Source organism: Arvicola amphibius, chromosome 14, assembly GCF_903992535.2.
Source record: "Arvicola amphibius chromosome 14, mArvAmp1.2, whole genome shotgun sequence".
Classification (NCBI taxonomy): Eukaryota; Metazoa; Chordata; class Mammalia; order Rodentia; family Cricetidae; genus Arvicola; species Arvicola amphibius.
Window position 1 is genome coordinate 19338989 of NC_052060.1, and position 142058 is coordinate 19481046.

General features: G+C 47.0%; 6 protein-coding genes across 12 annotated transcripts; 2 read left to right on the forward strand and 4 right to left on the reverse strand.

The window, feature by feature from the left end:
- Positions 1–16047: 16047 nt before the first annotated feature.
- Ampd2 (adenosine monophosphate deaminase 2) lies at positions 16048–28561 on the reverse strand. Of its 4 annotated transcripts, XM_038311234.1 has the most exons (19): positions 27113–28075; positions 22904–23034; positions 22551–22681; positions 22182–22250; positions 21968–22079; positions 21310–21496; positions 20908–21049; positions 20713–20802; positions 20367–20496; positions 19505–19699; positions 19294–19425; positions 18985–19148; positions 18581–18707; positions 18329–18492; positions 17942–18062; positions 17511–17684; positions 17226–17336; positions 16878–17092; positions 16048–16758 (listed from the first exon to the last, which is right to left on the reverse strand). In XM_038311234.1, exons 1-18 carry the CDS (start codon positions 27198–27200, stop codon positions 16883–16885), a joined length of 2478 nt encoding a protein of 825 aa, XP_038167162.1. In that variant the 5' UTR covers positions 27201–28075; the 3' UTR covers positions 16048–16758; positions 16878–16882. The 4 variants fall into 4 exon arrangements, 3 of the variants coding, with proteins under 3 accessions (XP_038167162.1, XP_038167163.1, XP_041910090.1); XM_038311235.1 differs by lacking the exon at positions 27113–28075 and adding an exon at positions 28088–28561 and having other exon boundaries at positions 16048–17092; XM_042054156.1 differs by having other exon boundaries at positions 16048–17092; positions 27113–28074.
- A 7181-nt stretch (positions 28562–35742) lies between these two features.
- Gnat2 (G protein subunit alpha transducin 2) lies at positions 35743–43555 on the forward strand. The gene is made up of 8 exons (XM_038310772.1): positions 35743–35860; positions 37596–37638; positions 37892–38033; positions 38847–39004; positions 40436–40564; positions 40777–40906; positions 42171–42324; positions 43318–43555. The coding sequence occupies exons 1-8, from the start codon at positions 35743–35745 to the stop codon at positions 43506–43508; spliced, it is 1065 nt and encodes a 354-aa protein (XP_038166700.1). The 3' UTR covers positions 43509–43555.
- A 6666-nt stretch (positions 43556–50221) lies between these two features.
- Gnai3 (G protein subunit alpha i3) lies at positions 50222–87682 on the reverse strand. The gene is made up of 9 exons (XM_038310771.1): positions 87438–87682; positions 66492–66534; positions 66250–66391; positions 61276–61433; positions 58759–58887; positions 55262–55391; positions 54774–54927; positions 52324–52534; positions 50222–52234 (listed from the first exon to the last, which is right to left on the reverse strand). Exons 1-8 carry the CDS (start codon positions 87553–87555, stop codon positions 52344–52346), a joined length of 1065 nt encoding a protein of 354 aa, XP_038166699.1. The 5' UTR covers positions 87556–87682; the 3' UTR covers positions 50222–52234; positions 52324–52343.
- A 3853-nt stretch (positions 87683–91535) lies between these two features.
- Positions 91536–92975, reverse strand: Gpr61 (G protein-coupled receptor 61). The gene has a single exon (XM_038312115.1). It carries the CDS (start codon positions 92883–92885, stop codon positions 91536–91538), a length of 1350 nt encoding a protein of 449 aa, XP_038168043.1. The 5' UTR covers positions 92886–92975.
- A 33814-nt stretch (positions 92976–126789) lies between these two features.
- On the forward strand, positions 126790–132188 carry Amigo1 (adhesion molecule with Ig like domain 1). Of its 4 annotated transcripts, none has more exons than XM_038311567.2 (2): positions 126790–127083; positions 127509–132188. In XM_038311567.2, the coding sequence occupies exon 2, from the start codon at positions 127608–127610 to the stop codon at positions 129087–129089; it is 1482 nt and encodes a 493-aa protein (XP_038167495.1). In that variant the 5' UTR covers positions 126790–127083; positions 127509–127607; the 3' UTR covers positions 129090–132188. The 4 variants fall into 4 exon arrangements, with proteins under 4 accessions (XP_038167495.1, XP_038167498.1, XP_038167499.1 ...); XM_038311570.2 differs by having other exon boundaries at positions 127544–132188; XM_038311571.2 differs by lacking the exon at positions 126790–127083 and having other exon boundaries at positions 127090–128473; positions 132085–132188.
- A 4033-nt stretch (positions 132189–136221) lies between these two features.
- LOC119800854 (cytochrome b561 domain-containing protein 1) lies at positions 136222–141385 on the reverse strand. The gene is made up of 3 exons (XM_038311172.1): positions 141158–141385; positions 140666–140703; positions 136222–140301 (listed from the first exon to the last, which is right to left on the reverse strand). The coding sequence occupies exons 1-3, from the start codon at positions 141303–141305 to the stop codon at positions 139798–139800; spliced, it is 690 nt and encodes a 229-aa protein (XP_038167100.1). The 5' UTR covers positions 141306–141385; the 3' UTR covers positions 136222–139797.
- Between the last annotated feature and the right edge of the window lie 673 nt (positions 141386–142058).

Consider the following 142058-nt stretch of genomic DNA (forward strand, 5'->3'; position numbering starts at 1 on the left):
AATTTCATGTCAATGCCTTTCCCAAAACTTCAACTCTGACTTTTTAAAATTATTCTTTAATATGTGTATGCATGTGTATCTGTGCATGTATGTGCACATACATGCTGGTGCCTGCAGAGGTCAGAGGGATGCTGTCAGATCCCCTGGAGCTGGAGTTACAAGCAGTTATGAGCCATAATGTGGGAGAGGAGAACTGAACTCAGGTCCTCTGGAAGAACAGCAAGCATTCTTAACTGCTGAGCCATCACTCCAGCTCCCTCACTCTGAGTTTTAAAACCGCCCAAGTCTGATGTTCTGAATTTGATCCCCAGAATCCACATAGAAATAGAAAGAGAAGGGCTGGCTAGATGGCTCAGAGGTTAAGAGCACTGGCTGCTCTTCCAGAGGTCCTCAGTTCAATTCCCAGCAACCACATGGTGGCTCACAGCCATCTGTATTGAGATCTGGCGTCCTCCTCTGGCGTGCGGACATACATCAAGGCAGAATGTGGTATACATAATAAATAAATAAATCTTTAAAAAAAAAGAAATAGAAAAACAATAGTGACTCCATAAAGTTGTCTTCTGACTCCCACATGTGTGTTGTGGCATGTGCATGTCCACATACATACAATAAACTGATTAAAAAAAAAAAGACTTCATGGGCTGGAGAGATGACTCAGCGGTTAAGAGCACTGACTGCTCTTCCAGAGAACCCAGGTTCAATGCCCAACACCCACATGGCAGCTCACAACTGCAACTCCCAGATCTGACATCCTCACACAGACAGGCATTCAGGCAAAATACCACGCACATAAAAATTTTAAAAAGACTTTATTAAAGTATTTTAGATGAATACAGTTATAAAGCTGGATGCACACAATTCCAACCATCGTGATACGTATTTGTACATTTTTGCTTCTCAGTTTTACTTTATGAAAATAGTTGATCTGCCTACAACAGCTATAACCACAAGACTGACATTAGTAAATTTCACTGTTTACAGTCCTAAAGATATTTATGTTACTACTGTTGATTTTGCTGTGATGTAGCTCTTAAAGCTCTATTTTGATTTTATTATATTCCTCGGGCAGTTCCTAAGGCAGGGGAATAGTGAGTTTGAGGCCAGCCTGCAATACATAGTGAGGTCCAGGTAAATTGGACTATTTATGGAACCATATTCTAAAAAAGAAAGAAAGGAGGGAGGAAGGGAGGGAGGGAGGGAGGGAGGAAGGGAAGAATCGCAGAGGTTAAGAGCACTGCTTACTGCTTATGGGGAGCAAATGATGTCCTGAGTCAATGTCTGTTACTGACAATGCCCCCCCCGCCCCCCATGCTTTCAGACCCATGGGAGTTGGCAAGCCTTCCTGTCCAGGCGCAAATGTTGATAGTTTATATAGAGAGCACAGACCACAACTTCCTCCTTGTAAATGGTTACAGCCTGAGAATCCCCTATGGATACCTGCCCCTGAGACTAACTAACCCCAGACCTGCTAAACAGGAAAACCTTGACATCCCACAGTTCCTAAACCTCCTGATTATCAGTAGCCCTGTCTGCAAACTGAAGTAACTAGTTTGTTGTACAGACTTAAAGGCCCACGAGGTTTCTGGCATCAACAACTCCTACAGTGCCCCCTGGTGTCCAAATGTGCAACTACAAATCAGTGGCCCTAAGGTTCTTTTAGCTCATTATGTTGAAGAGATAAGGTACAGCCACACAGCCACAGCTACCTAAAGGAAAAGATACTTTTCTTTAACCAAGGACGCCATCAGTTCCGTGAGCTACCAGGCCTATATCTTTCCAGAGAACCCACCATTTCCTGATTCCCACAAAGGTGGCATGGGGTGAAGAACAGCCATGGGTTTGCACCAACACAAAGGCCCAGCAAGGGCCTGAATGGGGACAGAATGTGCCAGAGAAGAAACACCAGGCTTCCCTGCAGTGGGCGTCCCTGGAGAGTCTCGGTGTGCCTATGCAAAACACAGTCATATCCCTAGCACCTCCAGCTCCCCAAGGTGGTGTGGGAGCAGGGATGGCTGGAGCATCAGCTGATTTAGGCTCATGTAGAAGGCTGTCGGCAGCTTCCACACGCAATCAGGTGGCAGCCTCAGGTACAGGAGTCAGTGGCAGGATGGGGGATGAGGGTGGATATGGTCAAGATATATTGTATAATATATATTGCAGTTTCATACATACACATATTTTTAAAAATTTAAGAATCAGAGGTATCAATGACAACTCAGCTACACCTGGCAGAGCCTCAGTGATCCCGGGTCCAGACCACCTCGAGAGTACAACAGGTTAAATCGGGTGATGGTGGCGCACGCCTTTAATCCCAGCACTAGGGAGGCAGAGGCAGGTGAATCTCTTTGAGTTTGAGGCCAGCCTGGTGTATGGAGCTAGTTCCAGGACAGCTAGAGCTATTACACAGAGAACCCCTGTCTCGAAAAAACAAAACAAAACAAAACAAAAAAAGAATAAAACAGGTTATCATCTCGCAAAAAGCCCCTTGGCCATTAGCATAGAAAGGCCATGCTGCCCAGCAAAAGGCCGTGCCAGCCCATGGAGGGAGGCCCTTCCGGAGGCACAAGGCACTGGACTGTAAAGTAGCGTGTCTCTGACCGGGGCCACATTGATACAGGGGTGATGCAGACGATTCGTGCTTCTCAGGACCATGCTTCAACTCCCTGCTCCACACATCATTCTTGGCCGACATTCTTACCCACACGTGTTTGGTATTTTGAGTCTTTATTGTAGGTGGCTCAGTGGTTCGCTTAGCAACTCCAGGATTGGTCATCTCTAGACACCCATATGAGGATCTGTCCTGTGAGGCTGCGTCCCCCAGGTGCCTCCTGAACACCAGAAATTGATCTCCTCACCCACTGCGGCCTCTGCTAATCTAGCCACACAGCCTGGGCCCTCCACACAGACCGTCAATGCTCTCCTCTCCATGTCTGTCCCCTCGGGAGCTTTTGACTCCAAGGCCTGAGAGCAGAACAGCTACAGAGCAGTTAACTACAGAAAAGCCATCTCCTAGGCCTCCTCAGGAAACAGGGTTGTCTGGTGACAAGATGGGCAGCCGAAAGGCAAAGGGGCCGGAAAGCAACTCAAAGACCCACACCGAGAGATCAGAGACATCAACGGTAAAACATCAAAGAAGAGACCAGAGAAGCAACCAGGGAGAAGTGACAGCTGAGCGACAGAAGCCCAGCAGTTGGAGGACCACGGAGACAGCTGGGTGATGTAGAGGAGTAGAGGAAGTAGGAAATGTGTGTGCGTGCGTGCGTGTGTGTGTGTATGTGTGTGTGTGCGTGCGTGCGTGCGTGTGTGTGTGTGTGTGTGTGTGTGTGTGCGCACGCGCGCGTGTCAGACAGAGGACCCCTTCTGGTGGTGTTACTTGACACCAACCCTCTACCCTTTACTTTAAAGACAGATTCTCTCCCTGGCCTGGAACTTACCAAATATCCTAGGACATTAAGTCTAGACCAGTAAGCCTCAAGGCTTTCCTGTCTCACCTCCCCAGTGCTGGGATTAGAAGGGCGTATCAGGAGCCTGGTGGTGGTGGACATGCACACCCTGAATCCCAGCACACAGAAGGCAGAGGCAGGTGGATTTCTGTGAGTTTAAGGCCAGCCTGGTCTACAGAGAAAGTTCAGAACAGTGGCAGATATATATATATATATATATATATATATATATATATATAGAGAGAGAGAGAGAGAGAGAGAGAGAGAGAGAGAGGAAGAAGAAGAAAAGAAAAAGACAGTGCACTTCACCATGTACAGCCTTTTTCTTTCTTTTCTTTTCTTTTTTTTTTTTTATGTGACTTCCAGGGATTGAACACTGGTCCTTGGACTTAAAAGACACTTTACCTCCTGAGTCATCCCCCCAGCCACTGGTGACCTGCTTATTAATAAATGATTCTAGTGGCATCAACTAAAGATACCAACTAAAGGGAGTGTAAAATTAATGAATATAAGCAGAATAAAGAGTTAGCCTGGGTGGCCCCTGGCAGAGTTGGTAACGCAGAAGAAAATGCAAGGCAGGACAGGCTAGTCAGAATCTGGTGACAGACCAGGGGGCTGTGTGCTCTTCTGTTTTGTCACAACCTGTAAACATCTCCCGGAAGCACCTGTGTGTCACTGTGTCTTGATGTGAAATTCAGTTACTCCGAGATAGCTTCATCTGCAAGGTTCTAGGGGTTTCTAGAACACAGAAGTGGTATACCACAGTGACTCGTCTTGGAGTCTAAAGTCAAATAGACATGAATTTGGAGCAACACAGAACAGCCAGAAAATCTGTAGATTAGAGCATCCAGCTGTGAGACGTAGATAATAATGGAGCTACTGTCCAGTGGGCTGTGCAAATCTGAAAAGGAAAGTAATTCAGGGATGGAAACATGATGAACAGAATGTTGGTCAGCTGGTGGGGGCTGGGAGTTCAGGAGCTTGCCAGAAAGGCCACATCCCTGGGTCTAGGTCTCCATTGTTACTCCCAAAGCATTCTAAGATCCATGCTCATGGCGACTCCTCCAGGGGGCGCTCTGGGCCAAGACCAGCCTGTGCAGCAGGAACAGGGGAGGAGGTCCTGGGAGTTAAAAGAGACACTGGCATGCTTGCCTTCAAACGTATGCCCAGACACATCCTCATTCCCCTCCACCCTCACCCTGGACCCCAACATCTCCGTTTCTCATTTAGGCCTTTTTACAGGGCCTTACAAAAATCTGCAGGATGTCCCAAAGGGAGTTCAAAGCACACTGGGCCAGGAGTCTGATGCTGACCCTCACCCGGCTCACTTCCTAGCCCTGAGACTGGCAAGGTATGTGGCCACTCAGCTGTCTACACCATTATCCAGAACAATTCTGACCCCGCCTTCTGAAAGGCTTAAGGCTGTTGGTAGGAATAATCCCACTCCTGTTCAACCAGCCACAGTCTAGTGAAAGCTAAAATGTGGAACACCAAGTGCCACTAAACAGATATGGTTATGATTATTTTCTCTCAAAAGTAATTTACCTCAACTTCTCTAGGTCTCCCAACAGAATTTCTGACACAAGCCCTGAATTGTGTAAGTCCTGTGTTCATGCTCAGCTTTAAATACATACACTTTGATCCTACAACAGACCCTCGCAAGACTGTGCTGGCGTTCAGATGTGAACATCACGCAGGGGCCCATGTGCTAAAGGCTTGCTCCCTAGTCTTTGGCACCAGTGGGTAGAAAACGGCAAAATTTTTAAGAGGGAGGGCCTCCCTGGAAGAAGTTAGGTAATTGGTAATGTGCCCTTGAAGAGAATATTGGGACCCTCCCCTCCTCCTGCGTGATGCTTCCTGGCCTCCGTGAGCTAAAGGGACCTCCTCAATCTTGTGTTCCCTCTACAGAGTATTGTGCTGTCACGGGTCCACAGCAAAAGGAGCAGGCAGCCAGGGATGCAGGCCTCTGAATGCGAGCCAAAACCAACTTCTGCTTTTAAGTTATCCCAGGTGTTCTGCCGAGGTGACAGGGTTAACACACCCTGATGTGACATTTTGTAGACAAGAGGACGAAAGCTCAGAGTCCATATAATTTCCTCAGGAGCTCACGTTAGTGAGTGACAGTGTACCTTGAAACTGAGTTTTACCTGAAAACACGTACCTCCGTGGGGCCCAGTGTTCAGCAGCAGGGAAGTTTGTCACTATCTCTCAGCATGTCTTTTGTCAGACTGTGACAGCCAGTCATGACACTGGGTATTTATGCCACCCTGTCTTAACTATTGGTCTTTTTAAACACACACACATAAGCGTGCATGTGTTAAGGGCCAGAAGACAACCTCAGGTATAATCCTTAAGAACACTGTCCACATCATTTGAGACAATTAGGCTACACTAGCTGGACTAGGAGTTCCAAGGAGCCTCCTGCCCAGCGCTAGAATTCCAAGCATGTGCCCTCAAGCCCAACATTTTTTATTGTTGTTGTTTGGTTGGTTTTGTTTGTTTGAGACAGGGTTTCTATGTGTAGCCCTGACTATCCTTTAACTCACTGTGTTCAGGCTGGCCTCAGACTTGGAGATCAACCTGCCTCTGCCTCCCAAGTGCTGGGATTAAAGGTGTGTGCCACAACTATCCAGCAAGCCCAGCATTTTCTTCTGTAGATTCTGGGACTTGAACTCGGGTCCTTGTACTTGAAAGGCAAATGTTTTACATACTAAGTTATCCTCCTAGCCCCTTAACCACCAATCTTTTTTTTTTTTTTTTTTGGTTTTTCGAGACAGGGTTTCCTGTAGTTTCTAGAGCCTGTCCTGGAACTAGCTCTTGTAGACCAGGCTGGCCTCGAACTCAGAGATCCGCCTGCCTCTGCCTCCCGAGTGCTGGGATTAAAGGTGTGCGCCACCACCACCGCCCGGCCAATCTTTTTTTTAATTGTAATTATTATGATGATGATGATGATGATGATTTTTACGTGTATGGGTGTTCTGCTTACATGGATGTCTGTGTGCCACATGCCCACAGAGGTCAGAAGAAGTTGGATCTGCTAGAACTGGAGTTACAGATGATTATGAGCTGCCATGTTGGTGCTAGAGACTGAATATAAGAGTCTTAAACACTTAGTCATCTCTCCAGCCATTAACTACTCCTCTGATGCTCTTCTTCACGCCCACAGCCACCAGTCACATCCAGATTACTCATGCCAGGATGGGACACACCATTGTCCCTTCTCCCCAACCAGACACATACCTTGAGGCCACAGTGGAGTGGCCGAGCATCAGCTCTGCACTTGCCAGTTGAGTCATCTTAGACAATCATTCACCCTCACTGAACCTCAAGTTCCTCTCATTATGAAGGAGAATGCCAGACATGGTGGTCAACCCCTGAAATCCCAGTATTTATGAGGCTGAGTGAGGCAAGATGACTGCCGCCAGTTCAAAGCCAGCCAGGGCTACATGGTGAACGCTAGCCTGCAATAGAGAGAGAAGGAAAGAGTAGGGCGATGATGATGCTGATGTAGGAGACCAGCTCTGACAAAAATACCACTTACCAGTGTAGGGGCGTGGGGACTAGAAAAATAGTAAAGAGAATGAAGATGCAAATAAAATAATAAAACAGAAAGCATAAGATAGTATGGGGAGGGAGTTCAGCGAATACTGAAATCCGCCAGCATTTAATCTTCCATATACTTTTATTCCTCAATACAACAGGGGAAGACAAAAGATTGTCTTAATATGACACAAAGGACGACTAGAACAGTTACTTGTTTCAATGCTTGAGACATCAAGTTATTAGCATTCTATTGTGTATGTAGCCACTCCCAAGGTCAATCTTCCTATTACAAAAAAAGGTGCAGAAGTATGCTTGAATTTCCTGACCATTGGTCTGGGTGGAGTGGATCTACCTATATGGGCCATCTTAATGTCAAAGAAACCAAGTAACCACACCCTAGGTCAGGGTGTGTAGCCACACTTGTCAACAACTTTGAACAAGCTAAAATTCTCTGATCTTCAGACAAGGTGAAAATAGGCTCACATTTTTGGGCCTCCACAATTCCTCCCTGTTATGGTTTTGGTCCCTGGTCCCTTTAAGAGACAAGCCACGCCCACTCCCTTTCCCATCCGCTGAGGCAGGCTGATCTTCAGCTTCCAGCCTGAGCTCGCTCTCTTTTCCATCTTCCTCTAGGAGAGGCAGTTTTGCTTCTGCCTCTCTCCCCACTTCTCTGCTTCCCCCTCCCCCGTCTCTCTCTCCCCTCTCCTCTTCTCCTGTCTGTCTCTGTCTCTGTCTCTGTCTCTCTCTCTCTCTCTCTTTCCCACCCTGAATAAATATTCACCCTCACTCTGCATGTCATGTCTATCCATGTCTCTGTCTCCTCCGCCCGCCATATGTCTCCCTGCCTGGGACCAGCCACTGCTCCAGGGAATGGCAGCCGTCTCTGCCTGGGACTGGCTGCTCCCAGGCCCCGCCCCCCCACTGCTGACTGCCGCTACATGGCCCTCTATCACCATTTGGGACCTACAGCATTTCTGCTGCCTACTACCGCCGGGGATCTTGCAGCATTTTTTTAAAGATTATAAAACTCCCTTTTTATTAATTTTAATAAAGCCCGAGCTTCTGCTACAGGACAGCAGTGCCTGCCTTAGGTGAACACTTTCCCATTTTTCAGATTTACTCATCTTCAGTACATGCATTCCACTCATGCATGCCCATGTCTTAGGGGGAAAAGGCTCAAACCCATCTCTGACTGCTGACCCCTGTAAGCAGAGGGTTAAGGGAGAAGGCCTCTCTTGGTGCTCTGTGCCTTTGAGCCAACATTTTGTCAAGAGAGTTTACCAAAAACGAGATAACCATGTGCAAGCAGATGATGCTTTGTAATATACATGTTCCTACGGCTACAGCATCTCCTAATCAAAGGCGTGGAGGATCACCAGGGGTGGGAGTGCCTTTTTGAATTTGTCTAAAGTGTTTCTTAGCAGTATTCAGCTGTATCAAAATCTAAATCTGTCTTATCAAATATGTCCAATTTAAGAATTCATTGGAGCCGGACAGTGGTGGTGCACGCCTTTAATCCCAGCACTCGGGAGGCAGAGGCAGGCGGATCTCTGTGAGTTCGAGACCAGCCTGGTCTACAAGAGCTAGTTCCAGGACAGGCTCCAAAGCCACAGAGAAACCCTGTCTCGAAAAACCAAAAAAAAAAAAAAAAAAAAAAAAAAAAAGAATTCATTGGAAATGTCAAACTTCTCTTAGGTAAGTATCCTATTCTAATCATTAACATCTTATAATGAACTAAAGTAGTTACAAACACTAATGGGCCAATACTAGAATTCTAGTGTGGAAATTAACAATAAACACAATTTGCCAAATCACAATTTTCTTAAAACTGTTCTAATCAAAAGACAAGAAAAGGTTTTTCTGATGGCTGAGAGTCCAATTGCAATGCTGTTTTTAAGTAACTGTCCCAGTCTCTGAGCAGCAGCAAAAACCCTTAGGCTCCCCTCCTCATCTCTGAAGAGGGGCTTTGGTCGCTCCTTTTTCTCCATAACAAGCCCCTTTTCCCCAGAGGGGAAAACTGAGGTCTCAGTTCTCAGGTTCTTTCAACATTTCAATAGCGGACAATCCAAATTCTGTGTCCCAAAGTATAAAACAGCCAAATGTTCAGTCTGCATTTCTGGTCTGGCTCCAAAGTAAACAGGACTCACTAGGTCTGGAAGTTTGTGCAGCAAGTCCATCAAGGGGCTGGGAATCACCAGTCGTCACCACGATCTTCTTTCCCTGATGTAAGTCAGGAACACTGGTTCAGGTACCTTTTCCTCAGCCTGCAGCACAGGGTGATGAGGAAGTCAGGAACACAGACTCTCACCGCAACTCTCTGTGGGGGCGTTAGCAGCTATGATGTCATTGGGGCTGGCATTCGCTGGCACTCTTCTTCTGGACACATCGAACCAGACGTTCTGGAAGCCATCTTGCTTGGTCCTCATCCTGTGAAAAAATACAGATATGCCCTCGATCCCATATTAACACAGGGTCGGGTCCTCTCCATAATCCAGTGTGAGGGTCTCTCCACCTTGCTTTAGCAAAAGTCATGTTGGTGCCGTCATGCTGAAATCTGTCCGTGGCAGAGCACTCATAGACATCTATATTCAAGAAATTATATTCAAGAATACATGTCTTAAGGCATTATGTGGCAGTTGAGGATATAATTCTCCTGTTTTTATCTTTTGAAGTTGTGTTTTCAAGGAGCCATGGGCACGTTCCACAATTCCTTGTCCTTGGGGATTATAAGGAATACCTGTCATGTTTGATATCCTATTGAGAGCAAAATTGCTTAAATGCTTTACTAACATATCAGGACTCATTATCCATCTTTATGATTTTTTAGGGTTCCCATGTATGAGAAGCATTTAAAGCAATGAGTTATTACATGCTGAGTGGCTTCCCCAGTTTTACAATGGCCATCAAGAATCCTGAATATGTATTGTCACATGCCTATATCTTGATTTGCCAAACTCTGCAATATGAGTAACATCCATTTGCCATAAGTGATTAGGAAGTAGTCCTCAGGGATTTACTCCCAGATGAGGTACAGGTAAATACTGTGGGCATATATCATATTGCTTAACAATTTGACGAGCAGCTACTCTTGTTAACCTAAATTGTTTTCTTAAACTTTTACTATTTTGACGATGCAGAGCCTGTGATCACTGAGCAAGCTCAACCTGAGATAGAGTGATTAGTTTTATAAGCTTGTCAGCTAATGCATTACCTTCAGTCAGTGGACCAAGAAGATTTGAATGCACTCTAATATACCCTACAAAGTATGGCAACTTTCTTTGTTGTATGGCATTCTGAATTTGCTGGAATAGCATTTTAACTTGCTTATTGCTAGTCCCAATATGTGGGATGGTTTCTAGGACTCAAAGAGCAATAAAAATATATTGACTGTCAGTATACAGATTAAATGCCTTATCTGGAAAAAGCTGAAACACTATAGCAACAGCTCATAGCTCAACTCTCAACTAAGGCTGGTTCTGTTTGCATTACATGTCCTTCTCCATTAACAACACATGCAGTTCTTTTATTGGAAGAACGATTTGTAAAAAAAAAAAAAAAAACATAGCATCCTTTAAGGGATCTTTTGCTATAACTTTTGGGAAAATAAAGGAATACAGTTGTGCGAACTGCAGCAATGGATCAGCTGGGAAAAGATTATTAATCTGGCCTTTAAACTGAGCAAACACAATTATCCAAAAATTATTATTTTGAAATAACCAATCAATCTGTTGCTTAGTATAATGAAAGTTGATCATCGTAGGTTTTTTTGTTAAAATATCTCTTAGATTTTATTTTGCTCTTTTGTGTTAAGTAAGCTACTGCTTTAAAATAAGAGTTTAATATCTTAATTGGTGAAATGGAAAAGGTTTAGCCATAAAAATGAACCATTTTGCATAATACTGCTGTAGGAGTAACTTTTGAAGGTAATATACATGCTTGTCAAGGCTAATTGTAATTAATATAATGTATTTGTTGTTTTTTGCATAGCATATTTTACCTGCATGAGTACCTATCCGGCAGCTTCTGTAAGTTGTTTAGTAGAATTTGGATCACTGCTTTATTCTTTAAAGAATTGTATTTAGTGGCTCAAGGTCTCTTGTAGGATTTTTTAAATAAGGTCTTTGCCATTGTATGTCTTATTAAAAGTTTATAAGCTATCTTTTTTTTTTTTCTTTTTTTTTTCTTTTTTTTGGTTTTTCGAGACAGGGTTTCTCTGTGGCTTTGGAGCCTGTCCTGGAACTAGCTCTTGTAGACCAGGCTGGTCTCGAACTCACAGAGATCCGCCTGCCTCTGCCTCCCGAGTGCTGGGATTAAAGGCTTGCGCCACCACCGCCCGGCTGTAAACTATCTTTTTAATTTAAGTTGCAAGTCTGCCTAGCTGACAGGCTTAACTTGCTCATTTACATTTTAAAAGACATTTGAGCCGGGCGGTGGTGGCGCACGCCTTTAATCCCAGCACTCGGGAGGCAGAGGCAGACGGATCTCTGTGAGTTCGAGGCCAGCCTGGTCTACAAGAGCTAGTTCCAGGACAGGCTCCAAAGCCACAGAGAAACTCTGTCTCAAAAAAACATACATAAATAAATAAATAAATAAATAAATAAATAAATAAATAAATAAATAGACATTTGACGGGGCCTGGAGTTGTAGTTTTTTGAGGTTACCTTTTTGTAGCTTGGCTGTCAAGTAGGGAACCTTGATTTGGGCTCGTAGTTGAAGCTGGGCTGAGCAGCTGAGTGCAAGTCATGCTCTCTACTGCTTGGCCATGTCTTTTTAGAGACTTGGGACCATAAGGCCTGTCCCTCGTTGTCTGTTGTGCCTGGGCAGGGCACAGGCTACGTTCAGTGGTCCTGACACAAACTGTGACTGGCTGGCAAATTTAGCTCAGGTTTTCAGGTACCTGCCATTGTAGAGGCTCTGAGACTGCCGTGTCCACAAGCTTCGGCCGGTATAGTCATGCTGATTTCTTTTATTACCTCTGCTTATTTATTTTAAATCTTGTAATCACAAAATTAGGAAAATTCCTGAATCCTCTCCTCTGTTAAAAACCATAGATTTATCCACAGGCTTCTTGGCTCATGGGCTAATTGGCCTCTAGGCATTTTCATTGCCGGCTCCAGGTGCTGACTGAGGGAGGTATAGCCCTTCAAACTTTTCTAGCTGACTGTGGGAGGTATAGCCCTTCCAACTTTTCTGTCTCTTTCCTTTCTTGGCTCCCCCACACAGTGTGGGTCAGACTCGGCTGGTTACAGCATGTTTTCACGGACTGCCACAATCTCAGTGGTAACTCAGGCCATTGCTGGGCCATACACCATACAGCTATCATTTTCCCCACGGGCTCAACAGCAGCAAAGGCTGCAGCTTAGTGACCACAGCATTATAACTTGTCAGGGGGCAAAGGCCAGGGTGCACTTTGGCCTCTCCAAGTCCTGGATCAGCCCAAAGGTGCCGGTGGGTGCACTGCCAGTGAGGGGAAGGGAATATAATATTTTCAAGCTCTAAAAATGTCTTCCTTTGCTTTTGTCCCATTTTAGTTCCCCTACCTATCAAAATACATCCAAGCAACTGCACCGATAGTTGAATACTTCCTTATCCTATATTTACAAATATTATTTACAAGTTTCACTCCCAATTTTTCCCCGCCTCTTTTTCCTTTTTTATTATCTATTATTATTTATTTTTGAGCACTCATTACTCACCTCTATATCTGTGGTGTAATTTTCCTCACGCAGGGTCCCTCATGTACTCCCTTGTACATTGGCCACACTTTTGTGCATTTTGGAGTTTACCTGTCGCCCCATGTTGGGTGCCATTTGTTGGAAACCAACTCGAACAAAAATACCACTTACCAGGGTAGGGGCATGGGGACCAGAAAAATAGTAAAGAGAATGAAGACCTCCACAGATTGACATGCAGAGCAGGCCCTCGGTACATTACACATACAGGAAGGATGCAGACCTCTGTGTGCAGGGGTGTCTTTATCCTGCTAGAAACACACGGGTCCTTTCATTTCCTTCCTTAGGGCCCCAGGCTGGGGTCTGCTGGTCTCCACTCCTCTACCTACTGTATGTCTCAGGGCTCACTCTCCCAGCAAATAGGCTCACAAGCCAACCAGTTCCTCGTGAGCCAAGTGAAGATGGACGCTCTAATCATTCTTGTGGCTCTTCAGCAGGCAGCAGCCAAGGCTGCAGCTGAGACAGATGTACTGCGCAGTCTCTTCAGCCAGGCAGAAGCACTGACCTGGAGATCGGACCTGAGGCTGAGCCAATCTTCTCTGGAAGAGGCCTGGGGACACGGCTCTCCTGAGCCCCAGGCAGACCCTGCATCTGATTCTGAGGACCCTCCCCTCTAAGAGTTACAAACATTAAAATGCACCCGTGGCCCTCATTCAATGAAACTCTTCTTGGGCTTAAACTAGACAGGCCTCTGTTGACTTGCTTTTGAAGTTACCCGACTATGAGCAACTCGTGTAGTTTAGAACTGGCTATGATTGCAATCATGCTGTGGAGTCCAGAGTGTTTGCCAAAAAATCCAGTTTACAAATTGTTTTCAAATATGATGACATTTGTGTGGATACCAAAATTAACAAATATTGAAACTGACATGCTATTTTCTTTAAACATTTGTTAGTTTCAGTTTCTCTCTTTTTTTCTTATTTTACAGCCTCCAAAGTTGTAGCTCCACAGCTTTTCTTGAGCTTTTGAAAGCTCACTCCTCAGGTCTACATCCACAGCCAGGGCTCTTTCCTGGGTCTCCCCAACTCCAGACACTGCAGGAGACTCTGTGGCGTCTACCTGCAGAGATCACCTACCCCAGGTCATCAACCAGGCAATGGTGAGCAACTTTACTCCTATTTAGAAAACAAGGTGAATTGCTGAACATTAAATGTGAGTTAATGTTTAAGTTCTATTGGACTTTCCTTGAATAAATTCACCCATGAGGCAATAGTGTGACAGGTTTGGATGAGCACACGAAATGTTCCCCCTGCTCCTCTCCAGGTCTCCAGGAGGGGGCGCCTAGAGAGCAGCCCAGATTACTGTCAGCTTGACTCGGTGTTATGGCTGCAGTGCCTAGGTGTAGACTTCACTCTGGGCCAGCCCAGAGCAGCAAGGAGGGAGATTCTTCTACTGTTGGCAGGCCCCATTTGGGGCATTCTAAAGCATTGGTTATAAAAGTGAGACACCAACCACTCCCCTACCCTGCAAACAAGAGGCAGTTTCTGCCCTAGCCAGGGCTACACAGTGAGTTCAAGGCTAGCCTTTGGAGGGTGGTAAGATGCTGCCTCCCCCAGAGGAGGGGCCCACACTCATCTCACAGGGAGGGACTGGCAGGGAGACTATATGGGAGGTCTGGCAAGGCAGAGAGCAAACAAGCAAAGGGCTTTGCTTAGCTCTATCAAGTTAAAGAGATGTCTTAAACCTGGTAATTCTGTCTTATGGGCTTGTAGGTTAGGGTGAGAATCTCGAGTCTTGTGCAAACCCAAGCTAAAGCTTACCAAAATCTTACCAACTGCTTTAAACCCAATGGCAGGAAGAATCCAGCGTGAGGAAAGTACTATGGATAAAAATCCGTAGGCACAGAGAAGGAAGGATCTTGCCCGTGATCACACGGACCAGGAGTACAGCTAAAGCCCACGTGTTTTGGCTCCACAGTGCATAGCCAGTCACGCACCCCATGCTGTCTTTTTACCTTTTGGGCAAATGTGCACATATGCACATGCCACAGTGTGCACACATACCATGGTGCATGTGCTGGAAGACAGTTTTCAAGAACCAGCTTTCCCTTCCAAGGATCCACCCAGGGTGTCAGTCTTGGCAGCAAGCACCTTTACCCACTGAGCCATTTCACAAGCTCAGGTCCAGTTATTCTTAACACAGAAACGTTAAGACAGTAAACCATGGAATAGAGCACAGCAACAAGACTTACATTCATAGATTTTTTTTTTTTTGATTTTTTTTGAGACACGGTTTCTCTATGTAACAGTCCTACCTGTCCTGAAACTCACTTTGTAGACCAGGCTGGCCTCGAACTCAGATTCGCCTGCCACTGCCTCCCAAGTGCTGGTATTAAAGGTGTGCGCCTGGCTTATAGATTATTTTAATGAAATGTTAAAGATATGTTAATGGTTTTAAAAGCAGATTTATATACAATATAATCTCGATTCAAAGAAAATACTTGAATTTAGAGTATGGTGACACACACACAGCTGTAACCCCAGCACTAGGAAGACCGTGTAGAAGGATCGTGATCGTGAACTGAAGGCCGCCTGAGCTGCATAGAAGACTGTCTAAAAAAAAAAAAAAAAAAAAAATGCTACTTTCGAAAAAGAAGTGGGAATGGCAAGATGACTCAGTAAATGATTGCTGCCACGCCTGACAACCTCAGCTCCATGTCCAGGACCCCCGTGGAGGACGGAGAACCAAACTGACCACTACATATATTCATGACAAGAACACATCGTGAGTGTGCGTGTGCGCACACACACACACACACACACACACACACACACATACACACTAAACACCAGCAGCTCCAGCTCCTTGCAATATGATCTGACAGTTGTCTCACCACACCTGCCACCTTTTGTCAGATTCCTCAAGGGAGAGACCTGGCAAGAGTGTTTTAAACAGGTTACTGAGAAGGTCCCGCAGTTTTGAAACCAAAGGCCTCAGGCAGACATGTATGGGCATATGTTCCCACCTGCCATGCTGTCCCTAAGGCTGCACAGGAGGTACGATGTGGAAGCCCACCATCCTTCCAAGCTGGTGTGACAAGAATACACCATGGACCTGCAGCCACCTGTCTCCTTCAGAAGGGACAAACTAGGTAAGAGCTCAGTGGGCATCTCCTCTCTCCTACTGATACCCTGGTCTCTGTGCAAACGCACTAATCCACTTCATCCATGCTGTGCGCCTCAGAATGTGCTGCACGTCATAGCTGTGACCATACACACACACACACACACAGTCGGCAGGACTGCCACCAGCCTTTGTTAGACAGCAGCCCAGGCTGTACTCCATCCCTACTCTTTCCCTCCCAACAGAAACCTTCACATGCCTCATTACTTAAATAATCTTTATTTCTCATGCACTAGGAAAATGGGTCATATGAAACACTGTTCTTCATAGCAAAGGCCTTGGTCTAGAACATAACGCAGGAGGCTAAGTAGGATCTGGGCCTGGCCAAAGACCTGGGAACCCCCGAAGGTGGTACCACCCCCAGGGCTAATGGCAGGCCCAGCACCCTCCAACTGTACACACAGATCAGGGCAGCTGCCTGTTCCCACAGGGGCACAAGGGAGCTGGTAATAGAGGGACATGTGGAGTGGGGAGAAACAGAGGAGGCAGTGACTTGGCAGGGGCAGTAGTCCAGGCCTAAGGCCCTAGGGCCAGGCCTCCAGGGCCACGAGCAAGCCAAAGCCTACTCTGCCTAGCACAGACACCGAGCAGCCAGTGCCACAACAGAGGGACCATAAGCCCTTCCTGACTGCCCCATGGCCACATAAACAAGAAGGAACCTCAACATGAACTCTAGTCAAAGCCTGGATTTACCGAGGTAGGGCTCCGAAGGCTAATGGGGCCAGCCCCACACAGCTATCCCAAGCCCCTGTGGACACTGAAGACACCACAGGACAGCCAGACCTCTGACAATCCTGGGACGGGTCATTAGCAGGGACAGCCCTAAATCTCAGTCATCAGGTACCACCTGAGCCAAGACGGCAGTGAAGCGGATTCCTGGACTTGCTTTCATTGAGGTGGCCCAGAGGTGAGACCTGGTCAAAGACATGCAGGACGGAAACAGAGAACAGAGACATGCAGAGACCACACAGGGTGGGAGGGGGCCAATCACAGACGCGATCAGGTTGCTGAGATGGGCGAGCCCTGCACGGACCAGGTTCACTGAGGCCCCGGGCTCATGACAAGGCCCACTTCCTCTGGGATGGTCTCCAGCGTCTCGCTCTGGATGGCTTGTGTGATCAGCGCCAGCTCCTGGCACAGGGTCTCATGGCGGTAGCCTACTCGGATGTCTGGCACGTTGGTGCGGCGAATGTCATTGCCCTCGGGGCCCTCCTTGGTATAGTTGGGTCCCAGCCAGTGGCTTTTTACCTGCAGAGGGGTGTGGTGTGGGTGATGAGCAGCACTGCAGGGAGATCCAATCATCACAGGGACACGACCAGGACCCCAAAGCAAAGGATGACAAAGAGGTGATACCCAGCCCCGGGTGGGCTGCGTATCATACCTTGTGGGAGAAGCCACTCATGAGCACACTGTTCCGAGCCAGTTCACACATGTCGCAGGAGCTGAGCTTCCACACCTGGGTGGCAATGCTGTACTCCTCCATCAGGGGTTCCTGCACAGGCCGGGTTCCTTGAGAGAGGCGTCCAGTTCCTGAAGCCTCTCCCTCCTTTAAGGGCTTAGCTAACAGTTGCAATGCTCCACCAGCAAGGGGCAGCACAGACCCAGAGAAACCCCGGGATCCCTGAGACACCCACCCACCAAGGCCACCTGCTGCCGTGGGTCTGACCTTGGTGAAGTGGAACTGCAGGGGATCATCCGTGGACAGCGAAACCATGAGGCCGCGGGACAAGTACTCGGGTAGAGGGTTCCGGTGGTAGCTGAGGAACAGGCTGTTGTTGCTGAGCGGAGACATGGCGATGCCGACCTGAGCCAGGTAATATAGGTACTGCAGGACGGGGGCCTGGGGAGGTAGGAGGAAGAGAGCTGCCGGGGGGGCCTCAGTGCTGGGAGGACGTACTGGTTCTGGGGAGCAGGGGAAGGGGGCTCCAGGTCAGGTCTCACATAAGAATGGTAAATCCAAGCTGGGCTCCTCCGCTAGGAGATGGGTGGGAAGAGCTAATTATATTGGGAGGAAGGAATCTGATCTCATGGCTGGGTAAGGAGGAGGATCAGGAAGGCAAACAGCTGCATGTGGAGGCTGGGGGTGTAGACCCTGACCTTGCGCAGAAGCAGCCCGTGGGAGATGTTCTCGGCCAGCATGAAGGCTGACACCAGGTGGTGGATGGGCCCAGCCTCCCCGCAGTGCGGTCTCAGCACAAACGTGTGGAAACCCCTCTGCCTGAGGGGCATGAAGACACAGTCAGTTCCAGAGCCCGGGCACACCTAAGCTCACCTGACCCCCGGATCCCACACCACCAGCACACTAGCTAATGACTGTGGGGGGCCTAGGATGGAGGATTGGGCAGATTCTCGACTAGAGGGAATGACAAATGAACCCAGGCAGGAGGAGCCCACCAGGGCAATGTGAGTCAGGGTGCTAGCGGCCTCCGCTCAGGGCGCTCAGAAGCAAGGCAAGCAGAGGGTCAGCACCCCTGGGGTAAGCACCTGCGTAGATGGTTCAACATGGCCATGTTAGCGAAGGTGTAATACAGGTAGTAGGCGTAGGGTGGGTTGTCCTCCTCCACCCAGGCTTCCGGGAGGGGACTCTCCAGGTTGAAGACATGGTTCTCTGGCTTGGACTCATCATCCACACTGTCAAAGCCATCCACCTGGCAGAGAGCTGGTGGTCAGTCCTAGGGCCACAGCTGGGCCCGAGCCCAGCTAGCCTGCCCTCGCCCCGCCCTGGCCACTGCTCACGTGCTCCAGAAACAGGTGCAGCTCTGGGTGGCTGGCAGGGTGCACGGTAGCCTCAAACAGTGGCAGAAAGATATTCTCCAGCATCTCTTGGAAGTTGGCCAGCTGGCCCTTGGTGCGGTACACGTCACTGCAGGGAAGACAGGACACAAGCAGATGAGGGGCCGGCAGCAGGACAGCAAGGGGCAGAGCTGTCATGAGAAGCACCAGTCTGAACCATAGTGGGAAAGCGGGACATGAAGGACCAGGCTAGACAGACGTGGGTTGGGCTGGGAGGCCTTTCCTGGCACTCAGAGTGCCTAGCCTGGCTCCTGAAGGCTTAGCCATCCCAGCAGAACAGGAGGCAGGCCCTGGCCCTTTGTACCTGAACAGCCCTGGGGCTTCCTCCCACTCTAAGGGACACTCACAAGAGGCGGGGCACCTGCACCAGCCAGCGCACATTGGGAGAGTGCACTTTGTGCGCCACTGCCCAGCGTGCCAGCTTGTCCCACTCGTCCCTCGAACGCCCGTAGATGGACAGTCGGAGCTCTGCGTTCTGGTATTTGCTCTCCTCCAGGTCTGACATCACCTCCTAGACACCAGAAGCAATCACAGCAGGTTCCTCCCTGCCGGGGGACCCACTACAGGCGTTCCTCAGGTCTCCTGCCTCCCTCCTCCTGGCACTGGAGCCCTCCTACACGTGGGCTCCAGCTCAGCAGGGCAGAGCTGCTCCATACCTTGATGATGTGAGCAAAGTACTTCCCAGAAATCTTGTTGTCGGTTTTGATGAAGATCTCGCGGAGGACAGACTCCCCGATAGGGTTGTATTTGGCATTGAATTTATCAAATCGGTGAAAGGTATTCCTGTCCTGGAGATGGGAAGGCCGAGGTCACACCCCTGATCCCTGGCCCTAGTGCCAACCCAACACCCCAGCCCCTGGGACATACTGCATGCACGTCCAGTGTGTCCACGCTGAGGTCATAGGCAGTGAGGTTCATGCTCTCGAAGACCTCCCGCAGGGTCTGCTCACGGCCCTGCTCAACATGCACGATCTCCTCCAGATGCCGCTTCATCGCCCGCTTGATGAAGCGCAGCAGATGCTTCTGGTTCATGCAGGATGAGGCATGGATGTGCGTGTCCACCTGCAGCAGAGAGGAACCACAGGGTCCACCAACAGCTGGGGCTTTGCTACTTCAGCACATGAGGACTACAGTAGTGAACCCCTGAACCCACATAAATGCCAGGGGTATGTGGCAGTCTACCTATAATCTTAACTTGAGGATGGCAGAGGCAAGGGAGACACAAAATAAGCTGGTTACCTAGACTAGCCAAAGCAACAAACTCTGGGTTCAAGCGAGAAACTCTGTCAACTTTAACTTTGGCCTCCCCACCACATGGCTAAGTGTGCAGAGGCATGTGCACATGCATGCACGTGCGCGCACGCGCGCACACGCGCACACACACACAAACTGTGACCATGTACTTGCAAACATGCCACACACAAACAAATGCAAAGTTGGGGAGAGACGGCTCAGCAGGTGAAGGCACCTGCCACCAAACCTGACAAGCCATTCCCCAGGGCAGAAGAGGAGAAAGGATTTCTGGGAAGTTTTCCTCAGCCTCCACATGCCCACACCCATATACACACACAAATTACATAATTGAAACATAGTAATTTTTTAGAAGAAAATGTCCACGGTGGGGTAAAAGAAGGCTCTCCATATTGACTGTTGGGGGGTGAGGGGAGAACCCCAGTCATGGGAGGAGAGAGATGCATCAGGACACAGAGACCACAAGCTGAGGGCCAACCTTCCGGATATTGTAGAAGTCCCGGTGGGGCACTTTCTTCTGAGCAGCCAGTTCCTTCATCTCGTTGAGCAGAACATGCATCTGGAATTTGGAGCTCAGGTACTGCAGCCGGCGGTAGCAGAACGACTTTCTGGGCAAGAGGGAAGAAGAGAGACTCAGCTCCTGATGGAGGTTCCTGGGAAGGGTGAAGGCAGGAGGCAGGAGGGTACAGAATAAGGGCAGCAGACTAGGAATACATGACTAGGGAGTGGCAGGAGACAAAGTGACAGTTGTCTGGGGAAGTGCAGGGCAGGGCAGGGCAAGGCTGGAAGATCTGGGCTGAGAGGTGGGACAGGTGGAAACTTACATGGGGCCATTGATAATCAGGGCCATCAGCACATTGACGTCAGCGACAAACTCCTGTAGGTCGGGGTACGGAAGCTCTACCTCTGGACAGCTAGCATATGGGAAGCTCAGGTGAGGAGAGCAAGGCGAGCCGCCTGGCCCCTCTCCCAAGCCAATCCCCTATGGTGTGCCCCAGCGCACAGCACACCCCTCTTACTGCTCATCGGGGTCCCTGCGGGTGTAGACACGCATCACACCACGCACCATGCGCAGGCCCAAGCCCAGGTCCCCAGGCATGGTGCTTGGCTCACAGTGCTCATACGGGTGCTGCTCCAGGGCGGGGGGGTGCACTGGGGCATCTGCAAAGGGGAGAGCGAGGGAAGGGTCAGGGCCAGGAAGCTTCAGAGCCTGCGGCTGCCCAGTCTGTGGGGTCCATAGCCAGCAAGGGATGTCAAAGGCTCCAAAAGAGCAGCTACAGGCCCCAACCTCCACCCTCCCAGATGGCAAGAAGCCAGAAAGAGCCTGGGTGGTGGGGAAATGCAGGCAGGGCAGAAGCGCCCAGGCTCCAAGCCTAGGTACCCAGGGCAGTTGGGGTCTAGGGAGGGACGGGAGCTCCCACCGGCAGACACAGGGGTATCAGGGCTCTGCTCATAAGTTCGCGTCTCCAGGGGCTTCTCAGCCAGCTGCTGCAGGTAGCGGCGGGTGGTGGGGCAGAAGCTTTGCAGGGCCAGGGCCATGTACTTCTCCCGGATGAAGAGTGCCCTCACCACACTTTTGGCTGCATCTAACAGGTCTGTGAATGGCACCTGAAGACATAGACAGGCAGTCACTTTCTTCAGTCTCTGTCCACACTCAGGCTTATAATACTCACCCTTTGGCCATCCCCAGACTGCACACTGCCGACCCCCAGTTCCAAAGGCCTTGAACCCAGGACTACTCAGCCCTCTCAAGTCCCAGCACCTCTGATACTCCAGGCACCCAAAGAAAGATACCCCCATGCCGGGCGGTGGTGGCGCACGCCTTTAATCCCAGCACTCGGGAGGCAGAGGCAGGCGGATCTCTGAGTTCGAGGCCAGCCTGGTCTACAAGAGCTAGCTCCAGGACAGGCTCTAGAAACTACAGGGAAACCCTGTCTCGAAAAACCAAAAAAGAGAAAAAAGAAAAAAAAAAAAAAAAAAAAAAAAAAAAAAAAAAAAAAAAGAAAGATACCCCCTCTAGCTCCCGTCAGTTCCCCAGGCCAGAACTCTCTAGAACCCAAGGCTTCATTCCACACTCACCCCGCACTTCTCCTCCCCAGAGATGATGACCCGCTGAAATTCCCGTTCCAGTACTGCATCGCGCTCCCAAGGACCTCTGTCACCCTGTCCCTCTCCTTGCTCCTTATAGAGCCTATGGGAGGAAAGGAAGACAGAAAGGGTTGAGACAGCCACAGTACAGACCCCAGCTCCACAGGCCCAGCGCACCCCCCTGCATGCCCCCTTCCTTCCTCACTGTAAGTCCGAGTCACTGTCTGTCTTCAGGAAATCTTGCTTGGCCCGAAGCAGGATATCTGGCTCCAGCCTAGAGGTGAGAGGAAAAGGGTCTAGTAAAGCAAGAGCATTGGCTGCAGCATTGGCTGCAGCAGCCGGGTCCCAGCCTGTGCCAGCCGCTGTGCACACTGCCACAGGTGGTCCTCGCGGGCAGGGCTGTGGACCCTTCACAGACGAGAAAGCAGTCCCAGAAGTAAGTTTATCCCGTAGACTCTAAACCTCCCAGAAGATTGAATCAGCATGGCCTGGCTCCAGAGAATGTGCTCTGCGCTGCCTCCCCGGTGGACCTCAAAGGGACAAAGGGACAGGGGAGAGGCAGGAGCAGGCTCACTTGACATCTTGGCTGATCTGCCGCTCCAGCCGCTGCCTCCGCTCCTCCAGCTGCTCAATGGGGCTGGCCTCTGGGAACTCATAAGGGGCGCTGCGGAGCTCACTCTCAGCCAGTGAACGGCTGAACAGCTCCTGGTATCAAGGAGGGAACGAGGAAAGGTCAGGCAGCCATGCTTTCAAGCCCTCTGCACCCCCACCCTGCAAAGTCTGGGCAAGGGGTGTGGGCAGGAGGCACGGTTCCTGGGCAAGGCTTAGGTCAGGGACAGCCAAGAATGAGATGAGAGGTGACTAAGGGAGAGGGTATAACAACACAGGTAGTGGGAGGTGAGAAGGGGTGGGGGTGCCAGGTGATACCTCAGCGATCTCCTTGCATTTGCCATCCATAGACGTGCGAAGGTCGAGTGGGAAGTGCTTGAGGCCGGGGGCAGTGCCCGGCAAGGATCGGGCAGACTGCAGCGGAGAGGCCCCCAGACCACCCCGAGCCTCTGTAGAGACAGAGATGCCAGGGTCAAGGGGAGGAGGGGTAGGACCTATCTAGGAAGCCAAGAGCCCATTCCCACCCTGGGGCCAGAACCTATTAAAAGCCAGGGCCTAGACATTGGGCAATATATCCACTGAGACAGAAGAGCCAGCCATGTGGGGCTCCCAAAGGAACTCATCCACATCTGCACAAGGTCCACCACCACCCCAGGCTCAGGGATGAGGTCCTACGTCGCCTACAGAGCAAATGAATCAACTCTGCGATAAGAACTTGAGGTGGGGGTGGCCCCCTCCCTTAGACCAGGAGGATCTATCTGCATGTGACTATTTCCTAGAAAGGGATGCACATGTACACACATACGCGCACGCACACACACACACACACACACACACACACACACACACACACACACACGCAGCACTCATTTAGGACCAGTGGCCACACTAAGGATCGTCCGCTTCTAGGGCACAAACCCAGGAATCAGCTCCGCCCCTGGCCTAACAGGTCCTTCACTGACAAGAACAGAGCAGCCATCTCCTCTCCTAGACCTGCAAGGCACAGGCAAGTAGAGCAGACACTCAGGCTCTGGCCTGAGAAGCAACTATCCGGGAAGAGGACCTGGTTGCTAAGGCACCCTCTCTCCCCCCTGGGGGCCTGTCCTTTCTCAAGGACCCCAGAGCTGCCAAGGCTGCCCCACCCACTGCTAGCTGTCCTGAAGGGAGCGACCACAGTCTATGCCACTTGGAGGCCCTAGCATCTGGGCTGGAGGCCCCACGGAAGGCCCTGGGAAAGGAAAAGTTGGAAGCCAGGGGTCTTTCTACTCCAACCAGGGCAGAACAACTCTTCATGGGCCCCACCACAAAGCTAACACTGACGGTCTGAAGCAGCTAATCTCCTGGACGGCCTGAGACCCCCAGCCCACCAGGAAGGATCCAGATGGGTCCTTCAACAGTCTTAGCCTCCTCCTGCAGGAAGCTGTTCACAGACCCTCGGTTCTCCCAGTCAGCTGGAGAAGATGCAGCCATCCTTCCAGAACCCTCTTCCCCACCTCCACTCTGACTTAGAAAAGGACTCGGAGGATCTGTCTAGGTATTATGCCTTGGGGTCTCTGCACCCACTTCCTAGTATTCCAGGTCCAGTCCCAAAGCTGGACAAAGAAAGAGAAAGGAGCTTAACCTAGATCAGGACCCAGCTACCGACTTGCCGTGGTCCCTACTGGCACCCTACCTGCGGAGTTCAAGAGTGTTCTGGTCAGCAGCCTGTGCCCCTTGCCTGCCTGTTTGCCTTGTGAAGCTGCAGTCAGTCCCCCAGGACAGCTCAGGGGCTGGCATGGGCTGTACCAAGTGCGGCTATAAGCAGGGGAGACCCTGGGATGGCCCCAAGTAGGGGGCTGGGAGAGTTCAAGGGAGTTCAGAAACCCAGAGGAGAACTCTAACAGGACCTTAACCTCTTCAGTGCCAGCGAGGCCCACCCCGATGCAGGAATCTCAACAGGGAGAAACAAGACAGGCTGATATGGCCAGGCAAGGCAGTCTGAAGAGGGGCCAAGTCTCCTTAAAACCACAGCCCTAGGGGACAGAAAGTAGACACAGGCTGGCTGGCCAAAGGGTAGGAAGAGAGACAAGAACGGAGACCAGCCATCCTCCCCTGGGCCCTGAGCCTCTGGGCACTTACCTCTGTCCACCACTGTCTTTTGGGCCCTGACTACCAGCTCTTCAGGACAGACAAGGTCTTTGCTACATGCAAAAGCTGGCTGGTGGTTGGACCACCGGTCGAATCAGGATAGGAGCTAGTTACAGAGGCTTCTTGGCCTCCATGCCATTCCCAAGCCCACTGCCAGGGCAGGAACAACCTATTCAAGAAGATTACCTTGGAATATGAGAGAAGCACTTGGAAGATACACAGGACTCTACTTTTGTTGATTTGCTTGTCTTAACCTCTGGACACAGGCTATAAGTAGGTCAGAAGTAGCCTTGTCCTACCTGGCCCCAGCCCCAGGACTCACAGGGGAATGTCCTACAAGTAAGTGTTCTGTAAAGCTTAGGGCCCTGAGTCCAGGAGACTGCAATTAGAAATTCCTGGGATGCTCCAAAGACTTCCCACATGGAGCCCCTTCAGCGAGGAGGGTGAGAGGGCCTCTGAGCCCAGCACAGGGACAAAGCTGCTAATTAGGAAGAGCAATGAACAGAAAGGAGCTTTGTAGGGGTGATGAGGTGATACCATTTCTCCCTTGCAAGAGAGCAGAACAGGCAACGATCAACACCTACCCACCCAACCCAGGTTTCAAAGTCTTTGATTATCAAGAACCCAGATCCTAGGCCAGGCAGTGGTGGGACACACCTTTAAATCCAGCACGCAGGAGCCAGAGACAAGGAGGATCTCTGCGTTTGAGGCTAGTCTGGTCTACAGAGTGAGTTCCAGGACAGCCAAGGCCACACACAGAAACACTGTCTCAAAAAACAAATAAAAAGAACCCAGATCCAGATCCTATCCATCCTCTTAAATACATTTGGGGGTTTTGTTTTCTGTTTTTTTCATTACTGGGACCACACTGAGGCCTTGTGTGTGCTAGATCCTCACCCCTTTCTCTTTTTCTTTTAGGCAGGATCTTACTAAGGTGTCCAGGCATACCTGGAACTCATGATCCTCCTGCCTCAGCTTCCCAAGGAGCTAATTACAGCTGTGCATCACTGCACCCAGTCACCAGCCACTTCTATGTCCCTGAAGGCAGACCACAGAGCTGCAGAAACGTAGTCAAAAGCCCTCATTTTAAACCCTTTATTGTCAGGTAACCCTGGGCCTACGCAGCTGAGCTGGATGAGCCGGCAGGGTTCCAGCAGCCAGAGTCATCTTCCCAATCTGCCACATGACTACAAAACACTACTAGATTCACCAGAGGTGACACACTAGCAACAACCTCCACACTCCCTCAGGACAGGTCCTGTCTCCCTGGCCCAGGGCCATAAGTTGACATCACAACATCATGTGTACAGCCCAAAGCCAAGAGGGGACCACACCATCAGCTCCAGGATTCTGGTGCCTAGTCTCTCCTCTTGACTAGCAGGCCTCCCCCCCCCCCCCCCCCTTATCAAGACTGCCTCACTAGGCCTTGACCCCTGGGATAACTCACCCAGGGTCTAACCACCTAAGGGTCTCTGATTCAGCAACAGCCTCAGGGCACACACTTGGAAGACACAGATCTGAGCACACAGCCTGAGATACAGCTCAGCACAGTACAAAGCCCTAGTCAGGCATCTTCCGCAGCCTAAGAACAAGCTAGCGGAGAGTGGCCAGGTGTAAATACAGCTACGAGGGGTTAACAACAATCACCAAAAGGTCTTTCTGTAGCCAGAACACTTGAGCGTGGTGGACACCCTCACCCCTGGAAGCACAAACTCTAGTAGCTGAGTTCTCACACCAGGATAGACAGTCGGCACCACACAATCAGCTGCCAATGGTGCAGAGATACCCACAAAATAGGAGCCAAACCCAAGGGTGCAAGGTACACAGCCCACTAGCCATCCCAAGGACTCCCGCTCTCCTGAAGAGACTCACAAACACAGACCAGGGACAAACACACAGCAAAGATAGTAGCAATTGAGCCCTAGCTCCGTATGTGCCAGCAATGCATGACTCCCAGATGTCAAAGTCCGCCACTCTCACCAACGTGGGAGTTCTAGATCTAGGGTCTTGGAAAGAGTTAACAACGTGAGCCTGCCTTGTCTAGGCACAGGCACCAAACACGGTAGCCAGTCCGCAAAGCAGGCAGTCCCACACCCTCCCCACTCCATTCACATACACTTCACACACCGTCTTAGCTTCTGCACAAGCAGACACGTGTGCACATACGCCTCTCCTGCACCCACATCCACACCCACTCCTTGTTACAGAGGGCAGCATCCCTGACATGGAAACCTCAAGCACCCACTCCCGGCCCCCTCCCTCCGCCATCGAAACCAGCTAGTCAGCTCTGGAACCGAGGTTAGAGAGGCATCATTGCAGAGAGAGTGCTGCAGAAGGGGGCCCCTCTCTGAGGCACCAGGTGGCCTGGAGGAACCCATGCCTGAAGCCAAGAACACTTACCTGGAGCAGCAGCGGAAGCTTGCAGGCTGGCCCGCTTCTTAAAGGGATATTTGGACTTGGACTTGCCTGGGCCAGGATAGGATGCCATGGCTGGGGCCAAGGCGACAGCGGAGGAACCTCACCAGCTGAGGCCAAGCTCTCTTACATCCAACCCCTTCCTCCGCCCCGCCCCCAGCGGGAGTGACTGATGCAGGAAGCAGCGCCCCGCCGGCGGAAGAGGCCCTGGCCACGATTTCTGATGTTGTCTAGGCAACCTCGGAGAGTGGGGCCTCCATCCTGCCCCTTATCCCTCCCTTCCCACTCCAGTCCCTAGAGTGACGTGACTGATGGTAACGGGGACTGGGGTGGGGGTGGGAGTGCAAAGAAAACAGATGGAGCAGCGCCAGCTCTCCACCTCCCCTCACCCCACCTCGCGAGCCCTCATCCCTTGCCAAAGCTTCAAGGCAAAGAAGCCAAAGTCCAGGCTAGGCTGGTCCGGCCAGCTAGAGCGAAAAATAATAAGCAAAAATACAGCCTGAGCTTCTCCAACCTCAAAACCCATTTCCTCCAGGGACAGGGCAAGCGTACTCATGAAAACCCAGCGCCTCTGGGGTAGAGCCCACTCTCTACTCCATCTGACCCCTGCTCTAGGGACAGCTCAGCTCTGGGAGAAGGAGGCTGAACGGAGAATTCGAGCCCGGGAGGGAGGGGCCTGTCTTGGGAAAATTCCACTGACTGGCAGACGCTGCCTCCTAGGAAGACAGGAAGAGCAGGAGGCATGGTCCTGTCTGCGGTCTGTGGGAAAGACCCCAGCCTCGCCTGCTGGTCCCTCTGCCTGCACACTCAAGCTCTGCTTCCAAGACCCTTCCAGGATTTGCTCACATTCCCTAGGTCTTGCAAGCTGTGACAAGACCCTCATGCTCCCTCTTGTCACCCGGAGCAAGGCACCTCTGTCCCGGGATCTCTGTATCACCAACACACGCGCCCCACGCTTACCTGAGGCCATACTGCCCGAGTCTCGAGTAGTACCAGAGAGGCTGACTAGCCAAGTCTGCCCAGCGGGAAAGCCCGACTGGGGTGAAGGGAGAGGGCCCCACCGGGGCGAGGTCGCGTCACTGGCCCCTCCACCCGCACTGAAAGGCGGGAAGGCAGTTTTTCAAAATGGCCAGCTGGCCGAAGGCGGACTCCGCCGACTTCAGCGGCCAGAATGACCTCAGGAGACCCTGGAGTCGCGACCCCCCAGCCCGCACTCAAGAGGAAGCAGGCCACGTGCTCCGCAGAAAGCCGGACCCGGAATTCGCCTAGGGTTCTTTCACTACTTTCTGGGCATCAATTAGCGATCCGAACCCTTGGCCGAGCTGCGGGGGAGTCACGCAACAGGTGCGACCCCGCCTAAACCTTCCCGGACGCGCGCCAACCTCGCCTGCCCCAGGCCCCGCCAAGTCTGCGGCCACGCCCCGCCCGGCCACGCCTCCGCCCGTCTAGCCACGCCCCCACCATTTTCCCTGTTTCCCTAACGCCACGTGGGCAGCCAGCCGGCCAGGCTTGGCCTGCTTTGGCCTTTTGGTCTTGGGCGATTTTTGTGCGTCAGCTTCCTCATCAGTAAAATGAGATGAGGTAATGACAGCATCTCATTCAAAGGAGTTACTGAGGATTGAATGTAAAGCCCCTTTGCACAATGCCTGGCACAAAGTCAGGTAGCTATTATTAGGGTCCCAGAATCCATTTTAAGCAGAAGCCCTGCCCTTGCATTCTCGGCATTCCCACCTGAATCTGTTTCCTTCTATTGAACATTTGTAAACAGGGTGTGCCCTTCAAGGCTAGCTCCCCATCCCACATTAGTTTCTATATTGAGGTTAGACTAGCCAAAATATCTAGGTTCAAATTCAGGCATCTCCACCTACTCCTGATTTGACACTGAACTTCTCTGAGCTATTTCTGTAAATGAGTATCTGCTCTATATGATGCTGGTGAAGATAAATGAGTTAATTATAAGCGCTTAGACCTGTGTCTGGCCTGTTACTACCCAATGCCTGGGATCCTTATTGCCAACTCATTGACTCTCCTTGTGGGTTTAGTGAAATTGGGCTGTTTGAATAGGGCCTCTCAATTCCTCTCAAACCAGCATTCTCGTGCCCAAGGGTCAGTCCTACCTAAAAGAAACCTGGAAAGGAATGTCCTCTCACTAAAAGTCCCTGTTCTTGCCCTTGGGGGACTCCTTCGCGCCCCCCCTCACACCCAACTGTTCTAAAGGTCTCACCACCCCCACAACTCTTCCTTCCTGTCCCAACCCTGACCTCTGGGCCCTGATCCCCATTATCTGTCTACATCCGAGCTAACCTCTAGGGTGTCTCCTGTCCACTCTCTGTAAACTTTGAAAACTATTGCTCTGGGAAGGGGTTGAGAGCTCAGTGGTAGCATCCCTCTACATGTGGGAGGCAATGCACTATAGGAAGACAAAAACACAAACAAGAAACCCCCTACAGTGGCCCCTTAAACTTAGAAGAGCAGTGGGGGAAATCCAGCTCACGGGGAATCAAAGTCTAAAACAGAACAAGAGATACCTTGTTCCTACTTTGTTATGTTTACACATCAAAACAGGAGCCACTAAAAGCTCCCAATATAGATGAGTGTATTGAACTGGGACACACTCATATAATCTAAGAACCATTTAGCAAAATATAATCAAGGGTCTCAAGTTCTACTGTTTTGACCCAGTAATCCACTTCTAAAAATTTTTTTTACAGATCAAAAAATAATTTTATTAGTGTTTAAAGAAAAAGCCCCAGAGTGTGCAACTTGTGACTCTCAGCAGTCGCCTGGAAGAGGAGAAGAGAAGGGAAGACACATTTAAAAGAGAAAAGAAAAACTGCGCCTCTCTCAATCAGGACTCAGGAAGATAGGCAGACCCAACAAATTTCACAGTAGCTTTCTAGGGATTTCTTTAGGGGATGGGGATCACAAAACTGTTCTTTTAAAAAAGGATTATCTGAACCTGGGTAGTTGTGGTACACCTTTAATCCCAGCACTCAGTAGGTACAGGCAGGAGAATCTGAGTTCAAGGCCAGCCTGGTCTACAGAGTGAGTTCTGTGTAACCGGGGTTACACAGAAAAACCCTGTCTCAAACAAAACAAAACAGAACAAAAAATAATAATAAAAATAAAGGGTTATCTGAAAAATATCCACAAAGTTGTTCAATAGTGCAAAGTTTACCACAGAAAATTTGGAAACATAAAGGGCCAAGGGGAATGGTGTTTGTTTGTTTGGTTGGTTGGTTCTGGAAGGCAGGATTTCTCTGTGGCCCTGGCCGTTCTGGAACTCTGTGTGCTGACCTCAAGATCAGAGATCCACCTGCCTCTGCCTCCCCACCACCTCCTGGCTAAACAGGGAATGTCTACATGAACTCAGTGAAATAAACCCCACTGATGCTGTTCTTGGAGAACGTTTTGGTCATGTGAAAATGCTTACAACATCAAGTTGTGGAGGGATGGGTGCAACGAGCTACACAAATAAAGAGGTCCTAATCGTGTGATTTATATGATATACACAGAAAAGAAGCACGCAGAGTTACAGCATAATCAAGAGGATGGAAATCAACAGAAATCCTGAAGAACTCATCACCCAGTCTCACCCAGACTTAGAAAGTGGGCTATTCGGAATATAGCCCCTAGACATTGTGAGAAGGTTGGTTTCCAAAAATGAACAAAATAAATCCCAAACTTATCGGTCTAGTACCATGTGACCATATAGAAGCTTATTTATAGTCTGGTAAAATGCAGATCTTGACATAATTTTAAGGATCACAGCCTTATACTGGGCCAGGCCTATGAAGATCCCCTAATCCAGATCTACCTACCCAGCCAATAGGTGGCAATCCTGTTCTCCACCCAACCCAGGCAAACCAGTTCATGAGCAGGAGCGCCTTCATCTAGAAGTCCTACCAGCAACAGCACACCCTTCACTATAGAGCCTTCCCCCACCTCCTTACTTGAGGTCACATGGTCTGTAGTGGTCGTTAGGAAGTCCCCCCTGCTTCCGTCAGTGGCCCGCCTACTCACACAGGAAGAATTTCAGTGGGATTTTATTGTCCATGCAGAGCAGGGCTTGGGGAATGAAGAAGTTGGTCCCCTGTGGCCTTGGACTTTGTGGTGTTGAAGCCTTAATTCTGCTTCAGTCTCTAAACACCGCTTCCTCCTGCTAACCCATTTCCACCACGGCTTCTCAACCGGACTTTCCTGAACCCTTCCCCAACATCAGCACGCTCCTGTTTTTTCTCAACAGCTTCCCTGCTTTTCTGACCGTCCACTCCCTCTCTAGTGAGGCCAGCCTGGCTAGGAACTGATCTCTCCTAGCAGATACTAGACTTGGAGAACGCAGCTGAAGCTTCCTAAGAATACTTGCCCAGGGCAGTTTCCTGTGTCCCATCCTATTCCCAGACCTTTCTAGAATCAAGCTTGACGCAGCATCAACTCTTATTCCCTTACCTCAGTCACCCAGAACTACAATAGCACCATGCATTTGCCTCTGTGCTTGCCTGCAGGTCGGCCCCACCTGACACTCAAGGCCCTTCCTTCACTAGCTGCTCTCAGTATCCCTTTCCTCATCTCCCAGCTCTCCCACCCTTTCCCGTCCTGTCCCATCGAGCTTCGCAGTCTAAGCTCATGTTTATACCTTTCCCCTCCCCAGACACGTCGTATCTTCCCTTTCTGCTGACCTGGCTCCCTGTGGAAAGAAGTCTTTCCATTTCACAACCACCCCTTGCTTTCAATATTATCCTGATTTAAAATGTGGTCCTTCCGTAGCTCAGGCTAGCCGAGAACTCAGGATTCTTCTACTCTGACTTGCTGCTTGCTTTGTTAAGGGCATGAGCTCTTGGCTTACACACACACACACACACACACACACACACACACAAACACACGTGGGCACGCAAAAAACTCACAATAGATGTGTATAATTGCCTCTCCTACCAGGGGGTGGAAGCAAGGTTTTCTGAATCTCCAACATTAGCATCAGCCCTTTAATTGTTACTCTGCTTTCCCCAGCCTCCTCACACGGACTGCAAGTTCCCAAAGGCAATTCTTCCTGTGTCGGTGTCCCACACTCCATCTGGGGCACAGCTTCTCACTAAATGTGAGGCAGATCCTGAGATCTCCTTCACTTAGGAAGCATGACCAAATTCCCCAGGGAAAACAGTGCCTGCTTTCACTCAAATTGATATGGCCACCTAGGGCTGTGAACCAAACCCCTGGCTTCTGTCCAGCCTCATGCAGAGGGGGACCACTACTCTAAGAGAGGCACTCTGGGAAGGCAGGTGGTCTGAGTGTCTCAGCTCAAGCGTGAGAATGGGGAGCTTCCTCCTACCGCTTGTGACCAAGCAGAGGCAGCACTAACCAGAGTCTGGAGCAACAGCAGCTGGGCTAAGAAAGGGTGCAAGTGTTTCAACATGTGTTAATCAAGCTGGTTTCTCTCAAGCACAGGCCTGCTGTCCACAGTTTCCCCATTTGCTCAACGGTTCGGTTCTTTTTCTCACTCACGGGGATGGGGGGGGGGGGTTAGGGAAAGTTAGACTATTGACTTCTCTGTTTACTAAACTGCGTGAAAGCAGCTGCAGAACCACCTGCAGCAAAGGCACAGAAACCGTCCAGCACCATCTTCTGCTGTCCCCCTTTGAACAATTGGACCTTCAATGCATGCCTGGTCTCAGTCTAAGTTACCAATACTGTGGGCAGGACAGGGCAGGGCAGGGCAGGGCAGAGCTGGAGGTATAATTACTGGAACCTCCTAGCCAGGACTCCAAAACAGCCACAGTTTCAAAGAGACTCTTGTTTGCCCTTAAGTCACTATGCACTTGCCAATTGTTGATTGGGAAAGCGGGATTGCCACTGCAGGCCCTTAGCAGCCATTTCTCTCATCAGTCTCCAAAGTCTGGTCTGCCAGATATGGGGAGGAGGGCAACGGAAGATGATAAGCCACAGTTCCGAGTATCCGGTTCGTGGGGGACCTTGCTTCTCCTCCACTTTTCTCACGCCACTGTCACACAATTTTGGCTCTAAAGGTACAATCAGTCTGTTTATCTTCAGGGTTCTTTCCTGCCTCGGCTCTTCCTGGGAATCTCCTGGGGAAAAATTTAAATCTCATGCCTGGACATCCAAAACAATTTACTGTCTTTTTTTTTTTTTTTTTTTGAAACAGGGTTTCCCTGTAGTTTCTAGAGCCTGTCCTGGAGCTAGCTCTTGTAGACCAGGCTGGCCTCGAACTCAGAGATCCGCCTGCCTCTGCCTCCCGAGTGCTGGGATTAAAGGCGTGCGCCACCACCACCGCCCGGCCAATTTACTGTCTTTAAACACACACACACACAATGGCATGCACATGGGCCTGGGTTTGATCTCCAGCACCAAATAAACCCGGCGTGGGGTGCACATTAACTGTAATCACAGTGCTTTGAAGCTAGGCTACAAGAGACACAGTTTAAAAAAAAAAAATCTTTCTAGTAAATGCCAATGTATAAATCCCAAATTTACTTTTGTAGGGTGGAGTTTTCAAACTTGCCAGATTATAGTAACCACTTATAGTAACTTCATTTTAGCCTCCAAAATGAATAGTAACCGAAATTTATAGATTCTAAAATACATCTTTTACAAGTATTTCTAACTATTTTAACATTTTTTTGAAAAGCCAGGTGATCTCACAACCATATTTCAGGAAACAGACATAAGAAAAGACGTAGGCAAGTTTGGGGAGAAACAGTTCCTTAGGGCAGGTCTTTCCAACCTTAACACCCTGTGGGTCACCCAAGGTACTGTTAAATCTTGATTCTTTATTGGGCTTTCTGAGCTGATGTCTGAGACTGCCTTTCTAACAAACTTCTAGGGCCTCTGATGTGCTTGCTCCTTGTGTGACAGTGGTTCTCAACCCGTGGACAGGACCCCTCTGAGGGGCTGGATGGCATTTCCACAGGAGTCACATATCGGGTATCTTACAGCTCAGATATTTACATGACAATTCATAACAGCAGCAAAATGACAGTTATGAAGTAGCGCCAAAAAAATATGGTTGGGGGGGCATCACAACATGAGGAACTATACTAGAGGGTCGCAGCATTAGGAAGGTTGAGAATCCCTGTCCTAAAGTATCTCAGTCCAGGGGAGGGGGTTGCACTGGGAAGACTCACTTAAATGAAACTACTGGCCCTGAGAACTGTGGCCAATGAGCTGCGTTCAGAGTCTGTGAGGCAACTGTGAGGTTGCGTCCTTACCAACATGACAGCCAAGGTGAGGCGAGGGAGCAGAGCTGGAGAGCCTCTCTGTAGGCAGAGTTCAACTGCCCACGAGAGCTTGTTGTGTAAGGTGGCATACAACCCACACAAAATACCAGCCAAGTTCACTTAGCCAAGTGTAGCTGGCGTGGGGTAAGGGGAAGCAAGGCAGTTTTTCTACCACCTACTCCTTTTCCTTTGTCTTCATTAAACAAATTTTTTTTTTTTTTTTTTTTTTTTTTTTTTTTTTTTTTTTTGGTTTTTCGAGACAGGGTTTCTCTGCAGCTTTTTTAGAGCCTGTCCTGGAACTAGCTCTTGTAGACCAGGCTGGCCTCGAACTCACAGAGATCCGCCTGCCTCTGCCTCCCGAGTGCTGGGATTAAAGGCGTGCGCCACCACCGCCCGGCTTTAAGCAAATATTTGATGAGGACTCACTAGTAAACCACAAACTCAAAGGTAAATCAGATTTAATCTGTGAATGGAAGAAATGTACAGTAGTAAATCAGAAAAACAAAGAGTCAGACGGTGGTGGCACATGATTTTAATCCCAGCACTCAGGAGGCAGAGGCAGGTGGATCTCTGTGAATTCAAGACCAGCCTGGTCTACAGAGCCAGCTCCAGGACAGCCAGGTTATACAAAGAAACCCTGTCTCAAAGAACAACAATAAAAGAAAAGAAACTCTCTGTCTGTCTGTCTGTGTCTCTGTCTGTGTCTGTCTGTCTCTCTCTCTCTCTCTCTCTCACACACACATACACACACACACACACACACACACACACACACACACACACAGAGCATTCTGAGAGATGAGCCAGCACAAAGCAACAAGAACAGCCCTGGGAGCAGGCGTCCTTGCCAGGACTATCCCTTTGATTCCCTAAAACCAAGGCCTTGTAAACTCAGCTAGGGGGATCACTCTTCAGCTCTCCAATGCAAATGAATCCCTGGAACAGAGGCTTGCAGGCTTGTGTGAGCTCTTCAGAAGGGAGAAGGTGGCTGCTTCCTCCCAGGGCTCCAGTACCTGTATTCTACCCAGCTGTGTCAAAACCCAGGTCATTTCCCTCATTAAAGAACATCAGAGTCTTTGCCCTTTGCCTGACTGGCAAAGCTTTTAATTAGCTTACCCTGTCATACTGCTAGACATAAAAGGGACAATCCCTAGATTAAGAAGCAGTTCTCCAGCTGGAGGAGGGAGTCTCAAACCAAGGTAGGCAGGGTGCGAGAACCAGCAAGCAGTCCACACTGTCACTCAACTTTTATGGGAGCAGGAGAATGTTACTCTATCCCAACCTAGGTTTTCTTTATCTCTGTCTCACAGACAGGAGCCGTACTGGAAAATTTTCGGAGCTAGTTCTTCTAGAAAGCGGTTCTTCTCTGAGGAGACAGCAGGGATGGGGAGTGGAATCAGTGCTGAGGACAAAGAACTTGCCAAGAGGTCCAAGGAGCTGGAAAGGAAGCTGCAGGAGGATGCTGAGAAGGAAGCCAAGACGGTCAAGCTGCTGCTGCTTGGTGAGTGACACCAGATGGGCTAGCGGAGGGGACATTAACACTCTCTTTGCCTTTCCGGTGGGTTGATGGTGTCTGGTCCACCCCAAGGGACGGGGAGGGCTAGGCATGTTCTCATCCTGGTCCAGTCCTCAAGCTAAGAAACCAAACAGTTAGAGCCAAGTAAATATGGGGACCCAGAATGTCACGGTCACTGGCACTGTCTTGCTTTTCCTTGAACTATAAATAGTGCAAGGACAAAGCTGGGCTACCCAACTGCAACACCACCTCTTTTTGAGTTCAACAACTACCAAGAACCCTAGCCATGCAGGCACACCCCAATCCTGCAGTCAAAGAATTGTGGCATACGACAGATAAGAAGAAGATAGGACTCTCTTTCTCTCAGCAATGGATTCGTAAAGCACCACACCATCCCAACAGTCTCAAGGAGAAGCCTACTGGCTTTTGCCAAGTAGTTTGGATTCTTCTCCTTGCTCTCAAAATAATTGTTGGAGAACCTGGTAAGGAGGGGAGGGCCACAGGGAAGGGAAGATGGAGTCTTTAACAGAAATGCCCTCCTGGCTTTCTGTTAAGTAATTGCTCTAAAGCCCCTGACATCTGAAGGTTCATTAACTGGAGGCATCTTAAGCAGATCACTGGTTGGTGAAGAGATGAGAAAAGCACCTCTGTGGGCCAGTCATGGGAACCGATCATGGCTTCAAATAGAAAACGAGCGACTGACATCTGGCTCACGAAAAAAACACAAGAAATAAAAACACCAGTGTTACTACTGAAGTGGGACCGTTGATCAGTGTGTAGCAGAAAGTGGCTGCCTAAGACAGTTTCCATGAAGAACCTGAGGACGGGAGCAGTAAAGACCAAATGCACACTAAAGGGGCTATTTGTGAGCTGGACCCAGGCTTCGAGGAACACAGGAGTTACGCAGGAACAGGGGCTGATGGACCCAGGCTCTGCGGAGGAACTCAGGAGTTACGCAGGAACAGGGGCTGATGGATCCAGGCTCTGCGGAGGAACTCAGGAGTTACACAGGAACAGGGCTGATGGACCCAGGCTCTGCGGAGGAACTCAGGAGTTACGCAGGAACAGGGGCTGATGGACAGATCTTTTAAGCCTAAGCAGATCGCCTGGGTTCGGGGTAAGCAGTTTAGAGGAAAGAAGCATAGACAAGGTGGGAGGGGACGGAGGGATCAGGTCAGTAGAGAGGCCTGGAAGGACCGTGAATAACTGATGGACAAGAGGACACTGGAATGTTTCAGCTAATAACAGACACCGTCATGGTAGGAAAACCAGCATCTCAACAAAGAATCCCAGCTCTTTCCAATTCCAACCAAGACTATTTGTGTCTAAACAGGCAGCATGACTATCTTAAAGGAATATCTACAAGTCTCTCAGTGGTTCCCAGTGGGGAACTTTTTTTGAGTACCAGGGGCCACAAGGTATGTCTAGAGATCCTTGGTTGTCACAACTAAGAATGGGGTGCTAGTGGCCTCTAGTGGGTAGAGACCAGGAATGGTGCTAACCAGCTTACAATGTATGGGATAGCCATTTTTTAAAAAAGGAAATCCAGGTCTCTGTGTAAACAGCGTTAATGAGGATGAACTGCTCTAAATCCAGGCGGACGAGCCTAACACTCATGGTGTCTCTCAGTAAGTCTCCCAGAAAGCACTGTTCACACACCATCTTCTGGACCACCGGGGAGAGCCGGTGGAAACTGACAACGTGGACATTTGCCTTCCAGGTGCTGGAGAGTCAGGAAAGAGCACCATCGTCAAACAGATGAAGTGAGTGCAACACAACCCCGGGAGGACTGAATGGGGTGCCATGGAGCCAGTGTTGGTCCAGTAGAAGGATCCTTAGCGCCAAGGAACCCTGGGCTAAAGGACCCGATTTTCAGTGTCCCCCCACCCCCACACTGCACTTGGAGACAGCAGTAGAAACAGGTGGTTTCCTATGACCCGTATATCCCCTAGACTCCCAATCCCTTAGGTCTGGTTCCTCGGGCCCCGCCAAAAGTTTAGTGTCTGTTCCTTGAAGGATCATTCACCAGGATGGATACTCTCCAGAAGAATGCCTAGAGTTCAAATCTGTCATCTATGGGAACGTGTTGCAGTCCATCCTGGCTATCGTCAGAGCCATGGCCACGCTAGGCATTGACTATGCGGAACCAAGTTGTGCGGTACGTGATTAATGTTATCTGGTTCAGGGTGGAAGCAGGAGAAGAAATAGACAAGAGACCAGCAAACCACAAGAAAAGTCGGGTAAGAAAAAGCTCTGTGTAACTCAAATTGAGTCTGCTACGCTTCAAATCACTTTAGTACTAGTAGGGTAAACAACCTCTACCTTTATAATGAATTTTTTTAAAAAAAGACTTATTATGTATACAGTATTCTCAGTATTCTGCCTGCATGTACGCCTGCAGGCCAGAAGAGGGCACTGGATCTCATCACATATGGTTGTGAGCTATTATGTGGTTGCTGGGAATTGAACTCAGGACCTTTGGAAGGGCAGGCAGTGCTCTTAACCACTGAGCCATCTCTTCAGCCGCTATAATGAATGTTTATGAAATCAACTCCCAGCATCTTTTTGCCTCTTAACCTTATCATTTAAATTTTCTCCTTGAGCTTCTAGTCCTAGCCACGGGACTTTTATAAGCTAATACACTAACCTTTTATACACTGAAATGCACTAAGTTGTAGCTTTTACATTTCCAGTCCCTGCAGCGAAGGGCCTATACCTTCTAGCTGTCCACTTTCAGCCTAATCTGAAGTCTAGCACTTGAAGGATCATCTGGTACTATCCTCTAGGCATCCCAGACTAGCTACATCCGGAGAGCATGCTCAAAGTAAATTAGCATATTTCCTTACACTGAGACTATTCCACCTTAGGCTTTGGTAGCAATGCCTACTTTCCGTTCAGTAACTTCCCAGAAACCTGGACAGTCACTGACGTCCTCCTAGCTCATTCTCAGCCACATTTCTGGATTACACAGGATGCTGGCCGACAGCTCAATAACCTGGCAGACTCCACTGAGGAGGGGACCATGCCCCCTGAGCTGGTGGAGGTCATCAGGAAGTTGTGGAAGGACAGTGGCGTTCAAGCCTGCTTTGACAGAGCTGCAGAGTTCCAGCTCAATGACTCGGCATCTTAGTAAGACTCTGGGTGGGAGGTGGGATGGGATGATGTTCAGGAGAAACCTCACCCAGCTTTAAGCGCCAGGCAGTGGAAGCCGCAGACCCACAAACTAAACTTAAGGCTGTGGGGACATCTGCCAGTTCCCTCTGTTTTGCATTTCTTTACACCGCCTCTCTGCAGCCTATGAAACTGAAGACACAAAATTCAAAACAGCGGCTCTGCTTAGCAGCCCTTGGCCCTATCTCAAGAGGCAAACCAAAGAAAGATGGTCAGACACTAAGAGACTATCAACTTTGCAAAGCTGGTTCCAAAAAGATAAGGGATACAGCTATCAGCCCCCAACAGTATAGTATCAGAATTGGGCATGAGCTGTAAGACCAAACAGACCCATGTTCACCCCTTGGTCACCTCATCTTGAAATGTTATTGAGTTTCTGGAATCCTCACTTAGGAAGGTTGTCCCTGCTAGGGCACAACACACACTACATCTCAGAGTCCTTGCTTGTACACTAGCCTTCAAAGCTCACTAGCCCCACTTTCTGGTAGAAAAACTACAGTCCAGTGAAGTCAGTTAGCGTGGCAAAGACTGCGCATAAACAGCAGCGGCCGCCCTTGGCTCCAGGTCCGGGGGACTACAGAGGTGAGCTGCACAGCGGGCCACAGCGCTTTCTTGTTCTGCGTTGAGACCGAAACGCGGTCCTCCTGCCTCTGAATCCCAAAGAATCCCTCTGAAGTTTTCCTTTATCTGTAAAGGAGGACAGGAATCTCAAAGTCTTCTAAGATTTAGTGAGACTTTAGATGTGGAACTACGCGGTGTGCATTAGCCATTCACGTCAGTTTCCCTCCTGCTCCATCTTAGGTCATTTCAGTTCACAGCTGCTCTCTGCCCACCCTTCCTGAACTTCCTCATGTTCTCAGGAAAACGGGGCACACCGTGAAGATGATTCGCAGCCACCGTGGGCTCACTTTCCAGCCCTCCGTTGGTTAAAGTCCTATCACTGTCCCAACAATTTCACTATGGATTTAAAATGCAAAGAAGAAATCATATCATACTAAAACATTTAATAATTCCTTAGTATCTCCAAATATTAAAGTGTATTCACATTCCCGTTTGACTCAGGAGAGAAGGCCCACACATTGCCTTGTCTGTGACTTCCAAGTCTCTCTCAATCTATTTCCGGTCTCTTGATGGAACTTTGCACACATTTAAACAAGTCTTCTTCAAGGGTCTAGAAAGGCTTAGTCTGGAGGACACAACACCTGCCTCAGGTGGATGTGGCCCTCAGCCCCTTTCCTTCCCCTAGGCGCACAAGCATTGGTACAACCCTGGTACAGTGCTGTGGACGCCAGCCCTGCTTCTGTTAGCGTGTGACTTAGGGGGAGACCCTGTGCCTCCTTTAGTCTGGACTGCAGGCTGGAACATCACCAACACCACTCTCTTCCCTAGCTACCTGAACCAGCTGGACCGGATTACAGACCCTGACTACCTCCCTAGTGAGCAAGATGTGCTCCGATCCAGAGTCAAAACCACAGGCATTATCGAGACCAAGTTTTCTGTGAAAGATTTGAATTTCAGGTCAGCGTTCGGTTCCCTGGGGGCATCTCGGGTCTCACAATGTGTTTCTTGGCCTCTGCTGAAGCCCAATCCGGATTACTGTCCTCCTCCTGCCTCTCCTGTTTCTGATTTTGCTACTAACTGGTCCCAAGCAGCCGCCTCTCAGGGTGAATACCAAAGGCAAGTGACTCACACATTGGCCACACCCCTGATTACAGCTGCTTCTTCCCTAGGATGTTTGACGTGGGAGGGCAGAGATCAGAGAGAAAGAAATGGATCCACTGCTTTGAGGGAGTCACCTGCATCATTTTCTGCGCGGCTCTCAGTGCCTATGACATGGTGCTGGTGGAAGACGATGAAGTGGTGAGTGCCCTTGACAGCAGTTTCCGTGACCCGTCTCCAAATCCCCTTTCTGCTGCAGGTTCGAGGTTACTACTTCAAAGCTCCAAATTTTCTGAGCATGAGTTTGATGTGAGATTAGGAATCCAAGAATTGGGTGCAGCCATCACAAAGCTAGAGGAAGTGATGCTAAGCGGAAGTAGACAGATAAAATGGGCAGTGCAAGGACTTAAGATGTCTGTTCTCTAGATTTGAGAAAAAGAAGTCAAAGATGTGGAAACACTAATTTCACATAAACATCTATTCCATGTTGGCCAGGTGCCCAACAGAAATAAATACAGCTTTTATCCTACCGTCACTCCTGCCTTGGTCTATCCTAGCGCCACTCCCGCTTCGGTCTATCCTGCTATCACTCCCGCTTCGGTCTATCCTGCTGTCACTCCCGCTTTGGTCTATCCTGCTGTCACTCCAGCTTTGGTTCTCCTCCCTTCTCCTTAACTGGTGGGGTTCACTGTAGCGTGCTCTGCACCTTCTGGCCAAAATGTCTGACAGTGTTATTCACAGTCAAGATGGCTTCCACATCAGTCTGAGTGTACCAGATATGGAAGTTATGAACAGCAGGAGCACCACAAGGAGGAGACTACTAATCAGTTTTCCCTGATTAGATGACAAGAATGACTTCCAGTCAGCTGATGGCGCACTTCAGGTCCCTAACAGTCTGTTCCCTAACCATTCACCTGACAGGGGGACTGGCTGACTCTGGACTCCGCACACAGATCTCCCCGGTGCCGGCGGTATGGCACTGGGAAATCCTCCAGCCCTTACCCACATGGCACTGGGGTCAGAGAATCCATGTCAGCCATGCCCCAGATGACAGAAGCCTAGCAAAATCATTCTGGAGATGCAAGTAGCAAAGTGCTGATTTGGGCCTGGCTTCAGCCTGACAGCAACACTATGATGCTATCTGGACTCTGGCAGCTGAAGATCTCTAAATATAGGTGTTCCTCGCCAGTTACTACCACAGATACCACAGATCCATGTCCTCTCTAGCATTCCTAACTACAAGGGAACTGAGACTCTGGAATGTTAATAATCTCCCTTGAATCAAGCTATTAAAATGGCATAAGGGAAATTTGAATGTTTGGTTGTCCCCCACCACACTAAAAACAGATGATCTGTTCCCTTGCCTTCCCTTTTTATTTGGAACACTGGCCTGCTCAGTTAGAACAGGAATAAACAGACATCCATCCCACAAGCTGATCCGCTATTTCCCACGTTTCCTCCCCAGAATCGCATGCATGAGTCTTTGCACCTGTTCAACAGCATCTGTAATCACAAGTTCTTTGCAGCCACCTCCATTGTCCTCTTCCTCAACAAGAAGGACCTCTTCGAGGAGAAAATTAAGAAAGTCCACCTCAGTATTTGTTTTCCAGAATATGATGGTAGGTGCTGACTGCTGCAGACAAGAGTGATGGGCTCGCCTCATTCCAGAGGCAAAAGCCTGTAAAAGAAGTTGCCTTAAGGAAGGAATAGTTATGAGGTTCAAGTTCAGATGTTTCTGGAATAAAGCAGATATATACACCAGAGCCACTGACTGTTCCAAGGATACCTACCAAGAAGCAAGAGTGGAAACACAGGGACCTTTCCTGTGTTCTACTGTCTCACTCAAGTGAGAAACACCGGCATGCATAGTCTTCATTCCTGACAGTCACCCGCATGCACAACAGAATCCTCACTCCTGACAGTCGCCTGCACGCATAGTCTTCACTCCTGACAGTCGCCTGCATGCACGACAGAATCCTCACTCCTGAAAGTCACCTGCATGCATAGTCTTCACTCCTGACAGTCACCTGCATGCATAGTCTTCACTCCTGACAGTCGCCCGCATGCACAACAGAATCCTCACTCCTGACAGTCACCCGCATGCACAACAGAATCCTCACTCCTGACAGTCGCCCGCATGCACAACAGAATCCTCACTCCTGACAGTCACCCGCATGCACAACAGAATCCTCACTCCTGACAGTCACCCGCATGCACAACAGAATCCTCACTCCTGACAGTCACCCGCATGCACAACAGAATCCTCACTCCTGACAGTCACCCGCATGCACAACAGAATCCTCACTCCTGACAGTCACCCGCATGCACAACAGAATCCTCACTCCTGACAGTCACCTGCATGCACGACAGAATCCTCACTCCTGACAGTCACCTGCATGCACGACAGAATCCTCACTCCTGACAGTCACCCGCATGCACAACAGAATCCTCACTCCTGACAGTCACCTGCATGCACGACAGAATCCTCACTCCTGACAGTCCCTGACCATATTTGTCTAAAACAATACTCCAAGAAGCAAATTAGTCACCTAAAAATTGAGCACTACAGGTTAATTTATCCTACTTTACTAATTTTTTTTTTTTAAAACCAGGGAACAACTCCTATGAGGATGCTGGGAATTATATCAAGAGCCAGTTCCTTGACCTCAACATGAGAAGAGATGTCAAAGAAATCTATAGTCACATGACCTGTGCGACAGACACACAGAATGTCAAATTTGTGTTCGATGCAGTTACAGATATTATCATCAAAGAAAACCTCAAGGACTGCGGGCTCTTTTAGTGCTCTGCTCCTTGGGTGCACAGTACAAGCAGACTGAGAGAGACGGTGCAGAAAATGAGTCAACACGTGCCGGGACAGGATGGACAAGCCCATTCTGTAGGACACAGAAGAACACTTACAACTGTAAGTTTTCACAGCTAGTGTGGCTAATACAGTTTAAAGAATGCAAGGCCAAGGAGCCCAAGACCCGGGTTCCAGTTCTAGTTCTGCTTAGTAGAGTAGAAGCACTTCCATTTTACCGAAGCAAAAGTCCCTCATCTGTATTACGAAGGTAACTTCCTTACCTACGTCACAGGGCTATCCTGAAGAGCACACACCTAACTGGAGAGAAAGCACATGGAAGCTGTGGTCGGCCACAAAAAGCCCGTGAAGGCTCCAACTACCACACTTGGTTATTAAGAGTAAACTATCTCAAAGTGTAATGGCAAACCTTTCTTACATTGAGTGATAAACTATTAAAAATTAAACCTGCCCCTGGGTTTTTACTAGCAGAGCAATATGCCTCAGCTCAGAGACCTGGCTCACTGGATGAAGGATGTGAGCCTACTCATTTCTAAGGCACTCATTCAGAAACAAGCATCTTCATTAAAAACAAATCCTCTCTCCCCTACCCTGGGAGAGTGTGTGGCTGAACTTGAGGACACCTACACACTTCCACTTAGGACTTGACTGCTGCCACTTCTGGGTCAGAACTGAAACAAGAGAGCGATCCGATTCTCATTCCGACTGCTCCCGGCTTCCCAAGAACAAAAGCCACTGCTGAGCTTGCTTTAGGCACTGGCAATTTTTGCAGCTGGGTCCACATGAGACTGGCTGCAAACATCTTCCCAAACAAACCAGGGATAAATTATTCCTTTGAACTCCTCTGAGGGGAAATGAAGCTTGCATTTATCTTGACAGGAGGTGGTAAAGCCATGTATAGATTTAGCATTTACAACTACTAGTGAGGAGAGAACTTGGCATCCATGGTTTAGTATATAAAAGAAAGTGTCAATTAACATGAAAATCTGCTCCTTGCCAGAAACACCCATTCACACTTAGATGCTTCCAGCAGTATTAATACTAGAGAGCCAGCCAGCATCACATCACGGGCTTGGAACGCACAAGAACCAATGTGAGACCACTGAAATGTGGAGTCACTAATCAGTCTGACTGAGCAGAATACACACATGCACACCGCAACCTGCCAGAATTGCCATAGGAACTACTCCAGGTATGGCAAAGCCCATCTGGGCAAAGCACTTGCACTAAAGGCAATGCAGGAACTACGCTGATGGCACACCCCAGCCATCACTGACCTGTCCACTCTAACCCAAAATACAATGATTCTTAGAATGTTCTAGATCACAAACTCCTATAGCAGGATGAGGAAGGCTAGGGATCTCTCTTCGGACTAAGTTTGTTTGATTTTTCTGTTTTTGAGATGGGGCTCATGGTATTACGGAAACTGCTCTTGAGTTTGAGGGTTCGAGATCACCTGCCTCACTCTGTGAAGAGCAGGGCTACAGGCACACTCCAGCATCCCCATCTCGGAATGCTTTATTAAAAAAGATTTTATCCTTATCTATGTGGATGAGTGTTTTGCCTGCATATGTCTGTAAACTACTTGCATGCCAGGTGTTCACTGATATCCAAGGAGAGCACCAAATTTCTGGAACAAGAGCTACACATGGTTATGAGCCACCCTGTGTGGATGCTGGGAATAGAACCCAGGAACAACCGTATTTTTAAACCACTGAGCTATCACTCTATCCCTCAGAATGCTTTACAATGCACAAAATTCAAAGGAAACAAGCAAACTAAGCAATTTTCTCTGTAGACTCTGGTGCTCTGAAGCCCCAACCTTTAACAGAAACTGAGTTACAGCCAGTAGTGCTGCACAGCTTTAATTTCAGTGCTGCACCCGGGAGGCAGAGGCAGGGGCATCTCTGGGAGTTCCAGGCCAGCCAGGGGTACATAATGCGACTCTGTCTCAAAAAGCAGAACCCAGAGCATGGTTGTCTATTCAAGCCCAAAACAATTTTACTCCACTTGCTTCTTCTAAGAGAGCCACCCCTCTGGACTGCACTGGCTTCTTTGCTTCTACTGATCTCTTTGGCTGCTAATATTCACACACTCACCCTCCAGTATAAGAGCCAATGGAACAGGACTTCTGGCAGAGCAATGAAATTCTCAAGCCAAAACCAGCTGCATTTTAGTCTCCTGTTTTCTGACAGGTTAATGTTTAACCGGCTCAGAGATTCACATAATGTACCTTGCACGCACATCTCACAAAATGACTCTCTTGGCAGACTAGGAGACAATGACTCCTGAGACGCCCATCTCCCCAGCTGCTCTCAACTGACGTTAGGATGTGGCTACATACACTAACACTGTGGGCCCCACTGGGTCCTATTCAACTGCTCATCCATACCTTAGAACAAAGTCAAAAGGACTTCCTGAAACTCAAGACAAGGCTCACCTCCAAGGAAAGGGGGAAATGTAGTTGCTGGTGCCATTAACCCTTGCCCCAGCTCAGCCTGTCCCTCCGTTCCACTCTCCAGAGCTACAGAGAAAGTCATTTTTTATTTTCATATAAATGGCCTGTTTTTTGATTGTTTTTGCTTGCTTGCTCGTTTTTTATTTTTGAAACATTGTGTAGACCATGCAGGCCTCAAACTCACAGAAACTCACATGTCTCTGTCTCCCAGTTGTTGGGATTCAAGGTATGAACAACCAGGTTAAATAGACTATTTTTATCTCAGCCATTTTGATTATGTGCATGAAAAGATTTAAAAAAAAAAAAAACACAAAAATGCCCAAAATCAAATCCATGCCATTTATTCTGCTCTTTCTTTTGCCTCATTAAAAGCTGACGCTAGTCACTACGTAAGATATCATTGTAAGCCAGCAGAGTGTTCTCACTAACCCAGCCCTCGTCTTCTATTGCAACCTTAGTTCTTAGAAAGCTGAATTCAACAGGAACTCAACTAAGATAAACATGTTCCCACACTGAACTGAGCAGCACAAAAGTATAATCAAATTTGTTTACCTGCCTAAGTTCCTGTTACAGCCTTAAACGGCACTGAGAGGCTGTGAGGCACTTCCTACCACTGCGTGGTTAGAGAACACTGTGACAACCTGGTAGAGGCTGCTAGAATCTCACATAAATCTGATGGGTCTTTTAATACTGGGATGACAGGACAGGACAAATACTGTGTAAATCCGCTTATCTGCAGAACGTAAGAGCCTGAGAAACAGAAGAGAATGGTGGGTACCAGGGCCTGGAAGAAGAGGGAACCGGGAGTTACTATTTAGCATGTAGAGCTTCCAATTAGGAGAAGAAATAAATTCTGGAGAAGGATGGGGTGATAGAAATATAATAGTGGGAATGTGCTCTTCAGATATACTTAATTATAAAATCTGGAGTTCTTGTTATATATTCCTTCCTGCAATAAAAACAATGGAAAAACAATTAGCAATGTGCTGGACACTTTCTGCGGGTAAAGGAATGAGACACAAAAGCAGAAGCCATTCAGTGAAAGACACACATACTTTAAGAACACTGACATTGTCTGAATCACTATTCCCTGCTGTTTTCAGGGCCAAGCAGCATTTCAACCCCACTCTCTAAAGTGTGCCTGCAATGCCGGAGGTGCTGTGCTGGTAATGGTGGTGAAGGGGAAGGAGCTCACCTCCCAATGCCCTCTTTACCCAGCACAGCCCCCAGAGCTCGACTCCACTGCTGGCCAGGGACTGCAAGCGCTAGAGTCTGGGGGTGCTGCCTGCGGTCACACAGGCATACTGAGACCTAGAAGGGAACACACCAGTGGGAATAGAAAATAAGATGGCTGAATACAAAACAAAGACGTTACTGTTTCACAAGAAAAACAGAAATTCAGGATCAACTCCATCCATATCTGCCACATGCTGTCTGTGCAGCAGCTGCCGTAAACACAGGTGTTGTGGGACATTAGTATAATCCTGATCATTATAAAGCACATTATAAAACATCTTCAAATGTTATTTCTATCTGGTCAAAATTATAGTGTATCATACCTGGTATTTATTTAGTGCGGCCCACCTTTGGACACAGAGGAACGCAAGACTGAAAGTGACCTGCTCAAGGGTTCATGGCTTAGGTAGAAGCTATGAAAGAGTGGAACCAGTACTCCAAGTAATTCTCAGTCTCCTAAGATTTCTAAGAGGTCTCAGGACTTTTGTCCTACATGAGCAAAGATTTAAAAAAAAAAAAGTAATTTCTGGAATTCTATCTATCTCACAAACTTCTCGGTTACAATGTCTGAGTAGCCCAACGAATATTAAGGTGGGCCTGGAGATAGGTAGATGACATAAGCCAGATCACACAAAACCAATTTAGCCAATGTATTAAAGTTAGCCAATTTAATACACTGCAATAATGTATCACTATTTATTACTTCTGCCACCTTGTGATCCCCATAAATGCATATTTATCTGTTATTACACACAGTCATTTGTCACAGGCTTTTTGAGACAGGGTCGTTCTGTGTAGTCCTGGTTGCCCTGGAACTTGCATTGTTCAAGGCTGGCCTTGAACTCACTGAGATCCGCCTACTTCTGTCTCCCTGAGTGCTGGGATTAAGGGTGTGCACCACCACTGCCCAGCCTTGTCACGAGATTTTTAAACATTTTACTACATAAATACTGTAAATAAATGATGTGGACATAAATGTTTGCGTGTCCCAAGTCTCTTGAAATCCTGCATAAAAATTAAACACCCTGCATCTGAGCTGTAGAAATGGTTCGGCCCAGCAGCTCTCATACCAACTGTCTGTCCGAAAGGCACTTTTAAGGCACGTGAGAAAGTGAATTTAAAAATGTTAAGACATCTTATTTCCGTGTATGAGTGTTCTGCCTGTATCTATGTATGTGCTTGACCACCACTTGGACCTGGTGTCCACAGAAGAAGATGTCACAGTCCCAGGGACTGGAGTTATCGATGGTGGTGAGCTGTCATGTGGGTGCTGGGAACTGAAATCAAATCCTCGGGAAGAGCAGCCAGTGCTCTTAACTACTGAGATAATCCCTAACACCCAGAAGTATTTCTAAGTTGCTAAAGAAACCCTGTCATTCACTAGTGACTTTGCGATTATGCATGAATACATGTTTTTCTTAAAATTAGTCTGTTCTGTTGCCTCAAATTTACTTTAAACAAACACACAAACAAAAATACATTTCCCAAGGTGTCTTTGTGAGTTTTAGTTTAGTTCAGTTAGTTGGGGAATCTGCATAAATTAACCGTGTACTCCAAATGTCACCTCTTATTCCTCAGAACTCTGTGTGTGCGCACGCGCATGCGTGCACACAAGATGAAAGAAGGAAGACCTTGACCATTATGGAAATCAGTCTCCTTGCTTCTAAAGAGAAACCTTTATTTCCACATCCTAAAAATTCATATCGAAACCAAGATGTCCTGTATTTTTTCTTGTGTTTATGGAAACAAAATAATAATGTACAATGGTCAGAGCCACATGGCAAGCTCTGTCTGATCTATTTCAGGTCTCTGGTCTGTACTATGGAGCCTGAGAAAGAACACAATAATTACCTGGGATAGAGGCAAACTAAGATAACATTTTCCCTACAGTTAGTAGCATACAAGGAAAGCAAGATTCCCAAACACTAACACTCACCAACCTGAGTGCTATTTAGCTTTGATCAGAGGACTGTGATTTCAATCCACAAAGAGTCCTGCAACAAGCGCTTACCCAGCAGGAGATGAGTGTGGCACATCAGCCCAGAGAAGCACTAGCTGAAGCCACAGCTACAAATAGCAACGGCAGCCAGGAAAGCCAGCAGTGCAGGGGGTGGTGGCTCACGCCTTTATCCCAGCACTCAGGAGGCAGAGGCAGGCAGATCTGAGTTCGAGGCCAGCCTTAGTCTGCAAAGTGAGTTTCAGGACAGCCAGGACTGTTAAGACAGACAGACAGACAGACAGACAGACAGAGACACACAGAGAGACAGAGACAGAGAGACCAGCAGTTATTTTTGGTTAAAAAGTGAGCTAGAGCTGTACAATTTAGAATTCAAATTATCTAAGATGAAAATATTATGTGAGGATCCAGTGACTGACACCAGCAGTAGTTTCGGGAGTTTCATGGCAGGTGTAGTCTATTACAAGCCTGAACTGATTAGGTGAGGAAAGACAGTCCATTAGAGGAACGACTCCCATCTGCCCAAACTTCCATTCAGGAGAAGATGTGGCTGTCAACAACAAAGGCTTACGGCTGTCATCTTCCCAACTAAGGTCAATCTATTGTTTATTATTAAATAAACATTAATTTTCTTAGTTGACTTCTTAGGTGATCCAAGGTCTGGCCACCTCAAAATGAACATTATCCATTATAAAACTCCAGCATTTTCCAGATCAAACTCCTAACTTTCGGCTTCAATCTTTTTCCTCCAGGATCATAGGAAGCTTAACTCCCACATTCTGACTCTGCCTAGGAAATGTTCTTCAGAACACAAGTTAGAGATCTGAAAGCCTAGCTGAACAGAAACGCTTTAGAGTTCACAGATCACCAGCCCACGGCCAAGACGTCAACCTCTTCAGGCAGTTTTCCGTCATTTTCCCCCTCAGGTCAGCTCTGAAAACTCAAACTGCCTCCCTTCCGTCCTAAATGAAGGTACCTGGCTGGTTAGGATGATTCCTTGTAAACAGAAAGCAATAGGAGTAGTATGTAGAGGCGAAGAAGTGGAGAACTTCTATTTTTAATTAACAGAAAGATTTAAAAAATAGACAGATTCAAATGAAAATACAAAATGCATTTTAAAGTAAAATTAAGCTTGGATTATCTATTATTTTAATTATCAACACCATTTCATTAAACCCAAAGTATAGAAAAGTCACGAAAACAACATTTCACTAGTTCTCATTCCCAGATACTTTATATTACAGAATACAACAAAGGAAAGACAAGTTCAGAGTAGGACTTAGGAACCCCTACACTTGGGAATTAAGTCAATTGCTGATTAAAATCAATACTTTTCTTTCTTTCAGATGATATTTTCCTAGACCTAAAGAAATGCATGTCAGATAATAGTTATACTGTCTGCACAAGAATGATTTCCCGTGAGAATTAAAAATTTTAAAAGCTGCCGGCAAAGGCACTGGTCACTGTGGCTTGCTCTCCGAAGCAGTTCTGACCACCAACCTTTTAAATGAGTAGGAGGTGTCATCAAAAGATGAACCGGGTCCAATCTAAAAAGACTGGACCTCGAAAGGCACTGCTCAAATGACTGATCTGAAATGTTCAAAATGCACCCTCTGTTTGCCAACCTCAGTGGTCCATTCAGTGTTCAATGACAGTTGCTATACATTGTACAAAAGGACTGTAGCTCTCAGCACAAGCAGAATATAAATCAGGACTCATACATACCCCTTATACACAGACTGGACATAACACCCTCAGTCCTAGATTTGAGGACACTACCACAAATCCAGAGACCCCATTCTACCAAAACCCACTCTCAAAGGCCAAAGCATAGTCAGCAAGAGCAAAAGGAAACAGAAGACAGGGTCTCCAGAAAGGACTAGTTACAAGCAGGAGTGATCCTGGACTCTTTACTCACCATTTTAATACTGCTGCCAACTGTAACAGATCAACATCTGCACGCATGACAAAGTGGAAAAAAGTCCCCAAAGGCAAGTTTTAGAAAAAGAGCAGACTGACTATGGATCACTACTACAATTAACACCGCTACAGTAAAAACAATGGCAAACAGGGATTTGGCACCACATTTACAGGAAAAGCATGCACTGCTAATAACAATTTAGATGTCTCCCAACAAAAAAGGCCACGAAGATGGAAAACAGGGGCACCTTATACAAAATTCTCCATGACTGAGACAAACAGGCAAGAATCAAGTGGTCACTTTAGTAGATCTGTAACAGCAAGTCATTGGTTCTCAATTTAGCAGTCTGCATCTCTAACTGACAGCTATCCTGCGTGTGACTGTATCCAAGAAGCGGAGTTTATTATATCGTATCACGTCAGTACTCACCTATCTGGTAACCAGCAGAAACAAGGCTAACCTTCAACCACAGCTTAAGAAATGAGTGCTAGAAGCAAACTGTAGAGCTCTCCAATTTAACTGCTGGTTGGAAGCCACCATGGCACTTTAAACATGACGGCAACATGAATTTCATTCAGAAAAGCTGTAGTAACATAGTCCCGATAACCAGGAAAATATTTTAATTATGGAAATATTACTCCTGACTGTTCCAAGAGGTAAAAACAAACAGCTCCTACTAAGAGGAATATTTTCAAGATGTCTGATCACATCATGTGCATAGTTAAGACTGAGTTCTCAGAAGATTCTTTTGCAAACAAGTAAGATTTTTTTTTAGTTTTTCTTCTCTTGATGAGAAAAATCTTAGAAACTAACTACTGGTGATTTGTTAAGAAGGAAAAGGAAGCTACACATTTAAGTTCTGGAATGCAGCACCGTGACGCCAACACGCCCTAAACATTTGAGATTAGAAAATCCAAGCGATGCCTCGGTGAGCCAGCCACACTTTACAGCTGATCCAATTCCAATGTCTGACGCGAACGCCTCATGCCAACTAAACATTCCCTAATACAGAAGATTGTGCTAAAGAGTGCTAAGAGTCTGCATGCTGCTGCCATTCCCTGGTCCCGTCATGCTTGCAGCTGACCCAAGAGACAGCAGGTGGTGTCGGGTCTCAACACTCCTCACTGCAGTAACTGAAAAGAAAAACACCGTTAATTAGAAAAACAACTACAAAGGCAGAACACACCACCAGAGCACTGTAACCAAACTGCGGCAAGTTTACCTTTCACTAATCCCGTCTCCTCAGTAAAGTCCACATTCCTTTAAGTTGTTTTTAATGATGACATCTGTAACAGCATCAAAAACAAACTGCACATTTTTGGTGTCTGTGGCACAGGTGAAGTGAGTGTAGATCTCCTTGGTATCTTTTCTTCGGTTCAGATCTTCGAACTCGCACTGAATGTAAGCAGCTGCCTCTTCGTATGTATTGGAACCTGAAACAGACAACCAACACTGTCAGCTCCAGTCATAACAGCCATCCGTATGCACTTAAGAAAGGCAACCCAAGCCGGGCGGTGGTGGCGCACGCCTTTAATCCCAGCACTCGGGAGGCAGAGGCAGGCGGATCTCTGTGAGTTCGAGACCAGCCTGGTCTACAAGAGCTAGCTCCAGGACAGGCTCTAAAGCTGCAGAGAAACCCTGTCTCGAAAAACCAAAAAAAAAAAAAAAAAAAAAAAAAAAAGAAAGGCAACCCAACACAATTGAATACAAACAGAATTCTTCCTCTATTTCTGTTGTCATTAGGATTTTCTATAATCACTAGATTCTTCAGGAAAACGGACTACCACTGTAACTAAAATAAAATCAGCACACACAAGGAATAAGGAAAAGAACAAGTTTCACTTCCTCTTCATTTAGATTGTTCAGCTAAAAAAGAAATCTAGACAGTGTACAGAGGAAAAGTAGGTGGGTATGTTTCTAGAGAATGCAAGTGTTTTAAATGGCACATGTCGCCCCTTGGAGTGATCCTGAAATAAGGATCCCAAGAAGGTAAAGCATTCATTTCAAAATCATTCCAGTTTTTAAAAGGCATAAGTCAAGGCAAACTAGCAGATGGGAAAGAAGTGGGACCCTAGTTCCATACTTTGACACAAGGTCTCACTCTCATGACTTCCTACCTCATCCTCCCAAATGCGGGCACTCAGGCACAGCTAGCAACACACTTTAAAGGCTGAGTTCCATCTCAATAGAGCTGTTGTTTTTAAGGAGCAGGGAAGAGAGGACCAACAGTAAGCCTCGCTTTTAACATGTACAATTAACATGTACAATCAGCACTCGCCTTCTTCTTTGTACATCATCTTTTGGCCTTGGGAAGCCTTTAGTGAGGACAGACTTAGAAACTGCCTGTTAAAGCCAGGTAAACTACAAAGAAAACATGCAGCTGGCACTGCTGGCCTGGAGGGATGGCTCAGCCCTTGAAGGCTAGGCTCACAACCAAACTACAAGAACAGTTAGCTCGCCAGATAGTGGCGGCACACACCTTTAGTCCCAGCATTCGTGAGGCAGAGGCAGGCAGATCTCTGTGAGTTCAAGGCCAGCCTGGTCTACAGAGCTAGTTCCAGGACAGGTTCCAAAGCTACAGAGAAACCCTGTTTTGAAAAACCAACCAACCAACCAACCACCAAAAAAAACCCACACAAAACAAAACAGTCAGTTCCAAAGGTCATTTTCTAGTCTTTTTAATACTCACTTTGTAAGCATGTTCCCTGCTTTCTTAAAAAAATTATTACACTTATTTATTTACGGGGTGTATGTATATGGTTCATGCATGCCACAGTGTGCACATGGTAGTCAGAGGGCATCTTCCAGGAGTTGGTTCTGTAAGTCCCAGGGACTGAACTCAGGTCATCAGGCTTAGCAGAAAAGCACCTTTACCTGCAGAGCCATCCCCTTGGCCCAGTGCCCTAAAGTAAGATACTGGTTGTTTTCTTTTATAGACTTTATAAACCTTTATTTCTTTCCTATCGACAGCTAGCATGTTTCTAACTTTATCATTTTCTCTCCTCATTTTACAATCATCTCTCTGACTATAAAAAGAATACCGTGTCTCAGCTAACAAGAGTCCTTCTGTGGAAATAATTAACTATGGCTTTTCACATAGTGATACAGTCCTGCCATTCTTGTTTGTGATCCCTAATCAAATAACTGACTGGCCTCCAGCTTTTTACCTTTTTTTTTTTTGTTTTTTGTTTTGTTTTGTTTTGTTTTTCAAGACAGGGTTTGGCTGTAGTTTTAGAGCCTGTCCTGGAACTAGCTCTTATAGACTAGGCTGGTCTCGAACTCACAGAGATCTGCCTGCCTCTGCCTCACAAGTGCTGGGATTAAAGTCTTGCGCCACCATCGCCTGACATACTTTCTTTAGCCATAACCAGAATCTTTTGCTAGAAACTCAACTTGAGGTTAAGCAATCCCAGTGCAGCCTCGTGGTTTTAATGGAGAGGACAAAGAAATGGTGGCAATGCCATCTTTCACCTTATGAACTGAATAGCCAAGAAAGTTGGTAAGTGGACAGAAAAGAAAGAATGAACATGGAGCTAAGGTAAGAGATAAAGGTTACTTGCAGTGGGTACAAATGTACAGTATGTACCCACTGGAACTCCATGTTACACTCAGTGAACACATGAGTCATCGCTGCTGACCTAAGACATACCCAACAGAACCCACGACCTTTACCTGTGTATTCTGGGTAACAGATTGTTAATGGGCTCCTCTTTATTTTTTCCTCAAAAAGGTCTTTCTTATTAAGAAAGAGGATGATTGACGTGTCTGTAAACCACTTGTTGTTACAAATGCTGTCAAACAGTTTCATGCTTTCATGCATCCGGTTCTGAAACACAAACAGGATTTGGACGGGTTAGCAGCAAAATGAACTCACAGAACTAAGTTAGGCATTAGCATAGCCTGAAGCTGAGTCAATCTTGATTTGTGCAATTCTTGGGGTTAGGGGATGAGAAGGGTTGGCTGACAAGATGCAATCCTGTCCACATAATGTGGCTACTGAGAGCAAATGGGGACTGGAACAATTAATTGGTTTTGGAAATCTAACCTCACTGACAAGAAAATAAAGGGCATTAAGTTTTGGTTTTCATGAGCAAATGGTGGCAACCCATCTTCCTAGGAGTTCTGTCCATTTCCTAGTTGTATCGAATGTTTCAACATACCATTTCCTCATCCTCGGCCAGAACGAGATCATAGTCACTGAGGGCCACACAGAAGATAATCGCTGTCACTCCCTCAAAACAGTGAATCCACTTTTTTCGTTCTGATCTTTGGCCGCCTACATCAAACATTCTGAGTAAAGAAAGAAAGCACAGATTCAGCAAAGTCACATTTATAGTTCTCTCTATTCTGTCATGGTTAAGAACCTCCCCGTTATCACACATTCAAACCCCATTTATAACAGAAAAGACAAGGTTCAAATCAAATTTGTCTAAATAATTGTCAGTGGCTAAAAGTAGAGCCCACAACTGAGCCTCCTCCCTTTCAAAACATGTACTGGATGTGCCAAATGTCAGCAGAGTTAAGAACTAAAAGTGGATTGGAGGAAAGAAGGGAAAGAAAGAACCCTGCAGAGCTGAAGAGCCCAGCTGAAGATTAGCCGCAGCCACAGCGACGAGTGTTTGCTGGGTGTTTACCATGGCGCCAGGCACTACACCCTAGACCAGCTGGCGCTCTAAATCCACTTCCTTTCTTTTAAAGATTTATTTATTTATTATGTATACACTGTTCCGCTTGCCTGCATGCTTGCATGCCAAAAGAGGGCACCATATCTCATTATATGATGGCTGAAAAGTCACCAAGAGGTTGCTGGGAATTGAACTCAGGACCTCTGGAAGAGCAGACAGCACTCTTAACCTCTGAGCCATCTCTCCAGCCCCTCAAACTCCACTTTCTTTCTTCAGCCTCACTATGCTGCCTCTCAAAGTGGCTTGTTTCTGCACTCCCAACTTGCACTCTGAGTTCCAAGTTTATTTGCCTTGTGTTAATGAAAAACATACAGAGATACTTGCAGAAAAAATTAAATTTTATATTGGAATTCTAAGAATTTGATCAATAATTTTTTTAAATCCCTGTGCCAAGTTTGGGGGTAATGACTCAGCCAGTATTATGGAGGCCTAGAAGAATGGAAGTTCAAGGCCAGCCTGTGCTACACTGCAGGACTATCTCAAAAATAAATAAGCTTAAGCAGTATTTCCCAACACCGTATCTTGCTTGAACCTAATCAGCAGCAGCAAAGCCTCCATTGCTCACACACTATGTTCTGTTCCAGACCTCTAAGTGCTAAGTTTGTGTCAACAGTGTCTGTTTTTCCTTCCCACAATGACAGGAACAGCTGACCTCCTCGGATAAGGTCAGCAGTCAAATGCTCATATACTCTCACGATCTGTGTCTGGCTAGTGAGCGAAATCTTCAGTAACTCAGAGCCTAAATGTCCAGGGATTTTTTGCCCCTATAGATTAAGAGAAGTAAGATCCATGTGCGTTCTCTAAGTACGTTTGACGTGAGCATTCATCCTCTCTCTTCCTGGCCCAACTCTCCCATCTGGAGGATCTTGCAGTTCTTTGTACCCTTTGGTCTTGTGCGACAGCTATATGATGTCATCACAAATTGGCCTTAGTCCAGAGTCATACTGAAGGGTTTAAAAAGGCTAACATTTCACCATACAAATCTTTGAAAGAGAGGCATATTAGCACACCAATAATTGCAGTTAACGTCCCATTTTCTGTAAAGTCCATAAAACTAGCAGAATGCTATAAATTCCCACTACCGGCTTTTAGTACATAGTAACACAGTATTATTCACTAACAGATCAACATTTTATAAACATTACCTCATAACTGAGAGGCAAGTAAGCAATTACACAATGCCTTGCATATGGTAGATGCTCAATAAATGTTTGAATAAATGGATAGTGGTTTTGCCTAGAGAGAAGAGGAAAAGGAAGAGGTGACAGTACTTCATAATCAGATATCTCCAGCCAATAATAGCATGGATGTGGCACTTTCTTCTCACTGGCTACTCATCCTAGCATAGAAAGAGTAAGTAATCTGACTTGGCTACTGACCCTTACATACAAAGACAAGGTTACCTAGCTAAAGACCAATCTATGAATGACCAAAAATAATTAGAACTGAATTATTAATTTTACAGTACACAAAGAAACATCTCATTCCTATGGCTTCAAGGGTAATCCATACAGTTTCTACTGATTTTGTTACTAAGTACATCAGTACTTAAGATAAGCAGCCAGTTCACCCTAAAATCCTTCACTAGGTTTCAAATCCAAGTTAGTGTGCTAAGATTCCAATACCTTACCAAGTAGTGGCGCACGCTTTTAATCCTAGTACTCAGGAGGCAGGCAGAGGCAGGCACATCTCTGAGTTTGTGGCCAGCCTGGTCTACAGAATGAGTGAGTTATAGGATAGTCAAGGATACATAGAGAGACTAAGTCTCAAACAAATAAAAAGACTTCAATACCTTGCTGGATGGTAGAGGTGCACACCTTTAATCTTTAATCCCAGAACTCAGGAAGCAGAAGCCGGTGGGTCTCTGAGTTCCAGGCCAGCCTGGACTACAGAGTAAGTTACAGGACAGTCAAGGTTACTCAGAGAAACCCTGTCTCAAACCCTGCCAATGCCAAGAATTCCAATACCTCAACTGGTATTGGTGCTTAAGTCCTGTGTGGACTCGGAAGCCCCAACTCTTCACCTGAGGATCTGAGGTAGTGCTCCCTTTGTGTGCAGTAGCAGTGACTTCCACACGTCACAAAGTCACAACCAAGTAACCTCTCAAAACCTTACCATACCCACACCGCATTGAAGGGGGAAAGGTTGCTTCCAACTCAAAGGTCACAAACAGAAAAAAAGGAACCAACAGCAGTTTTAGCATTTTTAAAAGACCATTAACAAAAAGAGAAGCTACTGGTGTTAGGAGGAAATTCTTTTTTAAAGCACTAGAATGTTCTCTAAAACAATTACTGTTTGTGTCATCATATCACCATAAAACACCTCTATTCCCAGGTCTAGTTTGCACTGCATACATCAATCAAAAGCCAAGTTTAGTTTCACTTCCCTTAATGGGAAGGGGCCAATGCGAGAATGCTGCTAAGAAAATATTTTTATTTTAGTATACAATGTCAGAACAAAGCCATCTATGAAAGTTATTTTCTAACTACTTAGCACTGTTGCAATCCTAACAACACTCAATACCTATTTGGCAACTAAGAAAAAAGTCTTGAAAATAAATGTGAACTAATACAAATTGGCGGTTACATGATTAATTCTAATGGTAGGTAAATTGTTAATTAGTTTTACGTTCAGTTTCCTCTAAATGGACATAAATACTGATGTTACTTGGAGAAAAAAATAAATATGTGGGCTTCAATCAGATGCGACCTTAAGCTAATGGCCGATAAATATATTTAGTTTCTAAACCAAGGACCACTGCTTACAAATCTTTACGCCCTACAGAGAAGTTAACTAAGGGGGACTAATAAGCCAGGTGTGGTGGTGTATGCCTCAGTACTCGGCAGTTAGCAGCAGAGGATGCAAGTTTGAGGCCAACCTGGTCTACACAGTGAGACCTTGTCTCAAAAACAAAAACAAGTCAATGTTGGCTAACCTGTGCCACGCACAGGCAGGGAAAGGCTTTAACTTACTTGAAGTACAGCTCCTTGAAGGTGAAGTGTGTCTCCACAATGCCTGTAGTCTTCACTCTTGTCCGCAGAACATCTTGTTGAGTTGGAATGTAGTTGGTCTGGGATATTCTATCCAAATCATTTAGGTAACTAGATGAAATACACATTGATTTTTACTTGGTAAAGCCAACCATGGACACAACACATAAACAGACTAAACTATCTACTTAGCAAAAAGTAGATCCTGCGATTAGCTAGGTACTAGATGTGCAAGGTCCAAGGTTCAATCCTAAGTACCAACAAACCACCAAAAAACGTAGACCCTAAAAGTCACTGAAGGGACAGAAGAATATTAAATCTTCAGTGTCATAGAATGAGAGGGAAAAGCAAATCTAGCAGGGGTAAATTAATAGGTTCTGCACAAAGTAACAAAAATGGCTTTAAATATGCTGTGAAGGCAGATTTTAAAACCACGGCAATTTTGTTCCTGCTAAAGAAAAATTTCTGAAATCTAATATGAAATGAGTTATGTATTTATACAGAAAAAAAACAAACCTATAGGTGGCACAGACCTGTAACCCCGGACTCCAGAGTTCCAGGAAAGCCTGGGCTACATAGTAAGACCCCATGAAAATAAAACACAAAAAATTAAAACACACGTTCTTGGATACTTAAATTTATGTTGGTTGCATACATAACTATTTGAGAGCTCATTAGGGAATGACATTTGAATTACAAAACTTAGAAGAACTACACTCGGTGGGTGTCTCTCCAGTACATGCCTGTAAAACCGGCACTTGGCAGAGGCAAGAGGCTGCAAGTTTGAGAGCAATTGGGAAAATATACATATATACAGGAGTTTCAGGCCAGCCTGGGCTATGTAACAAGATCCTGTTTCAAAAAAGGGGCAAGAGTAGAGAAGAGACAAAAAGTTAAAACTTCACTGATTCCAGACAGAGAAGTACAAGAGCAGGTGGCACTACTCTAAGTGTGTCACCCGGCTCTTCTACAAACCAAATCCAAATCAAGCTCAGATGAACAACTTTGGAGAGAGATAACTCTATACCCAACACATAACTGGGAGCCACAGCTTACCCACTATATGACAGAAGAAGCAATTAAAAATCTACCTTTGATGACCACTGAACTACCTAAACTAGCACATAAAAACAATCCTATTAGCCGGGCGGTGGTGGCGCACGCCTTTAATCCCAGCACTCGGGAGGCGGATCTCTGAGTTCGAGACCAGCCTGGTCTACAAGAGCTAGATCCAGGACAGGCTCTAGAAACTACAGGGAAACCCTGTCTCGAAAAACAAAAAAAAAAAAAAAAAAAAAACAACAAAAAAAAAAAACACACAATCCTATTTTTAAAAAGTGGACAAGAATCCTTTTACTGTATGCCAACCATTTTCACTATAAGAGTAAGGAAGTTTTATAAATACCATTTAATTTCTTCTAACAATGTGTGACAGAATGAGGATGGGGAAATATAATACTAGAGAAAATACCTTACCAATCAAAAGTGCATTATCTAGCTAGCTCAGAGGGCTACAGATGACAAGTACTCACGAGTCCCCCCAACACACACACGCACGCACACACACACACACACACACACACACACAACCATATTTTTAAAATACACCATGAATACAGGCCTTAAAAATAAACATGTAGGGGCCAAAATGGGATCCCATGTAATAGTAAAATAACAGTAGTAGTTACCAATTCTTTAAAACTAATACTCAAGAGAACTTCCTTGATGAAGAAATGATCTATAGCACAATATTCTCATTCTATAGAAGTCTACTATCATAGTCTGGCACAGGGTGTGAATGGTGCTGGGTTCTGTGGCGCAGGCTTGTAATCTCAGCTATTTAGAAGGCTGAAGCAGAGGGATCACAAGCTCAGGCCTGTCTGGGCTATTCAATGAGTTCACTGGCAACATGAGTGAGAGTCTGTCTCAAAATAAAAATAAAAAAAAAGGTTGAGGATGTAGCTCACTGGTAGAGCATGCACTAACATGCAGGAGACTTTAGTTCAATCCCTCGTATTCACCCCACACAAAATTAAGTGGCAATCACTACTACCAGGAAGATTCATAGTACAATAGAGAGAGTGTAAAAAGGGCTGACACACCAGATGTGGGGCTGCACACCTTTCATCCTAGCGTGGTGGGCAGAGGCAGGTGGATTTCTGTGTGTTCAAGGCCAGCAGAGCTACACAGTGAGATCCTGTGTCAAATATAACAGCAAACCAGGGTGTATGCGTGTGTGTGAGAGAGAGAAGATATACCCTGCAGCTGGCCATCAGCGCCTGTCCTCCACACAGGGCGCTACCTCTACTAGGCGTCTCAGCCTCACCTGCCTGCTGTAATGCACCACAGAGTCTTAAAGTGAGAGAGCTGTAACAAAGGATTCTATAGACTTCTGGACGTTTCTCATACTTAAACATTTCCTTAAGATAAGTACCGAACTTTCTCTAGACTCACCAAATCATTTTCTATTACAGTTTCAAGGGGAAAAAAATTACTTACTATGAGGCAGAATCATTGAGCTGATATTCTCTGGATCTGCTGAAACAAGCCTGCACCCCACCATCTCGCCATAGCCGTTTAATCACGCCTGCCAGTTCTGAAGTCATGACTCCTTCTTCAGCACTGCCAGCTAAGACAAATAACTGTCTGGCATCATCCTGAGGAAAACAATTAAGAGAGGGGCAGATGAGTTCCCACTTCTTTAAGACTAGACAAGTGTCACTTTACACACGCTCATGCACATACTTTAGATGTCATACCACCATCCTTCTGATGGACTCACAATCCTCTCTCCTGATGACTTAAGATTAATGCCTGGGTGGGAGTGGGGAATACTGGTCTGTGAGACACAGCATAAGGACAATGTAATAGATCTCCATGCTGTTAAAGTAAGCCCTGAATGAGGACTGGGAGCACGGCTCAGTGATCAAGTACATGCTATGCAAGCATGAGGACCTGAGTTCGGATCCATGTAAAAGTGGGAGGCCACAGCACAAGTGAGCTACATCCTGTAACCTCAGTGCTGGGAAGCAGAGAAAGAAGGATCCCTGGAGGTCACTGGCCTACCATTCTGGCCAAAATCGCATGCTCCTCATCTGAAGAGACACTGTCTCCAAACATAAGGTGGAAAATGGTAGAAGAAAACACCTGCAATCACCCTCCAGCCTCCCACACTCTATGCCCACACATATACGCAAAGGAGTGCATTCCCGAGATCTGCGGGGTGTAGCTGAGTGGTAGAGCACGTGCCTACTACTACATAGAAACAAAGAGATGTGCGCATTAAGAAGTAGAGTCTGAACATGACTCAGGGACTACGACATAGGTTTCCTGCTCCTTCCCCTTCATTGCAGAGAGCAGACAGGAAGGAGATGATTAAGCCCAGTAACAGGAATCAAGCCCTCAAGGAAAATGTTTAGTCTCTGGATTTCCTAAGGGAACACCACCAACATTCAACAGGAGAAAAGATGGCAGCAGGAGGGGAAACAGCAGCAGAGAAAGACGATCAAAATGTCCTGACTTTCAGATGGGAATTTTATTAGTTTGTAAGCCTTAAAAAAGGTGATATGAGAATTTTGATGGTTTAATTTATTTTACCCATCTCTATACACATGTAAAACTGAACACAGCAGAACAGTGGTGGCACATCTCTAACCCTAACGCTCAGGAAGGCAGAGGCAAGCGGGTCTCTAAATTCAATGTGTACAGACTGAGATAGGACAGCCAGGGTTACACAGAGAATCCCTGCTCCAAAACAACAACAAACTGAACCCAAATCTCAAAGATTTCTATATATAAATCTAGCAATTACAACCTTAAAAATTCCAAGTAACTATGAAGATGAAATTGTTTTTTTTATCACATAATACATAAATAGAAAGTAAAGGGAGAAGAGATTATCTATGTTTTTTATTTGTTTGTTTTGTTTTTCGAGACAGTTTTTCTGTGTAACAGCTCTGTTGTGGAACTCACTTTATAGACCAGGCTGGCCTTGAACTCAGATCTGCCTGCCTCTACCTCCTGAGTGCTGGGATTAAAGGTGTGCGCCACTACCACCTAGGATATTTATATCTTAAGCAATCATTAAGACAACAAAAACTAGGAAGCAAAAAGCACTGTGGAACACAGATGCAGTAACACTGACAATTTCTACATCTACCTAATCACCCACAAAATCACCACACTGCACTTGATGAACTAACTTTGCCAAATTCTACGTCCAGATCCTGTCTGATATTCATTCTAGCAACACCGTAGATCTCTGTAACAATTTTCATGCACGATCTGCACTTCCTCTCTTGCTCTCGTTTCTTCATGTGGTGTGGGAGTACTGTATATATGTGTGTGCATACAGGAGAGCCAGAGGAAGAGCTCGGATGTCTCTATCACCCTGCCTTATTCCCTTGAGACACGGTCTTTCACTGAACCTCAAGTTCGTCATTTAGCTAGACTGGCCAGTCAACAAGCTTCCAGGATCTGCCTGTCTCTGCCCCTAGTACAAGGGCAGCAGACACGGAGGACCACCATGATTCCCTGCAACAATGGTACTAGGATTTCCTTATGCTTACACAACAAGCACTCTTAGCCACTGAATCATCTCCTCAACCCCTCTTCGCTCTTTCAAAATAATAATGATGATGATAAATAAAAGAGCAAACGATTAAGAAATGTTTAAGCATTATGCAAACTGTCAAACATACTAAATAACAAGTAAGATTTTTTTCCACATATGGTATACTGCTTTATGTAACATCTGAAAACTACACAAGTCCTGAAATTTGAGCTATACTCAAGCAAGCAGGTATACAAATAAATAAGCACATGTATTTTTTTTTAATACCATGTTATTCCAATTTTAGAAACTTCAAAATACTATATACTGGTAACTGGTACTGTTCTGTTCTGATTCTGAGAGTGTTCTTTTTAGTTTGGGATAGGGTTTCTCTGTAGCTTTGGAGCCTGTCCTGGAACTAGCTCTTGTAGATCAGGCTGGCCTCAAACTCACCGATTTGCCTGTTTCTGCCTCCCGAGAACTGGAAATAAAAGTGTGTGCCACCACTGCCTGGCCTCTAAGAATGTCCTTAAGGAACATTTTCCTCTTTTTACTTAATTGTCCACTAGCCTTCTCCAGCTTCCTGAAAATAAAGCCTTCTCCGTAGGCTTACAGAGTACCCCTCCTGACAGCAAACCTTGTAGTTCTGCCCTTAAACAGATACGAAAGAGAACTGTACCATACTCGGCTCTATTCTTTTCACTCTCTTAACAACCATTAAAAACTAGAGGAATAAAAAAGATAAATACAAGTATAAAGCCTTAGCTATGAGAGAAAAAGAGAAACTACAAAAGATTAAAACTTTAAAAGCTTATTTTAAAAGGACTTTTGATTAGGCTAAGCGGTCGCTGTAAAGACAGATGACTCAGGAGTCCTGGGAGGGATTATGAATGTCAGGTCTACCTAGTGACACAGGAGTATTACTGATACCAGCTGTGTCTGTGCGTGAACACAAGCATGTGTGTGGAGCAAAGGACAACCTCAGGTACTGTTGCTAAGGAGCATCTGCCTTGTTTGTTTGTTTGAGGCAGGGTCTCTCTTTGGCCTGTGGCTCATTGATTCGGCTAGGCTGGCTGGCCAGAGAGGCCCCAGGATCCTCCTATCTCCGCCTCCCCGGCACTAGGGTTCACACCAACAACACCTGCTTTTTGTGAGTTCTGGGGATCAAACTCAGGTCGTCACAGAGAGCAAGGACTTTACTGACCGAGCTCTCTCCCCAGGCCCTGATGACATCTGATGAAGGAAGTAAATGAAAGGGAGAGGAACGGTCAAGAGAAACAGGGGTGGACAGGTGATGGAAAGAAGTACGAGCTAAAAGAGCCGTCCAGAAACTAAGAGGAATACATACCAGGAGAAAAGCCAAGAGAGACAAGAAAAATCAATAAACACAGTTCTGTTAGTCAGCTACAGAACACAAGTACTAGAGAGAGGTGGCTGGATGGCATGAAGGAGAGAAGAGAACAAGGAAGAACTCCAGTACAACGAAGGAAAGTCAACAAGAGACGAAGACTGGAAAGGGCTAAGATAGGAATAAAAACTTTACTTGAACTCTCCAATTTCCCTAAGAAGAACAGAAAACTAGCCTGTGCAGAAAGACCACTGTGAATTTAAACCTGGCCTGGACTAGTGTGTAAGGCACTGTCTCTAGGAACCAAAACTGTAGGCGTAGTAGTCAAGAGCATGTGCGGCTCTTGCAGAGAACTGGAGTTAAGTCTCAGCACTCACAGAAGTAGCTTCCAAGTGCCTGCAGTTGCAGCTCCAGAAAACCAAACCCCTCTGGCCTCCAAGGAGATCCACACACAGAGGGACATATCCACATCTAGACACACATAGACACATAATTTAAATAAAATTCAAAGAGAAAGAAAAGGGGACAGAAAGCAGCCTCTGGGCTGAATGCTGTTCATTTACTCACCGAGCATTGCGGGCCCTTAGGACAATGCCCAGGAGGGAGGACGAGGCCCTGAACTATGTCATATGACAAGGAAAGCCACTCACATCTCCTCCCCGCCTTTTTCGCCACTCTTTTCTCCCGTGACACTTAATCTAGGTCCTGTCCCCTTATTTCACCCCAAAGATATATCTACTCAACAACAAATCGAAGCCACAATGGCCCTTTTAATATGTTCCCCTTCAACTTCCCACTTACCAAACATTAACTTGCACTTGATAAACTGAGCAGCTGATAAGAGTCCCTAAGCTACTCGAAACATACAGTTTTGTCTTTCCAGGCAAAGCCCCCAAGTCTCCTCTACAGCTGACATCCTCTATGTACCCTGTACTGCTCTAGCACTCTCCTGAGACTGAGCTGGTGACAATATAAAAGGTCTCCTGTCTTCATCTTGGCCCTTTCTCCACTGGCATCAAACATCTGACTTCTAACTGCCCTCAAAGTCTACTAAATATTATTATTATCATTAACTGACTTAAATTCCAATGTGTGTAAAGCATTAAAGAATTATATTTGAGTAAGTAATAACCCAGAGTTCAATGTAAGATAGTGACAAAACATTTTTTGAATACCTGATATCACTTTTAAAATTGGAAAGTTTGTGTTTATGGTCTTACAGAATTTACCCTTGACCCCTATAGCTCTGAAAGCAGGGACAACTACACAATCTGTCTTTTAGAGTCTATAGTTACTACCATCAACTACGATAAAATAAAGGTCCGTGGTGCTGTGACAGAAGCGACTGAGTCGAGCCCACCGAGACCTACACTCTATTGACAGAATCCCACTCCCGGGCTCTGCTTGCAGCGGTAACTTACTATCTATTGAGTCAGACAGCCAGCACATCAAAAACAAGCACACAGTATTCGCACCATCTTATCTTCTTCTTGTTCCCTAAAACATGACACAAATTTGGCTGAACTGCATCTACAGAAGAGCAGCAAGTGAAGAGGAAATGAGAAATACTTACTGCTCTGGCAGCTTCCCCAAAATCAATCTTTAACCGTCCCATGGCTCTTATGATCGCAATGATGGACTGAATAGTATTGCTGTAGACAACTACTTTGTACTGTTTACATTCGTCCTCTGAATAGCCATCCTCATGAATGATTCTTCAAAAGGAAGAAAACCGCAAGTCAATACCATGAACGGAAAATGAAAACATTATAAGAAGAGGGGAAATTCAGTCTTGCAGGCCCTATGTGAACTTACTTCATCTGTTTCACAATGGTACTTTTACCAGATTCTCCAGCACCTGAAAAAGAAAAATAGATTTTTAATTTCTTTGTACTCAAACAAAGGTATGGAATAATATGACTGGTAAGTCTAGGTTAATGGAAAATACAGGTCCTCTGAAATTTTGTGAGCTTTCATGTTTTATTAGGGTAACTGTGGATTCTTCCTCAGTGAGAGCACTTTGCTTTCTTTATATTGGTATCATTTCTGCAAAACAGACAATATTCAAAGATAGCAACACATATTTTTAGCAGCATTATAAAATATGAAATAATGAACACAGGCAAAAAAGCAATTGTGAATTTGTGGCTTATGGCCTATTCATAGTTATTAATTCTGTGACTGGCCAATGGACCTGAGGAATGTTCCAGAAGTGATCCTTCCAGTCACAGGGCTAGAAAGGTTCCAAACAGCAGAACCTATGTTGCCTCTACCATTCGTGATACAGCTAGCTTCTCTTCCGGGAAGGACTGTACCGCCCTCCTTAGCTAACTGGAATCACTTAAGCTAAAGATCAAAGGTCAAGTAAACTTCCAGATCTTGACAGTCTGCCTGCTAGATCTTCTCTGGTCAATAATTCTTCCATCTTCCAAAATGCTCTTAAAACACTACCACATCTCTCCAACATCAAATGCTAATTCTGACAACCCTGCCCATCTTTATTAGACAAAGGCCAGGAGAGAACATTAACTCATTTTCCTACAACCAATCTACTAATCCACCTCTAGCTCCACTCACATCCTCTAGCTCCATCAACGGATGAGCTGTCTCTTCGACGTCCTCACTGCTCTGCTTATGTATTTATTTATCGCCTTCGCTTCACCTCCCCTGTGGCTGCTGAGACGTCCAGTACCACTGCGCTCTCCTTACTATGTCAGCGTCAGCACACAAACTGTTGAACTGCTGTTATACACACCGCCCCATCAATCTTTGACAACCCCACACGCTCATTTTCCTCTAGCTACTCCTCCACTTTCCCTGTGACTCTTAAAGATCTACCACCGTTACTCATTATGGGGGTGGGGAGGGAGCAAAACACATAGGACAGAACATATGTGGAGGGCAGAGAGCAGCCTGCAGGAGTGAGTTCTTTCCCTCCACTGAGGGTCCCAGGACTGCAAAGCAAGCAACTCTACCTACTGAGTTACCCCTCTTTATGTTTCTTTGTAGCAAAATTTCCCTAGTGTGTCATCTACACTTCCAATTAAATACCTCCAATTCATCCCCATCACTACTGAACCATTTCTCAAGGTCTCCACTGGAGACCTTTGACAAGCTAAGTGGTCATTTCTAGTCCTTATTCTGCCTTTCAAATCTGCTTTTCCCCAGTTAATCCCCTGTCTTTTTCTTTATCTATACTAATGCTCTAACTTTCCTAATTTGGTGGTTTAAAGCACTATTCATGAATAAAATAAACCCCCAAAGAGTAAATGTAGCGGGATGTTCTACGTACTTTGCTACCATTAACTCATTCGATCCTCACCCCTCTGTAAGGTAGACACTATTACCTCATTTTATAATGATGATAAATGAAGCAGGAAGGGCGGGGAAATTGTCCACAGTAATATCTGGTGGCAAAATAGACATTTCCACTTAGTTTAGCTTCAAAGCTGGCATGTGCTAGATTTCCAAAGACCTTCAATCTTACTTTCCAAACTCGGCTTCAAAGTCATTACCTACCGGATATATCACAGTAGATGTCCCGTAAGCATCTCAAACTTAATGCCCGATACTGACCGAGTTACCCCACTTCCACCTCAAACAATCCTGCTCTTCCTTTAGTCTTTTTATCCCAGTAAAAGGCACGAGCATTTAACTAACATGCTAAGGTCAAAACTGGTAAGTGACATAGAAGGAACAGTGTTATTAGTACATGTTAAATATTACTAAAATTTTGTGTGTTTTTGTTTTGGTTTTTTTGTGTGTAGTTTTTCAAGATAGGGTTTCTCTGTGTAATAGTCCTGGCTGTCCTGGAACTCTCTCTGTAGATCAGGCTAGCCTTGAACTCTGTGAGGCTAGCCTTTAACTCTGCCTGCTTCTACCTTAGATTAAAAGTGTGCACCACTACCACCATAAAAAATTGGTGTTAAAAATACACTGGAAACCACAATCTACTTAATTCCTAGCAAAGCTTTTGTCAATTTTTTTTAACTTTTAAGCTAGGTCTAGCAGTTGGGCAGTGGTGGCGCAAGCCTTTAAACCCAGCATCTGTGAGATAGAGGAAGGTGTATCTTGTGAGTTGGAGGCCAGCCTGAACTACAAAGGGAGTTCCAGGACAGAGAAATCCTGTCTACAAAAATGAAAAAAAAAAAACAAAAAAGATAGGCTATGTAGCCCTGGAAGTCTGAGGATTCTATGTATAGAAAGGTAGCCTTGTACTTCTAAGAATCCTCTTCTTTCTGCCACCCAATAGGCTAATGGCTGGGATTACAAGCGGACAGCACGCCTGTGTGGATCATGTCACAACACTGACTAGAGTTGCCTCGTGGGCTCTATTTACACTCAAATTACAACGTGTGGGCAGTAAGGTCCAATACTCTCTGCTCCCTGCCTACCTCCTCACCCTCATTTCTCGTCTGTCTCCACTCTGTCCTCAACGCTCTTGTCAGGCCAGCTTCTTCGGGTTTCCTCTAACACGCAAAACTGGTTCTCACCAGGCTAGATCTGACTCACGGTTTCACATCTGCTCTTCCATCTGACTGAAGTAATTTTTGCAAGATTTTCTTCTTCACTCACATTTCCGCTCCCTGAGAACAATTCCTGATGAAATTACCCAAAGACCTCCCCCCCACACTGTGTGCTCCTCACAGCATGGGTCTTCACGGCAGACTTACTTTTCTCATCCCCCCACTAACACAAAAGCTCTGCCAGACTTCTTCCCTGTACTCCCAGGGGCCCCAATTGGGCCTGATAGCAATTAGTCAAATAATTAATCAAATAAATATTGAACAAATGTGCTTTTTTTCCTTCTGGTTTTTCAACACAGGGTTTCTTTCCATAACAGCCTGTCCAGGAACTTGCTTTGGAGATCAGGCTGGACTTGAACTCAAGAGAGATCCACTGCCTCTCCTTCCTGAGTGCTGGGATTAAAGGCCTGCACCACTATGCCCAGCACAAATGTACATTTAATATGCATAATAATGCACTAAATATTTCTTCATTTTATCAACAAAAAAATTAAGTTAAAATAGCATCTGAATATAAAAACCCAAAATAACTACACTCTTGCAGAATCAAGAAGTTTTTGTATGGGGCAGAGAGATGGTTCAGTAGTTAAGAGACTGCTCTTCCAAATGGCATACATTCAATTCCCAGCACCCACATGGCAGCTCACGACTATCTGTAACTCCAGTTCAGGGGATCTGGCACCTTCATACAGACATACATACAGGCAAAACCCTAATGTACATAAAAAAATGAATAAATCTTCAAAAAAATGTTATTACTCTGTTATTACTACAATATTCAAGTAGCACAGTGTCTTTCTTATGACACTGTCAAAATACGAATTTCGCTATGTGTACCTAGAAAAAGTTTTCAGTTCTGGGGAAAAATCAGAAATGCATGCTAAATGTTTTTTAAATTGTTAAATTCAGAATTCCAGACCATGTGAGCTTTAGTATAATGAGATACTAAATGCTCTCCTTTCAACATTGAAAATGGTATACCTATGCTCATGTCAGATTATTGTGAAAGGCATTATAAATGAATCTGTTAATAACACCACTAATATCTACCCATTTCACTAGGTTCTACTCTATGAAAGAGGATCTCTCTCTCTCTCTTTCACACACACACACACACACACACACACACACCCCTGCCTCCCTCTATGCTGTCCTACTTTTACTTCTCAAAGGTTCCCTAGAAAATGTCATTTTGGGAGCTGGAAATACAACTCAGTGGAAGATACATGCCTGGCATGTACAAGGCCCTGTTCATTCCCTGGGTTGCAGAAAGAAGAAAAGGAAAATGTGTGCTTGCCCTTCTTTTTATTATTATCTGTGTATTTCTTCCCTAGCCTTTATTACGCATTCAGTCTGTCTCATAAATGAAAGCAACTCTTATTGCCCACAGGATTTGTTTTCAGTGTATGTTACTGGGCATTTGCTATACACAGAGTGAATCACATTTTATATCAAAAGGCCTACTTAGCCCATTCAGCCTGTAGACTCATGCAAAATACCACCATTTTGTCCATCTTCCAAGTACACTCTGAAATCTGAGTCACTTGGAATCCACTCACTATTCTAGATGTCTTACTTAGGGGTTTCTATTGCTGTGATAAAACATCAGGACCCAAAGCAACTTGGGAAGAAACGGGTTTATTTCATCTTACAAATCTCAGAGCACACTCCATCACTGAGGGAAGTCAAGGCAGGAAACCGAAGGCAGGAGCTGATGCAGACAAAGGCATGGAGGGGTTCTGCTTACTGGTGTGCTCCTCATGACTTGCTCAGTCTGCTTTTCTATAGAAGCCAGGACCTCCAGCCCAGGGAAGGCACCACACACAATGGGTTGAGCCCTTCCCCATGATCACTAATTAAGAAAATGTCCTGTTGGGCAGTGGTGGCACACACTAAGGAGACAGAGGCAAGTAAAAATTAAATGAATAAATAAATAAATAAATCCTATTGGCATGCCTACAGCTGGATCTTATGGAGGCATTTTCTTAATTGAGACTCCTCTTCCCAAGCTTGTATCAAGTAAGCATAAAATCAGTCAACACAGTAGCTTACCAAGGTGTAACATAATTTTCTCTCTCCTTAATGAATTCTCAAATTATTTAAATATCTCTGACTCAACGTATCTGAGCCTAATACTGTGCCTATTATATTTCTCAAAGCTCCTGCGTCTTTACCACTCCGAACAGTACCACTGCACAAATCACCAGCCAGCGACTCTCCCAGTTTTCCAGTCTCCTGCTCTGACTCTGTCCTCTGCGGTCTGGCCTCCAGCTTCACCTGAGATACATCACTCTTCCTCAGCATTTCCTTCTGCGGTTTTGCCCACCATGTTCCACACACTGTACTTTCCTTGCCAACTACGTATGACGTTTGGACTTCCTAATTTTACCCACATTTATCCTATATTACTTCAAAAATAATAAGTTTAAAGGAATACTGACTTGCTATAGATTACGGCAGAGAAAAAACTATGGCTTGGAGTAGGAGAAACTGAAGATGACCCTACAGGCAATCAGAATGGGAACCATGGAGGGGCAGGCTATAAGGGAGAGAGTTGGGAGGGTCACTCCATACATTCCCTCTTTCTTTCATCTAAGGCCAGTCCAACAAAGAAGGTCCTAAGTGTACTGTGTTCTGTTCTGCTCACATGCCATGAAACAGGATGGTTTCCACAGGTGTAAAACAGTCAACAGAAAACGCTTTGGACAGTGCCTGGTCCACAGTACTGCTAGTGAATGCTAGCCAGCCACTGTTCACAAAACTGCCCTCGCTGCTGAGAACATTACCAAGTGATGTTAGGGCCTCAAAGGACTTTACTTTCTAAAAACTACTTTGATATTGATGTTGGTACAAATTCCTAACAGAAACGGCAGTTGTATTCAACAGTTGTTTCAAAGTAATAAAACTCTAGATGGATCTGGATTCACACATATTTAAAAAACAAACAAACGTGCAAGCTAACAGCTCCAGCAAGCTACAGCGATGTATGAGTCACTCTCTCCACCCCACCCTGAGGAACAAAGACTCTTCCTTGGGTTTGTGTGCAGTCCTGGCTGCCATCCCCTCTCGCACACTTCCCCCATCTTGGTCTCAGAACTTTTCCTCCAAGTGTCCCCACAGGTCTAAGCCATGTCGGAGGCTTTCCAGTGGTACCAGAGACACCTTTTTCTTATTTATTTATTTATTTATTTATTTATTTATTTATTTATTTATTATGTAAACAGTGCAGGCCAGAAGAGGGTAGTCTCATTACAGATGGCTGTGAGCCACCATATGGTTACTGGGAACTGAACTCAGGACCTTTGGAAGAACAGGCAAAGCTCTTAACCACTGAGCCATCTCTCCAGCCCCCACCTTTTTCTTTTAAACACTTGTTTCTATAAAGAAATCTTGAAATTCCTAGTAACTCCACGTTATAACTAGAGCACAGTCTGGGCACCACTCGTGAACAACCTTCTAGCAGTGTCGGACAGATGACTCAAAGGTTAAGAGCAGGGGCTGGAGAGCTGGCTCAGAGGTTAAGAGCATTGCCTGCTCTTTCAAAGGTCCTGAGTTCAATTCCCAGCAACCACATGGTGGCTCACAACCATCTGTAATGGGGTCTGGTGCCCTCTTCTGGCCTGCAGGCATACACACAAACAGAATATTGTATACATAATAAATAAATAAATATTTTTTAAAAAGGTTAAGAGCACAGGCTATTCTTCCAGAGAACCCAGGTTTAATTAGCAGCACCCACATGATGGCTCACAACTGTTCATACCTCCAGTCCCAGAGGGCCTGATACCCTCTTTTGGCCTTCAAGCATTGTATGAATGTGGTATACCTATATACATGCAGGCAAAACATATAAAGATACATCTTTTCTTAATGTCATAAAACTGAAAAAAATAAGTAAACAAAAGGTTAGAAGAGTTACAAAGGAAAAATGTCTCTGCAAACAACAAAAAAAAACCCTGTTCTTCATTTCTATTTAACAAACGCCTCCTTCATGCCTGAAACTGCTGGACAGGGAGGCGTCACGTGCAACTCAGCTCTGGAATCTGGTCTGATGGGAGACGTCAGAGGGAAGGGTTTCCTTGTGAAGCTACAACACTCCTTGGTCTAAAGTACGAACAGAGCTTTTTACTTCAGGCCTCTAAGCAGCCAAGCCTCCCCAAACGCCTACTGAAGGCCATCTTCAGTCCTTGCTGAGGTCTTCGCTGATTTCTGCCAGGCACAGCAATGACTTCCAGGGTGGCTGGGAACGGTTCCTCCTGTGAGCATCAGTCCATGGGCTATCGTCTGAATTAACTCTGGCTGTTCTCTCACCACTCACAGCATTTCCTCTGGCTCGCTGTGCGGCTCTAAGCATCTTCCCTGCTCCTAGTCTGCCTTGGCATGAATTGTTCATTGATTTTCTTGGTTTTGATTAGTACAGTTCTGAAACCCTTTTCAGCATAACCTGAAATGTTTCCATGCTTGTTTACCTAACCTAGCTTACCCTGGCCCCACAGACACTGTAACACAAGTACTTGGTCAAATTTTTTTTTAAGTAATTGAGTTTGTGCCTGTTTAGAACTCTACCAGCCCTAAACTCAAGAGTAAAATCCTTCGAAGTACAAACAGTGCCTTCTTTCTGTGGCCCACTCCTCCAAACCCAGAGCACAATCTAGGGCAGAGGAGACACTAAGCAATTAGCTGTGGGATGAATGACTTAGTGTCTATGATATTCAGTAGTTGCCCAAACACATTTTGTAACTGCTACTCGCAATGGACGGACTTTCAATGTGGGCAGTTAACAGGGAGATTTTCACTCCTCTGCTCTCTTGACTCGGCCCCACACCCCACTCCTGACTATGCTTTCAACTCTCATCCTATGACCAAAATGACAATAAATGTGGACTCAGTGCTTGCCTCACTTCCCTCAACCCCTTCTCTCCTGGATCCTTCTGCAACCACTCTTGTGTTCCAATGGAATAATCGGCTACGAATCTGTCCATCCACTGCAATCCTAACTCTTGAGAGTGTGAGCAGTTAACACTCACAAGTATCTGCCCATCCACCGCAATCCTAACTCTTGAGAGTGTAAGCAGTTAACACTCACAAGAATCTGTCCAGTGGATGAACAAATAAAACAGGGCAGTAAATTTGCAATTAAGGCAGAGATCATAGGTCTCTTTTTTTTTTGAAAAAGTTAGCCATCATCAAAAAAGACTTAAAGGATATTATGAGAAAAAAATTTATAAAACATTAATGGCATCCATTTTTTTCACCAAAGTTTTAAAACCACACATTGGAAAAAGCCTTTCCAACAAATGGTGCTTAGAAAACTGGATAGCCACATGTAAAAAATTGCAACTAGGTTCTACTCTCCCCCTGTATAAAAACCAGTTAGAAATGGATCGGAGCCTTAAGCGAAGACCTGAAACTCCAAAACTGCTGTATGATGGCATAACGACAATGCTTCAGCACCCAGGCATAAAGGACTTGGAAGGACGACAATAGCCCAGGGCCGTAAAAGTGAAAATGGGAGAATGTTTGCCCCTGGATACCTAACAGAATATTAATATGTACAATCTATAAAGAACTCACAAAACTAAATGCCCTAAAACTGATCTATGAACATGAAAATGAGTTGGACAAACAGTTCTCAAAAGAAGAAATACAAATAGCTAATAAGTACAGTATATGAAAGATGTCTCCCTAGCCATTAGGAACATGCGAATCGATATTACATTGAGATTCACAGCTCACTCTGGTCAGAATGAAGTCACAAAGAAAACAAACAACAAAAAATGCTGGTAAGGATGTGGGGAAGAGGAGCCCTTAGATGATACTGGTGAGATGTGAACTACCATATAAATGAGTGTGGCATTTCTCAAACAGCTGAAAATAGAACTACCATGACCCAGCCCCACCACTCCTGCGTGTGTAACCAAAAGAATGTAAACCAGCACGCCAGAGGTACTTGCACATCCATGTTTACTGCTGCGCATGCCACAGGAACCAGCGTGGAAACAGCCTAAATCCCATCAAAAGATGAATGGATGGAGAAAACTGTATAAATTGTGTATAAATACACAATGGTGTTTTATTCTCAGCCATAAAGAATGTGAAATGACATCATCATCCAGAAAATAAGTGGGACTAGAGAGCATCATGCTGAGTGCAATCAGCCAGACTTGGAAGGACAAATGTGTGTGCGCATATGTAGACGTCGGCCACTGCCAATTCTGGGGTAGGCAGATATCCCCAAATTCTACCATGCGTGTGTACACACACGCACACACATACACACATACTACCCTAATATATTCCTAACAAGACAGTATATGGTTTATTGAGTTTCACATCTTTTACCAAGTACATGGATATGACCCTACAAAAAACATAAAACAGAATACTACTCAAAGCTCAGAGGGTAAAGCACTTGCCTAGCCAAGCAAGGTCTTAGGCTTTTGATCACCAGCACTGTAAGTCAAATAAAACCAATCAATAAATAAAAATAAAAGGGACTGGGGATGTTGTTCAGTTGGTACAGTGCTTGCCTATCAGGCAAAGCCCTGAGTTTGATCCCTGACATTGTATAAACTGGGTATGGCAGCATGCATTTACACACCCAGCGCTTGGGAGGTCAAGGGTCAGGAGTCCAACGTCATCTTCAGCTACACAGGAAATCCAAGGCCAGCCTAGGATACTTACACAAACACACACACACACACATACACACACACACATACACACACACACACACACACAGGGAATAAGGCAGATTTTTTAAAAACAGAAAAGTCAATTAACTTATACCCATAAATCACTGAAGGAAGACACTGACCGACTAGTGATTTGGGGGAAAAAAAAAAAAAAGCTCACTCAGCTCTCCAAACATTACCAAAATGTCATCACTTACCATTTAGCACAACTATGTACAACATGAGCAGTGCTGGCGACTGGCTGGGTAAGTGCAGGCTGTGCCTTGGTCCCTCACCTTTGCAGAACATAAGAATGTTTGGGAAGCAGTCACTTGTGAGCAAGGAGCCAGATTATGCTGACGGCTTCAGAGTTCTAATTCTGGCCTGTGGTGAGTAAGTTTCCTTTTTCTTCTTTGAAAGCAAGGCAACAAAAACCCATTTTGGTGCTAAATTAGATGGTATTTATATATGCCATGACTTAAAACTATTTTTTATTTGGAAGTAAAGGAAATAGAAATGCCACAAACTGTAATGTATCAGCAGTCCGAAGATCTCATTTTAATTCATAAAAATAATTCTTCATTATAGTGGAAAATGTTCTCCAAGGCTAATAGCAATGCCAAACTCATTCATTAAACCCATATATTTTAAAATGTTAGAATCATATCCTATGTCAGACCCTCAAATAATGATGTCAGCATAGAGCACTTCTACATTCTTATTTAACCAAATGTATATAACATACTCTAAAGAGTCACTAACATTAAAAACATTACACAAAATCAAAGTCTTCAATTTCAGTTTCTTTTACCATATAAACATTTGCAAAGTTCAAAGAAGTCTGGGTTTCATATACAAATTTACTATTTTATCTTTTTATCTTTTTATCTATTTTATCTATTTTATCTTTTGTGAAAAAATTAATTGTGGTGGCACCTCCAGAAAAAAAGTTGGTAATAAGAACAATGCAAAGTCTCTAGACCCTGAGAAACATATGCACTTGTGTGTACAATAAAACAGAGCTTAAAATAGCTACTAAAAATTTCAATGAAGGATCGGCAATATGGCTCAGCAGGTAAAGGCACACACTGTGCTGAGGACCCAGATGGGAAGAGACCTCTGACTTCCACAGGTGCACTAAAAACACCTGCCTTCAAATTCTCCGTCACTCACCTCAACACAATTATAAATTTTAAATATTTTTAATGTTTCAAATATCAGCTGGAGAGATGGCCCAGTGTTCAGAAGCACTTGCTGCTCTTGCAGGTCAGAGTGTGCCTTTCACTACCCATGTCGGGCCTCACACCTGCCTTTAACACCTGCATTAAGCATGCGTGTGTGCACACTCGTAATTTAAAAAATAAACCTTAAAATGTTTCAATTAAAGCGAGCTGTGGTGGTACACTGCTGTGATCCCAGCACCAGGATGGCAAAGACAGGAAGATCATCTCCTGCATCCTGCTCTATACCAATCGTCAAGTCAAATCAATCTGCCTGCTCACTCGTGTCTGGTGCCTTTGCACACTTTTAGAGCTGGTGGGCACTTCAATGGTAGAATAATCCCTAGTATGGGCTCCATCTCCAGCACCACAAACCACATCAAAAGGAGTTCCTGTATCTCTTTCAAAGACCATCTCAAATGTCATGTCTTCTAGAACTTCCTTTCCAAACCAACTCCTATAATCAAATGCATTCCGCACATCACCACTGGGAAGCTGAAACAAGAGGATCACAAGTTCAAGGCCACCCTGGCTACATAAATGTCTCAAAAAAATTTTTTTAAAGGAGAATGAAGGAAGGAAGAAGGAGAGAACCTTCGTCTATGAAAGACAATCAGAAATGCATAATCATAAATAATACATGAGTCTCCTGATAGACAGTAGAATATTGAAAACCACAGAGCTCAAGAAAGCCTTAATTAAATACAATGTAGCATACTAGATTGACCCTAGGCCAGAAAAAGAGCATTAGTGGAAAAGCTGGTAAAATTTAAATACTGTACTAAAGTTAACATTTATATAACAGTATTAATTTCTTGGTGATGATAAATTTACCATGGTGATTATTTAGAAAGTCAGCACTAAGGAAAACTAGTAAAAGAGTACACAGGAACTCTCTGCATTATCCTTGCAATTTTTCTGTAAAATATTTTTATTCCAAAATAAAAAGCTTATTAAAATATTTTATTCTAAAAATTTTTTTCATTTACTTATTTTATGGGTATGACTATTTTGTCTGCATTTATGTCTGTGTACCACATGTTTGTCTGGTACCCAGAGAGATGAGAAGAGGGCATCAGATCCCCTGGAACTGGAGTTTTTTGAGACAGGGTTTCTCTGTGTAACAGCTTTTGGCTGTCCCGGAACTCGCTTCATACACCAGGCTAGCCTTGAACTCACAGAGATCCACCTGCCTCAGCCTCCCAGGTGCTGAGATTAAAGGTGTGTGCCACCACCACCCAGCTAGTCTTTCTTGTTTCAAGATTTTTATTTTATTGTATGTGCATTGTTTGTGTTTCTTTAAGGATGCCAGATCCTCTGAACCGCAGTTACAGACAACTGTGAACTACCACATGGGCACTGGAAGTTGAACCTGTGTCCTCTGGAAGTGCAGTCAGAGCTTTTAACCACGGAGCTACCACACATTATGTGGAAGCCAAAGGAGGTTCAGGTGTAAAGACCAGCTCCTCCCAAAATCTATTTCTAAGCTCTGAGAAATTATTCGGGTAGAGTCAAATGTGGATTCTCAAGCATCTTCCTCCTTTGCTTAGTTCACACTGAATACATTAATTTCTGTTACAACTGAAGAACAGAAGGAAATCCACTTACACAGAGTAATATATCCAAACTAGAACAACTGAACCGGCCCTAACAGTGTTGTTGGGTTCAAACAGTTTGAATTACAGCAATGATACAGCTGATCACTAATCAGGTAACAGGATAACCTGGACAGATAACGAACAGCAACTTGCTAGAGCCTGCACAGGAGCTATACAAAAATGAAGACAACACAGAGAAAAAGAAATACAGAAATAACTTCTTTTCTCTGTACTCTGCTGAACATTTCCGCCGTGGGCAGTTTATGATGCATGTCTTTAGTTTCCAACTGTCTTCCTTGGCAGGTCTGGGATGTTAAACTAACTTCAACCGAACTAAATAGGAAAAAATAACACAAAACAGTCCTCTTTATAACTTGTTAAATTATATAAATTTCACAATCAAGGGACTTCCTAAGACCCATTCACTGGTTCAGAGAAGGGAAAATAAAGCTTAGAGATTAGATTCAATCTCATAATGTTGAAGCTCTATGCCTTATATTACATGGTGTCTCCATTTCTGAATTAGGTTACCAGTTCTAAGAGGTTTACAAACACTAGTATATTAAATTCTGCTGGCTAGAAAACACATTTTAAAACTAATCATCAGGACAAATTTAGTGCCCATGGCTCTGCATCCTTCACAGTACAAGACCCCCATCTAAGTTGGTCTTTACAATTACTACATTAACTCCTGAGTAAGGCGGCTCTCTTCTCACTTCCCCTGAGGCTTCACCCAAGGGAAAAACTAAGCCCAACTGAAGGCCTTAAGAAAACGGCAGCACAGGGCGCTGACTTATCCGTGCCCCTAAAGTTGCACTGCCCAATGTTTTCACCTACCCCTTAGCAAAACCTTTAAGCAAGGGGCTGGAGAGATGGCTCAGCGGTTAAGAGCATTGCCTGCTCTTCCAAAGGTCCTGAGTTCAATTCCCAGCAACCACATGGTGGCTCACAACCATCTGTAATGAGGTCTGTTGCCCTATTCTGGCCTGCAGGCATACATGTACACAGAATATTATATACATAATACATAAATAAATATTTAAAAAAAACCTTTAAGCAAAGGTTTTACCAGCCCCCTATTTTTTTTGGGGGGGGGGGATAGGGTTTCTTTTTTTTATTGGAGCAGAATCAAGTTTATTTGCCTTATATATAAATCGGGGTGTAAGAAGAGTAGCTGTATATTTTTTAAAATTGATTTTATTGAGCTCTACATTTTTCTCTGCTCCCTTCCCTGCCTCTCCCCTCCCCTTCAACCCTCTCTCATGGTTCCCATGCTCCCAATTTACTCAGGAGATCTTGAATTTTTCTAGTTCTCATGTAGATTAGATCTACGTATGTCTCTCTTAGGGTCCTCAATGTTGTCTAGGTTCTCTGGGATTGTGATTTGTAGGCGGTTTTCTTAGCTTTATGTTTTAAAATCACTTATGAATGAGTACATATGATAATTGTCTTTCTTTTTCTGGGTCTGGGTTACCTACTCAATAAAAAAATGGAGTACAAACTTAAACAGAGAACTCTCAATAGAGGATCTAAAATGTCTAAAAGACACTTAAGGAAATGCTCAACATCCTTACTCATCAGAGAAATGCAAATCAAAACAACTCTGAGATTCCATCTTATACCTGTAACAATGGCTAAGATCAAAAACACTGATGACAACTTATGCTGGAGAGGTTGTGGGGTAAAGGGAACACTTCTGCGTTGCTAGTGGGAATGCAAGCTGGTACAACCCTTTTGGATATCAGTGTGACAATTTCTCAGAAAACTAGGAAACAACCTTCCTCGAGACCCAGTAATACCACGTTTGGGTATATATCCAAAGGATGCTCAATCATTCCACAAGGACACGTGCTCAGTTATGTTCATGGCAGCATTGTTTGTCATAGCCAGAACCTGGAAACAACCTAAATACCCCTTGACCCCTTGACCCAAGAATGGATGAGGAAAATGTGGTACATTTACACAATGGAGCACTACATAGCAGAAAAAAAATAATGACACCTTGAAATTTGCAAGCAAATGGATGGAGCTATAGAAAACATCATATTGAGACATGGTTTCTCTGTGTAGCTTTTTGTCCTGGAACTAGCTCTGTAGATCAGGCTGGTCTTTTTTTTTATTTGTTTGTTTGTTTATTATGTTTACAATATTCTGTCTGTGTGTATGCCTGCACACCAGAAGAGGGGACCAGATCCCATTACAGATGGTTGTGAGCCACCATGTGGTTGCTGGGAATTGAACTCAGGACCTTTGGAAGAGCAGGCAATGCTCTTAACCTCTGAGCCATCTCTCCAGCCCAATCAGGCTGGTCTTGAAGTCAGAAATCCACCTTCCTCTGCTTCCCGAGTGCTGGGATTAGAGGCGTGTGCCTCCACCGCCCAGCCCAGTACTTTTTCTTAAAAGCAGTAGACAGAAACATCAGCTAGAGAGAAACCAGAAGTGATGAAGCATAGTCCCTGAAAAAAACCCATTGGTTGTCTGTATTTTTTAACTGTTAATTTAAATTAAAGGTAACGAAATTCAGGTGACATAAATTATTCTGGGTTAGATGTGTTAATAACAAGACATCCTATCTCAGGAGAATTTAAATCTACCTGCCAACTACACATAATGACAACTTAACATTGAGAATAATCACACATGAATGAAAGAGAAACTGAAGTAGTGATGGGCTTGGCTCTTCAGTACTTCCACCTATGTCCAACTTAGAGTTAATGAACGTCTATTAGGGATAGACACTGTCATTCATTAATCATTATTTCTCTAGCCATACCCTTTTCCTAGAGAACCTGACCTCCTTCAACACTTGAGTCAGACTTGTAAACTCGAGATACTCCATCAACTCTATCACGCAGCCACCAAAACTCTGGTGGGTACCTGACAAGGTTAGACCAAGCTGATACTTTCCCAAGGAATTTAGATTAGGGATCCTGGAAGCCCGTGTGAGATAACAAGACATCTAGTAGGCATGGCAGTATGCGAAGCAGAAAAGGTTCAGCATAAGCCAAAGCTGAGGCTGGTGTGTGGTGGAGGATGAGTATTAGAAGGAAGCAGAAAAAGATGAGATGAAGAACAGACTTAGCTAACGAAGCCGTGTAAGTGGACAGTGACAGTCTGCTCTAGAAGGAGTGAGGAGGTACTGTAATTCATGAGCATGCAACCTGCTTCTATTTCATTTCCTACCTATCCTTGACTGCTGCCTGTGAAGCTGCGTTGTAACTTAAGTCTTGTCTATGAAGCCCTCCTTTACTGGTACTAGTCTGTTTCCTGTTCCTTACACATATTTAGATTTTATTAAGTCCTGCAACAAAAGATAAAGAGAAATCCCTAGTCCTCCTGCCTAAGGGACCAAAGAGAAGCACGCTGGGTGTGAGTCTGTGTGAGTCTGTGTGTGTGTGTGTGTGTGCGCGCAGCACAAGATCTCAAAATGACAGGGACAGAGCGTACCCACTCCAGAACAGCAGTAGGAACAAAGCTCAGTTTCACAAACCTCTGAAACAGACCTCCCCATCAAGAACCATTCTTTTTTTTTTTTTTTTTTTTTTTTTTTTTTAAATATTTATTTATTTACTATGGATACAATATTCTGTCTGTGTGTATGCCTGAAGGCCAGAAGAGGGCACCAGACCTCATTGCAGATAGTTGTGAGCCACCATGTGGTTGCTGGGAATTGAACTCAGGACCTTTGGAAGAGCAGGCAATGCTCTTAACCTGTGAGCCATCTCTCCAGCCCAAGAACCATTCTTAACAGAAACAACTTAACAGCCCCAAACAAAAAGACTGTCATATAAGTGTAATAAGCTGAAATTATTTTTAAAAGAGCCCACTTGCAGCCTCAACTCGGAAGTCACATGCCCTGTAAATCTTCTAAGCAATGAACACCTACTCCATATTTATCACCGCCCACAACAGTGCAGCAGAGAAACCATGGCAGGACACGGAGAGGTGCTGCACTCGCTCTCACACTGCGGGAGGGATGAACACACTCACAGGAAGGCACGAGAGGGGCTGGACGACAGCTCAGCAGCTAAGAGCACCTGTTGCTCTAGCAAAGGGCTCAGCACCCACACAGTGGTCCATAATCATCCTTAACTCCAATTCCAGGGGATGTGAAAGCCTCTCTGACCTCTGTGGGCAAGAAAGAGGCCCACATGCAGTGCACCTAACTACAGGCAGGCAAAACACCCACACACGTTAAAAGTTAATCTATTTTTTGCTGTTTTGTTTTTTCGAGACAGGGATTCTCTGTGTAGGCTTGACTGTCCTGGAAGTAGCTCTGTAGGTCAGGTTGACCTCGAACTCACAGAGATCCACCAGCCTCTGGCTCCTGAGCGCTGGGATTAGATGCATGAGCCGCCACCACCTGGCTTCTTTAAAAAAAAAATTACTTAAAGACTCAAAGATAAGGTTATTATCTTTTTTTATTATTTTTTAGTGCTTGTCTCTTTTTATTTCAGTTTTTTTTTTTTTTCTCTTCCAGGTGTGATAAATCCTCACAAGAAATTTAGTTTGTACAAACCTTCTCCTAACAGGTGGCAAAAATTATAATGACCATCACCCTTACATGTTGTAGGAGGAAGAAAGCAGAGTCAGAGAGAGAGAACCGCCATGGAGATGCCAGGTCAGACATGCTGAATCTTTCCCGGTAAGCCACGACTTTGTGGTTCTAAGCAGATTATTAGAAATGGGTTGAATCAAGATGTGAGAGTTAGCCAATAAGAGGCTAGAGCTAATGGCCAGGCAGTAATTAATACAATTTCTGTGTGATTATTTCAGGGGTTAAGCTAGCCGGGCGGCAGGACACAGCCTGCCGCTCCTCATTACTATACTTACAGGATAATGAAAGGAGAATCTTACTTTCAATAACCACATTCTATCAGTAATTTGCTAACTAAATTATGAATAATCAATTGCATGACATAAAATTTAAATATAGTATTCCAATTCTCTGCATGCATAGGTTTGCCATAAAATAAATTATTATCGGCACAAGATTAGGAATTGAAGATCTTTGCATATCAACATGAAGAATGTCAACGGGCTGTCCGAAACACCTGTCAAAAACAGAAACTAAAGTGACAGACCTCACAAGCAGTCTAATAGAGGATGCCATTTACTGATTCGCATCTTCTAGACACCAGCACTAAGCACTTTACGTACGTTACGTTATTTCACATTACGGAACAGGAAGAATCATCCCTACTTACATATGTGAACATAATTCACATGGTTAAGTGATTTGTTCTGAGTTTCACACCAGTAGATAGAGGTGAGAGCTTCATTCGGTTTTGTCGGACTCCAAAAGCTGTGTCTTCGCTCATTACACTAGCACCTTCCGACTTTGTGACGTCATGACATAGCCTGGAAGGCTTTGGTAGAAGCTACCTTTCTTGCATTACAAGATTATGCCATGAAAATGAAATGTTAAAGGTTATTAAATAATGAACTGGTATAAACCTTGCAAATAATTTTTTCTCTTCAAATTATTAAATTGAAGAAATTTGCAGAGACATACACCAAAATGGTCCAAACACTATTTCAACTGCTGTATTTAGAAGCTGTAAAACGCTTTCAAGAGGTAGGCATGGTGCCACATACTTATGACCCTGATACTGGAAAGCTGAGACAGGAGAGTTCCAGGCTAATCTGAGCTACAAATGCCAAAAGCCCCTGTCTCAAAACAAGACTTAAAATCTGAACACACAACTCCAAGAAGCACACCTACACACCACGCTATACACACTGGTTGGGAATATTTATATAGTTCAGGAGCAAACTCTGCCTAAATAGCAATTTGGCATAACAAGATCTCCCAAGAGCATCTAAAGGAAATTCAAACCAAAGGGGCAATTACAATACTGAAGTCTTCCTTAGTAATGAAGCCTGTATTAACTTATAAATTCAAACTTCTATAATACTTTTAATCTCTAACACTGACTTTTAACAATAATAAACGGCTAATGTTCCCTGCATGTTTTGCTTTATATTATTATCATGTTCAATCCTCCCAGCAATTCTGAAGAATCTCTACTTTCTATACCTAAAAGTAAAGAAACTGAGGCAAATGGAAATACTTTCCTAAGGTTGCAGCCAGTAAACACAAAGTAGAATTTGAAGCATTCTGACTTCACCTTGCCTGCAATCACTACATGAAATTATCGCTACATACAAAAGAAAATATACAAACCAGTAGAGTCAAGAGAAGAAGATTTCAATTTAAACTAAATTGGATAGTCTCATAGTGTTGAAGTAAAGATGGCTTCCAAGTACCAAAGGAAACTTTCTGCTGTCAGAAGAGTGGGGGGGAGGGATAACTGAATACCATATAGGGTGTTTTTATATACCATATAGGGAAATTTTACTTAAAGAAATATCATGGAAGATCATTTTTAAAAGTTTTTAATTTATTAATTTTATATGTCTGAGTTTTGAATCTGCATGTATGAATATGTATCAAGTACATGCTTACAGACAGTTGTAAACTGCCACGTGGATACTGAGACCCTAATCCAGGTCCTCTGTAAGAACAGCAAGTACTTGTAACTATTGTGCCAACTTTCCAGTCCCAAGAAAAACCGTTTTACCTTCACATACGCGTTACTACAGAGTTCAGGTAAGAGCAGCTGCTTCTGCAACCTACGTCAACTTACTGACTTAATCTGCTCAAAATATTGTTGTAAAAAAATCCTAAGAGGGAAAAAAGATTTCATGGTGTGGTACACGCCTACAATCTCAGCTACGGGATCTCATGAGTTTCGAGACCAAGATTCTGTCTCAAATCAAAACAAAATGCTTTTTTTAAAAAAAAGCTGGTTAAAAAAAAAAACAACACAAACGTTTCAGTACTTTGACTTTTACTTAAACTTTTCAAATTCTCTAAACTATGGTGTGTTTAATTTTTTTTTTTAATTAAAGGTCTTGGGTAGTTCTGCTTGCCTATGTTTTTTCCAATGGTCACTATAAAGCAAATCATAGAAGACGAGGACACATTTTTAATTTCATAATTGACTGATCAATATAGAAAATGCTAATGTCAGGGGCTGGAGAGATGTCTCAGTGGTTAACAGTACGGGCTGCTCTTCCAAAGGACCTATGTTCAATTCCCAGCACCCACACAGCAGCTGACAACTCTAACTCCAGTTCCAGCAGATCTGACACTCTCACACAGACATACATGCAGGCAAAACACCAAATTTCATAATTTTGAAATTAAAAAATATATATAAATTTAAAAATAGAAAACGCTAATGTCACTGATATGGTGATATATGCTGTAATCCCAGCACTGGGGAAGCTGATGCAGGAGGATGGAGAATTGGAGGCCCACCTAGACTACATAGTGATAATTGTCTCAAAGCACAAAAATTAAGGCAAGTGGGGTGTTTTATATCATACTTCTGAAATGTCCCCATGACCACCAGGAGCTTGATCAAGCTGGTTGGTTAATAGTAAATACTTAAATACCAGCTAAGTACCAGGAACCATGGACAGAAGAGGCCTGCCATATAGACACTGGCAGTCCAGAACTATGATTTGACTTCCTATCTTCTGGAAACTCAAACTCCATCGCATAACCTCGTAGAGCTTCCACAATATACATAGTTCCCAGCACATCTTAAAGCACAGAGTGAGTCTGAGATTATGGTGGCTGTGTCTGTCCTCTCTGCAGCTTCGCAAAGGGAAACTGGTACTCTCCAGTGACTCCTCGGGACTCAATCTATCTACAAGTTCTGTTACTTACAGAACTGTGACTCGTACATATTCTCACCGAAGAGATTCCTCAGAAATGTGAATAATGAAGGCGGCTGGATTTATTGGTAAGCTAACACCAGAGGATTTTACTTGATCTACTGGGCCTATCGAAGTTTAAAACTCAATTATCCTGACTAAAACATGTCTGACTATGTATAAAAGCCACTTGAGTATAAGGCGGCGTGCTGTAGTCTGGAAGCCAGTATTTTTACTTTAAAAACGGAATAAGAAACAACTCCCACAAATTTATCACAATCTTTACAGTAAATACACCCCATTCCATATATTATCCTGTTCTAACTCTATTCCTAATGCAGATCATTCCTAGAACGTCACCACTGTAATCTTGTGCCCACTAATCTATCACAAACCTCAAAGATGGCATTCTTTCCACTTTTCTCAGCTTACACCATCCCTATCCCGTTAATAAAAACAGGAGTAACAAAATCTCAAGAGAATGTTTTAAGATAGGAAAAGTTGAAAAAGGAAGCCGGACTCTACACCCAAGTTCTTTTCTTCTATACCTAAGAACTTCTCATTTATTTCACCCGCCTACCCCTTTATGTTCCCGGACAATCCACCTTACTAACAGAATAAAAATATATATATCACACTCACGCAAACCCCGGACAAGCCCACCTGACACCACACACTATCCTCCTCAACACGTTCCAATCCAACGTAAAACCTTCCTTAATATCGGTCCCTTCCTTTATGAGACTTTCCGGGATTCTCAACACAGTCTCAAAGCTCCAAACTCTCAAACTCTGCTAAGCACCATCCCAGGCCGGTTACACCCTCTCAAACCTGAAATCCCCACGCCTTCCGGGGCCTCAGTCACCAAGGCCAAAACCCGCCCTAGGCCGGGCATCCCCTCCCGGTCCCTTCGGGGTCCTTTCCGCCGGCCTAGCCAGACCCCAATCAGCTCAGCTTGCTCCCCGGGCCGGGCTCTCGGGACTCTAGCACTCCGGCTCCGCCCACAGCCCCTCACCGAGCAGCAGCAGCTTCACTTCTTTGGCCGCTTTCTCTCCGTCCTCCCGCAAGTTGCGGTCAATCATCCTGCTCCGCTCCACCGCCGCCTTGTCCTCGGCGCTCAATGTGCAGCCCATGGCGGCGGCGGGAGAGGGGACCGGGCCCGGGCTCACTCACACACCGCGGGAACCACGACTCCGCCGGCTGAGACGCGTCTTCTGCTGGGCGGTGGCCTTCTCCGTCAGCTCCCCTAGCGCCCGGAAGAACCGGATATCTACTGTTTACGACACTTCCGGCGACGCCCAGCGGCCGTTACCACTCGGAGCACTGTGGCGGTGCGAAGCGAAAGAGGTACGGAAAGCGGAAGTCCCCGGGAGTCTGGCCGGTCTCGTGGAGTGATGGAGATCCGTCGCTCCGCACCTCCGGGCCTTAATACCCGTTTACCTCTTGGGCTCTTGGGCTGGCACAAGTGTAGCAAAAGAGGGCCTTCCAGCTCGCTGTGCCCTCTTGAGGTCGCACAGAAGGTTTGGTGGTGAGGACCGGGTTCCTAAATAAGTGCTCACACCCCTCTGGAAATTTAACCGGGAAAAAGTCTCCCTGGCTAGAAAAAACCCTTTTGATCAGTGATTGTGGAGTCCGGGTTTCTGCCCAAAACCGAGTGTTGGATACTTCAGCCAAAGCTGTCCAAGCCTGATCTTTGAGATGGGAACAAACTGCCCGGCCTGGTTCCATCTATGCCTCACGCTACACCCCATTATGCGTAGGAGTAGGCTTTCTCCTGTTCTTAAAGGATATCTTAGTCCTTCTCCCGCAAAGCATGAATTTCTGTGAGCTGCACATCTGCCTGGCACTCCTATGTTGGCAAAGGATCACTCGACTTCTAGCAAATAATAGAACATGGAAAATAGGTGTAGCTCATTCATAACATTTCGCTGCTTCCCTTTCTCCAATATAAACCTAGGGCTCTGTGTTAGGGACTTAGTCCCATGTCTGGAAGCAAACCAGTACATCCTTCTTTAACGAGAGTTCCTGCATGGTAGCCACAGCAAAAGGGAAGTTTATTAAAAAGCTGTCTCTCTAGTACCACCTGAAGATTTGTAAATACATCAGAACCTTGTGAAGGTAATCCTGAAATGCCTGTACTGCCAAATAGCCCCACAGTGGCTTTTAGGAAGCAGCACCTTTTTCTGCAGCCATTGAGCCCATCCCTGGAATTTAAAACATATTTCTTCAGTAGAAGCAAAATTTAAAATACAAATTCCAGACAGAAAGGTCTATACAGTGAAAATTAATTAATTAGAACCATTTAATTAGAAGATTGACCTCATCCACTTCACCATAATGCTTATCAATTCCAAGTCTTAAAAAGTCGCCCATTCATTTCCAAATGACCACTAAAAAGAAAGAGCCTGCTTTTCCTTTATGATCATTTCTGGGGAAAGGGGGAAACACATTTATTGAATACCTATTTGCCAGGTATGGCTAGGTGTTTCCATGTCTTAATCCTCACAACAACCCTGTGAGGTAGGTAATATCGACCCCCATCGCCGCAGATGAGGAAATAGGCTCAGAGAGATTAACCATCTTTCCCAAGTCCACACAATAAGTACATCCACCTGGTCTTAACTTTACCTCTTTTTCTACCAGGCCTCTAGAAGGGCACTGCTTGGGGACACCCAACAACAGAAAGTCTGAAGTTTTTATCACCTCAATACCAAGATGTAGGCAACAGTAACTGACAGGGTGACGTCTCATCCTGTTGCTCCCAGAACACCTTTCCAGAGCTAAGGATTATATTCTGAACTTTACCAATGCATCTTGGTGACTAGAAAATTCCTGGACGGTGGGTATTGCAAAAATTGTGGAGAAAGTTCTCAGCATAATACAGAGTTTTACTTCCTTTATGATCTGTTCCTACAGCCAGGAAAAAAAAAATGACAAGCGAATTCTTATATGCCACTTATTAGCTAATGGCAGCAAGGGCTTAGTGTCAGGGTATTTCAGTATGAATTAGAGCTACCCTTGAACGTAACACTTCCTTTTATGTGAAGCAAGGGTCGGAGGGCAACGTTTAAAAAAAAATGGCTGCCAAGCAGTGTTTTACACACACACACACACACACACACACACGCTCACCCATTCAGGCCTTTCCTGTTTCTATAGGGCTCACACTGCCATCTTCTGGCAGTGTCTGGGTCTACTAGCTAATTCGTGGATTCATGGTTTATGAAAGTTTTTCCCTTATGATACAGTAGGAAGGAAATTTCTCAGCCTCTCAGAAGAGAGGGAGAAATGGTTTTGAAGATGAAAGGACACTCCTTACTGTGTATACTTCCTAAGGGATTTCCCCAGTATAATAGGCCCTAGACTAGAAGACTACACAAAAGATAGGAAGACAGAAACCTGGAAATTCACCTAATCCGAAAGGGGAAAAGCTGTTTGCCAGGTTTCATCGGATGGGTTGTTTCCTTCGCTAGAGCGTTTTGTTTCCACTCCCCACACTTTGCACAGTCTGCAGGGAAGCTCTGTGTATCGCTCAGTGGACTCTCAGAAGTCAGAACCATGGATAGATTCTCCCCATTGTACTACTTTATCAGATCTACATGCTCTACAAAAATACAAATATCTGATCAAGTTAGACTATGCACTCCTTGAAGGCAGAGACCACACATCATCTGTGTGTGTCCCAGCGAATGCTGGCGTTCAACTATCTACACACTGAATAAAACTGAAGGAGTCAGTGTTGATATCAATATAACTTTTATCATAAAATTTATTAGTTGTCCAAAGGGGAAACTACTCCACCCCAACACACTTTCCCCCTTTGTTATTCAGTGAACCAGAAATTTGTTCAGGTATAGACCACCTCGTCCTCTAGTTCTACCTTGACCCTTTGGTATTCAACTGAGGGAAATAGGATGGACGGGAGGTCCCAGATAGGTAGCCTGCTAGCTTGCAATTAATCCCTCTCCATGGAAAATACCACTGCTGATACTAACCAATATGGTTCCTATAGTCTTAATCAATAAAAAGCAAAGCCCAACTCTCTGCCCTCTCACCAACCCAGGGCTGCAGGTAGGAGACACATTTAAGTCTTTATCACAGAAGCTAATTTTGAGAGCAATGAACGAGAAGAGGGAGGCATTTCATGGACTGTGGAAACCCCACCCTTCCCCTTGCCCGACCTTAGTCTCTTGTACCCGATTGTCCAGGGGGCTGGAAGTGGGTCACTGCCATGAGGAGAGAGATCAGGGAGGCCAGTCCTGGAAAGAAAAGATTGGCAGTATTATTGATCAGAGTAACTTACCTGGCCTTTCTGTATCCAGCCTCGTTACTAATTCAAAGGCTAACCCCCACCCGCAGCTCTCTGATCCTCCAGTTAGTCTAGCCACTCAAAAGGCAGGGAGGAAAGGGGCGGCCTGTCTCCTGTTTGTCTGTGCTGAGATCAGGACCCATACCTCATCTCCTCCATGCAGGGAAGAGAACAGGAGAGAGCTGCACAGAGTTTTCCTGTCTTCTCCCCCACTACCCTTCCTGCAGTTTTTTCTTGCCGCTGGCAAAATCCAGAAAAGAATTCACCCTACTGGTCTGCTCACTTTAAGAGAAATCTTAGACATTTAACTTTAAAAAGGAATCTATTAACTCATGGTGACACTTGGCTACAGTTTTGTTCTTTTTTTAACCTAGTAACTGAGAAGATGTGGGCCACTCCCTTACCTTGTTTTAGTGTAAGTATTACCCTGAACTATTACACCAGAAAGAAGTAAACCTCGGTGGTCCCCAGCTCCTAGCCTGCTGCTCCAACACCACCTGCCCTTAGGAAGTTTCCCTGTCTCCTGAGGCATGAAAAGCTCACTGGTAGAAAGGTGTCGCCTCACCTTTGTGACCCTTTTCTCTCATCATCATCGTCTCACCAAACCCAGGTTCCCTCCCCCAATAGTCAAAGAGCAAGTCCAAGTCCAAGTCCACGTGTCCATCCTGTCGACTCTGGTCCTGACCCAGGAAACACCAAGCAAAAGCTAAGTCCAGAGACCCCAGCCCAAACCCCAGCCAGCTGGAAAAGGCAGTCCTTGAGATCGTAAACCAGCCCCAAGCCTTATTTCCCTCCAAGTGTCCATCAGGACTCCAGCTTTTGTGAGGGGGCGGGACGGAGGTAGCTGTCTGACATGATGATGTCGCTGGTAAGTTGCTGCTCCAGGAACTCCGAGGTCTCCTCAGCAATCTGGCCTGGGATTCGAAAGTCAACAGCAGGTGGTAGCTCCCGCTTGGGGCTGGGTAGGGGCCTGGAAACCCAGTTCTCAGAGGTCCCCTGGAGGAACTGCAAGAAATTCTCCTCAATAGAGCCCTCTCGACTAGGCAGCCTCAGCTCCTCCTCTGGGGCTGCCTTGAAGAAGCAGACAAACTGTTTGCTAAGCTCGCCCCGGATCTGACGGTTGAGACATCCATAGAAAAAAGGGTTGGAAGTGAAGCAGAAGTAGCCGATCCAAGTCACCACATTCTCCACCTGTCCTGTCGAAATGGGCTGCGCGCTCAGGGCCACGTAAAGATGGAAGGAGAAGTAGGGCAGCCAACAGAGCAGGAACTGGCCTCCCACAGCCAGGAGGACCACTGCTGCCTTTCCACCCCCGAACGTCCGGTGTGGGGTGGTCTGCTGAGCCCCGGAGCTGGTGACCATAGTAGAGCGGCTACTAAGAGACTCAGAGCGTTGCCGGGGTGTCTCCATCCACGTGGGCAGCGGCCCGTGTTGCATGGCCGCCACACGAGCCACTCGGAACATGCTGCAGTAAACCACCAAGATCAGGATCAAGGGCAGCAAGAAGTAAAGAACAGCAAAGACCACCACAAAAAGCTGGCAGTAGACACTATGGTTCCATTGGAGAGAACAGCCTGGGTTAACACTGGGAGCGCCTTCCTCCCAGGAGACCCTTCCCAACACTGGCACAGAAGCCATGGCCAGGGCCTTTATCCACACGCCCACTAGCACGGAGGCCACCAGCCCCAGTGTCATGCGTACCTCGTAGCGCATGGGGTGGACCACATAGTAGTAGCGCTCCACGTTAATGGCAGACACCGAGAGGATGGCCAGGCTGACGAAGCAAATGCTCAGGAACAAGTAGAGACGGCAGGCCACCTCCCCGAAGAGGGCGTGGTCAAAGAGAGCGGAGCTGGAGAGCATGGCCAGGGGCATGAGGGTCAGAGCAGCCAGTAGGTCCACCAGACAGAGATGGAAGACAAAGACAAATTTTCGGAGGGCAGGTGTCTTGGCAATAACAGCCATCACGGCAGCGTTGCCGGCCACAGCAGTAAGGTCCAACAGGAGCATGAAGAAGAGGGCCACGGATTCTGAAGCCACGTCCTGCAGTCCCAACTCGGGGACCCCGCTGGCAGTAGAGGGACCTGGTGTTTGAAGGGCTCTTCCAAAAGTGGATGCGTTTCCTGATGACTGGGGAATGGGTGAGGACTCCATGGGGCCGAAAGAGGACACCCAGGGCTCTTCCTGTTACGGGCCCATCCCCCATCCTACTCCTCAGCCCTGGGTGGTAAAGCCCAGGCCTAGGCTTCCCGATGAATTTCCTTGGGGGCCTTCCACTGGAGTCTGCAGGGCAGGCCTTTATCACCAGCCTTCCAAACAGGGCGCTTCTGTAGTGGGTGCCAGGCCGGGCAGCTCTGAACTCAGAAGCTCGTGTCTGGTTTCTGTCAGCAGGTAGACCCAGGGTCAGTCAACCCTGGTGATGAGAAGCGGCCGACAGGCGAGGGACGGATCCTCACGTACTCGCAGTGTTCCACCTTCCGAGTGGTCTGTGGCACCTTTCTCCCCCTTCTTTTTCTAGTTCTCCATGCTTTTCTTCCCTTTTGAGGGCAGTTCTAAATCCTGTCTCCCTTCTCCAGGGTCCTGATGAGCTCTAAGACGGTGCCCTGGCTTTAGGGTGCCTTGTGTGAATTTTCTGATTTCTCATCAGATCGGGGAGTAGGAGAATAAGCTTCAGCTTCTAGGTCCAGGTCTGGGCATTACTCACTCTGCAACTCTTCTGGACTCCAGTTTCCTCGCGAAGGCATCTGTTAAAGGAAGGAATAACACCTATTTCATAACCTCACAGTGTCTGGTTTGGTTGCTTACGAGCAGCACTGATCCCATGGAGCAATGGTCACGTGGTGCACAGCACACGCCGGACCTGTCCTATGCACTCCATGCCATCAACTCATTTTCGTCCTCACACGATCCTATGGACACACAGTAGGATCTCCATTTCTCCACAGATAGACCTGCAGCCCAGAGAAGGGAAGGAGTGCACCCCAAACCACACAACACAGGAGAACCGAGTTAAGGTAGCCTGGCCCCAGGGACAGTTCTCTTGCCTGCTATCCCTTGCTATGCAGGAAAGTAGCTTCCCTATCGACTAGAATCATAAATTAAGTACATCACTGTCAAGCTTGATCAGACCCTACTAACATCTCTCCCCACTCGAAGGCTATCGCCCAGGAAGGACAGCTGTGCCTTAGTCCCTCCTGACGTCATCACCCCCAAACAAAAGCTGCCAGTTTGGGAATGATGAGGACGCTGCAGTGAAGACAGAATGTCCAGCTACAAGGGACGCCAGCTCATCTGCTGCTGAACTCCCGCGGCCGGAGGGCGCGTGCCACTTGAAAGCTGTCCTTCCCTTCCTACTCTTTTGTTTGTTTTTGAGACAGGGTTTCTCTGTGTAGCCCGGGCTGTCCTGGAATTCACTCTGTAGACCAGGCTGGCCTCAATCTCAGAGATCCGCCTGCCTCTGCCCCAGAGTGCTGGGATTAACTGTGAGCTACCTGCTCTTTAGCCGCTCGGGTGGCTGTCCTATGTCCTATGTCCTAGCTGGTGGAGGAAGGGCAGCTCAGCCCAAGACACTGATTCTGGTCTCCTCCCATGGTCACAGAACAAAGGGTGAGAGTGGATGCCTGCGTGAACTGGGTGAAGGTGCTGGGGGCAGGGCAGAGGGCTTAGACTGCAGAATTGGGTACACAGAAAGCAGAGAAAACCAGACTAAACCAGCTCTCCCACCTCCTGATGAAGTGGCAGGTTGCGTCCATTTTATGTGTCATTATTCACACGAAGTTTGTTCATAATTGAAATAGGTGTCCCCAGAGTAATATATACATATACACATGTATATATTATATATCTTATGATATATTAGGATATATATATGTATATATCCTCAATACACTATGTTGAGTCAAGTAGTATAGAGAAAAGCCACAGGCTGGCCATTCTGTAAACAAGTTAAAAGTTTTCTGGACCATTCTTTCTGCAGCTGTGAAATGGGAGGGCTGGCCTAGAAGACCATGGAGCTTCTTACGTAGAGCATTTTACTGCTCCGTGAGTTCCTGGGATAGGGAGCACCTGGTGGTTGCTCCACTCTAAAGAAAGATCTTTCATTTCTATAACTGCAGTGAAGAGAACCACAGAGCCTGCCAGAGCCTTGCTTCTCTCAAAGTTACTCTTCAATCACCATAGGTTTGGGGTGTTACTATAAACCTCGCACTGATCCAACTTCTAACATGCCTTGCATGCATTACGTGGTCAGAGCAATCCCTGTGAGTTGAATCAAACTCAAATTGACTAATCGAATCCTGGCCCCAGAATACAAACTCCCAAAATATTCAGTCAGTCATCTGTGTGCCAGCCAGGGGATTCTCTTCTGAGAAGGCTAGCCCAGGCTCCTGGATTTGCGGCTTCCCTAACTTTGAACAATTGCCCTAGAGACTTGCGTCTCTCCAGGGAGATGTCAGATTCTCATAAGACAGTCTACCAGGAAAAAAAATGCCCCAAAGAAATACTAGATGATGCATCTTTACCCTATACTCTCCATATTCATTCTACCTGAGAGTGGGGTCTAAAAGATGAGGAGTTCAGTCCAGCAACACCTAGCTACTATCCCTGGCTAAGAGCGGGCACAGTTTTCATGTGGACACATGGACACACAGGGGTGCTATGCAGCCATGATGGAGCCTTGGGCAAGAAAGCACTGGGAATTTTTCTTTCTTATACCCCACCACCACCATCACACACACATACCAGTCTTGTTAAAATTTTTACAGTGGCTTCAAATTCCAGGATTCCAATTTACCTCATAACAGATAGACCAATATACTTGGCTACTTGGTACTCTTTCATTGATGGGTGGTTATAGAGGGGAGGGTGGTGGTGTAATGGCTTCACAGGGGAAATCCAAGGAGCCTGACTCCACTCCTAGCTCATGTCATCACGCCTTCTCCCTCCACAGATGCATCCTCCCACTGCCTCCTCCAGGACCACCTCCAAGACCTTTCGGTACCTGGAAGGCTTTGCCCCTATAGGCTCCGAAGTCTCGTCTCTGGCAGGGCCATGATTGAGTGACAGAGATCCTCACTTCAGGATGTAGGATGTGCACACGTGCCTAGCCCAAGGCCACATAGGTGTTGTTGGGATTCACACGTACCTGTGTCTCACATCCAGAGCCTCTGGGCCAAGGATCAGAGCTGGGCCAGCCTTCAGGCAAGAATATGGCCCCTCTTAGGCCAGGGGAGATTTCCAGGGACCTTCAACACCTCTCCCTAGCAGAGCTGCCCACGCCCAGGACTCAGATGCCCATCATCCTGGAATGCCGAAGGGCCTATTCCTCGGATGTGGAGACCTATCTCTATGACACAGAGCAGGGCAGATGGAGAACGCTGTCTGTTGCAGGATGCAGTTACTCTTGCTAGCAGGAGATGACCAATCTCCCATTCCTAGGTTTTAGAGATGCCTGCATCCCAGTACTACCTTTGGGACACCTGGGACCCCATCCTCTGACAGAACTGGCCACCGTACCACAGGGTGTGCCGCCCCTTGGAATGCCACCCTTCTGCAGCATTTACCACTAGGCCTTGGGTCTGGCTTCCATTCCTGGCCTAGTCGGCAACTCCTACCTTTGCTGAGCAGCTCCCAGCTCCTGTGTGATAGCTCCTCTCAGCTGATGCTTCTCCAAGGCTGCTGAAGCCTGAACCACTGCAGTAAGCGGAGAGAGGCAGCCAGCAGAGCAGGATGCTCAGAAAGCTTCTGGGTCCTAGTGGCCTCCTGCTTTCCACCAGCCCCCTTAGAGCCACTTCTGGAGCAAACAGCTGGGCCTCAGGGCTCCCAAGCAGGGTGCTCAAGAAGCTCCAGTCCTCATATTTCCCTCAGGATTCTAGACTGCGTCTCAAAAGGCAAGCGGCAGGGGAAACTCTCCCAATTGGCCTGATAAAGAAAAGGCCCTGGGCACTTAGCAACTGAGTTACCTTGGTCGAGTCATTTCCATTTGGCCTTTGTTTCTTGGCTGTTCAATAGAATTACGGGGTAGATAGCCCCTGAGGTTTCCGACAGGGTTATTATTTACGGTGTGGTTCTGTATGATACCAGAACCAAGATGCTTCTATATAGGCAGCCAGAACTCCAGGACAGACCTAAGGAAAGCTAAGGCTCCTGAGGTGGATTCACAGTTTGACTCTTTCAGAAAGTAACACATTCATACAGCAGACAGATTAAGGGATCTGACGGTGCACTTCTCCCCACCCAAAGCACACCGCCATTATTTTCCTAACGCCTGTGAGGGTTTATGGAGACGGGGGACCTAACTCCTCCTGAACTACCTTCTGCACATCCGCACCTCTGCTCCACAGAGGCAGCGTAGAAGCCAGATTCCCAGGAAGGCTCCAGGTGGTCTGCGTTTAGAGGGTTGGACAGTGGACTCTTCACCCACAAAGTGTCACGACTGTGTGACAAACCCTTAGAGGGGAGAGGAGGGGTCTGGCCTCCTGCTGGCTCTGAAGAATATCGTTAGTGACTGACACCAAGGACAGGTGCCTAACACGGCGGGTTATGATTTCCCCAGAATATGGGCTCAGCAGTTTCTCTCTTTTAGGCTTGTTTTATGTGTATGGGTGCTTCGCCTGCACGCATGTATGTGCAGCAACTGTTTGCTGCCCATGGAGGTCAGAAGAGGATGCTGGATCCTCTGAAGCTGGAGTTAATGGATGGCTGTGAGCTACCATGTGGGTGCTGGGAACCAAACCTGAGTCATCTGTAAGAGCAACAGGTGCTCATAACTGCTGAATCAACTCTCCAGCCCCAAGGCATCCAAACTCTGGAAGTGAAGACATTCCTCCAAGTCTACCCCTGACAGAGCAGAGCCTCCAGCCTGAACAAGGAATTCAGATCAGATCTGGAGCTGTCGGCCCCAGAGCCTCGTAGGGGGACATAGGCACACTCAACACCTCCTTGTGGCTCCAAGGGAATTCTAGAATTGTTTACTAGATCTAGACAAGGAGTATAAAACCAGTGACTTACCCAGGGGACTCAGAAAATCAGGTTGGCTTCCACCCTCCCCCCCCCCCCAGAGACAGGGTTTCTCTGTATTAACATCCTGGAATTTGCTGTGTAGACCAGGCTGGCCTTGAACTCAGAGATCCTCCCGACTCTGCCTCCTTCTGCTGGGATTAAAGGCGCATGCCACCAGCCAGCCTGGTTGGACAAGAGAACTGACTTCCTAAAGCTGGTGAGTGATCATGGCTACCACCAATCACTGTCTCTGAATTCTTAACGGGTGGCAGACTCATGACCCACGACATCTTCGGTTCTCAGGCCAATGTTTAAGGCAGAGATTGCCCCCGAGGAAGAAGAGGGCACAAGGTGAAGCAACTTCCTCCAGACCAAATAAAGCCAGAATCAATATCTGAACCCAAATCTGTTTAAAGATAAAATGATTTCTCAGTCTTCCCCGGTCACATGAACTCTCTGGAGTCCCGAGGTGACACTAAGAAACAAAAGCACAGATTGATACAAGGCCCAGAAGCCTGTCCAAGGATTCAGAGAGAGCTCGAGCTGAATTGATTGTGCATTAGATTTTCCATATGTGAAAAAGGCAAAAGGCCTCGCTCCCCAGTATCTCTAACGGGGCATTAGAGAGGCTATATTACAGATGGAGCATGCTTCCTAGGGAGCTAGCACAGCTATTATGACAGGCCAATAAGCTGGGATGGGGCCAAGGGCAAGGTCATGAGCCCTCTACTAAAAAGCTACTGGGGAGAGGGGTATGAAGGAGATGGTGGGTTCTAGCTCATCTTCCCAGATGCTGGAAGCCATCTTGGCTCCGGGAAGAGGGAAAAGAACCAGCGGGCAAGGGAGGAAACTGCCTAAGGCTGGAGCAACTGATAATAGCAATGTTAGTACCAGTCAAGGGGTGGAGGTTACCTCTTGAGGTCTGTTCTGTGAGGGTTCAGAATAGCTGTTGATATAACACCTTTACTCTAGGCCATTTATTTAGGGTTTTGTTGTTGTTTGTTTGTTTTGAGAAAGTGCCTGGCACTGTAGCTTAGGCTAACCTTGTCTGTGTGATCTTCCTGCCTCAACCTTCTGGATGCTGAGATTACAGACCTGAGCCACCATACCCAGCTCAATCCCCTCCAGCACAACAGAGGAGACGAGAAGACCAAGTGAGAGAAACTGGATGTGGTCTTCCAGGTCCCACCAGCAACCCTTGGTCCAGTGTGCACACCTAGGACCCCTGTTACAGGATGGGGGGGAGGACCCCCCCCAACCCCCCAGTGTCAAGTCTCTTTTGAGGGTCAGGTGGAGCCTTGAGAGCTGATTGCTCCATCCTAAACTCCTCAATAGAGCCCAACCCCATCTTTGCCCATCCTCCTCTCTTGGTAGGCTTTTCCCATCCCATTCACCCTTTTCTGCCCAGGATGAAACCTTGAAGCTGGGCATGTTTACCTTTCAGCTGTGCATCCTTTACTCATTAAATGGTGAGTGGCTTTCTGGATGCTCCTCCCCACCTCCCCAAAGTGCCTCCCCTGCTCAGTGGTACCCTCTCTTCCTTCCCGGACCCCCTCTGCTTTCTGCCAAAACCTGTTCTCAGGAAAGAGCTTGATCAATCCGTTCACACAGTAGCTTCGTGTGCTCTCTCTCTCTGGGGAATATTAACAATTTAACAGGAAACAAAGGGAAGGAGCAAAATGTTAGGAGGACAGCAAGGACCAGGAGTGTCCCTGAGATCTCATTATCATATACAGAGTGCCCATGAAGCCACCTATTCTCCTGTCTGGCCTCACCCCAATGCTGGGGTGTCAGTCAGCAGCACTTTGTCCTCGCTGTACACATCTCCATCCCCTGGACACCCAATCATTCCACCCCATCACAGACACCCAAAGAGCAGGCTCTCATCTGGGGCCTCTCCACTATGGCTCAGGCGCTAGCTGTTTAGAGATCCGGAGCATCAGCCTCAGGGTACCTGCTGCCTAGGCATCCACCTCCCCTGCCCCCATTTGAGAGGGCTGGGCAGAGGTGAGAGCCTTTCCATTCCTTTTGTTCCCCCACAGTCTGGCCCACACCCCCTGCCGGGAGCCAAGATCCCACAGTATATTCAGCCTGCAGCTGCCACTGGTCATGTGAGCCCATTGCTAGGTTACAGGGACCCAAAAATAAATCCTTCCCAACCAGATTAGAAACTGGGGGCCTCGGATGAACCAGGCTCAAAAGAGTGGCAGGAACATCCACAGTGAATGAACGGGCCTGGCCATGCTGTCTGCTTGCTTGCTAACTAGCAGTCAGTCTCCACCCCGGACCCCCAAAGAAAAACTGCAGACAGCTTCTGATTCCATAACAACACAATAAACAGGTTTATGGGCCGAGAGGCCATCTCAGTGGCCATAAAGAGCAGCTCGAACCTCGCTTCTCTGTCAGGAGCTCCCATCCAACACCCTCATCAGCTTGCTCCCCCGAGAGGCCTCACCCCACACGAAAGCCCCGTGCAAAGCACCACTGACCGTCTGCCTGGAACCTGGGGGACAGTGAGGACCAGTTGTTCTTTCCCAGCCAGAAAGCAGGCACAATGCTGGACCTTTCATACACGTAGCCCAGTCTTCTGGGTCAGTGCAGAAATGGAGGCTCAGAGAGGTTGTGTGACTTCTTCCAAGCAGCAGAGCTGAGTTGCTAGGATACAGCATCACTTGATGGAGAATGGGGTATGGAAGAGGACAGGAAGTACAAAGGAGGAAAGGGGAGATGGTCCCTCAAAACTCTTCCCTGGGACTTAACTATCTAATTGGCCCTGCTTGCTCTGAATCAGGGTGCTGTCTCCACCTGCATGACGTCTGCCTCCTCCAAGTGAGATCGCAGCTTATGGAGGACATACAGCACACAGAGACAACCCCCCACCCCCACCCCTGTGGCCACAAGCTCTGGATCTTTGGGGAGACTATTTCTGCTGTCTCTGCTGTTGAGGCCTGGGGAACAAAGTGACAGGGTGAGAGTCCTCGGGGTTTAGGAGTCCAGGGCCCACTCTTACAGATGAGCAGAGCCTGAGGGGGCCATATTGCCCCAGGCTGCACAGTTACAGTGAATGGGGGCCAACCTGACCCTGAACTTCTAGGTTTTATCCCTCTCCCCCCTGCTTTGGTCTATTACTGAGAATGTGTAGACTTGGCTCAGGGAAGTCTGGAGTCCTTCCCAACACCCTGGCACCCTTCCTCAACCTACCTCATTTCCCAGACCCTCCCAACTGCTGTACTCTTCAACAAAGGGCTTTTTCCTGACCAGGTTCTGGGAGGGCCAAGACTGTCCCTCACCGTCACTGTACAGACCCTAGATCCCCGTTCTGCATACTCCTACCATCTTCTGAAGTCACATAGCACCCCTTCCTCACCCCATTCTGCTCCCTACAGCCCAAACTGCTGGCTCCATAGACTCAATGTGTACGCATTGTGTTCCTGCTCTATGGGGAGTGGGATCCAAAGACAATGTAAACCTTGCCTCTTGCTGCACAAAGGGCGGGTTATATATAAGCTGTAAGGGAGCTATGTAGATCCAAAGGAGGAAGGGGAAGAGGAGGAGCAGGAGGAAGAAGAGGAGGAGGGAGAAGGAAGAGTAAGAGGTCAAGGAGGAGGAAGGGGGAGGAGGAGGAAGCGGGAGGAGGATGGGGAAGTGGAGGAGAGAGGAGGAGGAAGGGGGGAAGAGTGGGAGGGGGGAGAAGAAGGAGGAGGAGGAGGAGAAGGAGGAGGAGAACTCCATGAAGAAACAAAGGAGATTTTCATGAAGTGGCATGGGCTCTAAAGGGGAGATGAGATAGGATTTGATTTGATTCTTTTCTAAAAATTGAAAAATTATCCTTATTGGACTAAAGATGCGCTCAGCTGGAAAAGTGCTTGCCTAGCATGCTCAAAGGCCTGGGTTCAATCCCTACTGCAGAGACTTCATAAACTAAGCACAGTAACACATGCCTGGAATCCCCCGGTGTTGGGGAGATGGAGGCAGGAGAATCAGAAGTTCAAGGTCATCCTGACTACATAGCAAATTCTAGGCCAATCTGTATAACATGAGCCCCTGTACACCAAATTTTAAATTATGATTACTTTGCTTATCTATTGTGTGTGTGTGTGTGTGTGTGTGTGTGTGTTTGCAGGTATGTGTGTATGTTTGGGTGTGTGGGCATGCGTGTGAAGCCAGAGGTCAGCCTTGGGTATCTTTCTTCAGGATCCATCCACTTTGTTTGTGTTCAGGTGTGTGTGTGTGTGTGTGTGTGTGTGAGAGAGAGAGAGAGAGAGAGAGAGAGAGAGAGAGAGAGAGAGAGAGAGAACAACTTTTGAGTGGTTCTCTCTTTCCACTATGTGTACCCCAAGGACTGGTCTGAGTTCGGTTCCACTCTGTTTATTTTGTTTTGTTGTTTGCTTTGAGACAAGGTCTTTCTCTGGAGCTGGGGCTTGCTGCTGGGAGCTGGACCTTAGGACATCAGTTGTCTCTACCTCCCACATGCTGGGATGACAAGCCTGGATGTTTTTGGTTTTTTGATACAGTGTCTCACTATTTAGCCCTGTCTGTCCTGGAACTCACTCTAAGACCAGGCGGGCCTTGGACTCACAAGAGATCCACCTGCCTCTGCCTACCAAGTGCTGTGATTAAAGGTACACTCTGACATGCCCAGCTCAGCCTTTTTTAAAAAAACAAAACAAAACAAAAGCAAAAACAGTCTAAGAATCAAACTCAGCCCCTTATACATAGCAAACTCTTTACCAGCTGAGCTATCTCCCCAGCCTCAATTCACACGGCTGCACCTAGAAATTGGGTTTTTTTAAAAAAAGATTTATATATTTATTATGTATACAGTGTCCTGTCTGCACATACACCTGCAGGCTAGAAGGAGGCACCAGATCTCATTATGGATGGTTGTGAGCCACCATGTGGGAGCTGGGAATTGAACTTAGGACCTCTGGAAGAGCAGCCAGTGCTCCTAACCTCTGAGCCATCTCTCCAGCCCCCCCACACATAGAAATTGTATGGCTTAAAGCACAACCTGACATTTTGACAACTGTATACAATGTGTTAATAATTAGATCAGGATAATTAACATCACTACAGAATTTACCATTTCTTCATTTCTTTCTTAAAAAAACACATTTATTTATTTATTTATTTGTTTATTTGTTTATTATGTATATAGTGTTCTTCCTGCATGTATGTCTACAGGCCAGAAGAGGATACCAGATCTCATTACAGATGGTTGTGAGCCACCATATGATTGGTGGGAATTGAACTCAGGACCTCTGGAAGAACAGCCAGTGATCTTAACTGCTGAGCCATCTCTCCAGCCCCCATTTCTTTCTTTTAAAGATTTGCTTATTTTTATTTTATGTACACGAATGTTTGTTTTGTTTGTTTTTTGAGGCAGGGTTTCTCTCTGTAGCCCTGGCTGTCCTGAAACTCAGTCCTGTAGACCAAGCTATCCTTGAACTCAGAGATCTCCCTGCCTCTGCCTCCAGAGTACTGGGATTAAAGACATGCCGCCGCCGCCTGGCTATATATGAGTGTTTTGCCTATGTTATATATGTATACTACATGTATGCCTGATGCGTATGGAGACCAGAAGAGAGTTTCTGATCACCTTCAACTGGAGTTAAGGACAGTTGTGAGCCACCATGTGGGTGCTGGGAGCTGAACCCAGGTCCTCTGCAAGAACAGTAAGTGCTCTTAACCACTGAGTCTTTGCTCCAGGCTCTTTTTAAAATTTTATGTGTATGGGTATTTGTCTGAATGAGAATGCAGTGCCTTCCGAGGGCAGAAAAAGGCATTGGATCCACTGGGACTGGAGTTATAGACAGTTGTTTGTTGCCTAGTGGGTGCTGGGAATCGATCTCAAGTCCTCTGAAAGAGCAGTCCTTGCTCTTACCCTCTGAGCTATCTCTCCAGCCCCCTCCCGTTTATCATTTACTTATGCTGAAGCATTCAACCACTTTCTAGGAGCTATTTTGTGTACGTTTTGTTCTGTATTTGTTTGGTATTGTTCTTCCACAGCTCAGGCTGACTCTGAACTCCCAGTCATCACACCTCAGCTTCCCAAGTGCTGGGGTTACAGACGTGTGTCTCCATGCCCAGTTCTAGAAGCTGTTTTGAAAGAGTCTGTTACTTGCTGACAACAGTTAGCTTGCTGTGCTGTGGAATATTAGAAGCTACTTCTGGGTGGGATGTTACCGTGAGTGACAGAAGGAAGCTGAGGAGGAGTGGCTCAGGAGGAAGGCACGGGCTTAGCCAATCGAGGAGAATGGAGGCTTTGATAAAAATCTATCAGGACTTGTGCCTGCTGCCTCATTCTCTGTGAGTTCATATGTGCTTCATACTGTTGTGTCTGTGTGGAAGATCTTAATTCCTTGATGTCCTCCATCCCCTCTGTCCTCTTCCTGAGGATGAGGACGGGATTTGGTGAAGACGTCCTGTTTAGGGATGAGTATTTCGAGGCCCCCCACTCTTTGTGTATTGTCTGGCCATGGGCCTCTAAACTTGTTACCTTCAGCTTCTCTGATGAGGGCTGAGCAAGGCACTGATCTATGCGTATAGAGGAATGTCAGTAGGGACTCATTTTTGTTGCTACATTCCTTTAATAGGACAGTAGTATTTGGTTTTACCCTAAGCCCCTGGGCTATCTAGTCTCAGGTTCGTGGTCACCCAAGCAGTGGAAGGTATGGTTAGCTATCACCAATTGATAATCAACTGCAAATGAAAATTTAGTTTTCTCCAGGGGAGTCTCATGGGGAAACAAACTCCTGTGATGGTAGGCCTCATGCCCAGCAGCAGACAGCCGGCAGAAATCGCCCTCAGCGGGGACTTGGGAGGCTCCTTGTCTCATAATGTTGTGTCAGAGCTTTTTCTTGCTTAATTTTTTTTCTTTTTGTTCTCTCTCAGTTTTGTGTTTTTATGGAATTCCTGGAAGAACAAGTGGGTTCTGCATCTATATCTGTTCCTTGCGAGCTTTCTTGGGCTCGTTTCCTTTCGTTTGTCTGTTTTGTCCTATTCTGATGTGTTTGCTTTCATTTTATCTTATTATATTATTATTTTTTGTTTGTTTTCTAATGACAGACAGAAAGCGGGTGGATCCAGATGAGGCAAGGTGGGGATGAACTGGGAGGAGTAGAGGGAAGGGAAACTGCAATCATGAAATATTATATGAAAAAAAATCTGTCTTCAATAAAAGGAAAAAACTATATTAGGATCCCTGAATGATGGTACACCTTGTAACCCTAGCACTCGGGAGGCTGAGGCAGGAGGATCATGAATTCAAGGTTAGCTTAAGCTACAGAGAGACTGTCTCAAAAGAAAGAAAACATCAGAGAAGATGGCCCAGATGTTAAAGCTGGCCCAGATGTTAAAGCTCCAGTGGTACAGAAATGAGGATCTAAACTTGTTCCCCAGAATTCATGTAAAAATATCAGAAGTGGCCGGGCGGTGGTGGCGCACACCTTTAATCCCAGCACTTGGGGGGCAGAGGCAGGCGGATCTCTGTGAGTTCAAGACCAGCCTGGTCTACAAGAGCTAGCTCCAGGACAGGCTCTAAAGCTGCAGAGAAACCCTGTCTCGAAAAACCAAAAAAAAAAAAAAAAAAAAAAGAAAAAATCAGAAGTGGTTGCAGGGGTGTGTAACCCCGTACTGGGGAGACAGAGGCAAGAGAATCCCTGAGGCCTTTTGGAACAGCTAGTCTGGCCTAAAGGGTGAGCTCCTAGCCAATGAAAGACCCTGTCTCAAAAGAGATGTAAGCCATTTCTGAGAATGACACCCGAGGTTGTACTTGGCGCCCATCTGCATACACATACATGTGCACATGCACTCATCACATGTGACCTTCACACCTACACGGACAGGTACACACATGCATACACACATACACAAAGAAATGGAGAGGGTAGGGAAGGAAGAAGGAAGGAAGATGAAAAAGAGGAAAGGAACTATCAGGATGTCTTCAGTCGTCTACTCGATGGGAAGATAATTTCTACATAGGTAAGAAGTGAGAATAGAGAAGTAGCTCTACAGGACTGTGGGGGTCTTGGGAGCCAGCCTGAGAGGCCAGGCTTGGAAGTCAACACAGCAAAGTGTTCTGAGCAGGGAAATTTGAGCTTATCACCACTGATTTTTGTGAGTTAATGATTAAGTATTGCTGAACCTACAAGTTCCAGAGAAAAGGGGGCTGAACTAGACACTGGGACTTTTCCTTGTGTTTTGGGGCCGGAGAGAGGAGCACACAGTGCCTATGTCACGAAGGAGCTGGGGCCTGGGAACCGAAGGCCAAGGAAGGTAAGAGTGAACACAGAGAAAAGGACAGGTCAGAGTGGAGGAGACGTGGAGATAAGGGATCTTCGAGGTTCCAGCGGGGCTTTGAGAGCTCTGGCAGAGGTAATTGTGTGCAAGCTGCAGTGAAAAGGAGCAGAGCAGCAATTCGAGTACCTGTATCACCCCTCCAGAGTCCTGATGTCATAAAAAGCCCCCCAGCCTGATCTGCAGACATGTGGTACCCTAGGCCGCGCAGATGGGCATCTCAGCTTGGGATGCCCAGCTCAAGACCAACTTCTTTAGCGTTGGCCTAAGAACAAGGATCTGGGCTGGATTTCCCACTGGAGGGAACCTAAACATTCCCAAGTGTCTCTTCTCTTACTCTCGGGGGGTCACCTCTGCTCTATGCCTCTGGCCCCTCCCAAGTGGTCTCATGGTTAGCCAAATCCAACCAGGCCCTACTGGGCTCCAGGGAAATCTAGCTCTTCCTCTCCAGGCTGGCCAACCACCTTATGGTCTTTCCTCAGCAACTCTCCTTCCCGCATCATTCTCTCCCTGTACTTTTGGGTTACCTAAAAACAGAACCACGCCTTACGGGGCTCTCATTCCGGTCTGACCACACTCCAAGTCCTAAAACTCTCAAAGACTCCTTAAGGATAGAGAGATAGCTTGTGACTGTCCCCTCAGAGATGGGTGAGGAAAGCTGGAAAACGGCACGCGGAATTTGTCCCTCTTACAATCTAATAATCTTAAGAGACACGGGTTCCTGGATGAGAAGGCTCTAGATGAGAAAAAGAGAACCCCCGCTGCGACAATTCAGGGCCTTCAGCCTGCACTGGCAGATTGTAGGCACAAGAGGGCAGTGTTGGCCACAGAGCGCTGAAGTGTTACCGCAGCGCCTTCATACACACCTTCTCTTTGCCAAACCCACACCTGCTTTCTTTATCCTGGGGATGTGTGGTCCTGCGTGCATCTTTTCGCACCTCTGCGGACTCAGTTGTGCAGGCTGAACAGGAAAGGACAGAGTTCCCAAGAGAAAAGACTGTGAGGGGGATTTGATGAACTGGGGTCCCCGCAGCACCCCTGTGTGACAGTCAGAGGATCTGCCACACTTGGAGACCCTTCCCCAGGTCCTCTAAGTGTCAGCTTTTAATGAATAGTTGAACTAGGACTGTTGACCGCGAAGGTCATTTGTTGTGTGTATTTTGAATCTGAGTCAGCACCTATGGTTCTTGGGTGACTCCTCTCTCCGTGGCTGACAGCCTCAGAGGCTCACGGCCTGGGCAGGTTAGCAGGAAAATGAATGACAGTAGTCGCTTTTGATCTCTTCAGAATCACGGCCAGGCAGAAATCGTGCCCAAGGACTGAGGATGGGCCAAGAAAGGGATACCATATCCAACTGGGTCTGATTGGTTTATATTTGAAGGTGCAAATGGGTATAAGGGATAAAGAATGTACCCTTTTCAACCCAGGCCATCCCTAAACACCACAGAGGCCATACTGAGCTTCTCTGAATTAGAAGCTATAAAAAGCCTAGAGCCCCACCCCCAGACTCCTCCCAGATCCCTACAATAAGTCCTTCTCTATTCTGACTTTTGCTCCCAGCTCCCCTCTGAACCCTCGTCCCACAGTGCACAGTTCACTGGCTTGCCCAGCCCTCAAGCCAGCGCCTCCTACACAGTCATGATTCTTGCCTTGTGCCCTTTTGACCCCAACCGTTCTCTCCCTGGTCCTGAAATTACACACCAGGCCCCTGGATAGTCTCTGCGGCACCTCAGCTTCCCTGGTGGGGCATCTGATCTGGCACTTGGGGCTTGACCCTCTAAGCACAGGTGTGTCCTGGTTCTATTCTCTCAGCTCCTATTTCTTCCCCTGTGCCCCATTTTCTCACTTTTTCTGCCTCTCTTGTTTGACTTTTTGGTTTCTCTCCTTTGACTCTGTCTGTCTCTCTGTCTCTGTCTCTCCCTGTCTCTCTCTCTCTCTCTCTCTCTCTCTCTCTCTCTCTCTCTCTCTCTCGCTCTCTGTATCCTGCTTCCAGTCTCTCCAAGCTCTGGGCCATAGGCCTCAGCTCCCTGCTCTACTCGTGTCTTTTCCTGAATGTACACCTTCCCCCTGTCTCTCCCCACCCTCACTTCCTCCTCGGTAATGAGTACGCTGAGAGGCTGATCCATGCCTCCCTGGATGAGGGTATAAATAGCAGAGGCTGGGCCAGCAGCCAGACTTGCCTTTAGCCCCTGGCTTGAGCATCTGGGACCTATGTAAGGGAGAGTCCTGGACAGGGCCACAGACCTATGGGGCCCAAGGGGATGAGGATTGGAGAGCCACTGCAGAATGACAGAAAGTGGAGGGAGAGGGGTAGTTCGCGCGCACACACACACACACACACACACACACACACACAGGGGGGGGGGGAGCATGATTCAGTAGCCCCAACTTCTGCCTTTGGAGAAGGAACTCAGCCAGAAACCCTCCCACCGGCCGCTGAGGGGCCCTGCGGACTCCTCCAGGGCGCAGATGCAGGGGCCCAGGTGGCTGCCAGCAGACTGCAGCTGGGGACTGGAGTGAAAGCTGTGCCCTCAGGAAACAGGCCACACTTTCACCCCAGCCAGTTCCCGGCCTAATTAGAGACCGGAACGGCATTGATCGCCCCTGAGCTCATTATGTCACAGCTGGGGAACAGCTGGCCAGTCTTTTCCAGGCCATTAGCTGCGCCATGAAGTGGAGAAGAGGCGGGGGTGAGCGAGCAGGATCAATACTCTGTCTGTGTGTGGGGGAAGCAGCTTGGTGGCTGCCTCCCCTGGCACTTCTCTCAAGGACTGCCTCCTGCTCACAAGCTTTGAGTTCACATGGGGGAGCCTGGAGGAAGAGACTCACTTGAGGGGCCAGTGCTGGCCCTGCTTCTGGGGACCTTTCCCATCTTCTCTTGGGGCATTGGGCCAGAAAAGGCTCATATTACCTACCCAGTCTCAAAGGGGACCGTAAAAGTCCAGGTCCTCTCCACTCTGCGGGAAGATGACACCCAAGGCAGCTTTTCTCTTGGCCCCCAGCCACTTCAGTGTGCCTCTGGGTTTGGCTTTCTGTGGGATGGGGAAACGGCAGAAGATCTTCTGGTCCTTGGGGAATAGGGGTGCTGGAAGAAGGGAGGGAAGAGGCAATGGCTTTCTAGAGGTCCCCATTCTGGCCTGAGGCTTAGCTGGGTGGCAACTGAAACAGGTGTGTATGCTGCCTGACCCCAGGAGTCTGAGGAAGCCCAGCATTGCTTAGCAAACTGACTCTTTACTTTCTGAGTTTTAAAGTGTCAAACCTGGAAGAACGCTCTGCTCTGAAACCTTATGGCGTCTCTCTCATTGGACTGAGTGAGAAAGAGAAGGTTGGCCTGAGCTTTGAGTTCTGCTGTGCCTCACTGATCCATCTACCTGGTGCTCCTTTTCGGTGCCTTACACCTCTTGCAAGCATCCCACAAGGAATTTTTACGTAGCCTGGAGGTCTCCAGGGCACAGGGCAGGAGAGGAGTGGCTCTGTCAACTCTTGTCTGCCGTGAGATATGGCACCAGTTGCATTGCCAGACTGTGATCCCACCCCACTGAACAGAGGCCAGACTACACACAACACCCTCTGCTCTCTAGACACCTATGACGGTCCCTGCAGCCTCAGCAGCGAATGGAGCATAGACCCTGGTTTGAATCCTAGACTTGAGCTCCATCCGGGCCCAGCTTCAGCCCTTAGAAACCAGCGCTTGGCTCTAAGTAGAAACACAAGAAAGGAAAAGGGACACTTGGAATTTGTGTTACCGATGAGGAGACTGTGTCTCAGGGAAGAGACTTTGCTCAAGGACATCCACAGGCTGACGAGAGATCAGATTTCCCAACTCCAACTAGGTCGGTGTTGGTGAATTTCAGCACATGGCCTAGCTCTGAGATCTCCAACAAACCAAGCCCCTTCCCCACTCCCCACTCCCCACTCCACCCCACACACCCTCTCCACTCTCCCCCATCCTCACTCCGGACTCTTAGAACAGTGAGGGAACCAGGGTCATCTGTCAGATGAGGGTCAGTAAATGAGGGAGACACTGCCACCCAAGAAGTGTAACAGAGACCACTGGACTTCGCTCTGTCTGGTGTGGGGCCATTCTGTCTGTCTGCAGCCAGGCAGTGCTCGGGGCAGACAGAACCTGCTGGTAAGTTGGTCTCAGCTGAACTCCCTCTAGCCAGGAACACAGAAATGAAGGTTGAGGGACTAGAAACCAGGGTTGCTCTTCCTTCTGACATTGGAAGGGAAGGGGATGTCTACAGGAGCTAGAAGATGACATAGCAACAGGACAAGGAGTGAGGGAGGGCACGGAAGTGAGTTCTGGGCCAGCTTCCTGGAGCCTCTGGCAGGCACCCTCATCTTCCTTTCCTTCTCTTGGCTCCAGAACAGGGTGTGAGTGACAGCCTCAGCAGCAGGGACCAAGATGCTTACCCCTGTGGTTCTAGCTGGAATGTGGGGGCTGGGGAAAGGGATGGCTGTGGCAGCTGGAGCAGGGGCAGGAGCAGGATATTCCAGGATTGAAGATCTAGCAGTGGATGTCCTGCGATTGAGAAGGAGAGCCCCGAGAAGAGAAGCCAAGGACACCAGAAAAAGAACCCCCCTCTCCAGGTGGGAAAAGGGGGCCCAGGAAAGGGAACAGAGGGAGATGACAATGTCTTTGTTAAGGATCATTGCTAAAGTCCCAACTTTGTTCCTGTGAGTGTCATTTATTAGCATTGTAGCCTATGGCAAATCCCAGATCTGATGGGGCAAGTTCTGATCTGTAAGAAATACACCCAGCAGTCCTTGCCACCCAGGTTGCTGTGGCTTTGAGGCTTGCACGAAGGAATGTGGGTGAAAGGCTTCGGGAAGTGTCCAGACCTCAGTAGTGATTTTTATTAGCCCATGCTGCTGTCTGCCAGTGGGTGTGGACCTGGCTTCCTACTGTCAGAGTAGCTGGCATTGTAATACTGTGTGCACAAGTATTTCTGTCACTCATGACAAAAGCAGAGGGCTTTCCTTCTAGCAGGGACTGTCCAGGGCACGCGAACAGATGTTTACGAATTGGCAACAGCATGCATCATTTCCCACAGCATCTCTGCAGACACAGAGAGCACTGGAGACCCAGGCTCCCAAGGCATGGGCACTCACACACCTGCACACAAAAACACACACACCCCATTGCCAAGTCCTGGCAACGGCGACTCTTTCTGGGAGCCCGGTGTCCTTAGACCTGAGTCCACCAGAGAGTCATCTCTTAGAAAGTGACCATACTGAGATGATACCTGGCTGAAAAGCTGAAGACATGGGGGCTAAGGGCACAGCTGGGCATTCACTGGCTGTAGGCTCCTGGGAGAGAGAGGATACACACCTACTGTGACACACCTGCTGCCACATTTTGTGACTTACACAGTTCTGTCACACATATTATCATTGTATACATATTTAAATCACACATGGTACTTTGGCGGGGCTCGGTCCTATCAACTGAGGCTCTATGACATGCAATGGTTTCTTCCAGAGCCTCTCTAACTGGCAGGAGACAAGAGCAGAACCTAATCTAGATCACTGATTCCAGATCCATTCAGTTCCTCTGACACCACTACCTCTTTCTCACGCTGGTAACGCTACCTCTTACGTGGCTCTCCTGCCAGAGTCCAAAAGCATTCTGTTCACCGTGTGTGCTTTCATTACTTATTTTACAATTTTATTTATTTTTATTTTGTGCATATGTTCGCCTGTATGTATGACTGTGCGCTATGTGTATGCGGTACCCGGGTAGCCGGAAGATGGCATTGAATCCTCTGGAACTGGAGTCACAGCTGGTCCTTAGCCACCACGAGGGCACAGGAAATGGAAGCTGGGTCCTCTGGAAGAGCAGCAACGCTGTTAACCACTAAGCCACCTCTCCAGCTCCAACTCTTTGTTTTGAAGTAGTTTAGAACTTATAGAAACGTTTCAGAGAACTCTTGCTTACCTTTCATTCAGTTTCCTCGGCTTCATTTTACGCTTCAAGCTTACCATCCTCCCTGCGCTTCTGCCTGCCTCCCTCATTCCAACATATACATGTATTTCTGATACATTGGACAGTTAATTGCAGGCTTAATGTCCTTGTCCCACTTAATATTTCAGTATATACTTAATAAAAAAAACAAAGAATTCTTCTATATAATCACAGTACACCAAAAAAAAAAAAAAAACTGCAGTTGAAAAACTAACCTTGATACGGAACAGTTTTCAATTCAAATGTCACTGACTGTCCTAAAGACATTGCTACAGATCTAGGTTTCAATCCAGACCCAGAAGCATGTGTGTTGCATTTAGAATTGTCTCTTTCAATCTGGAACAATACTAATCTGTGTATTCTCCCTCCCTCCCTCTCTCTCTCTCTCTCTCTCTCTCTCTCTCTCTCTCTCCTAAGAATACCTCCTCTGGTTGTCTTGTAGAAGTCTCTCAGCCTGGCTTTGACTGATGTTGCCTTAGTGAGTGGATTCAGGCTCTACAGTTCTAACAGGAATATTACAGAAGCTACTTTTGGGTTCACGATTGTTTTTGGTTCATTTCACCCAGACGTTCACCACGTTGATTTGTCCTGTCCCTGGGATATTAGCTTGTGTCGCTTGGTTAGGTTGAGGTCAGCCAAGTCGTTCCACAATAAGTCAATAAGTATTGTGTACTTATCAATTAGTAAGTATTTGTGGGGAGACATTTTGAGGATATGTAAACATCTTTATTTCTCATCAAAATTTTACCTAGTGGTTTTAAGATCCACAAATGAATCTTGCCTAAATTATTTATTGCTATGATGATTGTTGCCAAGTGGTGATTTTTCTAACTTTATTCTTTTTTATATTTATCAATTGGCATTCTATTGTAAGATAAACACTCCCCTTTCCCCTTTATTTATTAATGTTTGTACCAATCCATTCATAGTTTACTCAATGAGTTATAACCTAATATCAAAATGGTTTGTCCTGTTGTGTAACTGGTCTCAGGTTTGATCTGTGGGGATCCCCTTAAGCTAAATTTTCTATGCTTTTGACAGGTTTATACTATTCTTTGATATTTCTTCCTTTCTAGTGTAAGATATTCCAGGTTTACTAGTATTGTCTAGGCTGATCAGAAGTGTGTGTGTGTCTGTGTGTGTGTGTGTGTGTGTGTGTGTATGTATCTAAAATGATAGTTAAAACCAAGATCTGGCTGGCTGGTGCTTGCTGCTATTGCTTTTCATATCTTTCAGGACACACAAATGAGTTCTTAGATTGCAATAGAGAAATAATTGTCCACGTGTCGAAGAAGTGGCTTGGCCAGTAAAGTTTGTCACACAAGTGTGAGGACCTCAGTTTGATCTTCAGAACCCATGTAAAAGCCAGGCTTGGTAGTGAGTACCTGTGGTCCCTAAACTGAGGAGTCAGAGACTGGACCTGACTGCCCATCCAGCACAGCTGAATTAGTGAACTCCAGGCTCAGTGGGGAGCCTGTCTCAAAAACAAAGGTGGTGAGCGATTGAAGAAGACACATGATGTTTGCCTCTGGCCTCCACGAGTACACAGACAGATACACACACACCACACCTACACCTACACAAAGAGATATGCTTGTACGTGTACAGACACACACACACACACACACACACACACAACTACACCTATGTATATTGCAAACGTGAAGGTGGAATTAATTACCTACTCTCACACAGACAACTCCAAGATTATTAACCAGGAGAAAACACAGCTCTCATCCTCAACACTTCATTTGTTTGTTCAGTCTTCTTCATCAAAACCAACCTACTGACCTCACCGGCTACCGTCTTGGCCACAGGCTCATCCAGTATGCAGACTGGGGCAGCCAAATCATGATCCCAGTCACACAGGCCATGCAGGCTATGCTGGCTGAGTCCTCCATTCAAAACAAAGGTGAGCGGGGCGGGGGGGGGGGGGAAAGGAAAGACAGGTTCTACAAGTTTATGTGTTGAATGTATTGAAGAGTTCCTTTTATCACACTGTGAAATCAGTTCCTCCATCATCCCAACCCTTGTCATATCGTTCAGATAAATTTATTCCAACTACAGAGAGCTTTAATGGCCCTAATAGCAATTTTAAAGTTAATGCTAGATGAATTATTAAAGAAAATAATTTTGAGACAGGGCCTCACTGTGCAGCGCTGGCTGGCCTGGCATTTGTTGTGTAGACTGGGGTTTAGACTAGTTTATACACTAGTTTATACGCTTGCTTCTGCACGCACTTTGGATTTGTGAAGTTCATGCACTTTGTCCTACTTTCTATCCTGCCCACTCAGGTGACAAGACAGAATGCAGGCTCTTCTCCACACGAAAACTAAATTTCAAGCAATGTATATCAGAGGCTGACTAGCTGCTTACCAAACCGTTTCCTCTTAGCTTCTGTGTACACAGCTTGACTACATTTCCCAAGGTCGCCTGTGGTCAGATGTGCTCATGAGAACAAATCTTGGTCAGGGGAATGTGGCAGAAATGATGAATGCCAGTAGCTGACTTGACCTGTAAAACCTTCCATATAATTGGGCATGCTCCGTTTCATCCTGCATCTGCCAGCTGAATACGGAGGGTCCAGCAGAGAATTCTAAAGTCCTTACAGTGAATGGAGCCTTTAATTGATAGTGCTGCTTCCCAGGATCACCATGGTGCTCAGTCATTCACTGCATCCCTATATGAAACCATGCTCAGCCTTCAACTGAACTAAGCCAGAAATGTTGGGGGTTTTCATTAGCTCACGCCACTCAACACAGAAAGTAAACAAACTCTCCAGATGCAACATTAAAAGTCCAATATTCCCATCAGATCAGGCCAGGTTATACAGAGTTGGTACCTGGGTATCTTTGACTATCCCCAAACAACATTTTTCTCTTTGGTCCAAGTATAACATTAGTTCCGCCCCTTTCTCTTCCCCACTTTGAAAGGGGTTTGTGATCCAGATGTTGTACTTGGTCCTTTTCCCAGGTTGGGTTCTTCTAGATTTGTCTTCAGCAGATGAAAACATCTAGTTTGTCTAGCATCTGCCCTCCAGCAGAGGTAGGCTTACCCTGTACTATAGTCTCTTTGTTAAGGGGAAGGGGATGGCCCTTCAATTTCCTACAAGTGGGTCTTGCAATTGGTCTAAAGGTGCTACTAGGCCCCTAGTAGGTCCTATGGCCAGGGATGATCCAAAATGTCTGGAAGGCAAATCGATTTCTTCCTCTGTCCACAGTAAGACAGGAGCAGCTCTGCTCAAGTGGAAGGCACCTCTATATCCTGTCTCTTTCAAAGTTCTAACTACTCACTGTGCAAAGTTAGCGCAGTCCAGGCTGCTAGAACTCTTCTGGGGATGGAGAGATGGGTGAGCAGTTAAGAGCGCATGTACTGCTTTTGCAGAGGAGCTGAGTTCTATTCTCAGCATCCACATCTGGAGGTTCACAACTACCTGTAACTCCGGCTGCAGAGTATGTGACACTTCCTTCTGGACTCATCAGGTATCTGCACTCATATGCACAAACCCATGACACACACAAATATACATATAATTACCAAATAATAAAAAAAAAGAGCCTTAAAAAGAAAAAAAGAAAGAAACTCTTCCTAAGGCCACTCATCCTCTGTTTTCACTACTCAGTGAGAGAAGGGGGCAGTTTGGGAGCACAGAAGGGGAAATTTATTCTGGAGATGTGGCCATAAGAGGCGCAAGCAGCTTTCTCAGCATGGAATTCCAGGAGAACACTGCTACCAGGTTTCAGACTTACAGCCACAAAATTGTGTTTCCAGACCAAAACAAAGCTCCGAAGTCATTTTGCCTCATTTTTTAAAGAGGAAAGAGGGACCAGATTAGGGAGCACGTCCAAGGCTACAGAGGTAGTCACGGTCCTGACCAGAGTCCAGAACAACATTCTTCTTTGCACTTTTCTTCTTTTATCTGCTAACCCAATGGGAACCACTCAGTTTTAGGAGTCAAGAGTAGCAGATGTAATTAGGATACTAAGTACTGGAGGATGTGGTCCCTAAGGACCCATCCTTCCATGCCCTTGGCCAACCTCTAGCCTCCCTCTGAAAGCCTCTGCCTGCTTCTTTGAGAAGCCAGCTCCAGCACCCACTAGGGAATGACATAAACAGTCTGTCTGGGGTGAGTCTCTCAATTCCAAGGTGAAGCAAAAAGAGTGAACATTTCCACTTAGAGCTCCAGGGCATCTGGGAAGGGAGAGCGCCGACAGACTGGAAAGGCATGGAAATTTCCCTGAGCCCAGAAGTATGCTTGGAATAGTATCAACTGCTGCATCACCACTCCAGCCAGCCTTGTTAGTGAGGCAAGCCGCAATCAGGGAGATAATTAGCTTGCTGTTATTTATTCCCTGCGCTAATCAGCAGCCCACTGCTTGCACAGTAGAGAGGGCTCCCGCCCCCAGGGCTATGGGGGTTCTCGGGGACCTCTAGTTACCAGCCAGAAAACAAGTAGCACAAGACAAAGGCCAAGGAGAGGGACAGAGGGAGGAGGAGACCCAGACCCCAGGCCCAGGCTCCTCTGCAAGGAGGAGCTTTCTGCTCAGTACACAGGTCCCTGGGGAGGGCCAGCCGAAGCATCACCAGGAGCTCAGGCCCCGCCACACTCTTCTTCATTTTGTTCTGGGGCTGGGCTCTGGTCGATAATGGGCGGCTGGTTCTCAGCTCCCTGTTCTGCCTCACTGCAGTCAAATTGCCTTTTTCCAAGGCGACTTTCAAAAAAAAAAAAAAAAGATGACATTTATCAAAGCCTGCTGAGTGGTGACCTTGGTGGGAGGGAGAAAGGGCGGGTGTACTGTCTGTGCAAGCAGGCACAGAAGATGAGGAAAACCTGCAGGGAAGGAAATGCTTTCAAACCTCAGAGTTGTCAGAACGATTATGGGGAGATGACCCTGGGGTTGAGCATAGCTAATCTTTGCTCAGTGCACTCCCTGCTGTCCACTTTGGCATCCTCACCAGCCCGTTCTTACAGGTAGTCCCTGGCTTCCATTTCAACAGCAAAATGAAGATTCTCTATCCTGATACTAATCATCAGGATGGGGTCAGGACGTGGGGTCAGTGCCAGTCACGGAACTTCCACATAGGACAGGATAAAAGGCTGTGCTGATTGGTTGAAACTGGGAACTGGAGTGGAGGGTTGGATGATTTGTCCTGAAGTCTATTTGTACAGAAAGTGCACCATTGTCTTACTTTAACAGTGCACCTGTCTGGAAGGACGTTGTGGGAGCCCTTTCTTCCTACCTGTTAATCTTTGGCTCTGCTGCTGTACATGACATCAAAATTGGAAGAAGACCAGAAGTCATCAGCCACTCTCTGGTTTTATGCAGGACCCAGCTGTAGATTCATTTCTTTCTCTTCTCTGGCTCTCTGAGCCTTTTATACACATGCTCTTGCTCTCACCATGTCCCATGACCACCTTGGTCTCCTTCACTTAGTTGTAACATTGAGGACAGAGATGGTTTCTCTTTAGATTCCTTCCACTCTTGTACTCCTAAACGCTCACAAGAGTTCTCACCGTGCGTGAATGGGGGTGTGTAGGAAAGGATGAATGAAAAGAGTAATGAATGGCCGTCCGTGCAAACTGGCCATGTGCAGACACGTCCTATGACGGGAAGCTCACTACCTCATCACTGAAATGCCAGAGGACATTTCTGAACCTGGAGTAGAAATCTGTTTGTCTGACTCCTCTTCTGCCCAGCTGTACAGGTATGTCATTTGAAGGCCAAGGAGAATTGATGTTATCAATCTAGCAATGCATCAAATCTACATTTCTAAAAAAAAAAAATGAATGTGAAATTGCATGTATGTCTGCCCGTGTGCTTAGTGGGAGGGAATCTGCTAGCTTTGCAAAGGGAACTGTGTCACCAAATTTCTGAAGCACACTTCACTTCTTCCTCCCCTTTTCCCATAAACATCTATGCTAGATGAACTTTTTTTTTGCTTTTTTTTTTGCTTGCTTTTCTGTTTGTTTTTCAGATTTTATTGTTTCTTTTTATTTTTTTATTTATTTATTTTTTTTGTTTGTTTGGTTTTTCAAGACAGGGTTTCTCTGCAGCTTTAGAGCCTGTCCTGGAGCTAGCTCTTGTAGACCAGGCTGGTCTCGAACTCACAGAGATCCGCCTGCCTCTGCCTCCCGAGTGCTGGGATTAAAGGCGTGCGCCACCACTGCCCGGCTTATTGTTTCTTTTTAATGATGTGAAATGGGGAGGGAGTTGCACACATGGGTGCAGTGTCCATAGAGGCCAGAAGAGGACATCAAATCCCCTGGAGCTGGAGTGACAGGTGGTTGTGAGTCACCTGGTATGGGTGCTGGGATCTGAAGGAGGGGTCTTTGGAAAGAGCAGAATTTGCTCTTAACTTCTGAGCCATCCTGTCAGCCTTATGCTCATTTTAAAAGATTTTTCCTGCTAACTTCTCTGAAAAAGAAAGGGGACCCCAGGTATTATGCACCCTGAATAAAACTGCCCCACTAATCATAGTAATTAGATGAAGATTGGTCAACATACTAGAATTAACCATGAATGTTTGGGGTAGTTGATAAAAATTCTACCCAAAGAGTTCTCCACATTGGATGGCAGCCATTGATTCATTTAAGACCCCCCTTTTTTTTTGGAGGTCAGGTATTTCCTTGTGGAAACCATAAAAAACGGTTTTGGATTGCTAAATCTCTCTCTTTCTTTTAATTAATTTCTTTTGATTTTTTTGAAAAAAAGATATTCATTTGAGTGCTATACCTGCATGTATATCAATATACCACATGCACACCTGGCGCCTGAGGAGGTGGTGAGCCTCCATGTGGGTGCTGGGAATCAAACCCGAGTCCTTCACAAGAACAAGTGCTCTTAACTACTGAGCCAACTCTGCAGCCCCCGCAAGCCTCTTTCTACCATTTCAGAACACTACTTCAATTCTCTAACATACGGAGGCTCTGGGCCCATGATTTCCGCAGCCAGCACCCGGGCTGCCTATTGGGATCCTGCAGCAAGTCTCTCTTCCCAAAGCCTGCTATGTAAGGTTATTGTTGTTGTGACGATTGTAATGATGATGACAATGATGATGATGGTGGTGCTGCTGCTGCTGATGTTGATAATGATGACTATGATGGCAATGCCGATGATGAGACAGGTCTCACTATGTATCCCTGGCTGACCTGGAGCTCACTATGCAGACCAGACGGGCCTCAGATTCACATAGATCCACCTGCCTCTGAATCCCAAGTGTTAGGATTAAAGGCGTGCACTACCACACCCAGGCTGCATAAGATTCTTCTTTGCAGTTCTGAAGTTTTCAAAAGATGCACTGTTTGTTCCATTCTGCATCATTCAGAAGTGCATGTGATGACATCTTCCCATGATCCATCCTCTTTTGTGCATGAGTTATCAAAGTTTCCCCAAATGTCTTCATTTAATCCTTCCCAAAATTCTATAATAATTCTTAGATAATTAAATCTAAGGGTGCAAAGAACCACTTAGAATAACATAAAATAAAGATTCACAGGTCCCACACCCCAGAATTCTAAGTAGGTCTGGAGATGGGCTTTGGAGCCTTCTCTCTAGGTTCCTTTGACATTCTGATGCAGGCAGTGCGAAGCCCACACCTAGGAACATTGACTGTCCTAAAGGGTGACATTCCCCAACTTCCCTGGTCAAAGTGCCTCCGTGATCTTAATTATGAAGGTTCTCATTCAGTAAGTCTGGATCTCTGCATTTGTACTTTTTCAAGATTTATTTTTCCTTTATGTATCTGGGTGTTTTACCTTAATGTATCTATGTGCACCATGTGTATGCAGTGCCCACAGAGGGCACTGGAACTGGAGTTACGGATGGTTATGAACCTCTATGTGGGTGCTAAAAATGGAAACCAGGTCCTTCCTCTGCAAGGGCAGCCAGAGACATCTCTCCAGCACCAGTTGGAGCTGTTGATAAAGAAGGTCTTACAACGTCTACTTCCTGTGTGAGAAAATTATGACTCGGGGTGATGTCTCCATAGTCTCACAGCTGGTCCACAGGGATGGAACTGGAGTCCAGCTGTCTTGGAGGAAATTGGGGGATCTTTCCACTACACCGAAAAAGCCATACAACCTACAGGGATCCTGAACTCAGTAGGCAATTGATAGGTACTTGCTAAATGGAGTCCCTGTGCCATACTTTCTAGGCCCTCGACAGAGGGAGAACTCTTTCCAAAGCAAAGAAGTATTTGCATCCCATTTCGCCCAGCCTCCCCCTAAGGCCTGTAACATAGTGCTCTGCCCGAGGAACTCAACAGATGTTTGTGAGCAAATGCATATGATACGATTACTGGACTGTGTACTGCTCCATCAGCAACCTCTGGCTGTGCTCCAGGCTGTAAACGAGCTTCCCAGAACTGATCTGGATACTGCAGCTATAGTCTGGCCTAAACCGAGTATAGCGGTACTTAAAGACCCGTAGTCTTAAAGGAACTGCTCTCTGTGCTGGGCTGAACCTGCTGGAATAGCAAAAGCCCTCTTAGGAGTAGGCAGGACTGGCTCCAGGTCCTTGTTTGTTCAGCCTCTATTGTGGCTTCCTCATGACTTTCCGATCCTTCTTAAAATTTTTTTCTTTATTGTATGTGTACGGGTGTTTTTCTTGCATGTATGTCTGGGCACCACATGTTTGCATTGTCTATGGAAGCCATATGGTATCAGATCTGGGACTGGAGGTACAGAGGGTTTTGAGCCTCTACGTTGGTTCTAGGAATCATACCTTGGTCCTCTGGAAGAATTTTCAGTGCTCTTAACCCCTGAGCCACCTCCCCAGCCCTTAGCTTCCCATTCTTTAACACCTAGAACTCTGTTCTGTCCATGAGCTCCACTGGACTCTGGAACACAGGACTCAGCAGAATATAGACCACCCCTTTACTGTGTGCTGTCCCTAACGGTCGTATAGTGCATTGACATTCAGTGAAGCTGTGAGTTCCTGCAGCATATTAGACCTGTCCACATTCCATCACGGCCAGGGAAGAGCTCATGAGGCCCCATCTTTCTCTGAGGGACTATTGACATTTAATTGTGGCTGGGTGATAGGTATAGCTTTCTGCAGTGATGTGGCTGTTCATACACTGCCCATACTTGAATAAATAATCTCCCGCCTATATGTGCAAGAAAGTTTGATTAAACTCTCTCTCTCTCTCTCTCTCTCTCTCTCTCTCTCTCTCTCTCTCTCACACACACACACACACACACACACACACACACACACAAGATGGAGGCAGCTTGCTGTGAAGAAGTATTTCAGTGGGAGGAGTGGCGATGAAAGAGATGAATGGCGTGTGTGAAAATGACTATAATTTATTATGTACATGTAGGAGACTGTGTGAGAATAAAAATTTTAAAGGACCCCAGCCAAAGACGCAAGGTCAGCCCACTCCTCCTTCCTGATGTGTGTACTGCTTATTGCCTGCTAAGAGAGTCTGTTGGGACGGTAGGAGCTTTTTGAAGTCTCATTTTCCTATTGGGCAGGTATTCTTATTGTTGCCTTAGCGTAGCCTCAGTTACTTGCTCTCTTTACGCAGTGAGGGACAGAGCAAGGACAGGAAGCCTGGCTGCTGAGACTGCACTCTATACCACAAAATGACACTTCTCCCTCCTGGCTCTTCATGCTCTGCCAGCTAGCTTGTGAACTTGACTGCTAACATCTCTTACAGCCCAGGCAGTCTGAAGCTCTCTTTACTATAGGTAAGGGCCAGACCAGCCAAAATGATATCATTATCATGATAACATGATAATCAGTTAAGAAGTGTATAAATGGTTGAAATTCCTCGAGCATTACTGAATTGGAGTCAGAAAGTATGATTAGAGCTGGCCATGGTGGCACACAACTTTAATTCCAGCACTTGGGAAGCAGAAGCAGCTAGATTTCGGTGAGTTTGCAGACAGTCTAGTCTACATGGTGAGTTCCAGGATTGCCAGGGCTATGTAGAAAGACCCTGTCTCAAGAAACAAAACAAGCAAACAAAAAAGAAAAGAAAGGAAGAAAGGTTAGCAAAAGATCTATGTCCATAAAGTGTTAATCAAATGGTCACAGGTCAAGGGGAGACATCCTTAGCTGTTTGTTTGACAATCATCCCACCCCACGTCAAAAAGCCCAGACTTCCTAAACTGGCATATTAAACTCTCCAGACACAATACAAAGTAGTCAAGAATTTGTATGATATGAAAATTAGCTGAGACGTCTCAATGGTAGCTAAGATTTAATTTTAGACATAGAGGCCTTTTTTAAAAAAATCAAGAGAAGAGGTTGCATGAACAGGAAAAGAAAATATTTTCAGGTTCATGACAAAACTTCTTAATTAAAAAAAAGCCAAATCTCCTTTAAAAGGCTATATGGGATTCTTGTTTGCAATCATTCCTTGGATCCAGTCATCCACCTTGGGATGTCTAGTCAGGAGCAGGGAGACTGTGATGGGAGAATCCTGTCCTTCATGGATGGAATAACATTTTGAACCATGAAGTTGTCAGATGTATTTCCCAGAAATGTCTATCTGATGACTCAGGTCAGTACCATTTTGAGATGTTCATATGTATCAAGAGTTAAGAAAATGTTCATAATCTAGCTACCTGGAACAATCACTTCCATGAAGGTAGGACAGCCCTGACTGAGAGCTATAGATTAAAGGAAGTCCCATCAGATAGGTCTGATAAACCTGAGCCCAGAGCCCTGAAAACTGTCTGTGGTACCCCCTCGGGCCTCCACCATCGATCCGTTTTCAGCCTCCTGTCCACAAGCTCATCCTTGTGGACTGCAGACTATCCAGAACTTTCAGAAGTGCGCGTGGTGGAGATGACAAAGGTGTGGCAAGAGGGAGTGTGACACCAGCTGTCTGAAAAGAGGGAATTATTTGCATATAGGATGGGAAAGACATGAATGTACGAGCATGTTGAGAACTGAGTAAGTAAAAGAGCAAAGGAAACAAGTGACAGTTTATAAGGCGGGAAGTGCCACAAGATTCCCACAGAAGAAGCGCCATCAGGGACAAAACAAAAAGGGAAACACAGGCAAACTTCTTGATATAGGAAGAAGGCAACCCAACGATGAGCTCTAAACCATATCCCTTCAAGCAAGTCTCAAAATGACATCATTTTTGCTAACAGCTCCAAGAAAGCATCACTTTACAGGCTCCACTTTCTGGGGACGCCGTAAAGTTACTATTATTACTAAAACCCTGATGTTCTCCACAAAACGCAAGAAGACTTCAAACATTTCAGTTTGGAGGCTGGAGAGATGCTCAGCAGTTGAGAGCAACTACTGCTGTTGCAGAGGAGCTGTTCCCAGCACCCATATCAGGGGCTCACAAGCACCCGTAACTCTAGCTCCACAGGATCCAATACTGTCTTCTGCAAGGGCACCCCCACGTGGTGCACACAGATGCATAAACACGTGTGCATGCACTAGCACCCCCCCCCACACACATGCACAAATCATTGAAAAAGAGATTAACTTATAGATCCTTGTTTATTATTTATTTTTAATTTTTAAGGTGGGACCTTATATATCCCATGCTGGTCTTTATCAAACTCAAGGTTTCTTGGATGCTTAACAATCACTCTACTAACTAAGTATATCCTCAACCCCAAATTTTTATGTTTTCCAGCCCCAAAAGTTAGCTTCCCCCGCCTTTTGGTCTTTTGAAACAAGGTTTCTCTGTGAAGCTTTGGAACCTGTCCTGGAATTTGTTCTGTGGCCCAGGATGGCCTCGAATTCATAGAGATCTACTAGCCTCTGCCTCCCAAATTCTGGCATTAAATGTGTGCATCACCACTGCCCGGCAAAAGTTAGCTTCTTAATGGGGTGTTCCCCCCCCCGCCGCCATCTTCTGCTTTGATTCTATCCTGTATCTATCTATCTATCTATTTATTTATTTGTTTGTTTGTTTGCAGGCTTTCTCTGTGTAACAGCCCTGGCTATCCAGGAACTCACTTTGTAGCTGTCTCTGCCTCACAAGTGCTGGGATTAAATGTGTGCGCCAGCACCGCCTCCTCTTTCAAGTCTAATGATCAATATCAATCAGCCCAATAGGAAAAAAAATACTTTTAGTGTGGACGAAAGCAATCCATCCAGTCTCATAAGTTAATAGATATATGCAACCTCTTTTGTTCAAGTCCTGAGCTAGCCAAATAACCTTTGAAATTGCATTTAGGAACATTGGGTTGATCTATTCCAGCAAGAGGAAATAAATACACACTATAAATAACCTGTTGCTATTTATCCTGCACAGGTTGCCTTTTGTTGTGAATTAATAGATAGTTGTTTGATCTAAAAAGCAGCTGTGGCAGTGCTATTATGAGTCAGTTCTCTATACAATGCCACCCAAAGGACTTTCTGGGACAATGCCTTGTTCAGTGTGGCTAGGAAAACTGGAGATGTGGTTTCTAACGCTATTTATTTGCAATTAATTCAACTAGCTACACGTGCTGACTCATGGCTACCGATTTGAATGGCAAACTACTAGCTCCTTGTGACTCGACATTCCGCCTGTGGGTCTGCAGAATTAATATCGCCCACCATGCTAGAAGCACAGACTACTGGGCCCCTCTCTGGACTGGTGAGTGATAATCTCACTGTTGACAAGATCCCTCAGTGGTTCACATGCATATTTTAAAAAAAAAACATTAAGTGCAGTCAAAATCGAAAGAGACTGAGGACACCTATCCAGAGTATAGCTACCAACTCTCAACATCCAGCACAAAGGGCCTTCCTCTTTCCTGATACCCGTGTCTTCCCTACCTTTCAAACACAGTAGAAAGAAGAGAGAGATAGAACCAGAGAGCCTCGAATGGTGAAATCTAAAGGAAGAATGGAGAGGCCAAAGCAAGGTAGGAGGATGCATTTTTTTCCAGGGATATTTGCATAAAATACAACGATAGTCTTCCCTTGTCATTGACTGAACAAGGATAGTGGGTATACAGGAGTTCACTACATACTTTTAGTATGTTTGAAACTTTCCAAAGTTAAAAAACAGATGCGATTTCAGAGGCCATAGGTGTGATAACAGCTTCAAGATGGCCCCCGACTGTCCTTTTATTTTATTTTATTTTATTTTATTTTATTTTTCCAAGACAGGGTTTCTCTGTAGCTATGGAGCTGGTCCTGGAACTAGCTCTCGTAGACCAGGCTGGCCTCGAACTCACAGAAATCCGCCTGCCTCTGCCTCCCAAGTGCTGGGACTAAAGGCATGTGCCACCACCACCCTGCACCAACAATCCTCTTCTGCTGGAATTCATGCTTTTATTGTGGTCTCTTTACAGCAGGATCTGTCTATGTGACCAAAGTGGATTGACAGCAACCCTTTAAACAGCTGGGTCATTGTGACTTCTGTCTGCATGTTTTTGGACCTCTTGTCCTGAGGGAAGCTGTCCTGTCCAGACACTTAAGAAGTCTTGAGACCTGACCTTCCTGGAGAGTTATTGAGTTCTTGCCAACAGACAACCATCTGAGGGATCCATGTGACTCTGTGAAAGTTGACCCTCTAGTCCCAGTCAAGTTTTCTGATGACCAGCTTCCATGTGACACGTACCTGCAACTGAGACACCTCCAGGCCAGCACCAAGGAACATGCTTCTCAGGAGTCTCTGGCAAACAGCAGCTTTTCACAGCCATTGGCTTCATGATTCCTCTTTCCCTCTCCTCCAAAAAGGATCATCCACTCTCCCTGACTTTTTTCACCCATGCCTGGATTAAATAGGGAAGGGGGAAAATATCTTTTCAATCGTGCATAAAGTTAACGTGGTAATATCCCTTGAAGAGATAATACAGTCGTTTAAATTCACAGGAAACCATATGCGACAGATAGACATTCTTCCTTTTGAAGGCTGTTAGCAAGCTAATCTGCTGAGACATTAATTTCAGGTTTGGCCTTGCTACTATAAGAGAGTAGAAAGGAAAGGTTGGTAATTTCTCCCTCGGTGTCCACTATCTCAAGAATGGACTTAATTTGTCCTACACGCCGCCCCCAATCATCAATATAATACATTGATTAACAGCTTTTTTTTTGTTTGCAAGATTACCCTACAGAAAACACCGCAAACGCCCCACCACTGACCTTTATTTTTGAGAATTAGGTTACTAAAGAAACTGCAGGACTCACAATCAGAAAGTGCAGGCACTACTTTGGGAAGAAGACACCAGAGCGAGAGCGAGCGAGAGCAACGGATTGTCTGGACACACCTCCCAAAGACACTCGTGCCCAGCAGGCTTGCAGGCCACGGAGCTGCGTGCTCTTCAGTGGTACTCCAAGGTGTATGGACTAGTGGCATCAAGAAGGAGGAAAACACAATAAAGCTCTTCCCCCCCCAATTTTTGGGACTTCACAAGCTCCACAGGGAAAAATCAGGAGGAACGTCAAAAAAACGTGACTAATGAATTTCCCGCCAACCCTGAAGAGCGGGAGTCGAGCCAGATTTCTTTAATTAGGAAAATTAAAAGACGTGTGACGCTTCTTGCCCCGGAGTCAATTCACTGGCTCCAGCGAACTCATTCCAGTTAGACTTAACTTTTCCTGCCAGTGGGTTTGAGCAGGAGGAGAGGTACTGGGGCATGATGAGGATGGAGAAAGGGGAGCAAGAGAGGAGAGGTGCTTAAGGAGCCTCGGTTGCTAGCTCTGTGCCCAGCACAGGTTCGCAGAGGAAGTGACCCCTGAGCCAGCAGCCCGCGTGTCCGCCGGGAGCCGGAGACAAACACACGCACGTGCGCCCCGCCCCCGCCGCGCGCACGCGCCCCAAGGCTCTGGCGGCGGCGACGAGCGCGCGCGCGGTGCTCGCTGCCCCCACGCTGCTCCCTCGGCTGGGATCGCGGCGTCTCCCGCTCGCCGCACTGCTCCACGCCTGGCCGGTGGGTCCGGAGGCGGCAGTCGTGCGTGGGCTCGGGCGGACGGGCGCGGCGGTCAAGGCGAGGCGGCGGCGCGGGTGGACAGCGCGGAACCCAGCAAGTTCCTCAACGCAGGCGATGTCGCCGGGCGCGGGCCCCTGCGTACGCCGGGCGCCGTGACAGGCCGGCCGGGGAGGCGCGGACGGGGGAGGCCGCGACGGAGCTCCCGGACTGGCCATGGGCTGAGACGCATCCTCGCAGAGCAGGTGCAGTGACCGGAGGTTCTGGGGAGGGAGCCCGCGCCACAGGCCCGGGAAACCTTCGGCCCTTCCTAGCCCGGTACCTTGTTGACCTTCCCTGGGCTCCTCGGGAAAGGCCCTAATGACCCCGCCTCCAAACCTCGAGTGTACAATCCCTGTGACACTCCACCACTACAGCCGCAGGTGACACGCTGTGCAGACCCTCACTCTAAACCCGCGACCCCAGCCCACGGGGCCTTTGCGCCAATGCCTCTGATGCCTAGTATTTTGAGCCCACAGTCTGCTTGCACTGTGCCTGGGAACTACCTGGGATCGCTTCCTCTTTCTACTCGACCAAGGGGGTAGGGGCCGGGGTAGGAGGGGAAAGTGGGAGTGGTGGTCCACCCCTCCTGAGTCCTTAGTGACTACAAACCCATCCTCTTTCTCTTAAGCCTGTAGTGAAAGTGACCCTTCCATACTCCACCAGAACATGCCGGGGTGATTTCCTCCCAGATCTTCCGGTGGCCTTCTTCGCTCTCCCCAGTGACACTATGCAACCTCAGCGTGACCTGCGAGGCCTCTGGCTCCTGCTGCTCTCCTTGTTCCTGCTCCTCTTTGAGGTAGCCAGGGCTGGCCGATCTGTGGTTAGCTGTCCCGCCAACTGCCTGTGCGCCAGCAACATCCTCAGCTGCTCCAAGCAGCAGCTGCCCAATGTACCCCAGTCTCTACCCAGCTACACGGCACTTCTGGACCTCAGCCACAACAACTTGAGCCGGCTACGGGCCGAGTGGACCCCCACCCGTCTGATCAACCTGCACTCGTTGCTGCTGAGCCACAACCACCTGAACTTTATCTCCTCCGAGGCCTTCATCCCGGTACCCAACTTGCGGTACCTGGACCTCTCCTCCAACCATCTTCACACGCTGGATGAGTTCCTGTTCAGCGATCTGCACGTCCTGGAAGTGCTGCTGCTCTACAACAACCGCATCGGGGTAGTGGACCAGTATGCCTTCGAGGACATGGCCCAGCTGCAGAAACTCTACTTGAGCCAGAACCTGATCTCTCGCTTCCCTCTGGAACTGATCAAGGATGGAAACAAATTACCCAAACTTATGCTCTTGGATCTGTCTTCCAACAAGCTGAAGAAGCTGCCATTCACGGACCTGCAGAAGTTGCCAGCGTGGGTCAAGAATGGGCTGTACCTGCACAACAACCCTCTGGAGTGTGACTGCAAGCTCTACCAGCTCTTTTCGCACTGGCAGTACCGGCAGCTGAGTTCCGTGGTTGACTTCCAGGAGGATCTATACTGCATGTATTCCAAGGAGCTGCACAATGTCTTTAATCTGGATTTCTTCAACTGCAGCGAGTACAAGGAGAGCGCCTGGGAGGCCCACCTGGGAGACACCTTGACCATCACGTGTGACACCAAACAGCAAGGGATGACCAAAGTGTGGGTGACACCAAGCAATGAACAGGTGCTAAACCAGGGGGCCAATGGCACAGTGACCGTGTCCGAGGATGGCAGCCTTCATTTTGAAAAGGTGCAGGTTGAGGATGGGGGCGTGTACACCTGCTACGCCATGGGGGAGACTTTCAACGAGACACTGTCTGTGGAGTTGAAAGTGTACAACTTCACCTTGCACGGACACCATGACACCCTCAACACAGCCTATACCACCCTGGTGGGCTGTATCCTCAGTGTGGTTCTGGTTCTCATATACTTGTACCTCACCCCTTGCCGCTGTTGGTGCCGGGGTGTGGAGAAGCCTTCCAGCCATCAAGGGGATAGTCTCAGTTCTTCCATGCTCAGCACCACACCCAACCATGATCCCATGGCTGGTGGGGACAAAGATGATGGTTTTGACCGGCGGGTGGCCTTCCTGGAACCTGCTGGACCCGGGCAGGGTCAAAATGGCAAACTCAAGCCAGGCAACACTCTGCCGGTGCCTGAGGCAACAGGCAAGGGCCAACGGAGGATGTCAGATCCTGAGTCGGTCAGCTCGGTCTTCTCTGATACGCCCATTGTGGTGTGAGCAGGATAGGTTGGTGGGGAGGTTCTGCCCCAGGAGAGGTCGTGTTACCCCTGAGGGATAGGAGGGGATGGAAGAGAGGGCTGGCTGCCCAAGGGAGTGGGTTCTTCCTGACCACCAGGGAATTGGTCATGGGCACAAGAGCAGGCAAGACCCTAGTGACGGTGTGGATGCTGTGAGTTTCACATACGGATATATTAATCCTCAGGCAGACACCACACCCCTACCCAAAGCCTTGGCTATTCTCAGTGTGGTAGAGGAGGAAGGACGCGTCTGAGTTGGATGGGAATGAAGAAAGGGGTGAGGGGAAGAGCAGATTCCCTAAACTTTTTTGAGGTCATCCCTAGCTCCTTAAGAGAAAACCATTTAAAAAACAAATTTTTTTCTGTCTCTGCCCACCCACACCTGTGAAGTTGTGTGTGTTGGGGGAGCTTCCAGAGGAGCCATGCTGAGATGCTGCAGTATCTTCTCTGGTCAGGAAGTCACATTCAGAGCTGGGCGGGGGGTGGTTGGAAACCTTTGGAAAATGAGTCAGGGAAAGATGGAGGCCTGGATCTATAGCACCGCCTAAAGCTGCTGTGAGACTCCTCGCGAAAGCCGTCTTCTTTCCCTGGGAGTCCTGAGTAGGTGGATTTTTGCAGGAGTCTGGCCTCTTGCCTGTTAGTCATGGCAGCAATATAGGATGTGGTGTCTACGCCTTGTCCCGGGGCAAGTGGCACAGATAGGTACAGAATGAATTAAGGGGTTCCTGTCGTAGCGTAAAATTTGTAGATAGGACATAAATTCCAGGTAAGCGAACTTCCTGGCTGGGGGAAAGCTTTGATTAGTATGTGACTCCCAGTGTATGTCTGTTGGGACCACAGTAGGGGATGCTGAAGGCAGAGCATTGTGGAAGCCTGCCGGCCAGTATGGCCCAAGGGCCGCTCTCCCTGAAAGGATGAGGAAAACCAGCTTCTGCGAAGTAGCAGCCAGGCAGACCTACCTGATTTTCTGTGCGTGCCCTCTCTTCAGTCAGCCTTCTAATCAACTCAGGTGGGGTTCTGAGCCTTCCACGTCATGCTGCTCCTCAAAGGGAGGAGTCCAGTAAAGTCGGGTCCTGCTCAGTTAGACCATATCTGGAGTTAGACAGGACCCAGCATTTATGTCTTGCTGCCGACAAGGCTGCCTCCCTCCTGCTGCAAAGCCGAAGTGTGGGATTTTATTATCTGCAGGTTGGAACCTAGTCGTGTCTGTCCCAGAATGGCGCTACAGAGTGTGACTTAGAGACCTGCCTTCCACACCAGTCTTGCAATAGAGGTGTAAGGGGCACGAAACTTTGAAAAGGAAGTTCCCCAAACCATCCCTCTCAGTTGTGGGGGTGGGGATCAGTGCAGTTGTGGCTGTCAGAGCAGAGAGACTTAAAAACAAACCCAGCCTTAGCTTCCATCCAGGCTTGCAAAATGCTTTGGGTACAAAGATAACTACGCCCAGCACCCTTTGACCATCCTGCAGGCCCCGGAGCTTTGGGAGGGGGGTGAGCAGGGCAGAGGTGAAAGTGTTGCCCAGCATTGGTCTTTTTCAGTGTCTTTTCTTTCCCTTGTTTCCTGTAGTTGGAAGTTGTCCAGGTCCTCCAGTTTCCTGACCTGCTTTTTAGGTTCTAAGAGGTGTTGTTTACCCAGGGTGAGGGCTGCTTAGTGCCAGGAGGGCCTGCCAGGTTGCCTATAAGGACTGGGGAAGAGAAACCGAAGTAAACATTGTCCCCCGTCTGCTCCTGGGATCTCAAGGCTGCTGTCCATCCTTTATTAGTAACCTACTTTTGTCAAGAGAGAGGTGCAGCGATTTCCCCTTAAGTAATTGCATGCTCGTAGGTCTGCATGCTCGTAGGTCTGCATGCACACCAGCACCTTGACCTCCACCCGGACAGTGGGTCTGTGGCCCCCTCTAGAATGGCCTCCCATGTGCACAACTTCTCACGCACAAGTTTTCTTGCACTGTAGGAGAGATGGTGACCATGCCAGGCTTCTCCATTGCACAATCTCTTGTCCTTTAATTTCTGGACACCCTGAAGTTTACCCATATCTCCATGGCTCTGAATAACTCCTCTGCAGAGGTCAGAGTTAGGGGAACCACACGTTGAAGCCTTTGGGAGAAGGGGCGGGGAGGCCTCAGCTTTCGTCAGACTCTTTGACACCCTCCTTAAAGACTACACATATGTGAGACAGGAAGCTAGAACCAGAGCAGTGAAGGACTCCAAAGGATGCTGGTCGTGGCTAAGCAGCTCTGAGTTGTTCTTCCTTTGTTACCTGTCCTGATAGACAATGGTTGGAGAGGAACGCTGTCTGGTTGTGTTCCAAAGACTAATGGAGACTTTGTCACCAGAGGTCCAAGAACCAGACCTCTGACCTCAGACTCATCAGGAAATGGGAAAATGTCTTGTTTGGCAGCTTCCTCTCTTGATACCATCTGGGAATGTGAAAACTATTTCTGATGGGGGTCAAATGAAATTTTCCTTTGGGGGCATTCCAGCTGAGCTCCTGAGGGCCAGGAGGGCCATTGTCTTTGTAAGTCCTACTCTGTAGCCCCAACTCTCCCTACTCCATCGGCTAACTTGGGCCCTAGGTCAAGACACTTGGAGGACATGTCTGGACACCACCAGGACATTTAACTGACTGGTCTCTTGTGGTTTCAGTTCACTCTCTCCTTGTAGGGGGTGTGTATGTGTATCTGTATCCCACATGTATGATCTCATTAGACCTCAGAAAGAAAGCTGCCAAGTGTAGATACAAGAAAGGCTGACCTTCACCCCATGTGCACCCACAAACTGTGTCTCCCAGGAAGGAGATGCAGGTGTCTCTGAAGACAGGGTGCCACAGGGCTCTACAGTCTGTGATCTTTTTCTTTACTGAATGTATGGGGCCCCTGGAAGAGGCCAGGAAAGGGTAGACCTATCTGGGGAGAAAGCCAACTTTCTGGTTTTGTGTGTGTTCTTGCCTCTGTAATTCCTTTCTCCTCTGTCTAGGACTCTTTCCCCCACTATGTATACCAGGCTGGCAAACCTCGGAGCCAACAGGCTCTATAACTAGACAGTGACCATTAAACCTGGCTTGAGTCTCTGCTCTGGCAGTTTGTGGATGGTTTATTTATCTTAGCCTGTGGGCGGGACCAGCACACTTCAAAAGGGTGTGACGCATCTAAAGAGAATCTTCTAAGTGTTGCTGTCTGCATCGTCTAGAAATTAAGTGTAAAATAGGTATCATCCAAGCGTTAAGATTAGACAAGAAAATGGAAAACTTTTTCTTAGAGGCCAGACAGTAAATATTTTGGGCTTTAGAGGCTTCACCATTTACTAAGCCTCAGCTGCGCGGCTCCAGCAGACAAATGTCCACAAACAGTAAGTAGATGAAGGACTGTGGTTCTGTCCTAATGTAGTAATCTGTTTGTTAGAGTAAAACGCCCAAGACAGAGTGATTTATGAGGAAAAAAGGTTTACTTAGCTTACAGTTTGGAGGATTAAAGCCCAAGATCTGGGGTCATATTTGTTGTGCATGTCAGGAGGGCCTCCTCATGGTGTATGACATCACAGTAATGGGAGGGCATGCAGAAGAGATCATGTGCTGAGACAGGAGGCAAGAGAGATTCAGGGGTCTGGTTTGCTCTTCTTATAACAGCTTGCTCTTGTAAGAACTGACCAGGGTCCTATGAGAACTACAATAATGTCTTCTAAGGATGATGACCCCAGTGACCTAATTATCTCACTAGACCCTATGTCATAAAGGTTTCACCTTTCAGCTCTACCACCCTGGGGTCTAAGCATCTAGGACATGAATCTTTTAGGTACTCATTCAAATTGCTGCCAAAATATAACATCCAATGAAATTTTACTTGTGGGTATTAAAATGTTAACGTCTTTTGAATTTGTTTCAACAAGTTAAAAAATGTCAAAGTTACCAGTCTTACAGAGAACACAAAAATCAGGCAGGGGTTCTGTCCCACAGCCACAGTTTCCCCACGGCTGAGACAGAGCCTCAGAAGCAGTGTCCCAGTGCCTGAGCAAGCGGGAGTGCAGATGCCCTGGGCTAGGGCAAGTGCACATGACGATTGTCTAAATCCCCAAGGAGGAGGTTGCTTCCCTACAGGCTTCTCTTGAAAGGCCAGATCAAGCTTCCTAATTGGTACAATGGTAAAATGCTCGGGTTGGGTGGTGGCTTTTTTTTTTTTTTAATGGTGAGAAACAGCTCACTTTCATAAAATTTTGATTATTACCAGGATATTTCCATCTTGGGCTAAAAGCATATTCATCTAATGGGTATGTTAATACTCAATGACTGCTTCATGAGCAGTAAGTATTCTGCAGCATAGAAGAAAGATGGAATTTTTACTTTTTCGTATAGACATACCCTGTCAGAAACTGAACTGGATTATACTCTGACTAGGCCTCTTGGGGTTTCTGTAAGGGACTCTCCTGGTAGATCCCAAGAGGGTGAGGTCTAGGCCCTTACCACCCTACACGTGCCTAATCTCAGCTGATCTTAGAAGCTAAGTAGGGTCAGTCCTGGTTTGCACTTGGATGGGAGACCAAAGAGGGAGAAGAGATATAATCACCCTAACCTCTTCTGTGTATGACATTGAACCACTGCATCCCTCTTCTGTCTGCGAAGTTGTCTTTTTCACTTTGGGAGGAACACTGCCAGTCCCATCAAGTCAGTAACTGAAATACAGATGTTGAGGTCAGAGCTCTCCCATAGTCCACCTCTGTGTATTTTCTGTTTTACAAAGTTGCCTTTGCTCTGGCCGAGCCCCTAATTGAGAGGACCGTGCTGGTAGAGAGCAGGCTGGGAAGACTGACTGGCGTTCTCCTTCTCCCCTTACATTTTCTGAGCTCTCTCGCCTTCCAAACCTGTATCTCCTCTGCTTTTTCTGCTCATCCCACTGCTAGACTACAAGCTCCCTGGATCATGGTTAGGCTATGCAGTTTGTCTGTCGGGTCTTGCAAGACTTTGCCTCATTCCCTCAGACAGTACTTCAGGGGGAACAGAGAAGACTGATGTGCCGGAATGAGAGTCCAGTGAATGGGCTAGCCTAGTCTTTCTTCCACCTGGTCTCTCAGCTCCTCCCCTTTCTGTATTTGTACCACTTATCTTGTCTCCTAGGCAACCAATGGTGATGCTGTACTTTCCCCACCCACATGGCAAAAAAAGCTCAGGTCCTGCAGTAAGGACAGTTGGCTTTTTTGGTCAGGCCCCAGGGAGTCTATGCTGGCTGCTTCCTCTCCCAGGGCTTTGAAAGAGAAGGCTAAAATTGCCAGTTAGGCCCTTTCATCAGGTTCAGACACTGACGGGCAGAAGATATCAAATGACCAAGATCCTTAGAAGTGTCCTGAGGCCTTCCCTTCCGGTGTGTGCCAGGCTGATTACTGTCCCTGGAGCACAGAGGACACAGAACTATGGCCTGAGCGCCATCCTTCAGTGAACCAGGAGATACAGTCCTGCTAGGCAACGTGGGCACTGGCATAGATAAGGTGATGTGCACCAGGGCTGGAGGGGACTGGAGCCAGGCAGTGCTGTGCACTTCTTTCCCCATGCCCACAGCTCCCTCACTTGGTTTGGTTTACCTTAGGTGTGGGTCTCAGTATCACTCCAAGGCCACACTGCTAGATAACTGAGAACCTGTTCCAAAGACAGAGTGCCAGCAGCCACTCCTGTCACCAGTGGACACAAAACCAACCCCCACATACCATAGACTAGCCTGAAATGGTCCTTCATCTGCTTCAAGACGGGCCAAAAGCCTCGTTGGGAAATTCTGACGGTTGCTGGCTGATTAATAATGGACGGCTGTTCTCTGAGCACATCTGTGACCAGCCAAGCTTTCTGGAATAAGGCGATCCCACCAGAGTTCATTTGTTTGTGTGAAGCCCTGCTCAATGCTGCCCATCCACTTTCACCCCCACCCCCAGGGCAGTTCTGGGGGGCCCTGACCTCCCACCATGAGCTTCTGTCTTCTTTTTGCCATTTTGGCAAGAATGGTTAAGGCTAGCCTAGTATTTCATTCCCGGATACCAGGGTAGAAAAAACAATTAAGATAAAAAAGACAAATGTTCAAGCCTGCGTGCTACTGTTGGTTCTGCTTGCCTTCATCTACTCTGGGCCAAATGCTGCCTGCCCTCAGACAAATGGAATGGAAAGTGTCCTTCCTCTTAACTGAAAGTTTACACAGAACTGCTTCATGTGTGCACTGTGTGTGTATGTGTGTTGCATACGCACATGTGTGTATGAGTGCTTGTGTGATAATTCCAGCAAAGCATTTTCAGGAGAGGAGACTATGGTCTTACTCCAAGAGCCTAAGACAGGAAAGGGAACCTTAAGCTGCGGACCCCTGAAAGCCAGAAGACATGTTCCTCACAGTACCACACCCCCAGTCCTTAGAACATAGGCCTGATGCAGTAGGAGACAGCTGCCCAGACTCCCGAAATAACCACACAGAAACTGTATCAACTAACAGCATACAGAGGGGAATCCCACATCAGCCTGAGGCTACAGAGGGGAAAGGTTGTTGTGCAGTGGTCACCACTATTTTTTGTTTGTTTGTTTGTTGAGACGGGGTTTCTTTGTTTAGCCCTGGCTGTCCTGGAACTCACTTCGTAGTCCAGGCTGGTCTTGAACTCATAGAGATCTGCCTGCCTCTGCCTCCCGAGTGCTGGGATTAAAGGTGTGTGCCATCATGTCTGGCTGTAGTGATCACTACTATTGGTCCTTCCTTTCTCTGTGCCCTATTCTTCCTTTAGAAGGGCAGAGTTAGGAAGGAGTGATTTAGATAAGTTACAACCAAAGCCCTGGGCTGAGACCTTACCCTTCCGATTAGACCTGGAGGAAGCTGTACGGACACAGATCTGCCATCAGCCCTGTGGCTCGACCACACTGGGTAAGCACTTTGTAAGACAAACCTCAATAACCATGATCTTGGTGACCTCTCCCACAGGGAGAGATAGTAGATGACCTTGCATCCCAAAGTAAGAAATGTGACTGTTACATGGCCCCCAGAGCCCCCGAGGTTTGGGTCCCCCTGAGCATCATCTCCCACAGTTTATTGCCTCCTTAGGAGGCATAAAGCCAGGCTCAGGGAGAGAAAAGGACACAACAACCCATCTGCTTTCCATTTGTTTAATGCTTTGAACCTTATTCCCTTGTCTAGCCCTCACAACATCCCTGTGAGGTAGGATGAGAAGCAAACAGTCTGCCCGTGCCACCCAATGTTAGGAGCTGAGACACTCACACAGCAGCCTTGCCAGTATACACCTTTCCGTTCACAACACACAGGTTCTCTGTGCCAGTCACAGACAAGAGTCTTGGGGGTGGGTACTAACCCAGAGACTTTCTTGTGCTCTGAACTTCCTTAAGGGCATTCAGGTGGAGTGTCCCACAGAGGCCAAGGTAAGTACACCAAAGTTCTAGAGGTCTGGGGTCATCAGCTTCCACAGCCATGGTGGTCTCAGATGAGCATACTGCCTTCTCTGTGTGCCCTGGCTCACTGCTTACTCTCAGAGAAAATCCTCAGGCACGGTCAGGCAGTAAGAATCCCAATTCCCTCTCCCACAGCGCCTTCCCATGCTGTTACACTCCAAAACCCAGGAAGGGGGGGGGGGGGAAGGTGAAGGCTGGCTGACTCAGCCTGCAAGTGCTTAGAGATCTGGAGCTGAAAGGCCCCAGCACCATTCAACTAATGATTATTATTAACTCTGAACAGGCCTTGGCACAGCAGCCAGCTGGCTCAGGGGGGATGCCTGGATCTCCCACAGTGAGGTTTGAAAAACAAGACCCACGGCAGCCATGCATGGGGGTGGAAGGGTGGGGACAATGAGACGGGGCAGGCCAATGTCACAGAGGAAAGGTGGCCTGCCTTGGGAGGGGGAGAGCAAGCACAGGCTGGCAAGTGATAGCAGCCTGGCTTGCATGGGGATGCCAGCCAGAGAAGGAAGCAGGAGTTCTCGGATGCCGAACTCCTGTCATTCATTCACTGCCACCCCCAGCCCCAATGGGACTCCAAGGGAGGATACAGGAACAAAGGGGCTTCTGAGAGGGCTCCAAACCTGAACAGTATGCCCATTACCATTTGGATTTAATATAAAACTATCTTTCTAATGCCCTCAAGGTTGAATCTGAGTATAATCAAGCTTGGAACACAATCAAATATGGAATCAGGACTTAGCACGATATGGAAATTTGTGCAAATGATGGGCGACTTTTAAATCTTGAGCATCCTGAGTATCATCCCCCACCCCACTTTCAAAAGCAAAACAGGCCGACTGCTAGCAGCTTCCCCTAGTCAAGGAACACTGGAAAAGGACAGTCACATGTCCCCCCCTATGGTCTCTCTCTCACTGCCAAGAAGCCCAGGTAGTATCCAGACACGAAGATACAAAGAGGAAGGGGCAGACGGTGAGAAGAGGGAGCACACAGCCAGGAGGCATATGCAGCTGACAGCCACAGATCCCAGCTGGAGGAAGAGAGGAAGAGTACCCTGGCACTGAGGTCTAATGGTTGTCCAGCTGCTGCCCCAGGATGTGAGGGCAGGTGGTGATGGAGAAGTGGAAAGACAGGAAGGGAGGGAATTCCCGCCCCACCCCCCACCAAAATCGGACCTACGAGCAAGAAGGCCTCATCCTGGTGACCTGCCCCCTATACTGCGGTCAGATCCCTAAGTAGGAGGCCACCACTACCTGTGCCCTCCTCTCTGCTCTGCACCGATGCCCTCCAGGCCCACTGGTCAGAGGAAGCGACAGCTGGGTCCCTTCTTCCTGCAGAATATAAATGACTCCCCTTCCTCCCGGGGCTGGGAATAGACATCAGATGGCACAGCCCACGCAAACTGCCGGCTGTCAGCACGCCTGCCCGCCCGCCCACCAGCCCCCGCACCACCTGGGAGGAGGCAACACCTCAGGCAGGCTCAGGCTTTCCGGCATCACCTCTCTCTGAGAACAAGCTGCTGAACCTTACCTGGTCCACTCTGGGAAGCCCTCAGCATGGGCCCTGATATGGGAAGGAGACAGAGCCCTACATCAAAGTGACCCTAGTGAGACCCTCTTTCATGTGGCCCAATAACCATTCCTTCCAAGCTCACAGCACACTGGATAGCTTGAGAGGGAGAGCAGGCGTTGAAAAAGACAAGAATGGTTTCCCTCTGCGCTGCAGGAGCCTCTGTTCAGTAAGCTGTATTTAGACAGCTTATGAGAGATGCTATCTCCCTGAGGAAAAGCACAGTGAGGGCTACTAAGAGGCCACTTCAGCCCTATGGTCCCCATCCCCATACTATTGAATCCCACCTGCCTAATTTCTGAGCTACCTGGAGAAGAGGCCTTAAATCTTCAGAGGATCTGAGACATAGAACAGATACTTCTCCTTTGTCTCTGCTTAAGGCCCTATACTGCAGGCCTCCCATAGTTTCTCATGGGCTCTGCCTCCCAGGGAGAAAGCTGGGCGCGTACATTTCCTGGCTCAGCAATCTCCACTCCTTATTAGGATCTATAAAGGGTTTGTCTCCTGGACTGACCCACACCACAGCTAAGTGGTTTGACATCCAGCCCTCACCGCTAAGGATGCTCTGAGGAACTCAGCTAAACCAAGGAGGTATATTGGCAGGGAAGAGAGCCCGGTTGGTACCAAAATCATCCCACTCTTAAGCCAAGGGGCTGGCAGGGAACAACTAAGGAAAACTTAAATGACAAGAAGGGAAGGGCAACCAGGAGACACTGTGTTCCTTGAATCAGGGTCCTACTCCTGGTTTTTATTTTGTTCCGAAAGCCTCAGAATAGTTCCCTGGAGCAATGTGCTAAGTAAATACTCTTAGGTCCTACGGGCAAAGTGTCAGATGCCTAGAACTCCTCTGCCCTGAGAATGGATGTCGAGAGAATGCCCAGACTCTACAATCTAGACCCAGAGGTAGCCTGAAGGAAGTTCTTAGCTGAGCTAAGGAGGCCAAGAGTCCAGGGCTTGGTTAAGGCCAATGCCCTTCTGTTCCTCCAAAGAACTTTAAAGTGACTTTAATGCCTTTACTATCTTACTGTCTAGGGGACCCTCACCTTGGTCCCTTCTTTCCATGATTTGTGGCCCTTGCTCCTTGGTTCAGGAGTGGAGCTAGCACAGATTTCTGAAGGGTACAGGTATAGAGATGTCCTTCCAGGGGAGTGAAGGCAGAATGGAGAAAAGAATTACATCCTGAGCTGTTCACATGGTCCAGAGCTAAGAGGGTATTCAGTGACATCAATCTGCCAGACATTGAATGTTAAAGGATGCAGAAACTGAGGTCCTGAGATGTGGAGCTTGTTTAAGGGTGACTGGACAGCACAGCCAAAGAGACCATGGGCTCTCCACAGTACTGCTTTTTCAAAAGGGACCCCAATATCTGTCTGTGGCTGTCATTTATAACCAACAGGAACTCAACTCTTCATCAGGCACACAAGCAAATAGTCACCACCGTCACCATCAGCACCACCACCTAATACTTTTGTATCCCATCAAGGTGAGGCTTCAGGTTCTCCAGAACCTTCCACTTGCACCCAGTAGTACATTTCCCCATTGGAGCCCACCAGATCATCCCTCAGCAGTAGCAGCTAGGGTTTCTGCACCCTGTGGCTCAACCATGCAGTGCAAAACATCGTCTGCTCCTGAGGTGGGTGCCATGAAGACCAAGGAACTGCTGAAGTCCAAGAATCCCGCCTAGGCTCAGAGTTTGGAGACACTCACATTTCCACTTTCTTCCTTGGTAAGTAGGAGCTAGAGATCTGGTGCATGATCACCAGGGCCGGGTACACCGGTAGTGCCAGGCACAGGTACCAGGCTGCACCTTTAATCTGGGCCTGGAACCACACTGAGTACATGCCCAAGACCACTGTTACTGTAGCCATCAGGTAGACGACCAGGCCACATGTCAGATGGTAGAGCTTGAGGCGAGCCACCCTTGAGACCCTGGCTGCCCGCGGACAGAGGAGGCCGAGCCCACACAGTGCCTGGCCCGCAGTGGCCACGAGTGTCAGAACTCCTATCCAGCTGTGCCAGGATACCATATGGGACAGCTCGCTGCGGATCTTGCTGGAGATGATAAAGCCCAAACCCAGGATAGCGCAGAGGATGGCCATGGTCTGCCCTGCCCAGTGGAGTCGAATCCGGGTCTTTCGAGAGCAGAAGAAGAACGGGGAGTGCTCAGGAGAGAGGAGTAGGATAGCTTCAGCCATGCAGAGACAGAACTGTAAACACAGGAGAAGGTGCGTGAACCTCTGCTCTGCATGGGGCCCGAGAAAAAGGAGGTCTTATCCCGCGTCCAGAAAAACATGGGAGCTTAAAGGGGCTTCCTGCCTCACACACGCCCTTTCTGGACCACAGACAGAACAGCAAGACTTTGATAACATCCCTCTCACTTCTTCCTTTCAGACCCTCGAGGAGAACTAGCCCCTCCCCAACCTCAAGCCGCTGATAGTTTACTACATTGCCCCCAATCCTATAGGTTTCAGGGAGAGATGAAGCCTTCTTTGCCCCCGTCTCTCTGATCTTTAGAAAGGCTGAAAAACTGAATGCTTCCCCAAGGGTTAAGCTAAGTATATTCAAACTCACCGCCAAGGCCATGAACACAGGGTGCCAGGAGAAAAGACCTAAGTAAGAATCAAAGAGAACAGGCTGACAGCTGGACATCACTGATATTGCAAAAATCTGGCCACAAGGGAAAGAAAGGTCAGCATACCGTCTCAAGCCTAAGCAAGAATCAGGAACTCACCGCAAAGGGGTAGCGGCCAAGGGGCCCTTATACCACCTGGGTTCTGCATCTGCTGCCAGCCCAGTCCTGGAGTAGACCTTAGTCTGCCTGAGACCCTCCTCGCGCCTTTCCAGAAGGGAACTTCATTCTAAGGAAGTGTCAGTTCTGTCTTTTCAAGTCCCACCCTCCCAGTATTTCCGGAGACCCACCCACTACGCCTTTACAACCACTCCTCGACCCGCCCCTCCTCAGCTGAGGGTCTAGATTTCTCGTATCCGAGCGCGCCCAAAGCAGCCCCTCCAGCACCTAGGCTCCGCCCCCTCTCATAGCCCCGCCCCTCCCCGCACACTCACTGGTTCCTGGCCGGGACAGCACAGTCAGAAAGATGGTGAAGCCCAAAGCTATCAGGTGCGCCAAGATCCCACTGCCTCTCCGCAGCCAGCGGGTCAGTCTCGGCTCCCTCGCTGGAGCGGGAACCAGACCTACCTCCTCGAGCTGCATGGCAATGCCAAGCCGGCCGGTACAGTCCAGCAATCAGAGGCTTCTTCCGGGTTTGCGATCGCGGAGGCGGCGGCGGCTACAGGAGAGGCTCCTCCCCGGGGAGGCTTCGGGGCCGTGTGGCGGAGGCGCCCACAGCGCCCTCTGCAGACTGGGGGGGAAGCGCCTCGGGCCCCAAAGGGCGGCTCCCGGAAACCTCCATTGACCTAACCGAGCTCCCGACCCACCTTCATTTCTACTTTTGTATCTACAAGGGTATCTCAAGCAGCCGGTGAAAATTACATCCGTAGCAACTGATATCAGCGAAATCCCAAATCACACACTTGGTTTGCTGACCCAAGAGCGTGACCCAGTGTTTTGAGCAGCTTTCCAGAAGTACTGGATTCCCCTGGCTGCTCACTCTGTAGACATTTCTAGTTTGTTCAGGTACAAGATTCCTCCCTGCCTAAACATAAACGAAAAGACAAAGCCAAAACATAGTGACCCAAACCTGGTGAATTAAAAAATGAGAACCGAAAGACGTAGTCTCATCCCTATTTACAGGAGTACTTGTCCCCCCTAAGATATCCCAAAGACCTGAGGCACTTTGAGTTTTTGTCACCTCCACACCAGCTATGCAGCTTTGAGGAGCCAGGTGATCCAGAGGAACCAGGGCCCCCCACAACCTCAAGTTCTGTAACACTATTACCTCCAAAAAGGTATGGCCCAGCATATCCGAGAGAAGCTTTACTCCGTTCTTCAGGAGGCAGGGGCTGG

Coding starts and splice junctions, on each gene's coding strand:
- Gnat2 (XM_038310772.1), top strand. CDS start 35,743: ATGGGGAGTGGAATCAGTGCTGAGGACAAAGAACTTGCCAAGAGGTCC. Junction 40,565..40,776: donor GTGAAAGATTTGAATTTCAG/GTCAGCGTTCGG, acceptor CTTCTTCCCTAG/GATGTTTGACGTGGGAGGGC. Junction 40,907..42,170: donor TGGTGGAAGACGATGAAGTG/GTGAGTGCCCTT, acceptor TTTCCTCCCCAG/AATCGCATGCATGAGTCTTT.
- LOC119800854 (XM_038311172.1), bottom strand. CDS start 141,305: ATGCAGCTCGAGGAGGTAGGTCTGGTTCCCGCTCCAGCGAGGGAGCCG. Junction 140,704..141,157: donor GCTGTCCCGGCCAGGAACCA/GTGAGTGTGCGG, acceptor ATTCTTACTTAG/GTCTTTTCTCCTGGCACCCT. Junction 140,302..140,665: donor CTGTGTTCATGGCCTTGGCG/GTGAGTTTGAAT, acceptor CTGTGTTTACAG/TTCTGTCTCTGCATGGCTGA.
- Gnai3 (XM_038310771.1), bottom strand. CDS start 87,555: ATGGGCTGCACATTGAGCGCCGAGGACAAGGCGGCGGTGGAGCGGAGC. Junction 66,392..66,491: donor ACCATTGTGAAACAGATGAA/GTAAGTTCACAT, acceptor TTCCTTTTGAAG/AATCATTCATGAGGATGGCT. Junction 58,888..61,275: donor CTCAATGATTCTGCCTCATA/GTAAGTAATTTT, acceptor TATTTCATCTAG/TTACCTAAATGATTTGGATA.
- Gpr61 (XM_038312115.1), bottom strand. CDS start 92,885: ATGGAGTCCTCACCCATTCCCCAGTCATCAGGAAACGCATCCACTTTT.
- Amigo1 (XM_038311567.2), top strand. CDS start 127,608: ATGCAACCTCAGCGTGACCTGCGAGGCCTCTGGCTCCTGCTGCTCTCC.
- Ampd2 (XM_038311234.1), bottom strand. CDS start 27,200: ATGGCATCCTATCCTGGCCCAGGCAAGTCCAAGTCCAAATATCCCTTT. Junction 19,426..19,504: donor ACACACTGGACGTGCATGCA/GTATGTCCCAGG, acceptor TCCCATCTCCAG/GACAGGAATACCTTTCACCG. Junction 19,149..19,293: donor ACTTTGCTCACATCATCAAG/GTATGGAGCAGC, acceptor TCTGGTGTCTAG/GAGGTGATGTCAGACCTGGA.